This window comes from Amblyomma mixtum, chromosome 1 (assembly GCF_055824585.1).
Source record: "Amblyomma mixtum isolate Tamu chromosome 1, ASM5582458v1, whole genome shotgun sequence".
Lineage (NCBI taxonomy): Eukaryota > Metazoa > Arthropoda > Arachnida > Ixodida > Ixodidae > Amblyomma > Amblyomma mixtum.
In genome coordinates this window covers 208,487,490-208,631,668 of record NC_143012.1, presented here as the reverse complement: position 1 = coordinate 208,631,668, position 144,179 = coordinate 208,487,490, and the positions used below count along the sequence as shown (strand labels likewise).

The 144,179-nt window shown below is 46.6% G+C and overlaps 2 protein-coding genes and 1 pseudogene across 3 annotated transcripts; 1 reads left to right on the top strand and 2 right to left on the bottom strand.

Annotated features, from left to right (window-relative positions):
* Positions 1-6,712: 6,712 nt before the first annotated feature.
* LOC149370691 (very long chain fatty acid elongase 4 pseudogene) lies at positions 6,713-10,231 on the bottom strand (annotated as a pseudogene).
* A 38,071-nt stretch (positions 10,232-48,302) lies between these two features.
* LOC149370690 (uncharacterized) lies at positions 48,303-51,575 on the bottom strand. Its single transcript, XM_089578454.1, has 2 exons — positions 51,557-51,575; positions 48,303-49,630 (listed from the first exon to the last, which is right to left on the bottom strand). Exons 1-2 carry the CDS (start codon positions 51,573-51,575, stop codon positions 48,303-48,305), a joined length of 1,347 nt encoding a protein of 448 aa, XP_089434580.1.
* A 13,440-nt stretch (positions 51,576-65,015) lies between these two features.
* LOC149370689 (uncharacterized) lies at positions 65,016-114,676 on the top strand. 2 transcript variants are annotated; one of them, XR_016286152.1, is made up of 3 exons: positions 65,016-66,493; positions 109,562-109,670; positions 114,559-114,578. XR_016286152.1 is itself a non-coding variant. In XM_089562895.1 (3 exons), the coding sequence occupies exons 1-2, from the start codon at positions 65,208-65,210 to the stop codon at positions 109,620-109,622; spliced, it is 1,245 nt and encodes a 414-aa protein (XP_089419021.1). In that variant the 5' UTR covers positions 65,017-65,207; the 3' UTR covers positions 109,623-109,670; positions 114,559-114,676. The 2 variants fall into 2 exon arrangements, 1 of the variants encoding a protein (XP_089419021.1); XM_089562895.1 differs by having other exon boundaries at positions 65,017-66,391; positions 114,559-114,676.
* Positions 114,677-144,179: the final 29,503 nt, after the last annotated feature.

The following is a 144,179-nucleotide window of genomic DNA, read 5'->3' as shown; positions in this document are numbered from 1 at the left end:
ACATCTGCACAGGGCCGCGGAGGCGATCACAGGCCGAGATACTGCCCTCCGTAGCTGCGCCAGATTGGCCAGCGTAAAGCGGGGGGATCGATAAGGATCGTCTCTTTCCGAGAACCCGCTTGGCCCGCATTTGGCAGCAGTGCGTCTGCCCAGGAACCTTCAAGGCGAGGGCGATAAGTTGTGGTTTTTCTTCTGTGTTTGCATAATTATTTGGGATACCAGAAAATCAACACAAAGCTTTCCAGCGCAGTACTGCGTCACAGGTCACAGAGAACGAGCTCGAACGTAGCCTGGCTGCCAAAGAGTAAGGCAACTGAGGTCCTTGCGAGCACGCTGAAAATGTCCACTGGTGTTATTTCCTTTGAAAGATAGATGTTGATGATTGCATAGTTTTTTGTCATGTATGTGCCATGTCGTTTCCAGCTGAGGGAAGCTGAGGAAATGTATCCTACTCCAACGTGAGGAATATCCAGATATGCCGCTTCGGCACATAAGAAGCCTTGGCTACTGCGCTGGTTGAGTTTGGCAGACCGTCATAGCTCAATATGCAATGGCTGTGTTCGGCAGAGCCTCAAGGTTCACTTTGCAATGATTGCTTTTGGCAGGGTGTCACGGTTCGTTTTTCAACATACCATTCCTTCTTATAATGACGCTTTTGCTTTGTTGCGGGATATTTATTTTGAGAAAATCTCTTGTTCATACCATAAAAACGAGAGGAACAGTCTCGCTTTGTTACTCTATTGTGCAATGATGTGATATGCTTTACACCCACACTATGTTTTCTCCATCACACGACGTTTCGAATCTACCTTCAAGTTCCTCGCGGATAATAAATTTTGCCGCTTATGCCAGTTGGCATATTTTTGCTCGCTGGACAATAAGCTTCAACGAGCCCACATGTGCAATGCGTTTTTTGTTTATTGTATTGCATGTATTCTTCAGACATTTGAAATATAGAATTACAACGAAAGGTTAGGTATCAAGTAAATCTTGCCCCTTTCCGCGACAATAAAGGTTCATGTTCGAAATCTCTTCTAGTGCCTCTTTTAGTGAGAAAGCTCTTAATATAGAATCACCAATTCTTTAGATATGGACATTAACCCATGTAACCTTAAAGCGGAGTTTAAGTCCGATTTCGCCGATCTTTGTCCGAAGCCAACCTTGCCTACAGAACCGAAAGCGAAGAAAAAAGCGAATTTCTAGGCCACCGAACTCTTATTTGGCATAACACCTCTAAGTCCTCCGCCATTTTTTTTCAGCTTAAAAAAGCTCCGGTTTAGGTGAGAGTTAATTTTCTATCGTTAAAATGCCGTGGTATATCGATGCAGCTAATTTATGTTTTTCCTGTGTCTCCCTACCTAGCAGTGACGTCGCATTTAAAAGGAAGAAACAGCGCTAAAAGCACGGACACACGAAGAAACGACACACACACGAGCGCTGTCCGTAGGAATAGGGCGTTAATGTAAAGACGACGTTGTCGCTGCCATTCTGACCTTAGAAACTTCAGTACCCGTATCGCATGGCCGGACGAGGGAACAAACCGCCAAATAATGCCAGGACGCCCGGGGGCAGGATCTTGTGACGGATACAGAAGGAGAGGGTGCGGGACCGGCATATCGCATTAGCGGCCTGAGAGCAGAGGAAACTTGGGTCAGAGGGGAAACAATTAATAGAGCCCGAAGAACAAGAGATGGAGTTCAGAAGGGCAAGGTTCCGGGCTACTTGGTAATGCATTTAAACGGAAGAAACAGCGCGAAAAAACACGTACACACGAAGAAACGACACACACACAGCGCTCGTGTGTGGGTCGTTTCTTCGTGTGTCCGTGTTTTTTCGCGCTGTGTCTTCCTTTTAAATACATTACCAATTAGCTGGGAGCCTTGCTATATAGTAACATCGCATAGCACACGGGCGGTTTTGCATTTCGCACCCATTGAAATGCGGGCGCCGCGTTCGGGATTCGATCCCTCGACCTCAGGATCTGCAACCGAACGCTATCACCACCAACCCTCCGCGGTGAGATTACCATTATTAACATAGCTGTTGATTTCATCCAAGCTGTCAGGCCCTCGCAGTTAATCACCAGAGCAGTATATAGTTGTTCCGAAAGATCTGTTTCTTCAACGCGCTACGATCGTTTCTTGTAGCGTTATATATGAACTTTCACGGAGATAAGGCAAGTAAACTCTACGTATTCTTTGCACGCACATTTATGGGAAGGCTAGCAGCGAGATCACGTTTTTAACACGTGCGCTGCGTTACATTGGCACTCCATACATTAAGCTGCTTATACGAAGGCACGTTCTAGATAAAAGCGGCACTGCACTTAATAAGATCGCATGTCACACGTGCGCGCCCAACAGCAGGCCAATGCTTTGGCACAACACACGCTCACGCTTTTAGAGACAGCGTGTTCCAGCTAGAAGTGGCACTGCACTCCACGGGGTCGGTGCGCCATCACTTTTCCTATTACATGTTATACTTGCAGCTGATCCAGCCGTAGTATTCCAGCCAGCAAGCTGTCGCCTGGCCCAGTGCCCATCCGACGGATCGCGACGCAGGTAAACTCAACCGTCGGAGCCGGCTTGGTCTCCTTGCAGTTTTTTTTTTTCGTCTTCTCCGTCTCGCACTCAGCGTTTTGGCTCTTGGCAACACGCCTCGTCTGGCAAAGGCGTTTCCATCATCTCGCAGGCAGGCCGTTCTCGTCTGTTCTAATTTATATACATACAAGCCTTGCACGAGGTCGGCCTTGAATCCATGCACCCGCAGCATCTTTTCGCGGACTCGCATGAGGACGCGCAAAACTCTCCTCCACCAATCCACTTTCCACTTCCCCTCTTCATAATGGCAGCGTAGGTTAGTGTGTTACGCCTAACCATGAGAAAAGAGCGAACGATACCGAAGAATGAGGCGCAAAAGCAAATTAAAAGGGAAGGAAAAAAGTGCGTAGAGCGATTTCTGCCTGGCACAACGTCAAGTCCGTCGTCGCCACCGCTGCCGTCGAAATCAGCCTTGCATCGATAGTCATCTCTGTCCCACGATCTACGCCTCGGAGAGGCGCAGGCAAAGCGAGACTGGCGAGCAGTGATTCCGAATCGCGATTACGAAATGTGTGCGATCGCTCGGCGCCTGCGTTGTGCCAGCAGCAAAACGGTCGTGAATGAACGAGTCAAGGCTTTTCAGCGTCAGCTTCGCAGGTCGGGAGTTTGTTGGCACCGAGTCGATCTCGGCTTCTCATTACGTATAGTGCGCAGTCTACGTAGGGCCGCGTGTCCTGAGGAGAGACGAAAGCAGTATTAAAGAGCGTAGAAGGGTGCAGAACTCAAGGGAATAAACCGGTGCCTCACCTCTTTTTGTCTGGAAGGGATGGACGGAGAGAAAATTCTGGAGAGCGCAGCAAGGCTTTGCTTATCAAAATACACAAAAAACGGGATCCTAAGCTGAGTTCTAATACTGCCCACAGATTTATGAACGCCAGAAATTTAGCTATTTTTTGTTTCTTTTTAATTTTATACTGTGAATCCCGCGAGGAATTGTAACAGGAAGGGCTGTGAGTGGGACATTCATACATACAAGCTGTGCATACAATTTACAACAATTAAAGAAGTCAAGCAAGTTACATAAGCTGATAATAATATTATACAAGTTGAACAGCTAGAACAAAGAGCATTTGACTGAAATAGCGGCCGTAAGAAAATCAGTTACACGGTCAGTATTGAATTATTAATAAGAAGTCAAGCCGCAATGAAGGTGAAAAAAATACCAAGACAAACCAAATCGCATACCATCAGTGCAGAAATTTGATCCAAGCAGCTGACAAGACTATAAAAATATAACGGAAAAAGGGGCTTTGAGAAAAGAAGAATAATTACTGCGATGCATATAGTTAATCTACTATTAGGCCAATAAACGTATGTAAGTATATTCGTTCCTGATTGAAAAATAACAGCGCTGAGATGACAGCGCCCTACCGCTGCACCCTCGGTACTTTAGCTATTAATCGTGTCTGTTTTCATTTAATGCTGTTGCTTTCCCGTTACTGTCACAGATTCACGGCTCTGAGAACAAATGCACTGATCCTAAATGTAGGCTCGTTTTCAGTAAGGCATTTTTTACTTCTCTTTTGCCACTTTGTCTCCGAGAGAACTTAATCATGCGCATAGAAACCATCTTGTTATCAAGCCCGCGTATTGATTTGGCCTGCCATATAAATGAAGCGTGTGGTAGTTCTCCACTCATTGTCACTTAGCACTTCTCACCATAGAGGCTTTGCTTTCTTATGCGAAGCAAAACTGTTCTCACATTATGGCGAATATGAACGGTCTCTACTAGATGTATGGATCGATAATCTTGAGGATTGGTCACGGACATGCTGTTAGTAGCGGACAGAAATACTCGAAGGGGAAGCTTGTCATATCGGCAGCGTCACTGAAACCTGTGCATGATCTTGCTGCTACACGAACATGCGCTGGCCAAACACGAAGCAGCCTGAAAACACTGCGGCTATCTTCGAGTGCTTTGTTCTGTTCGCTTTTTGGTCCTCGCACTTCTACATTAATTTCTATTCAGGATTACATCTAATCTCTGTATGTTGCATCGGAAAAACGCAAAGAATGATCTAAACGCTACTACTGCTGCTGGTAACACCGTGTTTTCATAATGCTTTCCTGCTGGTTACAATGTCCTGCACGAATAAAAAAAAGCCTTTCCAAGGTAATAATCGTTCTCAAATAATCTCGCGTCTGCAAGCAGCGCAGCAAGAAAAAACAAGGATGAGGGTATGAGGTCGAGGAGAATTAATTCATGCCAATGGATCACGGACGCAGTCAGAAAGGAATTGCTTCATAAAAGCTCCTTCCTTACCACTAGAGCCTTTGAGTTTTACTGGCAATGCGTGCAAGATCACAGTTCTCTCATTCATAGATTTCCTGCCGTTACGATAAATGAGAGCATGTTCCTCCAGTCGGCACAGTAATTCTAATCGACACGTAGAGCTTTTTTCTCTAGACAGTTGAGTCGGAAACGTTTCTTGCTCGCGATAGATCATTAATCAGTAGATATATACTTCAATATCCAGGTGAAAACAGCTGTCTCTTAGTCAGCAAGTATTGAGAGTCTTCTTCGAATTAATTGTCTCATTTTGTTCTCTTTCTGACTAAACCTCTCTTTCGCTCTTGATCACCGACCCTCTCATTTCATTTTACACGTTTCCATTTCTGCAAAGTAACAACACCGTCGCTATTTTTAAATACGAGCGCAAAAACATGGAGGACCTTACTTCCGATAGGAATGTGCATTATCTGTTCCTTCTATGGCATAGCGCAATAGCTCGAGGCCAAGACAGTTCGGCAGTAAAGAATTAATTTGTTTGTCATGCTTACATACGCTGTGTTTTGTGGATATTCGGTGTGCAAGTATTTACGCTAGTGAATGCGTTCCGCTTGTTTAAGCGATTTGTCTGAAATGAATTGTGAGCCAAGGGATTCACCCGAAGGCTTTTACAGCACGTCGGGTAGACGACGGCAGCGAAAAGCAATCAACATGGGCAGTCCCATTTGGTGAGCTTCAGCACAGAGTGGCTAGCGCTCATGGCGCATAGAAAATGTAATAGAGTTTCTTTCGGATGACATTTGAATTACTTCTTGTCTATCTATGTTCCTGCGACGCGGAGAAGACAATGTCAATTGGAATGTGCAGTGGCAATAGAAATAATGGTATTACGTGAAAAATAAAATGCGCAGGTGATCGTACTAAATAGTTCATTATTACATCTAATTTGAAAAGACATTTTAACCTCATGAAAAGTTAAAATAAGTTTCAAAAGAGTAACAAAAGTCAAGCTAAGATGTAATAACAACGAACATTAGAAACTCGTATGGCTACCACGGATATTAAGGGCACAAGGCGTCACCTATTTTTGGCTGGTGTTGTGACAAAAAACGTTTAGGTGGAACAAATGAACATTGCACCATAAAATGTGAAGAATGTGCTAATCATTACCGCTGGTGACAAAAAAAAAATGGAACTTCTGTTTAATCTAACCATCTTTGGTGAGATGACCGACATTGATGTTATGTCCTACTTTATTCACGCAGAGAAGAAATGGGCGTTTGAACTGGTGCTCGGCCAACACACATAGTGGAGGGGAATATCGAAACGCCTCAGCGCGGCTAATACCGCAGAGTATTAATTGCACGTAATGATCGTAAGACGCTGGCTACTCAGCTTTCGTTTTTGATCTGATTCTATATTTTTGCGCAGCCAAGATTTTGCTGTTGGGACCAAGTTTTCGGTCCTGAGTGCGGATCAGTTCTCGAAGCTCTTCAATAAAAATAAATGTCCTTGTTTTTCTAATAATCCTCAGAGCAGCAGCAAACGAATGACATTTTAGCAAATTCTATCAGCTGGAAGCCATAATTAATTTGCCTTGTGAAAAAGGCCCGAGGTGTACAAGTCTCGTCAAAAGTGCACCGACCCAAGTTCGCAGGTTACGTTTGCCTTGACACGCGAACTTTTGAAACATAAAGCCAATACCGTTCTTGTATGAGTGACTATGTGGCACAAAATACAATGTCACGCAATTTTCGAAGCTCAGGGTGGCAAACCATCTCATCCCGGAACAGTTTTCAGTTTGACTATAAAGCGACTCAGACACAATTTCTTTTTTTGTTGTCAGTTTAACACAATAAACTACGAGGCGTACGACTCTGAGTACTGAGCATTCTTTTAATTCGGAAAGAGAATAAACATCCAACTAACATGAACAAATAACAACAACTGCATCCTTCCATAGTTCAACACACTCTATAACAAAGATGTCTTTTATGTACAGGTGAAAGAGTAACAAGACAGCGACGAATATAAATATGTGAAGATAAAAACAGTCATTGATGATGAGTGCGTGAGGGGAGACGAAAGTTCTCGCAAACCATTCAGTACAAGTTTCATCGCGTGCACATACGGTCTCTTGACAGACCAACGCTTCCTTCATAAAATAAAAGCGAAAGCCGGGAACTTATGAATTATTGAAAATTTATATAGGCCCAGATATCGTGGGGCGGGATTGCAGGATAATCAAAACATTGAGGCTTGGCCTTTCTCCTGTTATCATCTGAAAGTTTTACAAGCGCTAAAACATGATTTACGTAAAAGGTTAAATTTAAACAATTATCTAGTTCAAAAGGCAAAGACAAATCACCGAATCAAACAATCGTCTTGGGAACAGCATTTATGTAATGTCCTTCTATTCAAGCATGCGCATTGGAGGCGTATATCTTGCAGGCAGTGACATCTATTCTAAACTGGGCCTCCCGGGATATGGAAAAATACAAATTAAAAACAACACTACAAAACACATTTTGTATGTACAGAGAAGCTCAGGTGAGCATTCGAGGTTGGTCCACACATGCTGCAGTCAGCAACACTGGACAAAATATCACATATAATGATGGCGTTGCATTAGGCATGGATGAACGCGCGAGCGCGACATTGACGTCACAAGGGGTCATCTAGTTACGGCTGTAGTTACTAGGAAAAGTATAAGTGGCAAGTTCGTTCCCATGTGTTCTCTATATATCCGAAGCAAGGTTGTCTGCTCTAATTTCAAATGCAGCAACAAGAGATGCTGCGCTGGGAGAAGATATTTGGAATAAAGACGACGTCATTTTGTCGCTCTTGTTTGCGCTTGTCACTCCTTCGACCTCAACTGAAGATAGGGGACTTAATGAAAAAGGACACTGCTTTCCTTCTTCAATATTACGCTAGGAATCGAAGAGCTAACCTTGTGCTCTCAATTATTCCTCTAATGGCTGAATAGATCAAGATAAAGAGGCTTTCTTAAAATATTTATCTTGCATTTTTGAGCTGCGGCGTCCAATTTTAAGACCAACGCTTGCCGAAGAAAGCAAAGGACCAATCGTTTGCTCGGACTGGAAAACTGAGACTGCATTCCTTCTCGACCTCGTATAATATCAAGAGAGGAAGACAGAGGCGTGCAGTGCAGATGATGATCTCACACAAAGCTCGACCTCTTCAGACGCCGATACGGATCTTCTGCGAGGTGGGTCAACGGAAAGATGGTTACGCACGACCGAATTCAAAAGGTCCTACACGTCCTCCGCTACAGGATGACCGTGTCTCTTCCGCAGCTCTCCGCTATTAGTTTTTTTTTTCCTTTTCTGCGAACCGTGCGTCAATTGTAAGAAGTGGGCAGCACACACCAAAAGAACAGAGAGCTCTTCCTTTCTGCCAGTGACGCTGCTTTCGAGAGTGGGTATTCACATAAGTGCGGGGAAAGACAGAAGTTGGCAGGGGAGGGGGCGGTGGGCTCAGAAGCTCTTGTGTGCGCGGGGGGAGGGGGCTGACACGCGACCCCAGCCTTACGCGTCACTAGGCTACCAGCGAACCTATGGTGGCAATGAAAGCGAACAACGGGAGGCCACCTGTGAAGCGAGACCGAAATGGGAACACGCGACACGCTCAGCGCAAACGAAGCGAAAGAAGACAGAAACACAGCTAAAACGGAAAGAGGAAAGAACCTCGACACCCCTGCTTTCGTACACCTAGTCTATGTGCAATACGCGCTCCCGCCACCGCGTTTTTTTTCTTCCTTTTCTTTTCTTCATTGCCGTTTATCTTGCGAGTTGTAATGGTACACAGAAGTGCCGGGTATGTGCACGAACCTTGACAACCTTCGAGGCAAAGACGGACGACCCGTCCCGAAGTACGCGCAGCGTGTGTGTGTGATTGCACGAGCGAGGATTTGCCGTCGCGTTCGCGAGCTGTCTGTCCTCGAAAGACGCCTGGCTGTAGTTGCTATAGGTGTGGCACGAGCCCGCTGTAGTCTTGGGAATGCACGAAGCACCTTCGGCTACGAGGAAAGCTCACGCGGGCCAGCCAGGCGATTCCGAGCCAGGACTCGATGGCGGATTGCTGAGTCAGTTGCGCCTGCCACAACGAGGGAACAAACAGCGCATCTGTCCTGAGTGGTACAGTGGTCCCCGTGGGGTGACTCGAGTCGTTGTTGGCCGGGACTAGCAATCCTTGACTAGCTTCTTGTAGCTCTTGCGGTAGAACCGGAAGAACATGAGGAAGAAGAAGATGCACTCGCCGATGCAGAGCCAGCTGAAGAACAGAGGGAAGCCGCATCGCACGAACAGGGGCATGATCGCGTGCACCACGAGGCCTACAAACTGGATGAGCTGGATCTGGGTGATGTAGCGCTTCCACCACAGGTACTTCTGCACCGAGGGGCCCATGAGAGAAAGGAAATAGTAGCTGTACATGATGACGTGCACGCAGCTGTTGACGGCCGCCGTGAGAATGTTCTGGCCGCCGCAGGCGTACTTGAGCACCATCCACACAGTCATCACGACCATGGCGTGATGAGCGACGTGCAGGACAGTCACGTGGCTCTGCTTCTTGGTAAGCACGAAGAAGACGGTGTCGAGCAGGTCACCGATCTTGAGCATGAGGTACCACCAGGCAAGCCTCGTCAGGGCCAGGGCGTTTGGGCTGTCCGAGTAGTCCACGGTCTGACAGGCCCAACTGTAGCCGCCGCCAAAGTACGTGTACCGGAAGAACTGAAACGCGAAGTAAGCGCTGGCCAAGACGTTGCCAAGGTTGTACGCCATGATCAGAGGCTTCAAACTGTAGGGCTTCCTGTCACGCATCCAGTGAGGTCCCACCGTGGTCACGAAGGAGACGTACACGGCCACAACGCTGATCACGGTGATCGGGTTGTCGACCAGGGGCCAACCCTGAACCCTGGGGTCCGCGAGGGATGACAGGTACCGGAGTCCATCTTCCAAAAGAGCCATGGCGTGTGGACAGCAGGGGTAGACTCCGGGCGAGCGCTTCGGTCGATGCTGTTCGTTTCGTCGCGCACCGTGTGTGACTGCCTCAGTAGACAGCGGAGCGAGCTCTGTCGGGCCCTGAACGAGATCGACGCCATTTAGGTGTTCGGTCGCGGCGACACCGCTGACGTCAGGCGAATTCGCACCTTGGTGCGCGCACGTGGACACTTCCTAACGTCGTGGGCCCCGAAGCCAATGGGGCGCCGCTGTCGACTGTACGGAGCCCACTGATTGGTCAGTGACGTCACGCACGTCATGATTACGGCGAGCCGGTGGCGGGGTGTTCCGAGGTGCGCTTGGGCACCAGCGCGTGCCGCTCTTCACACTGCCGCGCGTCGCGGTCGGAAGCCGCACGTCGCGCCGTACGCTCGGCGCGGCGAGGAGATACAGTTGATAAAAGGAGGCGAGCAGCTGGCACGGGTCCCTTTCCGCTCTCGAACGTCGCGGCAATCGCCGAGCGTAGTACCCAATTGGTCAACGGGGTCTGTGACGTCGAAAAAACCGGACCGGAGGAAGCGGGAGAGGGGAGAGCTGGTTCTTTTGTGAGCAGCGCGCGTAGCGTGGCTCGCGCGTAGTCGGCGAACGAGTCAGCGTCGGGGAAACACGCTTGCGGATAGCTCAGCGTCTCGCGTACACAAGGCCGGTACCTACGGCGTGTTTGTTTATCTGCAGACAGCTCCGCGCGTCGGCGCTCTGGTCGCGTGCTTGCTCTCCAGGACAAGACCACGAAGTGAAATTGCGCAACAGGAAAAGAAGTAAATAAATGCAAACTAAAGGCGCTCGGCGCCACCTTTCGCCGGAACACTAAAATTACCCACATGCGCGCGCGCGCGCGCAAGAGCGGGGATTTAGTGGAAGACCGCTGGGGCATTTGGCACGCGAACGCCTCCGGCTGGTTGACGCACGGGTCGTGCCCTTTGTTTGCCGGCAATGTTTTAAACATGCTTCGGCCCCCCATTTTTTCCCATCCGTGACGTCGTTACTCGGCATGCTTTCTGGGGCAGAAATCAGGCTTTCCGTTCGGGGCAACGCTTCGTCACAGAAATGTCCTGCCGCTTGCTAGAGGTGGTGAGGTAACGATTTCGCGGCTTGTTGCTCGGCTGAAGCGTGTGGAAACCACATTTTTCTTTTAACTGATTGACGGGGAATTGAACAGCTTCGCACGAACAAGGGCGCTATAACGCTGGTAAGTGTAAAAACCAAACCGAATAGACTGAGGCCCATGGCAGTACACAAATGACGGGCTTTACCAAAGTTAGAAATGAAAGATAAAGACTTTCGGGAACAGAAGTCATCTTGACAGAAAAGCAATCAAATAAAAACGTTTTTCCCAGTCAGAGAGCCGCCGAAACAAGAGGGGTTTGTTTTCTTTTTACACATTCATACCGGCTAACAATTTTCCGCATTAGGCTTTCGTCAGTTCTCTTGCTTTGTTAGCTCCCACGCCTGTCTTTAAGTGTGAGGGAGATGTTGTGTCCGTATTGTGTCCAGGTGTGTCTTTCTGATGTGTCGATTAGCGCGGACTGTTTTCTTCTTCGCTTGGGGCCAGTATACGCGGGGAGTGCAAATAGCTGCCGTGTTCTTTGCCCGACACCTCCGCCTAACCTACTTTCGCCAAGAATTCCGGCCTATCCCACACGACACACCTGCTTCAAAGACTCCCTGTTAGAAGACCACCCGCGACTGACATGCAGTACTATCACAAAGTAACTACGCAAAAATTGTGCCTCTCGGTCCAATTCCCGACAGCCGATCTGCTTTGGCAAATTATGTGAAGGTCTAGCAAGATCTGCTTGCACTGGATAGCACCGCGTTCACCTCTGTGATCGCGTGTTGCCCTTGGTGCCCTTGCCAAGCCCTTTCTAAATGTCCTTAAAAGCAATCCAGGGAGACGCGCTGTACAGTCTCTAGTTATCCGTAAAGCAACCACCAAGGCAGAAAATGTGCCCATCCTCAAGGCATCTTTTGATCGAATGGTTACAGTATGTAGCTTAACAAAAGTTTCAAGCCAGAAATGACGTCACCGAATCAGTGAATTAACCAGTTTTCAAAGCTAGTAGGAAGGAGTAGCCTCGACTTTGATATCGTCGCCCATGTCGTGTTGAACACCGTACAGACGCTGGCTGACCCCCATTTTTTCTGACATGCGATAAATTTTGCGGATTCCGCCGCTGTTACAGCAGATGGGGCAACTCGCCGGAGTGACATATGAGTGCTTGTAGTCAAACTCGGCTTAGTACAGCGGAAGTGGAAACAAGTGGTTTGGTGGAATTACCTCATTCTGAGTTCAAGAAAACTGCATGCATCGCGAAGAAAGACACAGGGAGCTATCGAACATTGCACAAGAGAAGTCAGTATGCTGCTGGATTCGATAAAAGCTAGCGTGTCCTCTGGTCCAGCATACTCTTCGATAGCAGCTGCTACACCCAGGACTCATAGAGACGCAGAGGATGAGAAGACGTCGGCTTGTATCGATGGGTTATCTGATTTATAATCACGTATATAGACACCACTCTCACTCAAAACGTAACTTTTATAACCTAGAAACGACCAAAAAGCCTGATACCGGGGTCACCATCGCCAGCCGATTTCGCAAGTAAAATGCATGTGTCGACAACGATTTTTTCGTGTGAATCCCAGAGCCAAAGCTGCTCCTTCATTCACATCGAAACGGTGCTGACGCGCCCTTTTCGTTAATGACGTCACGAGTTTAACTCAACAGGCGGGACGACTTTTAAGATCAATTCTTCTAAGCGATAAATCGTCTTTTTCTTCCGTACAAACGTCAGCACAGCCAGAAAGAGTCAAATAATCAATTCGTACTGAAACAGTAATTAGATGTTGTGCTCAATGTCTCTTTGAAGCTGCTATACAGAGAGATTAGACAGCACTTATTAGTTGTGGAAGGCATTAAGCAGGCGTGGCCATGCACAGTAACGGGTAATTACGAAAAGCAATGGAGAACTCCCACCCCCTCTATCTTTTCAATCTAAGCTTGTTTTTTTTTTCGGATGCGTATTTAATCCCCTACGTTTGAAAGTATGTTCTAGTCTTCCAGCTTGCAGCGTTATTTAGAAATCACTTAAAAGATAATCGAGTAATTAGCAATAAAACGGATTTTTTCAGCTGGCGAGGAGAGGCAAGCAAGGTGCAGAAAGATATCTTGCTTTGCTTGCACTGGCAAGCGTGGCCTATGAAACTTGCTGTTCCTCTCTTTACCTCCAATGTGCGCATTTTTTTTTCGCTTTTGAGTGCAAGTATTCCGATGCATTGTCCTATGTGCGCATTTTTTTTCTTTGGAGCGCAAGCATTCCAGGTGCACTGTCCTATGTGCGCATTTTTTTTTTTTTGAGTGCAAGTATTCCGGTGCACTGTCCTATGTGCGCATTTTTTTTTCTTTTTTGAGTGTAAGTATTCCGGTGCACTGTCCGGAATCTGAGATAAGAACGCATGTGGTGAGTCTGCATGTGTAGACTCCGTGCTATGCTGCCTAGCAGGATGACGAAACGACACAATCAACGCACGTCGTGGTTCCCGGTAAAAGCTACAATAGCAGCCGCCAGCGGCCGGACGTCATTGCAATAAATGGTTTTGCCAGCTGTTAGCGGCGTAGCTGCCTAGAGTTTGCCTTGTTTGTTTGATCTGCAGCTACACAGCAAGGGCGAATTCTTCAGTATAACTAAATGTTTAGTGTTCTTTCGCAGTACTGAGAGCAACATTAGAGCAGGAGAAGAAAATTTTAATGCATACAGTCACGCTGGTTTCAGATATAAAAAGACCGATATCATGCCGCTTACCTGCAGAGAGAATCTCAAAGCCTGGCATTGTCACGCTCTTTCCTTAAGTGCATGCGAATAAGTCATCTTTTTTTGTCTACTTGGCCATGCAAGGACAGCTTGCTGCCTGACAGTGGCGCCTGACACTCCTTTCCGTATATGGAAAACAAATCACGCTAGGACATACGACAGATCCCACTCGAACATACGGTTGTGAACTTTCATACGATGAATCCAATATCTTTTCATTTCAAATAGAGAAGCAAGGACACATGACTACTTAGCTATGTAATTGTAATGTGTATAGTGCTCAGATTTCTTTGTGTGCAAGGTGTCGAAGGTCACAGTTATTTGTACTTGTATTTTGCACTTTGCTTCATGTGCATTTTGTAAGGTGATGGTTGTAATACGTAGTTGTAGGCGCACTGCCTGTACGTATTTTGTACCCACTGCTGTTGCGCCCAGTAGGGTCAGGGCCTCGTCAGGAGACTAATGACCCCCTTCTGCCCTATATACAGGGTGTTTCACCTAAGTCTTTCTGCAATTTTAAAAAATAAGCTATTTGAATTAGATGCGGGCTTTTTCTGGCATAGCATTGTCAGAGGTGTAGTACATCATAATGCAGCTAAGACGTGCTAACTAGCAGGCTTGTTAACCAATATTTAATAGTTAACTTTTAAACTATTACCGTTGGGCTCCTTAATTACTGAGAGGCCTGTAGCCCACCGTAAGTAATGTCCATATCCGTTTTTAGAATTTCGAGAACACGATTATCCTCGGCGCTGTGGCCCAACAAATTTTGGCTATTTCGACGAGTTAGGTTCACTGGAGAGGTTGCTTTGCCTGCAAGCTTCTCAAACCGCATGTATTTTGGCGCGATTTAGGCGAAATTTGTTGGGCCACAGCGCCGAGGATAATCGTGTTCTCGAAATTCTAAAAACGGATATGGACATTACTTACGGTGGGCTACAAGCCTCTCAATAATTAAGGAGCCCAACGGTAATAGTTTAAAAGTTAACTATTAAATATTGGTTAACAAGCCTGCTAGTTAGCACGTCTTAGCTGCATTATGATGTACTACACCTCTGACAATGCTATGCCAGAAAAAGCGCGCATCTAATTCAAATAGCTTATTTTTAAAAATTGCAGAAAGTCTTAGGTGAAACACCCTGTATAGCAATCTGCCCACTGTGTCAGGCGCAAGCTCAGTTTATCGCGAGAGGCTGCTGGGGAAGAACAACCTGGGTAGCAACCAAACCCGTCCCAAGCAACCTAAGTCTCATCGATGGCAGCACCTGCCACAGAAAGGCAGTGGCGCTGTTCTTGACCGCTGCACCAGTGCGCCATGAGTGGTGTGAGGATGCCCAATGAATAATGAACGTAAAGGAAAGTGACCAACCCCGCATATATGAACGTTAACCCGTTATCGCTATCTGAACAACTGCCATCCGTGAACAGTGGATCTGAACATCAGAACCGGAGTGAAAACCGAAGTGCTAGCCACCTAATCCTCCTTTCGCCTGACTACGCAAATCCCATGATTTTTTTTTTAAGCGTCTAGCGCTGTTATCACCATGTCAGTCATGCTGACTACGTTCTAAATGCATGCTAGACAGAATGACAGAGCCGTTTTGTGTTTAGGAGAAAGAGTTATTTTTCCAGAGCAAGAAATAAACTTGGACATCGCAAAGTTCCATGGCGGGCTTAGGGAGTGCAATCTTGCGCTTTTACTCTTTTTTTTCCTCGGAGCATTGCTTTACTACAGCACATTGTTAGCAAAGTTTTCGTTACAGAGAAACTTCAGACCATAACCAAATAAAACATTTGTGCAGTAATGTGTAAGACGAAGAAGTGTGCCTACGTGCGTGAATTCCTGGTGTCTTTCAGCGCGAAATGGTATTTTTCGAAGTGTGTGTGTGTGGGAGGGGGGGGGGATAGAAAATATACACACAAACATTTTCAGACATCTCTTGGTAGTAGAACATAATGCATGTCTGAAACGGTTTGTGTAGCTACGCCCGCCTAGCCATTGGTAAACGGTCTCTGCCTGCAACGACTTGCGCAGCAACTGGCTTAAGAATCAAAATGAATAACATAATATTCAACAGTTTAACAGAGCAGCAACACCTTACGGCAGAAATAACGTACCAGAAGTGCTCCAAGCGAAGTATTCACAGGAGTGCCCGGCACAAGTTTAACAGGGTATCTACCAAAAACAAGTAACTCTGCATATTCCTATTATGACAGAGAAATTAAAGTGGGCTTGAGGACATTAACTCGTGTTGCCCTCTAATGATGACCAGCAGCTTGCTGATATCCTCGAAAAGGGTAGAGTGTGATTGATGTGCCCGCCAGCATTCTTATGTGGAGCAGAAACGTGATGGATGCTATCAAAACTATACATTAGAGAGAGGATAGCGGAGCGAGAAACGCAAAGGAACATGCTGGACCCCAAAGAGGCACAAGGAGAGCACAATGAAAAAGAAAAAAATGGGCTGATGTTGCTCGGTTGAAATTAAGAATTCAAGAACTGACATTCCTCGGGTGCATAATGCGCAAAACTGACCATAGATCTGGTAGTGTGACAACTCAGGTGAAGGCAAAACAAATATGCTGAAGACTCTATCGATGGCAGCATATAGTCGAATCGAGTAGCGAACTTGTAAGAAACCTAATGGAATAGGAGGGCCGCGGCTGACGCTAGAGATAGCGTTCATTACTGGGTGATTTGATTTATTGGGGTTTAACGCCCCAAAGCGACTCAGGCTATGAGGGACGCCGCATTGAAGGGCTCCGGAAATTTCGACCACCTGGGGTTCTTTAACGTGCACTGACATCGCACAGCACACGGGCCTCTAGAATTTCGCCTCCAACAAAATTCAGCCGCCGCGGCCGGGATCGAACCCGCGTCTTTCGGGCCAGCAGCCGAGTGCCGTAACCACTAAGCCACCGCGGCGGGTATAACTGGGAGAGGCATCTGCATCTGTGGACTTGAGTAGGTTGATGACTGTGATTACTGCTCTAGACAATTTACGTAGTCAGTGAGCGGCTGTTGAGTTGCGGCCCCACATCTGGTCTTCGATCTTCAACGCATGGTGTTTTTATTGGTTAAGTACTCATTAGCCTAACACTTTAGTTTCACAGAAAGGAACATTTAAACCAAAGTGTTTCGTTTCTTGTTTTTTTTTTAACCTACGCTTTTGGAATGCGATAGGGAAAGGTGTTACATGCCTTTGGATGGTTTGGTTTGGTTTTGGATTTATGGGCTTTAGCGTCCCAAAGCGACTCAAGCTATGAGGGAAGCCGTAGTGGGAGGGCTCCGGATAATTTAGAACACATGGTGTTATTTAACGTGCACTGAGATAGTACAGTAGACGGGCCCTGTGCATTTCGCCCCCAACAAAACGCAACCGCTGCAAAGAGGATCGACCCTGCGTCTTATCGGACAGCAGCAGGTCATGCGCCAAGTGGTTTGATCTCTTGCACCAACCATCCTTGCGGCCAACTCTGCGTGTAAAATTATGTTTCGTAAAAAATAAAAACTAAAAGTGTTCACAACCACTGGAAATGTTTTTGCTTAAGATGGACCTATTAACAAAAATTGCCTCTCATCAATCTCGTTTTCTATTGAGCAGAAAAGACAGAAGAACGAATTGCTAATGAAAAATAGAATCGACACAAATCATTCATGCACATTATTTTTTATTAATTCATGTATGTAAACTTGTAACATGACCACCCCAGGGGGCATTCATGAGGAGGCGGAACTACAAGTAGATATAACGGAAAAAATTTGAATGAAAAAATAACAAAGAGTAATTCACCTACGCAGGACTAGCAGACGAAAATTTAAACAAAACTAGTTAGGTATGAGTGTTCAGGAAATACTCCTTTTATGAGCAGATGCGGCGAGAATGATGGGAGCTGATAGTTGATTGCAATGATAGATCAATAAAAACAATGCTAAGTGGCATAGAAGCGAGCGAATATGGTACGTGCTCTTACTGAGTGATATAGCCGAGTAAAAATGCGCTGTGCTGGTTTGATATGGGACGCGGTCAAGGACTGACCACGATAAAGCTTGCGAATAATTAGTAAGCTTCATTATTCTCTCTGTTTCGAGCCAGAGGAGCGTCGCTCGTCAGTAGTTTGTCGCAGCATATCAGGCTGCTTTGTTTTGTGGTCACTCGACCTTGTTGTTGAGGTGGGGCTTATATAAATTCCAAATGAATGAAGCATATTCTATCTTCGATCAAACAAATCATTGTCCTTTGCATCGCACCAATGTCACACTGGACGGTCCTTGGTAAGTCACAGGCTTTTGTAACATTGCTTGACCTACATCACCGACAACTTTGTAATTTTCGCACTCCCACTTGTGTTTGCCTGTTCGCGTTATAATTATGCGTAGTATCATACCTGTATACACGGTGTTTCGCCTAAGACTTTGACCAATCTTTAAGAATAGGCTTTACGAGTTATAGCAGCGTTTTTTTCGGCATAGCGTTGTCAGTGGTGTAGTACATCACAGAGATAAGATAAGGCGTGCTAACTAGCAGGCTGGTTAACTAATATTGAAGTTTTTTAACTATTATCGTTAGCCTCCTTATTTATTTAGAGACTTGCAGCCCACCCTAAGTAATACCCATATCAAGTTTTACAGGAAAGGGGGGGCGGGGGGAGGGTTGGTTTGCTTGCAAGTTTCTCGAAAGCACATGTATTTTGACGCGATGCAGCCAGAATTTGTTGAGCCATGGTGCCGAGGGTAAGCGCGTTTCCGAAATTCTAAAAGCTCATATGGAGGTTACTTATGGTGCGCTACACTCTCAGTAATTAAGGTTCCTAACCGTAATAGTTAAAAAATTAACCATTCAATATTACTTAACCACTACGCTAGTTAGCACGTCTTGGCTTTATTCTGTTGTACTACATCGCTGACTACGGCATACCTAAAAAAGCGTTCTTTTAACTAAAAAAGTCTTTTTTTAAAAATTGTGTAAATTCCTAGGGGAAACATCCTGTGTATCAGTGCCACTGCTATCTGTGGAGTTTTCTGTACTCCGAATGTCATGTAACTTAAACAACAGAGGGGGAAAAACAGGTGAAACGGCGTAGCAGTAACAAGTAACTATATTCGTGAATAAGTTTCATTCGTTGATGGAGTTTATCATCCCAAAGCGACTCAGGCTGGGAGGAACGCTGTAGTGAAGGGCGCCGGAAATTTCGACCCCCTGGGGTTCTTCAACGTGCGCTGACAACGCACAGTACACGGGCCTCTGCAATTTCGCCTCCATCGAAATTCAGCCGCCGCGGCCGGGATCGAACCCGCGTCTTTTGGCCAGCAGCCGAGCTCCATAAACACTGAGCCACCACGGCACCACATTCGGGAATAAGTAAGTAAGTAAGTAAGTAAGTAAGTTATTTTCGAAAAAGTTATTGTGCGATATCTTCGAGCATCAGGAAGCTATCGCCAGTGCCTTGCCCAATACCTAAGAGTGGGTTCGGACCATTTTCATTTGTGGACTACAACACCAACAGCGGTACATCCGGGAGGCTAATTGTTGTCTCGCCTGCATTTGACGCGTGTCACCAGCGTCGGGAAGAGTAAAGGACAGCGAGTTTTGTCCCCCCAAATTAAAAAGAACTGCATGAATATCGCACCATAAAGACAGGACTCAGTTGGCGACGAACAATATTTCTCACGAGCCGAAAGGCAGCCTCAAAAGACTAGCATTACGGGGTCGCAGCGACAACGCCATAAAACATGACGCCATTCATTCTGTTTAATGTTCATGTCTCGGAGCAGCGTCACTTGAAGTCAGCGGCGCTTACGTGCATCCGCATGTCGCGGACGCAACTGTCGTTAGATGCAACGTACCGTCTCCTGGCCTGCTCAAGCAGTGCCGGTAGCGTGAATAAAAACAAATAAAGAATAAAAAGAACAACAGCCGCGACAAGGGCAGCGCCTGCGGGTAAGTCGCCGGGGAAGAGAAGCCGTACGTGCTGCGTGACGCGTGTTCGTTTTGAAACGTTGCCAAGAGTCCGCAGTCGCTGCGAACTCGGATTAGAAGGCTTTCATTATTCTTTGACCTTTAATTCGCCCTTTGGCTTTGGCATTTTGAACCATTGCCGCACCGGCTACGCCTGATAGCGAGGCTTTAGAGGTGATCTGAAAACAAAGAAGGAAAGCCAGGGGAGTAAATATATGCAAAAACAAGCATATCGACCAATGACGGCAGGTATAGACGCTGACGCGAGTCTCTGGAAGGTCTTGGGACAATCGATGCACATAATTTTATGGTAGTAGTTATAAATGACGTCTGATTTGCGCAATGAAGGCCCGCAGAATGTTCTACTGAGTAACCAGAGACGTCAGCACATTAAAGAAGGCTAGCGGCGGCTGCATGCATATAATAGCGACAGTAATGTCAGCTGGCGCGTGCACACGCGCAGTTTATTTTTTCTTCTCAAGGTGCGGCCCCGACCGCTGTGGGCTTTCCCGAGATTTTGAGCTTTCCTGCAGCGCTCTGTGTCTCTAACACGATATCCTGCAGAGTATCGGCCGGAGATGCAAAATTTGAATAATACACTGAAGAAAGGCATCATACGTGCATTAGAACATTTGGTCCATGGAGTCATGGAAGGTGATTTTAGTACCTTAAAATGTGATTTCTCCGCTGCTTTCAGCATATAGCACACCCACTGACTCTGAGCGATGGCGGTCAGAAATGTAAGCGGATTCACTACCGCTATTTGAAAGTGTTGTAAATCATTTCAAAGCCGTTCTTAGCGCTCCTAACATTGTAAATGGCACACGAGATCATGCATGTGACCAAAGAAAGCCCTAAATTTCCCGTGTACAAGGCTCGGTAGTTTCATTACTTTCTATGGATTAAAGGTGCAGTGAAGAGGAATCTGAACTCGTCTTTTTGCCGCGGGAACTAGATCTACACATTCCGAGCATTCTTAGAAACCTCGAACTAATGTCCTGTGTGACCGATTACTCTAATTAAATGGAATGAACGTCCGGCTCCCGCCTTTATTTTTTTAATTGTCCTCATACGGTGGGCGGAGTCGACCAACGCGTAGAGTGCCTTTAAGCCAGGTCCGTGGAGGCTTTGTTTTCGCTTTATTTTGTTTTTTAGGTTTCCGTGAATAAATAGTTTCACTCGCAGATATAGCCGCAAAATAAGCCGGCGCAAATAAAAATACGCGCGGTCTATTTGCTATTACGGAATACTATGTATTACTCCGCCGATGGCAGGGCGGCAAGCCGCCACGGGACTGGGTGAAAGGCACTCCACGCGTTGGTCGACTCCGCCCACCGTACGGGGAGAATTCAAGAAATAAAGGCGGGAGCCGGACGTTAATTTGATTTAATTAGGGAAATCGGCCACACAGGGCAATAAATCGAAGTTTCTAATGATCGGAACGTGTATGTTGAGTTCCCGCGGCAAAAAGACGAGTTCAGATTCCTCTTCACTGCACCTTTAAGCATCACTCAGAGAGTAAAATAACGTTTGACATGCAGAAAGATACGTTTCCAGCCATGTTTTTGCACCTAATTATCATAGCCTGAAAATTAAAAAAAAAATATCGACGGCAGATTTACAGTCCGCGTAGGAGAAAAATTAGCTTATTGCGCTAATTCATTTCTGAGTATTGGCGTTTGTCTCAATAAAACGACGAGCTTATTAACGCCGCAGCGTTAAGGCTCCAGCTCTGCAGAAAACCCGGCGTTTTCAGCGTCGTCGTCAGTATTGTGAGCGAAAAACTGGCCAGCGTGGGGTGACCAGCGGCCACCGTACCCACCTTGAGTGGCTCCCCTCAATGTGGCGATTGAGTGCCTGAAAATAGTGCAGTGAAGAAAACAGAAATAGATAGTAAATATTGGCGGTCGCTACCTTCCGTGTCGAAACTTATTCGATAAGGAGCTCCAATACTTGGCCGCCTGTCGTAAACCGTTGGTTCGTACCAAAATTCTTGTACATTCCACTTTCAGAATAATTTCCAAGCCAGCCATTAAGATTTGCCTTTTTAAGCCCACAGTCATACTTTACTATTCGTGCTCTGAAATTCTTAGCAAAAGCAATGTCACCGAGAAATCCTAATTTGCTCTGGTGTTCTCCATCAACTTTACCCGCAGTTCCTCACAAGCGAACCATCAGAAGGCATAATTCAACTCGCAGCAAATTGTGTATACTTGCCTGTCGTTATTTTGTAAATACTGCTTGAGGATTTAAAAAGTTTACGACGATATCAGTAGGAATATCTGAGAAGAGTTAAAATGGAGACCGGCTTAACTGGTGTCCGCGGGGATGGCTGGAAATAAACTAATAATAAACATGGGCAAACACTGCTTGAACACGTTAGAATGGATGTACTGCAACAGTAAACGACTACAAAAGTGGCGATTAGCGCTAGGCCCCCCAACGTGCAGAAAACAACTCTACCTATATGAGTAGAAGTGACTGAGATCATAATAAATCAACCAAGGCAGTTTACACAGATACCGGAAAGCAGCTAAAATACATCGGAAGGAATGGTAAGGTGTAACGAATATTTATTACCGCAAAACAAGCACTAAATTGTTACATATACTAGGCGTGTTCAGTAAGTTGTCTACCTCACTGTGTTGCGCCAAGATTAAAGAATTATTCTTGTCGCACACATTGAGAAAAGCCCGGATATGATTAACAGACTGTAGCTTTTCAGACCGATTAAAGAACTGGACGTGTCAGGATAGCAAATGCACTAAAGTGTTATCTGGGAAGAAAAGAAATGATTTTGAGTTTTGATTCTTGAATAAATTCTTTACAGTGGAAGTAGAAAGACAGACGGAAATCTATGAAAGTTTGATTCCTCTACATGGATATAATGCATCTTCGTGTCATCAAGTGAACGTAGGGGTACAGCAGTTCAAACGCGATAGAGGCCCAACTGAAGGTTATTCCCATTCAGGGCGTTATGTCCGAGCATCTTCGTAGGAAAATGCAGCGGTATGGGTTTTAGTATCATCAGTGCTGTTTCTACGGTGTCAGAGGCCAGTTCCCGGAGGATGCTACGAATTTTAAGAAATGAGCATAAAGCATGTCGCCAGTAATATATCCAGAGACGTAAAACATGCTTAGAACAAAAATCGAGGAGACGTCTGGGATTAGTACAGGTGATAAACCATGGGCCCACCATACCCATTCGTAGTCTTAAAAATTGTAGGATTGCATTTAAGTCTGCTTAAGAACGAAAATGCGAAATTCTTTCTATTTCCGCCCTTTCGCCTTCTATTCTTTTTGTTCTTGCTTTCCATTTTTGTTTTTTATTTTATACTTTTCACTTTTTTATTTTCCGCTTTACTGTTATTTTCTTTCAATTCTTCGTTTCTTAATTTCATTACATATTTGTTGCATCAACCGTTGAGTATTCTACTTTTATACATTATTTCATTTACTATACAACTTATCATTGATAGTTTGTGGAGACAACTTCCGTCTACAGCTTTCGTCCACGCCACTCATGAGCCAAGAAAGGCTTCCGCCGTAAAAAAGAGTCCATGCAGTGAAACAAAGGGTCACCAACTCCAAAGAAATTTCATTCGAAAACGTCAGCGGGAAAAATTAATTTGAGTGGATTTTGAATACCAGAGGCGTTTTATTACTGAAGTTTATGAACACAAGGCCATGGCTGACGACAACCTGTACATCAGTAATGAAAAAAAAATGAGTGAGCAATGAACGCGGAAATCCGTGGGATGTTCTCTGCAAGCGCTTTTACGCCTCGTGACAACGCCCTAACTCACAAACATTGCAGACCACAAGCTTCTATCTGGAATGTTGCTTTACGGCGCTTAAGTTATGAGACTGCAGATCAAGTCTGGGTTCCGGATAGTTGTTCCTTTTTCGCAACCTGAAGAAATGTCTGGGCTTTTATTCACGATTATGACAGTCAAATAAGCGTTGGCAGGCTTCTTGCAGTTACAAAAAGTCTCCATCTGTTGTGAGCGCAATCATAAGAAGTGAAGTGGAATTTGTACTTTCATGCCAAGGGGGAATACGTTAATAAGCAGTAAGTTCTATTTTATCTTAAAGTTTTTTTTTTTTCATACTCAAGTAGACAGCTCATTGGACACCGCTCGTATCAGCCTGGTCAGGAACTAACGAAAATAGAGGCACCTGCTGGAGGAATGCTCTCACTCAAATTGGGTATGAAGCAAAAAAAAAAAAAACTTGAAATCGAAGTTTTCTTTTCCTGACTCTGAGGACTGCAAAGTTATGATATTTTTTTCATAGCCAATGGTCTTTACCAGTTTGCTTTCAACAGATGAGAAATCCGAAAACCTCGAAGTTCCTATAAATACTTTTTATACGTTGCAAAGTAGAACCCCTCATCTCACATATTGCGACAGACTATGATATCCTCAGCAATGTATTAAGCTGTAGTGTTAAGGTTGTGCGAGAGAATAAAATTTCGTTAAATGGTGAATGGGACCAAGTCCAATGATAACCAATGGTTGGCCTCTTCGAAGCGCATGCATTCCGCTCTGAGGTGTCTCCATAAAAAGTTATATCCATATAAAGTGAGTTCGCACTCAACTAGTCAGAGAAGGCTGTGAGTTTCAGAATTGAAACATTGAACTCATTCTGAGTAAAACAAGGCACTTCTGAAAACGCAGAGCCATCACCACGCTCACTTCGCCCGTTCCCCCTCCCTACGCTTTGCAGCTGCTGCCCCCTTTTCTAGTGCTGCCTTAAATGAATCCGGCTCGCATTGACGCTGTTCGTGCGACCGTCATGACAGAGCGATATACTTCCCTCCTTTCTTCATAACTTTAAGGCGCGCTAAAGAGGAATCTCAACTCTTTTTTTTTACCGCGGGAACTCGATCTACACGTTCCGAACATTTTAGAAACTGAGTTATTATCCTGTGCGGCCGATTTCAATAATTTAAATCGGATTAAATGTCTCGGCTCCCGCCTTTTTTTTAACTCACCGCAGACGGTAGGAGGAGTCAACCAACCTTTCAGGCACTCCCGTGGCGGCTTGCTGCTCTGCCATCGGCGTAGTGATACGTAGCGATCGGCGAAAGCAATAAGTTCACGCGTATTTTTATTCCCGTGGGCCTAATTTGCGGCTATGTAGCCTCTGACTGGATCTATTTTTTCACGAAAACATAAAAAAAAATAAAAGCGAGAGCGAAGACGCCACGCGACTCTTCCTATTGTCTGCGGCGAGTTAAAAACCGTGCAGGAGCCAGGCCGTTTAATTCGATTAAAATTATGGAAATCGGCCGCACAGGACAATAATTCCAAGTTTCTAAGAATGTTCGGATCGTGCAGATTGAGTTCCCGCGGTAAAAGCACGAGTTCAGATTCCTCTTTAGTGCACCTTTAAGATAACATAGCCTTGATTGCATTCGGTCCTCTCGAAGCATATGCAGGATTTTCAACCTCGGCCGAAATAAGCCTCGCTCGGCCACTCAGCCAGACTATCCGGTGTCACAAACTTGCGACACCCGGGTTCGAACTCGGCCGCAGCGGCATCGTTTCGGTGGTGACGAAACGGAAAAAGTGGCGGTGCACTGTGCAATGTCAGTGCACGTTAAAGATCTCGAAGTGGTCGAAATTATTCCGGAGCCCTCCACTAGGACCCCTCTTTTTTCCTTTCTTATTTCACTTCCACCTTCCTCCCTCCCTTCACGGCTCCCTTCCGGTGTCAAGGAGTCAGGCAGTTACTGGTTCTTTCATTCATCAAAAACCAGTTTTCGGACAAATGTGCGTCGACCGCGTGAGGCTTGGGCGGAGTACACGAGCACTGCGATGCGAGGCAAAACGGATGAAGCCCAGCTGCTCCTGCTCAACAGAAACCAGCTTTCCTGACCTTTCGCAGGTTGCGTAAGTTTTTGTAGACATACGCTTGCGTAAGAGCATTAACCTTCTGCACGGACTGATACTGTAGCTGCGATCGTATATCGCTTTGTGCTTTCAGCTGTGCACTGTTTTCGCTAGCTAGCCGCGCCGCGTAAGCTGTGAGCAATAAAGTGCGCTCACGCACCTGCACCCCATGTCCTCGCTCGGGCAAGCTCAGCGCCTGATAAACATCCGGTGCAGTGTGATAGTATGACCAGGATTTTATTGCACTTCTTTTTGACTTCGAATGTTTGTCGGTCCGTCCGTGCACACCACGAGAAAATGATCCTCTCCAACGGGGCCACTATCACTGCCACCTGCAGAAAGGACGGACTTGAAACAAATAGTTGGGAAAGAAAATAGTGAAAGAATAGGCGCTTCGCAGCAACCACACCACCCAAGCAATTGTAGCAGCAACAGATACCCTCTATGCCCCATCGATTTGAACTGGTATGCAGGTAGTAGAAGACGATGCTAAGGGCACTTGTTCATGTAATAGTTGCCGTGCCTTTAGGTGGACGCTAACAACAACACATTCGCTAAAAACTGCCTCTATTTTCGTACGCAGCAAAGTACTTAAAGGAGAATTAAGGATTTATGTAAAATACAGCATACGAGAGGTAAATTTTGTCACCCTATAAAAGGAGGCTAACGAAAAGGGTTCCGATTAAGTTGAGTACAACGCAGCGAGTTATGTGGAAAGAAAAATGATAGGTGTAACATTAAGAGGCAGAAAGACGGCGGAGTGGGTGAGGGAATGAACGCGGATCAATGTCTTCCTTGCCGAAATCAAGAGGAAGGAATGGGCTCGGGTGGGGCATGTAATGCAAAGGCAAGATAACCGACGGGGTGGCTTCCAAGAGAAGATAAGCGTAGCAGGGGCGGCTCAAAGTTAGTTGGGCGGATGAGATTAAGAAGTTTTCATGGCCGCAGCTGGCAAAGGACAGAGTTAATTGGGGAGACACGGGAGAGCCCTTTGCCTGCAGTGGGTGTGTTCAGGTTGATGATGATTATGAATCCGCATTATCCTCGTGAGATAACCAGAGAGATTCCTTGAAAATGTTGCTACTTTTTTTTTGCTTTTGGAAAGCGCTTACTGTCTTCCTTTGTGATGCGTTGTCTGTTGCCTTCGCACACAAGTTCGTAGAACCCTCCCGCACGTGCTTGCCCAGCCGTCGTTCCCATCTTCGAGGGTTAGTTTTTGTGTGTCTGGTTGCCTCGTCGTTTGCATAAAATGTATATAAATAATGCGCTTGCGCCTACGCTAGAATTCTCGTTCCTTGCATCCGCAGATCGATGTATCTCACCAGAAACAAGTGACACAATTTCAATGCAAATGAAAATAGAAATACGAGGGGGTACCCAAAAGAAACCGGACTTAATTTTGTTTGAACTTATTTGTTCACATTTTAAGCACGGGCCTTCAATCTCCTTCAAAGTATTCCCTACTTGCAATGATACGCTTGTCGAATCTTTCATTCCATTTTTCAAAACATTGTTTAAATTCATCTTTTTTGATGCTTGACGGTGCCTCCGTCGTTTTTTTCTTCACCTCAGTAATATCAGCGAAATGCTTTCCATTCACCTATTTTTTTCATTCTAGGAAATAAAGAAAGTAGCACGGGGCAAGGTCGGGAGAGTATGAGGGTTGAGGAATAGGGGTCATGCCATTTTTGGTCCAAAATTGTCGTAGAGACAGAAGTGTGTGAGCAGGGGCATTGCCATGACGGAAAAACCAGTCACCCGACCGCCACAAATCTGGCCGCTTCCACCGCACACTGTTGCCCAATCTTTTCAAAACATCCAAGTAGAAAGCCTGGCTAACTGTCTGACCCTGCGGAACAAATTCTCAATGAACCACTCCTCTCACGTCGTCGAAAAAACAAATCAGCATTGTTTTGAGGTTTCGTTTCACCTGACGAGCTTTCTTGAGGCGAGGTGAATTTGAAGTTTTCCATTGGCATGATTGTTGCTTTGATTCAGGATTCGATTCAGGAACACTTGAGTTGTCCCCATAGCATCGTCCTTGTACGTCTTAATATTTCAAGAGTTTCCATTCAACTTTTTCCGGGCAAAAATCAAAATTTCACCGGCGCACGCTGTTCACGAAAATCAGCCATTGCAAAAACGACGTTCACACAAAACAGTCGTCACTCTAAAACTCTGCCTAAACTAGTCTGACCTCCTTCAACGATGGCACTCGGCTTACTGACTCTGGAATGTTCGTTCTATGTGCTCCTAGTGACAAAACGCGGTACCACCGAAGCATTGCCGACCAAAAAATTTAGTCCGGTTTCTTTTGGGTACCCCCTCGTATATGCTTCTGCTCAAACCCGACAACAGTCGATGGCTCTCAGCAGGCATGTCGTGCACACTTCGTCATCGCTGGGTGTTTCCACTCACATAACGAAGCAAATGCATGAGGTTTACTTTAGTGACAACCTTCGTAGTGTTGTTCCTTCTGCATGCATGGGATCACAACGCTGAACAGCACGCATGCGTCCCTGCAGTGGGTAATGTAGGCGTATCACGGATTAAACTGCTAATTTTTAAAAGTTGCGACTTGCTCTGAGGAAGAAACTAAGTGACTTACGCTTTCTGGATATACCGAAGTCCTGAAAGTGCTGGCTCGCAAAAAAATTGGAAGCGTTCATTGGTTTCTCCTCATTCAGGTTTCGCGCGTATGAAATGGCGGGAAATACATTAAGATTCCTGGTAAATCCAGGCGCGAGCCCTCTGCTAAGCGTGGAAATCAAAGCAAATTGCTTGACGGAATTTAACCGCAGGCCTTATATACAGGTGTGAGATTGAGATGCATTTACTAGTTATGAGAAGTGGCGGATCTTTTTCATATCAGTGTCTTGCAACAGCTCGTCAAAGGCACGGAGAGTGTTTGGGTATTAGTGAGCCGTTCGCGCTACACGAGGACCATTTACGCAATCGAGCAAACCGCATAAACGTGACAGAACAATGAAGACGAGCAGGAAAGCGTAGGAGGCAGCGGTGAACGGCGAGGCAAATGTCACTTGCGCGGCCTCCTCGAAGCAGTAGCGCCACGGCTGCCAAAAAGCATCTGATAATAAGGAAAGAATATAAAATTGAAAAGAAAACGAAAAACAATAAAGCAATAATCTATGAATGTATTTACGAAGGACACGCTTCGATGATTTTCCTCAGCAGTTCGCTGTCGTGTTCGTGCCCGTACTTTTTGTCACTTGCAGAAGAATAGTCGCTCCACCGAGTAGTTGTCCTGTTTCGGCCTTGGGCAAGGGTAATGTTGGCAGCTAATGTTGTACAACGCATTGAGGAGATGGTGTAATGGAAATTCCACATTGTCTTCCCAATACCCCCTGTACTCTATAGGACCTAACCTTTGTAATATATGGTCACCAAAAAGAAAAAAGAAGCTATACACTAAGAGAAGCGTTGCTTTGTAAGCTCTCTATACTGCCTTGAAAATACTTCGTCCAGGTTTCAGTATGTATGTATATCTTATTCATTTTGTGCCAGTACAATAAAACGTCTCCCTTAATATAGGTGGAGCCGTAAAAGGTACTCCAATATTCCTTTCTGGCTCGAGAACATTAGGTTTGTTCTTTTAGTCCAGTATCGTAAAACCTCTCCAAAGACTCTTGCGGTGCAGTGGAAACTGTGCACTTCCTTACCAATACTTCTCTCGGCCTCGGTAGTGTATGATTTGTTCCTTTTTCGGTCAGTGTACAATAAAGCATTCCGAAGTCAGAAGTTGCGCAGCAAAAACTGCACACCGACTAGCGATGCCTCTCTTCCAATCAATTCATTACGCCGCACCGATCCGGCTAATCCTGGAAACAGCGGCAATTCGAGTCATCGACGATGGGGTGAAAAGAATCAGAATGGAATAGAGCTAAATGGCAAGTAGAACTGTTGTAGCCCTGCATTGACTGGCTCTCGTCGACGTTGTTTTGGCTGACGCTGGCAGAGACAGCCCCGCACTTTACTGTAAGAAGTAAGGGGGTGGTGACGACGAGACCTTGAAGCTCAGTGTAAAGCTTCGTTTCCCTTTCGAGGACAGTGGACACACATGGAGCGGTTGCGAATTTTCCGAGGGATCTTTGCTGCGAATTGCAGCAATACACGTGCGTAAGCGGTTTCGCGTGGACAATATGTGCTGCCCGCAGTGTATGCATTGGAGACAACTGCGCTTGCAACCTTTCCCAGAACCGGCAGTGTGGCTTTTACAGAATCGAAGAGGTACGAGTAAGACGGAGGTCGGGTAAGTTGTTTCTGTTCCTTCTTATTTTATAATTGTAAGCTGATAGACTGAATGCGTCATTAGAGCCGCGCCAACCACAGCATCGCAGGTGTTCTGGAAATGAGATAATGGAACCAAGGGCCTGATGGCGCACCGCTATTCATTAAAAATTTGTCCTCCATATGGCTTAAAGCACGTAACATCTCAACCTGATGTAGCGAGTAGTTACGCCTCTGCCTTCGTCCACCCCGCTCGTATGCTTCACGTCGAAAAAAGAAATCTGGGTCATAGTTGACTCACTTAATCAACAGACAAATATTACGCAGTCGAAACTAGATGCGACGCACGTAGAGTGAGTCCAACATGCGAGCACAAAGCGGGTTCTCATGCCAGGCTCTTCTCGTGAAAGGTAATCCAACTTAAGATATTTTTTTAGGGAAAATATAAGAAAAACAAACACGACGTTAACCCTTAGCTGCCAAGGTAAGCAAGTGCAAGCGCCCGAGAAACGCAGTAAGACAAGCCGGTTGAGTCGGCTTTGTGCAATCTCCAGTTAGACATCGGTCACATGAGCTACCGTGCAAGGTGTACGACAGGGTTATGCTGGACCGGTGTGATAAACATTTCTTTTTTACACATAATCTAATTTTATTTATTCGCTCTTAGAGTTTCATGGAAGCAAAGCCAGACCCTTGCCATTGATGAGATAGAGTCAGTGACGCAAGGAGAATGCGTAATGCATTGCCACTTGTGTCATTTACGAAGAAATAGAAAAAATTAAGTAGAAGCGCAAAGGAATTATGTTACATTAGTCCTGATCGGGCAGCTACTGATGAAACAACCGCTGCTTCCGTTAAGGGTCTTAAAGAAGCCTGCCTGCGCCGTGCGCGATTAAGATGCAGAGGACGTCAAGAGTGGCCAACATTGCGTACACATGGAACAGGAAATCAGAAGGTGGTTTTTATCCCTTATATTTAATGGGGGGTGCTCGCGAGCAAAGTAAGCCTTAATTTCCATGCCGAGTCGCCCCAACAGCTTGTCGTCTTAAAGAGGCTTTTACAGAGCGTAAAGCGATAACTCTGGGTGTGAAGAAGAGCTTTCCTCTCTTTGCTACTGTTCTTTAGTGCAAATTCACTTTTCCATTCCAGTTTGAAGCTCCATATGCAGCACATGTACAACACACTATATCTAAGCTCACCTGCATCAGCCGCCGCGGTGGCTCAGTGGTTATGGCGCTCGGCTGCTGACCCGAAAGACGCGGGTTCGATCCCGGCCGCGGCGGCTGGAATTTCTTTGGAGGAGAAATTCTAGAGGCCCATGTACTGTGTGATGTCAGTGCACGTTAAAGAACCCTAGGTGGTCTAAATTTCCGGAGCCCTCCACTACGGCGTCTCTCATAGCCTTAGTCGCTTTGGGACGTTAAACCCACGTAAACCAAACCAAACCATCACCTGCATCACAATAAAGGGCCATTACATATAAATACCAGCGCAAACCAACAAGACGCACGACAAAGAACGAGGACACACAAGCGCTGACTTCCAACTGACGTTTGATGGGTGAAAAAAGTGCTTAAATACTGATTTCTAAACAACAAAAAGAAAATATATTTGCTTGTTACTTCTTCAAGAAGAGCAACTCCGCATCTGACAAAGCGATTGAAGGCGCGCTAACACAACTGTTTTGCAGCCCGGCTATCTCAGCAGCCTCCTTGATCTCCCGCGCTATCTGGTCCGAGTGCGTGATGATTAGCGAACAGCTCCGGACTTAGCCAGCTTTTCGGTAATCAGCAGGCACTCGGACCAGATAGTGCCGAGACCAAGGAGGCTGCTGAGATAGCCGGCCTGCAAGACAATTGTATTAGTGCGCCTTCAATCGCTTTGTCAGATGCGGAGTTGCTCTTCTTGAAGAAGTAACAAGCAAATATATTTTCTTTTTGTTGCTTAGAAATCACTTTTTAGGCCTTTTTTCACCCATGCAACGTCAGTTGGAAGTAAGCGCTTGTGTGTCCTCGTTCTTTGTCGTGTGTCTTGCTGGTTTGCGCTGGTATTTATATGTAACGGATCACCAACTAGCCCGCACTCTTACCCTACTACAATAAACGGCGCCCTTGGATTTGTAAGTGTTCATTGTATACATGGCAGCGTGCAGGCCACATACAGGCCACGTTTAGCCCAGGCTACATTCGCGGCCGCGTAGGTACGATTGCAAATTATCCATGATATTCAGGTGAGCTAAAGAAAAGACGAAGAGGAAGGAAAAATTCTAGGAACGATTACAATTCCCCCCAATGCGAAATTTGAACGCAGCTCCGTTGGTGTGTCAATCTCTCCAGGCTCATTGTTTTGCTGCTGGGGCGTCGGCACGTCTGGCGACGATATTAGTTCGATAGCAGTATTAGTTGATGAAGACGACGATGCGCAGTGCACAGCGCGCGAGAACTCGTATACTAGTTCGATAGCAATATTAATTGAAAAAGACGATGAGCAATGCACAGTGCGAAAGTGGGTTGCAATTCAGCACGAGGCGTTATCTGTTGCGGCGATAGCCTAGTGCATTCGTGCAGAGGCCAACGAAGCTGACCGGTTTGATGCGCTGCGGGTTGGAATCCCAGTCGCGGCAATATTTACTGTTATATATTGATTTATGGTCCGGCTTTGTTACACTGATGCCGGCGACATGGCTCAATCCATAAATTTGCACTTTAGAGCTGCGCTATAAAAAAAAAGAAGACAGCGTAAATAGAATACAAGGACATCTATGGGACCTCTATGCATACGCAACGCTCAGTGTGTATGCATTGCAGTAAGGCACAACGTAGAATACATGCATTACATGTAGCAGGCATGGTAATTGTTATTTCCATCAAGACGCACAGCAACAACCTGTAATCCTGAGCCCCATGAAATGTCCCTCGTGCGGCTAGTTTTTTAGAAAGGCAGTGTTAGGATGCTTGCACCATATAGCTAATCTACGTAGCGGTTGTAGACTCGAAAGGCGAGACTTGGTTATCAGCACAAGCATGGTGAATGCAAGTTCCGGAGATCACCGACACGCACACTAGAGTCCTAGTCCACCCGGTGGCTAGAAGTAGTACCCAACCTGACGACGCTACCGCTCAGATAGGCAGCACTGGGTTCATCCATCGCCTGATCACCGCCATCATCGTCAACCTTTCTACGGCAAGATATTTTTAGCTTCACTCGACATGAAAACCGCCATCAGCCAAAGTGGTAACTCCTCTGAGTGAATGCCGGCACTAATGGCCTGCCCGATTTCGCGTACGTCGATGCCAGGTGGGCGTCATTAATGTCCTCGTATTTGTCACCCCGATTACGTTCACTTTAGACAACGAGCCCTTCCGCTTTTCTTCAATTAGAGCTATTACGCACCAGCAGCATCCACTTTATCCCCGCAAATTTCCTGATCTCATATACGTGCCTGGCTCTCTGCCAACCTACCATGAATGAGACTTAAATTGCTCAGTCGGTAGAATACCAATTATTCATGGAAGTTTTCAAGTCACTGCGATTCTGTACTTTAACATCTCTGTATTTTTTTTACCAAACACGGCCTCGTAATGTGTAGTGATGCATCTAGTATATACGCTTTCTACAGTGTGTGTTGTATGCATGTGGCATTAGCGGTTTCTTTCTATGTCTGATGAGCAGAAAAGAATCGTTTAAGGTAAATCTATGCGAGCTGTTGAGCGAAGCTTCACCGACGCTGCCTAGAGTCCTTCCAAGCTCAAACAACTTCTTGCGGGACTCTATCGTTAACTAGACAGGTTTAGGCTCATTCTGGTAGTGGCAATTTGCTTTCGATCACTGTTTATTTCGAGGAATTGAGTAGCTAGTGCTTATGTTCTGTGATATCACCAGCCAATTAAAACCCCCTTCAGGATAAAGGCGTCAACCGACAGCCCTGAATTATATGCCCAGTTAAGGAAGCAAATACCTTAATCTGTAACTTTGTATGTATCTCGGCTGGTCCTGATTACGCTTTGTTTCTTTTTCTAGCCACTGGGACACTCTAAGAATCCGCCTGTTCTCATTTCGTCGCATACAAGTACGCCCATGCCGTTTCTTATTTATTACTCTTTTTATTGCTTTACATCTGTTTAACTTCAACTGAAGTGTACTTTACTCTGTCTTGCTCTGTCGAGTTACAATGCTGCTTTCTTTCCCTCTATCATTGTTGCATCTGCAATATCCTCTGGTAACTGCACCGTTATTGCCCTGATATACGTGTAAGGTACTTTTTTAGCCTTAAGTTACAGCCACCCAGGCGAGAAGTAGAAAGTTACATTGGTTGTGTAGTTTTCTTTGCATGAATATAGATGAGCCGCTGTTCATAAATTTCGCGTGACAGCCTGATTCTTTCCTCGTGGTCAGGGTAATGCTTGATTATTTGACGTATGAGAGACGTATTACTTAAATGCACACAGTACCTTATTGCCTACAGGCATCGTAGAGCTGCGCGAAAAAAAAAGCGCACAGAAGACAGGGCACAGTACGAACGTGACTTCTTCAACTCAACCTTGTTGCCTGTCACAAATTGTCTCCCTTTTTACCGAAGTGTCTAGAATTGGTTTGGTGACATCCATATTATTGTTTTGGCATACCGTTGTACCCGTTGTGTCCAGGTCACCAATCGCTCGCTGTCCAGGTCACCTATCGCTCGCCCTTTGTGTTTCATACCAAAATAGCATTTTTGGCAAATCGGAGGTTGCTTATTTATTCTTTACGCCTAAACTTAGATCTTCACAACTGAATAATTTCAAAAATTCAACCAGACATGTAATTAATAACAGCGAAAAGATTGCGTCCTCCTGTCTGACATTCCTTTTTATTGCTATTTTCTTGCCCTGGCTGAGGAGTATTTGTGTGGCCGCGCTGTACTTGCGGATGTTTTCTAGTAAATTTGAGTATCATCACTCGGCGCTTCAGTCTCGCAAATCCCTGAGTGCCTGACGCGGTTCTCACTGAATAAAATGCTTGTTCCTAACCTGAAGACCATAAAGAGGAGAGCTTTGTCTTCTGCAAATTCCTGCACACTTTGACAGTTGGCATAAATGCGGTCTGTTTATCAGTACCTTAATTCAAAGTTTGCCTGTTCCATGCGCAGTGCAGCCCTAGCGCTGCCATGGTCCTATAGAAACTACCATGTTAAGTGTCTTGTGCACGACGGACTGGAAGTAATGGACTTTTAATTATCTAATTCACGCTGCCTTTCAGTTAAGTTAGTTTAATGGCAGATTTATTCCTGACGTCCGATTCTTTCATCGTCATAAGATATTGCGTAAGTCCAGATGCGGGCGTGTATAAGTAATGAGGTGCCTATACATTGTCCGAGCCAACATTTCCTCGTTCCAGCGGCCTTGAGGCCCCTTATTAACCACAAAGCGGCCGAGAACAGAGAATTCATAGAGGACAAGAGGGCAGTCTGAGGTGATCGCTGACGTTGGTCTGCGTCGATGTGCGCTGCCTGTGCATGCTGGTAACCACAGTGGCACCTCAGCACGCCACCGCCCAGCGATCGGTGACGCACGGGCGAATTTCAAAATCACCGCCATGGCTCACCGACCGTTGCGCAAGCGAGAACACGAAGGCGACGAAATGGAAAACTGGTGTGACCGGCGGGAGATAGAGAGAGAGAACAAGGTTAACCGAAGACGTGCCAGAGAGCTTCGAGGAAGGAAAAAAAAGAGTACGTCGCACGTAGAACAACGGTCGATCAACAAAGGCTCGCCTCACTGATTTGTCGCAGTTCTGTTGTTTTTTTTTGTTCTTTTTTTCACCGTTTTCCAATGGGCAGAGTTTCCTCGTGGACGACGGTAAAGATGATCGCTGAAGAAATCACCCTGCAGATCATCGCTGATTGATACGAGACGAGCTTACCCCGTGCTAATGGTCGCAGTGCGCGCGGGTGGTATGATCCGCGTTCACAAAAACAGCAAGGCGAAAGCACAGCGATGCGTTTGCAATGAATGCGCGCGCAGCTCTGAACTCGCTTTCCCCGGCTCATATGGAGGCATTAGCCGAGCATTAGCTATAGGGAAACGATGCTCGTTTAATCGAGGAAAACGAACAGACAAGTCAATGTGTATTTTACAGTAGGCCCCTAACGAGCTCCTACCACCGCAGAGGCTCCGTCGACGTAGGCAAGTTATCCCGGCGTCACTGTACTGTAGGTCAAAAGCACGCAACAAGGTCCATGGATTCTTTGAATTGTCCACACTCAGACAGGTAAAGTCGCGCTCATTGCTCTTTTACGAAGGCCATCGCGCAAACAATTGGAGCAGCGATGTCTCCGATGCGCCAGAGGCAGATGTATTACAGCGCCATGATCTATGCGCGGCAATGAAAGTACAAACCTGGTAGCAATGCATGCACATTGTAAAAGTGTATGGCTCGAAGTAAGTAAAAATATTACACGCTAGACCTTCTTCTTTTCTTTAAATATTGAAAGTAATCACACAGTTACAGTTTTGGTTCAGGCCAAACTGCTCTACAGAACTTGCACTTCTGCGTCAAAAAGAAATAACTTCAACAACATACAAGAAAGGAAAATAATTTTAGTGATATTCATTCATTTCTCGAAAGCTTTCGACAACATTAAGCACCTCAATCTTATCGAAAAACTTTCCATTTGTGGTATTAGAGGCACAGCACCGAATTCAATTAATAGTTATTTCAGTGATCGACAGCAATACGTTTGAGTTAGATATTGCAGCTCACTATACACAAAAATATATCATGGTGTACCAGCATGGGCTGGACAAATATTTAGGGGAATCCCCCAAGGTGCAGTAGATTTGTAACAAGGGAGTAATTACTCATTGGCATCCACCCGAGCGCAGCCACACGGCTACAAAGGAAAGCTATACAGCTTTCTCATAAACTTCACAGTTAAAGAAAAATTCTTCCTGGTCCGGGGTTCAAACCCGGGACCACCGCTGCACCGGAGCAGTCGCTCTGCCAATTGAGCTAACCGTGAAGGGAAGCTTAGGGTAGGGCGAGAGCGAATTGATCAATAACTCGAAGTGGGAACTGTGTTGGTCAAATATTTAGGGAAATTCCCCAAGCTGGAGTAGATTTGTAATAAGGGAGTAATTACTCATTGACATCCACCCGAGCTTTCCTTTGTAGCCGTGTGATTGCGCTCGGGTGGATGTCAATGAGTAATTACTCCCTTATTACAAATCTTCTCCACCTTGGGGGATTCCCCGAAATATTTGACCAACCCAGTTCCCACTTCGAGTTATTGATCAATTCGCTCTCGCGCTGCCGTAAGCTTGCCGTCCCGGTTAGCTCAATTGGTAGAGCGACTGCTCCGGTGAAGCAGTGGTCCCGGGTTCGAACCCCAGACCAGGACGAATTTTTCTTTAACTGCGAGGTTTCTGAGAAAGCTTTTTAGCTTTCCTTTGTAGCCGTATGGCTGCGCTTGGGTGGACGTCAGTGAGTAATTACTCCCTTATTACCCGCATGGGAGTATTCTAGGCCTTTTATTATTCAATATATGCATAAACGATATAGTACAAATACACCCTGAAGAAGATTTTGTTATTTACGCAGATGGCGCTACTCTTTTCTTTTCAGGCAATGGTGTTAACAGTTTAGTCCAGAAGGCCGATGAACTGCTGGAGAAGCTTTATTTCTCGACTCATAGTAATGCATTCTGGACTCGTAGTAAGGCTGTGTTCTTTTAGCACGAAAAACGTGCAGGTGATAACTGAATTGAAATTGTCAGCGCAGTTAAGACGTTGGGAGTTTTTTCAATGATCATATGCGTTAGGATAACGGTAGAGATTTTTTACGAATTAAACTATCTCGAGCAGTACGAGTAGTTAGTAGATGTCAATGGATGCTACCTGCCAAAGCAAAGCTTATTCTGCATCATAATCTATTTGAATCGAATGCCAGATCTTACCACTTGGTGTGAGGTAACACTACATACACTGATGTGCAGAAACTTTAGACTTTACAAAAACAGGCCTTCAGAGCTATAGCTAATGTAGGTTACTTATCTCCTACACAAACACCATTTTCCAGGAACAGGATTATGCCAATAAGTGTGCTACACGAGTTCGGGCTTTACATATTTATAAATAACAGCTTCATGATCAGGCTGATCATTTAATAATCATTTATAAGTACGATAGAAAGACACCATTAATATGGACACCTGCCGCGTCTGAGAACTAATTACGGCCTGCAGACCCTAAGATATGTCCTACCTTCTCTACTGAATACATTTGGTCTACAAATGACTCCATTTGTTCCGTAACGGTCAACTTCATCCGAAATCTATTCTTTTAGTGAGTTGTTTTGAGTGCCTAGGCAGTGAACTGTGTGAAATGTTTGTTTTTTATCCATTATCAGATGTTAATTTCTTACAATTCGTTTTAATTCGTTTTAATTTTAATAAATTTCGCACAATACTGCCTCGAAAATTCAAACTACAAATTTATTTCTCTCTAGTCTTTTCGCATGTACAATATTGTTCATTGATCTGGGGAACGACTACATCAACCAATCTTGTGAAAGTACTGACTTTACAAAAAAGAGCTGTAGGAGCGATTGATAATTTACATTGCAGTGAGAGCATGGGTCCTTCCTTTCTCAACCATAGACTGCTTACCATCACGGCCGCTTACTACAAGAAGCTTGCTGTTTATGTCAGCAACCTTATGAAAGGAAACTGGCAGACTTTTGAGAGCACATATTTCATTGCCCAAACAGCATACAGTCTTAGGCACCCTCAATATCATGCGTCCAAGCCCCGTACAAACTATGGGTTCCAAAAACTAACTCACATAATTTCTCATACATTAAACACCTATCCATACCTAACAGAATTGTCACCACAAAATATATCCGAGGTCAGATTTAGGAAAACTGTTCATGAATATTTTTGTTATAGCTAGTTGTGGTGTGTTTTTACCTAATCAGTTTTGTCTTTGTTATGTTTTGCTCTTAGTTTTGTTGTGCTTAGCACTATGCATGACTGATCTTTGTTTCGTTGTCAATATATCCGCTGCTTTTCTAGTTTCTGTTACTTTTGGAAATTTTTGTGTTCTTGTTTTTTTTTCTTTTTTTGTGGGGGGGGGAGGGCAGGCCTCTGTCAGGCGCTACTAGGCGCCTTTAGCTTGCTCTCCCTTGTTTTCAGTCTCTGTACTGGCCAAACAAAACCAATAAATGAAATGAAATGAAAATTTGTTGTTCGTTTGTGAAGGTCCCATCACTGTATATTGTAAGGAGCCAGGTGAGCTGGCCGTTGCATTTTTGCGCAGTGTCTCCTTTTTCTTTTGGGGGCTACCAATTTTTTCTTTCCAACCAACTGCTACCGAAGCAACATAGGGGTTGGAAACTTTGTCAAGCCGCAATTGCAGCTTTTTTTTCCTTTGTCCTCAGCGATGGATTTGGCTGAAAAACAAATCTTCAATCTTGAACCGATTCTGTGGCCGGCCAGGTTGTTGGAAATAACGCTTAGGGACGAAGGCAAGATAAAATTCAAGTGAGAAGCACTGAACAGACTAACAACTGGTTCTTTGTTCTGTTTTTATTTGTTTATTATACCCCTCAGGACAAGCGGTATACACAGGGGGTGTGGTAAATGTACAAAAATGAAGCATGTGAATGTTCTTAGTTCGAATATGTTTCGTGGAACTGTTTATAATAATCCATGGCAACAACGTCTGCGGAAAGGTGGTTCCCGTCGCGGGAGGTGCGCGTCAGGAATGACTGGCAGAGGCGTTTAGTATTGCGTGGCACAATGCCGACCTTATGATGATGATCAGTATGATGGGATACATAAATTGGCTGGAAGATGAGGGGATCTCGGATGATGTTACAGCTTGTGGTCTATGTACCAGGGGGGTAGGGTGGAAGTTTGTTTTAGACATATGCATGACTTAGCATTTGTTTACGTTTATCTGCAGTAACCATTTCTTGCACCAGTTCCTTTTAGTGGTAAGGTATAACTGGCCTAAGGTCTAAGGTAATCCTATATCGTTAGCGTTGGTTATTTCTCTAAAACTGGCGCAGTCGTCAGCGAATAGGTAAATAGGCGAGTTCACAGGAGAGGGGACGTCATTAAAGGTGCACTGAAGAGGTATCGGAACTCGTCTTTGTGCCGCGGGAACTCGATCTACACGTTCCGAGCATTCTTAGAAACCTCGATTTATTGCCCTGTGTGGCCGATTTCCCTAATTAAACCGAATTAACATCCGGCTCCCGCCTTTATTTCTTAAATTCTCCCCGTACGGTGGGCGGAGTCGACCAACACGTGGAGTGCCTTTCAGCCAGCTCCGTGGAGGCTTTGCTTTCGCTTTATTTTGTTTTTTAGGTTTTCGTGAATAAATAGTTTCATTTGCAGATAATATAGCCGCAAAATAAGCCCGCACAAATGAAAAACGCGCGGACTATTTGCTTCTACGGGTTACTACGTATTACTCCACCGATGGCAGAGCGGCAAGCCTCCACGGGACTGGGTGAAAACCACTCCACGCGTTGGTCGACTCCGCCCACCGTAGAGGGGAAATACAAAAAAAAATGTGGGAGCCGGACGTTAATTCGATTTAATTAGGGAAATCGGCAACACAGGGCAATAAATCGAAGTTTGTAAGAATGCTCGGAAGGTGTAGATTGAGTTCCGGCCGCAAAAAGAGGAGTTCAGATTCCTCTTCACTGCAACTTTAATGTGAAATGGAATCAATACGTGTCCACGAAGTCAGCAGTGTGGAGCGCCTGAGTACACCACTGTAAAACAGGAGTTATAACAGTTAGCACAAAGAAATGTTGGGCCGTTAAGAAGACACTCAGTCGACGTCAATAAGTTGCGGTCAATATTAAGTTGTTTAGATTGCGAAGTAATAGTTCACGACATACCTTGTGGAACACTTTTGAAAAATCTTAAAATGTGGAGTCAGCCAGTGATGACTGGTTTGAATATGGTGCAATGCATTGGCAATTCAGTGCATACTGGCGTAGGGACAGCGTTTTTTGCCTGCCGTACCGATCCACAATAAACAAACACAACAAAAAACTAATAAAAAATACAGATAACTAAAGAAGACAGGATGTACTGGATGTTCAGGGTAAACCTATACATATCCCCAACAAGCAGATGACATGCGCGTCGGCTATTGTGAACGAAGCCGATTGCACCGTACTCCAGTACTGCCGCATTTTTTAATTTTAGGATAACAACGCTTATTTTGCATATTCATTATACCGCTCTCGTTAACAGCCATAAAAATCAGCGATGTTCTACTTTTTTTTTGTTTTTGCACCTAAACGCAGTTCGCCATCCATACGAACTTCACTGCAGTTTATCAACCTCCTTGCATTTTCCATAGCAAGTGTCAGATACAGGACATAGCGTCCTGGAGCTCTGAACGCGCCCAGGGAGAGAAAACCTACTTGTGGCTAAATTTTATCCGCTTCCCTGCGACGAATCATCCGGTTATACTGTTTGTCGACATGACTAGTCAAGTTCACGGATAATGTCCTAAGAAAAAAGTGTAGGATTTTGTATAAAAGGAAAGCAGGTTGAAGGAGCGGCTGGGAAAAACGTGAGTTGGGTGGAGTTACGAGTAAACGCAAACTGAAACGTGAAAAAAAGATTTTGACGGCCGGTAGAGGTTTATCAGTGCAGCGCAGTTTGTTCCAAATTTTAAACTGTGGCGACATCTCTGTGTAAGAGAGCAGGATGCGCGTGTGCAATTATTTATTCTCCATCCATTCATCCTCGCCCATTTCCAGGGCACACTCGTTTGCACAGCCGCCGTGGCGGCGGCGTCGTACCCTCCGTGGAATCCCCACTGTTACCTCCGAGCCGTGCTTACGTAAAGCGATCATGGGAGCAATGTATTACTTGCGATAAAACCAAAGTAGGGGCGTGCTTTTGGACGAGTGACTCATTTTACTGCGAAGGCTCCATATAGAATTCCATCAGGAATAGCTTCCGCTTAACCGTCTGGATAATACGTCACTAAAAGCTGCCTCGTTCTCCTGTTTATTCACGAGAGAAGAGAGATGGGCGCAGTGCAAGATGTGCACTCGGGGCCGGGTGATGGGATTTAAATGGGTGTGACCCCTCTGTGCCTCCTCCCCTGGGGGTCGGAAGTGGTGAAGGGGGGGGGGGGGCAGTTCTCTGGAAGGGGTACTACTGAAGTTACGAATTTTTATTTGCTGATTCTCATAACTTGGTCTTTTATTTGTGTGCTTTGGCTCTGTGCTCCTCCTATCTTATACCCACACAACCCTAGTGAAAAATGCTTTATGATACAATAACCTCAGAGGCTTCATCATAAAAATGTCCATTTATATGTGATATTCTATGACATCTCTATCATGGATGTATGATTCTGTAGAAATGTGACATTTCTATGATAACTTTGTTTGATTTGTATGATAATTGTATGATGTTTGTATGACAAACTGTATGTGTTTATTGCATTATACAACTTTTCGCGGCAGAGAGGGCCTTTAAGGGAGAATAAAATATCACGAATGTTGAGTACCCTTCGCCTGGAAGGAGGGCAAGAACTCTGGTGGTTCTTCTTCTACATTATATTTTCCAGCTACATGCGCAACTCTCCCAGTGCGCACCTACAACGTTGATTAACGTGGCGGTTTGGGTTCGTTGGTTCGTAATGACAGAGGCGTACTGAGCACCAAACGACGACGACACGAGGAAAGAAAAGACACGGGACACACAAGCACTGACTTGTAACAGTTTATTTCTTATAACAGTTTAACTGATACTTCACGCCGAGGTTCGAAGACCACTGTTGTAAATCAGCGCTCGTGTGTCCCATGTCCTGACTTTTCTTGTGTCATCGTGCACTTTGTGCTTGCGTCGCATACAACGTGTTTATCCTTATGATCTTTACCTGTCCTCCGCCTGACGGTAGCATTAGCCGCATAATAACACCATTACACTATTCGGGAGCAACCGATGCGATAACGGGGTTCATGCTATTACTGGGCTGCTGTGTACTTCCTTGTATCTTACATTTGCATATTGGGAAATACTTGGCACTGTGTGTTTCGAAGCCTTAGAAGAAACCGGCTTGTCGTTGATGCATCAGACCGCCTCTCAAAACTAGTTAAGAAAAGTGAGTTCATAAACCTCCAACTCTTCACTACACGCAAAACTAGACGCTATTTTAACAAGGCTGAAAGCTTAGATAGTCGGAAGACATGCATTATTGGGAAAGAACGCGTCATAAGGACACCGACACAAAAGGCGCAGACTTTCCATGTTAGTGTCCGAGTCCTTATAGAGCTGCTCTTCCAACAATGGACGCAGTTTGTATGCAGTTCAGGCCATAACTTCTTACATAATTTCAATTCAAAGCCTTGTCCAAATAAGGTTTTTTGGTTTGCTTCACTAGTTGACTCTTCAACTTTCTCGCAGGCCATAGCATATCACATTCGAAGATGTAAAAACGCCTCCCCACTTACGGTAGCCACTTCTCCAAACTTTTGCGTTGTTAGCACCAGGGACGCCATTCCTTAAAATGGCGTGGGCCTTGTGGAGCCGCTGCCAAGGCCTCAGCCTCCGCCGCTCCCCTAGCGCAATAGAGAGGTACAGGCGCTATAGCAGGTGGATGTGACTCTGGCTAGCCCCACTCGCATTGGAAAAATTCCGATGATGCATGGGAAGACAATCATAAGAATATTTCATGATGGAAGCGGAATAACATGAGCGCTGAATATTCTCGCTCAAATGTCATGGCCAGCTGGCATGCCTTGTCAGGCGCCGTTTATAATGCCCATTGTGAAAATACAACGCCAGGTATCACGGTAAAAATGCTTCTCCTACCCAGCAGCGCACCATCACTGCACCTTCGGAAACCCACGTCTAAAAATAGAAAATGCACCTACAACACATAAGCCAAGCGCCTCCGGAATCCCCGGTGGATGCGCTAACCCCTATAGACCTTTGCAGTAAGGGCTCCCTGGGCGCTGCCATATTGTTCACTGGACTGTCGTGAGCACCCCTCGCTAGCACGGTGGAAGCGGCGGCGGAACCGGTTTCCGACAGTCCAGAGAGGAGGCTTTTCGACAACTCCCTCGCCCGATGCAAAGGTCTATACTACAGCGGCGATACTATTTCGAGCATTCAATATAATAACACAACTCTAATATTTATAGACATACAAACACACATACACAGAGGCGCGTGTGTGCGTGTGTGCGCGTGTGCGTGTGCGAGTGTGCGTGTGTGTGTGCGCGCGTGCGTGTGTGTGTATGTGTGTGTGTATGTATGTGTGCGTGTGTGTGTATGTGCGTATGTGCGTGTGTTTGTGTGTGTGTTTGCGCGTGCGTGCGTGCGTGTGCGTGCGTGTGTGTGTGTGTGTGTGTGTGATATTTGCTTCTTTAGTATATTGCCTCTCGCCGAAACAGCATCACATCTCAGTGTCATACCCCACAGCCTTTCACGCGACGCGTTGTTTAATCTATACTAGAATTCATCTGTGCCCTCATCAATCTGATTTTTTTTCTGTTGTTTCTCGCTTTTTCTGGGGCATCTAAGCACATGACCAATTTTCTCGCAATGGCGTGATTGCAGTGATCCTTCACGATCCTTTGATCATTTTTAACTGCTCTGACTAGCTCTTATCTTCAGTGTCGGTTTATAGTGAGGCGTCTGCCGCTGCGATCCGCCATTCAGAATGTTTCCTCAACGCACACGTGTATTTATAAAAGCTGTCTTTTGAGAGCGACATATCACTTTAAGGAAGGCGAGACCCTGACTGAAACAATAATATATATATTGTAATGGGTTTTGCGGGTACAACGCACAAAGCACAGCTCGACACAAAGCACAAAGCGCGGAACGGCGTTCACCGAGAGGCACTGGTTCCAACGGCACCAACAGGAAGCGCGCGCTCGCCGAGAGCAGTCCCGCTGCCGCGCGGGCACTTCTTCATCACAATGGCCCCCGGCGAAGGAGAAGCCATCCTGGCTACTCACGGCGTGGTACACATCACGGGTTCGTGGTAGAGCTTGAGGCGGCTGATGTGAACGGTTTCACGGCCACGGCGGCGGTGGTCTGAGGAGGGTGTCAAAGGTTCCACAACGAAGTTCACGGGGGAACTCTGACAGACAACACGGTAGGGGCCGTGATATTTGGTGAGGAACTTGGACGACAGGCCAGGAGGACCAGAAGGGACCCAGAGCCAAACAAGGGAGCCGGCGGGTAGGTGGGCAAAGGGTTGACCAGAATCACGCCGTCCTTTCGACGATGTTGGTCGTCAGACGTGAGGGATCGGGCTAGTTGGCGGCATTCTTCGGCGTACTTGGCGATTTCAGAAGCAGGCGAGCAGTCAGATGCGTCAGGATGGTAGGGGAGAATGGTGTCAATCAAGCAGGTAGGTTCGCGTCCATAAAGGAGGAAGAATGGCGAAAACCCTGTAGTAGACTGGACGGCGGTATTGTAGGCGTACGTCACAAATGGGAGTACGAGGTCCCAGTTAGAGTGGTCGGGAGTGACATATATAGTGAGCATGTCACCGAGCGTCCGATTAAACCTTTCGGTCAGCCCGTTCGTCTGAGGATGGTACGCCGTGCTTGTTCTGTGAACTACGCGACAGTCTTGTAGAAGCGCCTGAACAACGTCGGATAAAAACACGCGGCCGCGATCGCTGAGAAGCTCGCGGGGAGCCCCGTCGCGAAGAACGAGGTTGCGAATAATGAAGAAAGCGACTTCTCTGGCTGTAGCCGTCGAAAGAGCGGACGTCTCGGCATAGCGCGTAAGATGGTCGACAGCGACGACAATCCAGCGGTGACCAGAAGTAGAAGGCGGCAGAGGCCCATAAAGGTCGATGCCCACACGATCAAACGGACGGGCAGGACAAGGTAAAGGCTGCAATGGCCCGGAAAGGCGCTGCGGTGGTGACTTGCGGCGTTGGCAGCCAAGGCATGAGCGAATATACTTTCGTAGAAAGGTATACATGCCGCGCCAGTAGTACCGGTGCCGAAGGCGCGTGTATGTTTTTAAGAGACCAGCATGGGTGTTCTGGGGTTCGGCATGAAAAGATGCGCAGACTTCAGCACGTAAGTGGCGAGGTATGACAAGCAGCCATTTTCGACCATCTGGCATGTAATTCCGGCGATAAAGAAGACCGTCTTGAAAAGTGAAATGGCGGGCTTGACGTCGAAGCGAGCGGGAGGGCGCTGACGTAGTGCGGCCGGAGAGGAGGTGCACGAGAGAGGTTATCCAGGCGTCTTTGCGCTGCTCCAGATGCATGTTTGGAGGGCGTAACGAAGAGAGCACGGGGTCAATGCTAGAGATTGTCGCATCGTTGGCAAGTAGCGGTGAGCGGGAGAGGGCATCGGCGTCAGAGTGCTTGCGTCCGGAACGGTAGATGACTCGAATGTCGTACTCCTGAAGTCGCAGTGCCCAACGACCAAGTCGGCCGGATGGATCCTTCAAGGACGACAGCCAGCATAAAGCATGGTGGTCGGTGACTACGTCGAAGGGGCGGCCGTAGAGATATGGTCGAAATTTGGTTATTTCTCACAAAATGGCCAAACATTCTTTTTCGGACACGGAGTAATTGATCTCGGCTTTAGAAAGTGTGCGGCTGGCATAGGCGACGACATATTCATGAAACCCAGGCTTCCGTTGTGCCAGCACAGCACCAATGCCAATGCCACTAGCATCCGTGTGGATCTCGGTCGGAGCGTCCGGGTCGTAATGGCGAAGTATGGGTGGTGAAGTAAGAAGCCGGCGCATTGTAGCGAAAGCATCATCACATTTGGAGCACCACGACGACAAGGAATTTTGGGCTTGAAGTCGCGTCAAAGGTGAAATGATGGTGGCGAAATTCCGGATGAAGCGGCGAAAATATGAGCATAGACCGATGAAACTCCGCAGTTCTTTGGACGTGGACGGCTTCGGAAATTCGGCGACCGCACGAAGTTTTGCGGGATCCGGAAGGATGCCGTGTTTAGAGACGACGTGACCGAGGATGGTCAGTTGGCGAGCTCCGAAATGGCACTTTTTCAAATTTAATTGCAGCCCTGCGGAGGTGAGACAAGTGAGCACTTGGCGCAGGCGAGTCAGATGCGTCAAAAAGTCGGCCGAAAACACGACGACGTCGTCAAGGTAGCAGAGGCACGTCTTCCAGCGTAGGCCCCGCAGGACATTGTCCATCATTCTTTCGAATGTAGCAGGGGCATTGCAAAGCCCAAATGGCATGACGTTAAACTCATATAACCCATCAGGCGTGACGAATGCTGTTTTTGCGCGATCATCGTCGGCCATGGGTATTTGCCAATAACCAGATCTCAGATCGAGTGACGAAAAAAATTCTGCTCCTTGTAGGCAATCGAGGGCGTCATCTATGCGCGGCAGACGATAAACGTCTTTCCGGGTTACAGTGTTCAGCCGTCGATAATCCACGCAAAATCGGATAGAGCCGTCTTTCTTTCGAACGAGAACGACCGGGGAAGACCATGGGCTCTTCGAGGGCTGTATAATCCCGCGCTCCAGCATGTCGTCCACTTGCTCGGTGATGACGCGACGCTCCGAAGCTGACACGCAATATCGTCGCTGGCGCAGAGGAGGATGGGTGCCAGTATCGATGGTATGGGTGACAGCGGAAGCACGGCCGAGTGGAGTTTGGCACGCATCAAAAGACGAACGAAATTCGCACAAAAGGGCGAACAGCTGGTCACGGCACGCCGAATGAAGGTCTCCATCGATAGCACTGTACAGAACATCAGAGGGTGGTCGGTGTGACAGGGGAGCCGGAGTGAGAGCATCGAGCGACGGTGTAGGAGCGGCCTGGGCGTCGTCAACGACTTGTAGAAGTTCAGCCGATGCTACGTAACCAATGCATTCACCACGAAGCAGAGTCAAAGGAGTGGACAGATGATTGCTGATGAGCATGGTTGCGGTGCCAGAAGTCATTGTGAGGACAGCGAAGGGAAGCGGTAGGTTCCTGCGGCGAACGAACAATTCCGAGGGAGTAAAGAGTACAGCTGTGTCGGGTGGGTCGGCTGGAGAGATACAGGACAGGGAGACTACAACGGACGAGGAAGCAGGAAGTTCGACATCATGGGAAAGGAGAAGTTTGTCCGGATACTCAGCGGTTTCGGCAGTGGAGTCGACGGGTAGGACAGAGAGTGTGACTTCAGCACGGGCGCAGTCGACGACAGCAGAGTGTTCCGACAGAAAGTCCCACCCAAGAATGACGTCATGCGAGCAGGAGGAGAGTACCACAAACTCAATTGCGTAGATGACGTCTTGGATAGCAACTCGTGCAGTGCAAGCGGCGAGAGGCTGAATTTGCTGGGCGTCAGCAGTACGCAGTAAAATACCAGGGAATGGCGTCAGAACTTTCTTGATGCGGCGGCAAAATTTCGCGTCTATAACTGATACGGCTGCTCCGGTGTCTATCAAGGCACACGTCGCAACACCGTCTACTACTACATCAACGACATTGGCGGGGGACGTCAGAGGCCTTGTAAAGTTCGCGGAAGGCGCAGCTCTTGCCTCGTGAACTGCGCTCACTAGTTTTCCGCTTCACTGGGGCTGGCGCGGCGGCGCATCAGAGAGATGGAACGGCGCCGCGGAGAATGGGAGCGGTGCGGCGTTGCGGACTGGTTGTCAGTGGTGAACGCAGATGGTGGCGAACTAGGCTGCATGCGGTACCGCTGCGTGTGAGGTCCGTATGCTGAGTGCGTCATGACGTCAGTAGGCGGACAATAAGAGTGATTGCGGCAGTAGCGAGCGACATGTCCGGCAATGCCACAGGCAAAACAAATGGGCCTGTTGTCCCTAGTGCGCCATGGGCGACCGTAGGGGAGGGGGGCCGACGCCATGTGCGGCAACGATGGTGGGGCGGGAACCCGATACGGCCGGACAGGTCGTGGTGCCAAGGGCGGCGGAGCTGCTGTGGCGTCGGAGAAATTGCCCGTGGTATGAGGAGCCGGGCGGGACAGGACGGCGGCGTAGGTAAGCGGGGCAGCCACTGCCTGCTGGGGGACTGGTGGCACGGCATCCGCGATCTGCAGGGCGTCTGCGACCTGTGCCTGGATGGTCTGCTGAAAGGCCGGTAGAAGTGCTGGTGACGGAGCTGGGGGCGCATGCACGAGCGCGAGTTGACGTGCAACTTCTTCACGGATAAACCGCTTCACCTCTTGCATGAACTGGGGTTCTCCAGCGACCATGGCATCCGCAGATAGTACCTCGGCCTGCCGCATAGGGTGACGAGCGAGGACGCGGTGCTTGCGCAGCTCCTCGTAGCTCTGGCACAAGCTGATGACGGAGGCAACGGTGTCCGGCTGCCTGGCAAGGAACATCTGAAAGGCGTCCTCGTCGATGCCTTTCATAATGTGCTGGATCTTATCGGCTTCAGTCATCTCAGAATTGACGCGCTTGCACAGGTCTACGACGTCTTCCACGTAGCTGGTGAACTTCTCACCTGGCTGCTGCGACCGCTCACGCAAGCGCTGCTCAGCGCGGAGCTTGCGCACGCCAGGACGGCCAAATACCTCGGCAAAGCTCGTTTTGAAAGCCGACCAGGTGGTTATGTCTGCTTCATGGTTGCGGAACCACAGGTTGGCGACGTCAGCAAGGTAGAAAATAACGTTGTTAAGCTTCATGGTATCGTCCCAGCGGTTGTGCGTGCTTACCCGCTCGTAGGACGCCAGCCAATCTTCGACATCACTGTCACCTGTGCCGCTGAAGACAGCTGGGTCTCGCTGCCGAGGCATGCCAGCGCAGATAACAGGTGCTGGCGGAACCGATGACGGCGGCGGGGATGTGTTTCTCGGAATTTGGGTGGTAACGGTGCCGTTTCTCAGCTCCAGGACGGGATCAGAGTCCAACTCCACCACTTGTAATGGGTTTTTCGGGTACAACGCACAAAGCACAGCTCGACACAAAGCACAAAGCGCGGAACGGCGTTCACCGACAGGCACTGGTTCCAACGGCACCAACAGGAAGCGCGCGCTCGCCGAGAGCAGTCCCGCTGCCGCGCGGGCACTTCTTCTTCATCACAATATATATATATATATATATATATATATATATATATATATATATATATATATATATATATATATATATATATATATATATATATATATATATATATATATATATATATATATATATATATATATATACAACGAATGCCCATCTTCTGCCCCGGCGGCACTAGCGGTTCAAAAGAACGCAGTCCTCCTCATTTTTAGAATATGATTAATATCTCAGATAACGAATTAAGCATGGAAGAAAGCAAAGCAAAGTGATGTCTCGGGACCTCCGCTTTTGTCTTGCCACACATGCGTATCGCGAGTTTCAATTGATGAAAGATTTTGGTAATTTTTCCGGGAACTTCGACTTCGGGAATTTTTTCATAATAAGCCTAGTTAAAACGAATCGTGCAATACGTTGCCATCTTACAAACCCTTGGTTCCTCCTGCACAGCGTGACAAGTGCCAAGAGTCGTACATTAGTGCTGTACAAAAAGACGTTCCACAACTGTATCAGAAACAGGTCTCTTTTCATCGAAACCTTTCAGTTCGCGAAACAAAAGCGATGGAGCAGTTAGCGCCTCGAAGCGATACCATCATTAAGCCGGCTGGCAAGGGTGGTGCTGTGGTAACAATGAACAGATGTGATTATGTCTCAGAGGCACGCAGGCAGCTAACAGATGAGTCTTTCTATCAGCCTGTGGAGTATGATCCCACAGACCAGTTCAAAGATAATCTTAAGAATAGTTTGGTAGACCCTTATAATGACAACCAAATTACAGTAAGCGCTTTTCGCTCCATTGTCTCCCTTAGACCGGTAACCGGTAGATTCTACTTGCAACCTAAAATTCATAATGAAAGCATCCAGGTAGGCCCATTGTTTCCGGCGTCGGCACTATTAGGAAAATCTGTCTCGTTACGTCGCCACGATCATTAATAACATTCCGGCCACATTTCCATCTTACATGAGAGACACAACGCACTTCCTCTCTTTCGTCATTGATCTTACTATTCTTCCGGGATCATTGTTTGTCCCGCTCGAGGTCACATTGCTCTACATGAACATTCCGCATGAATATGGTATCTGGGCCGTTGTGACTGCCTAAAATAAAGCTTGAAAAGAAAAGACAGTAATAGTTATATTTTAGCCACCTTCCTGAAACTTATATTACAGTTAAATAAATTTGAATCTGGTGTCAAACATTATCTCCAGATGAGTGGCACTTCAATGCGTACGCGAATAAGCCCCAATTATGCAAACATATTTAATTGGATATTTGAAGACGAATTTTTGGAAAGCTGGTCTTCAATACTGTTTTGCTATAGGCGTTACATCGACGATATTTTATGCATCTGGCCTCATGGCGAAGGCGAGCTCCTATATCATTTATTGCCGATTCCAAAAGCGTGCATTCATTCATATCATTTTCCCATACGTATTTAAGATCAACGATTTTTTTTTTTTCACTTCGCAGTCTCACTTCACAAAGACCGCTTAACTAAACAGTACAACATAAACCGACTAACCGCGAACAGCATCTGCACTTTGATAGTAGCCATGTCAAGCATGTTAAAATTAGCATCCCGTACAGTCAAGTGTTTCGCTTCAAACGAATTTGCTCGGAACAATCTGATTTTGAACGCAACTGCGCTACACTTCGTAGCTGACTGACTAAACAGAAGCAGCCACCACAACTGACAGATCACGCCATAAAGCGCGCTGATACACAACTCTGAGGGAATCTATTTGCCAAAGATACACCAAAAAATTGGCACTTTCATACCAACCTTGTCTTGGCCCATTCTGGACCTGCTCCAAAAATTTCGGCAATCCTAAATGATCAGTACAACATTCTTATGCAAAGTGATCGCCTGAAGAACATATTTTCAGAGCCACCCAAACTAGTTTACAGAAGATCAAAAAGCCTGCGTGATATACTAACATCATTAAAGACCAATTTTCTCGAACCCGTAGGCTGCCACCCATGTAACAAGAGTCGCTGCAAAATATGTCTGCCCATGACCACATCTCAGAGTTCTTTTATATTATGTGCTGCGGAGTTAACGGTTATATAGAGAAGACAGCCGTCTGCAAATAGCTTTATTTCAGCTTCAGAACCAACCACACTGGCAATGTTATTGATGTAGGTGAACCGGATAGACCCCAAAGGTTATCCCTGGCGGACACCACATGATACAGCAGCCCGCCGCGATGGCTCAGTGTTTACGGCGCTCGGCTGCTGACCCGAAAGACGAGGGTTCGATCCAGGCCTCGGCGGTCGAATTTCGATGGAGTCGAAATTCTAGAGGCCCGTGTGCTGTGCGATGTCAGTGGTCGAAATTTCCGCAGCCCTTCATTACGGCGTCCCTCATAGCCTGAGTCGCTTTGGGACGTTAAACCCCAATAAACCAAACCAAACCATGATAAAGCAAGTGCGTGTGAATACTGCTTGTCAACGTTGACATTTTGGTATATGCCATTTAGGTAAGCTCTAACGAGATCGATGAGTTTAGAAGTCATTCCGGCAGGTTGAAGCTTTACTATGAGTTTAGAGTGGAGAACCTTATCATAGGAGTTGGCGAAATCCAAAAATACCGCATACATCTGTTGCTTATTCTTATGATTCTTAAGTGTGAGAAAAGCATCATGACAAGGGGTAATCAGCTGTGAGACAGTACGTAAACCACTCCTAAAAATATGTTGCGCACCGGATAAGAAATGATTCGCTTGTTAGGGCTCAGTCAAGGATCGGCAGATTGCATCCTTCAAAATTTTACTCTTTCTTAGTTACTATTTCCTAATCGGAATGGCTGATAATCCTGCATGGGCTATCTGCGGGTATGACGAGACTATATCCCACATTCTTTGTGACTGCCCTGCCTACAGCGCCGAAAGGCAGTCTTTCAGCCGTGCGCTGGAGCGTCTGGATCCACGCCCACTGACGGAAATGAAGATTCTCGGCCACTGGCCGCGGCGATCGTCGGCGGTGAAGGCCTCCAAGACATTGCTCCGCTTCTTGCGAACTTCTGGCCTGCATGATAGGCTGTGACTTTAACGAACGCTGACTTTCCATGTGACTCTCCTTTCTCTTTTTTTCCCCTCGCCCCCTTCCCCTCCCCCCCCCCTCGTGTAGGGTAGCAAACCGATTATTCTTCGGTTAACCTCCCTGCCTTTTCTCTTATTCCTCCTCCTCCTCCTCCTTGAATGTGGCGGCGGCCAAGAATATTGGGCGTTGATTAGACAGGCAAGAACGATCAATGGTCATGAAAGAGCGAAAACACACAAAAATAGACGCGCGTGGCTAGAGACATCTCGAATGCATGTAGGAGGCGCACGTGATACGCAGTTTCACGAAAGATGCCAGTCACATCCCCACTCATATTTCGAGCCACGTGGCCTGTAATGCTTCAGACAACCAAGTTAATTTTCTATCGCTTTTATTTATGCCTCAGGAAATAACTTTGAATTTATGAATTAAACAAAAAAACTTCCAGGACGGTTCTCACTGTGTAATACGAGATTACGATACGATACGAGCCACGCGGCCCCGCCGCGGTGGCTCAGTGGTTGCGGCGCTCAGCTGCTGACCCGAAAGACGCGGGTTCGATCCAGGCTGCGGCGGCCGAATTTCGGTGACGGCAAAATTCTAGAGGCCCGTGTACTGTGGGATGTCAGTGCACGTTAAAGAAACAGAGGTGGTCGAAATTTCCGGAGCCCTTCACTATGGCGTCCCTCATAGCCCGAGTTCCTTCGGGACGTTAAACCCCAATAAACCAAACCGAGATTCAGCGATAGCTACTGATGTAATCTGCGATTTATTCAGGCAATGCATATGAGAGCTACAGGCACAAGTTTGCGATTTTAGTACATTATTTTTATTTTCACACGTACTCGCCATTAAGGAAGCCTTTGTGTCTCATTCCTTGATAGTCATGAAGAGAAACTTGTCATCCGAGAAGAGCCAGGAGATACGCTGCTGGTTTTTGAACCAAACCCCAGTACCACAAGTTGGCGGGCCCGTGCGAGTTCGACATTTGCGACATTTGCAAAGAGGACTGGTGGCTGCCTGCAATAAACCTACACGGGTCCTTCTTCGGTGCAGTGCTTTAAAAAAATTCAGGGGGGCACTTTGTTTAGCTAAAGTGCGGTGAGGTGAAAGCTTTTAGCGCGGTGCTGCTGCTTGCGTCACTGATGTGTGGTTAAGATGTTAAGTACACAATTGTTTGTGAATGTTAAATGCTGGAGACACTGGAGGGTGTGGGAGGCATCCGTCTGACTCGACGCCGTTCTGCAAACACTCTGCAGCGTCCTATACAAGGAGAACTGCATATGCGTTGGCAGGAAGTAGAGTAGATTCTGCTTCCGGCCACGCCAGTGAACGGACGCAGGATGCAGGGCTCCGATGGAGCGGCTTCAGCGGCCGTGTCAGGCCGCGGTGACAGGGCTAGTCAACAGGAAAATACTTACCAGGTTGTTTTGCCAGCACTGCCTACAGGTCGGTTCGTTTTGAATACGGTTTTTTTGCACGCCGATATCAGGGCCCGCCCGTACCGGGTGGAAGATTTCCGCGACGCTTGAGCAGAGCAGTCGCTGCTCCCCGATGTTATCGCAATGGGGGCGTATCGGATGAGCCACGTCTGGGCCGTCACTCTCAAGGATGCTGAAGCGGTGACCAAGATTATTAGTGTCGGTGAGCTGGTAGTGAAAAAAGGCCGCTGCTTGGTGATTGACCCGGCCAACCAAGACGTGCGACTGAAACTTCACTGGCTGCTACACAACGTGCCAGACGAGGATGTTCGGGCTGCCTTTGCGCCGTACGGAAAAGTGACGGAAGTTGCCCGCGAGCGCTGGCGCGTGAGTGGTATGTCAGAAAAAGGCTCGACTACTAGACTCGTCACGTTGAAGTTGAGAGCTGGCGTGAAGCTGGACGACCTGCCGCACCAGCTGAATGTTAGCGGTGAGCTGGCGCTCGTTGCTGTGCCGGGCAGACCACCGTTGTGCCTACGCTGTCAGAGTACGCGGCACATCCGTAAGGAATGCCGAGTCCCGCGTTGCGGAACCTACCGACGGTTCGGCCATGAAGACGGACAGTGTGCCCGCACTTACGCGAGCATTACCGGCCCCGGTACAGGAGTAGACAAGTCTGAGTTGCTGATGGACGAGGCTGATGCGGAAGATGCAGCCCGTGCAGACGGGCAACCAGCAGCGAGGGAAGGGCCGTCGCTTACGGTTTTGACGAAGCAGAAGGCGTCGTCAAGTGAGGTACCGGCGAGTGTAGTACAAGTTCAGAGTGCCTTTCAACAGGGTGGCGATGGCGCGCCGAAGAGCGCGCCAGAAGCCACGGCCGAAGCTCTGGACAGCGCTGAACCTGCCAACACCGAAGGCATGGACTTCACTGAGGAGGCTGGCACCCAAACGGCTGGAAAACGCTCCCGCGAGGAAAGCGCCGGCGAAAAGACGCATCTTGATGGTGGCAGCGACGAACCGCCGTCGAAGGCCCCGGGAATCCGGCGTCCGATGTTCAAGCCGCGGCCGAACGTCATGGCCGAGACAAGGCAGGCGGGGAAACCGCCTCCGTAGTTCTGCAATGTGCATTTGTGCTGTTTTTTTTTCTTGCTTTTCTTTTTTTTTCCTTGTTGTCTTTTTTTTTTGGTGGGGAGTGGTACCCATCAGACTGTGTGCACGGATCTGGATCTGCTGGCGAAGGAATTACCCATGGGTTCCCGACGCCTGCACGCGGATATCTGGAAAGGCGACACCGTACATGCACAGTGAGTTTAAGAAGACTGCTCGGCTGACTATGAGGGGTAATGTGGGACTCAAGTCTCCTTTTCATAGGGCATGGCGATGAAACTAGACACAGCTTTACATGTAGCAACTTTGAATGTGAAAGGCCTTGGTGCACGACGGCGTCAGTGCCAGCTTAACCGCCTGCTTGCTGAAAACGCGCTTGACATAGTTGCAGTCCAAGAGACTAAGATCGAAAGTGAGGAATCCACTGATCGCATGGTGTCCACCTTTCGTGCAGCCTTTAACGTTTGTGTTTGCCATTCCGTTGGCACCTCGGGTGGGTGCTATTATTTGTCCGAAATAATTTAGGCATCACTGTCGAGTCGGTTTTTTCTTGCCCTAGTGGACGGCTTATTGTTGTTGATTTTTCTTTTTCCAATTTATGTTGGCGCATTATATGTGTGTATGCTCCAAATGTTGAATCTGAGCGTTTTGATCTCTTTACCCGTTTGGAGCCCTACCTTGTTTGCGACCGAGTGTTGTTGCTGTTGGGAGATTTTAACTGTGTGTGTGCCGCTAATGATCGAGTGAAGGGTACGCCTGTGCGTGACAAGAGTGCTCAATTGCTTCAATCTCTGGCTTATGATAATAGCTTAGAGGATATTGGCAGTATATTTACCGAAGGGAATCAACCTCAGTTCACTCATTTTCAGCGTAATAGTCATGCCAGGTTGGATAGAATTTATGCATCCATTGATCTCGTGTCTCTTTGCACGAGTTGCAAAGTTATACCTGTAGCTTTCAGTGATCATTGCCTAGTGATCGCAAGTTTCGGCATAAAGCAAAGAAAAACAAAATTTAACTGGAACCTCTGGAAATTTAATGTAAAGCTTTTAGAGGACGAGGAATTCGTAACTGATATTGCGGATGAAATGCAGAAGCTGCTTGAGGAGCGACCCAGCGTTGTTGCGGTTCAGTGGGAAGATTTCAAGGAGTGGATAAAAAGAAGGGCCATTGAAAAAAGTTGCTTGAAGCGATACGAAGAAAAACAGGAAGAAAAAGAAGCTCGCGAGCAACTGCAATTTTTAATAGGCATGGAAAGCTCCGAGCCTGGGAAGTTTTCTAAGGACCTAAGGGAGGTGAAAAGCCTGCTCGAACGCTTAGACACTGAAAGGTATAAAGCTGCCGTTATACGCGCAAGGACACAGAAACTGTGGGCTGGTGAAACGCCGACGAAGCGAGCTTTGTGTGACGAAAAGCGTTATGCTTGCCAAAACGAAATCAGGCAGATAAGGAACGGAGATGAAGTCACGAATGACGCTTTTACAATCAAGCAGCTATTTGAAGAGCAGTACATTGAGCTTCTTGGACATACGCGTGACATGAATGAGGCCTTCCTGGTTGACTTTTTGCCTCTCCTGCCGAGACTTCAGGACGAAGTGAAGGAGCGTCTTGAGCAGCCCATAACTGCAAAAGAAATAGAGACTGCAATCGAAGACCTGCAAGCCGGAAAAGCTCCAGGACCTTATGGAATAGGGGCCGAATTTTACAAAGCATTTAAGCCCACAGTCGCTCAGTTACTGCTACGAGTTCTAGATGAAGCTTACGAAAGAAAACAAGTGCCACTCTCATTCACCACGTCGTACATAGTGCTGATTCCGAAATCAGATGTCCCAGAAAAGAGGTTGTTGGTGGGAAATTATCGCCCGATAAGCCTCACCAACGTGGACTATAAATTGTACATGAAGGTTTTAGCAAAGAGATTGCAGATCATAATTACGAAATTGGTTGGGCCGCACCAGACTTGCGGAATCAAAGGTAGGAGTATCGCCACAAATGTGCACGTCGCACGGACCGTGCTGGAATGTTGCGATGTGCTCGGGGACCGCATCGCTATGATGCAGCTAGATCTGGCAAAAGCCTTCGATCGCGTTTCCCATGATGTCATTTTCAGCATTTTGGAGCACGCTAATGTAGGCCGTATTATTGCAGAAGGTGTTAAGATGGCATATGCAAACTGCACCACGCGCATTATTATTAATGGTGACCTCACAGACAGGATAGCAGTTCATTCGTCAGTAAGGCAGGGATGCCCGCTATCGCCTCTGCTGTTTGCGGCCTACTTGGAGCCACTGTGCTTAGCTATCATCAAAAGTGAGAGCATCACGGGCTTTCGATTGCAGTCGACTCACGTCAACATCCTTGCTTATGCGGACGATATTGCGGTATTCTGTTCAGACAGAGGCAGCATTACTGAGGTGATCAGCACGGTGGATAAATTCTGCAAACAAACGGGGTGTCTCATAAACTGGGACAAAAGCTCTGGCTTTTGGCATGGCGACTGGGAAGCGATGCCTGAACACTTTTCCAGGATGCGATGGTCGTCTTTGCCGACGCAATATCTCGGCGTCCCCTTAGTGCATTATCGCGATGCAAGTGAACACTGGAATGAAGATACGTCAAGGGCGAGGGAGAAAGCAGATGCCTGGAAAGGGAGGCAGTTATCAATGTTTGCGCGAGCCTCCGTCTGCAATCTTTTCCTTGTATCCAAAATATGGTATTTGATGAATGTGCTGTGCGCATCTCGGCCCAGTATTCAAAAGATGCATCGAGTGTTTGCTGTTTTTATTTGATCGTCAAACTGGGAGAGAACCAGCCGTACCAATGTGTTTCTTTCAGTGAAAAAAGGAGGCCTCGGCCTTGTGCATTTATTTCTGCGTCAAGTTGTTTCGCGTTTTTTCTTTCTCCGAAATCAAAGGGATAATTTTCTTATGACTGTTATCCAAGTGCGGTTGCAGAGACTTCTTCCTGAATTTGTCGTCTCATCTTGTGCGAATATGTGTGGCACTGTCAATGGGTACATGCGAGAAGTTGTACTCTCTTTTAGGCAGCTCCATGTGCGATTTTCCCTTGAGTACTTATCTAAAGTGTCAAAGCAAAAGCTGTATAAGGATCTGGTGGACACCATGTTACCGACCCCAATCTACCGGTTACCTTATCGTGGAGGCCCAGGGCACGATGTATTAAAGAGAGTTAAAAATATGCCTGTGAACCCATCAACGAAATCTTTTTTCTTTAAATTGCACTCGAATACACTTCCTGTTAAAACGTGGCTGCACGAAAAGGGGATTTTTGTCCCATGGACCACAAACTGTCTCTTATGCAAAAAACCTGAGACAGTAGAACATGTATTTCTGGACTGTTGGGACCCCGTTTTCTATTGGGATGTGCTACAACGAACAGTCAAAAAAGATTTTCCCCTGGACCCCTACGGCATCAGATTCCTGCCAATTCAGAATGAAGCAGGAGTACCGTATGATTTAATCATGCTTCTGGGCCTCCACAGCCTCTGGAGGACACGGATGCAAGTGCGACACGCGGATGTTAACGTTCGCTCGGTGCGCGAAAACTTTATTGAAAGTGTTGCGAGCTTGAGAGAAATGTACCGAGCACAAGCTGACCCACCTGAATGGATTACTGTATTTGATGAACTGGTCGCATTGAGAAGATTTTAAGCCCTGATACGTCAGCCGAATTAGGCTGATGTTTTTATCATTTGTACATTTTTGTTATCATGTCACAGACGGCAATAAAGAAAAAAAAAGGAAGTAGAGTAGCCATTAGCACGCTCGGCTGCGGAACGGAAGGATGGTGGTTCGAATCCCATCGTGCACAACGATTTTTTTTCTGGTCTGACTAGAAAAAGCGTGTCACCTCTGCTGACAACCTTCTGTCGACAATTATTAGGCATTAAAGGCTTTCGCCTTAAAAAAAGCTTGGGATGCTGATTTTATGCCTGAGTGGGCACCTCGTCGGCTTTGAATGAAATTAAACCGACCGAACAGCCCACCAAGGTCCCAGCACAGAAGCATGAGAACAAAGATAGTCTTTATTATGGTGAAGTAGGGGTAACATCAAATGGGGCTGCCCGTACAGCACCGTGAGGAAACCGCGGTGGTCCTGTGTGGGCAAAGAGCCAGCATTCCCGCTCTCAGCCTACATAGGTCCTGCATACAAATTACAGAGGTTGAACTTTGGGCTTCACCGTGGCGACGCTCAAGTATGAAGGCATGAAGTTTGGGCTGTCGAGCAGTACCGGCGACGGTCCCGCATGGGCTGAGCATTTGAACATTTTACATTCTCACGTCTTCCCCGATGTATCCTAAATCGGGTGTGAATGGGCTAAACATGGGCGTCATGCGGTTTGTGTGTATACGGCGAAGTGTGGGCACCCCCAATAGAGGCTGCCCGTGCATCACCCTGCCGGAGCTGGGGAGGCTGCTTGTAGGCCAACGCTTAGTAATCCCGCCTGCAGCCTACATAAGTCCTGCTTAGACCATAAACGGGCTAAAGATGAGCACATTCGCAATTCGCATATATTCCCCGCCTGTATCCTACATATTGGATATAAATTGGTAAGTGTGGGCTGAGCAGTGGCAAAACATGCAGTGTGTGCATGAAAGACACGGACTACACGGCGGTGATTTGCGGGCAACCCCAGTAGGGGCTTCCCGTGCAGCAACCTGACAAAGCCAAGGTGGCTGCGTTTGGGAAAACAGCTAGTATATTTATGCCTGCAACCTTCCTAAGAACTGCGTATTTTACTGTGGGCTTCGCAGTGAAGAAACATCATGCGCTATTAGCGAGTTGCCGGGCGACGCATATCAACAGTCCCACGTACCTACATTAGCTAAGACGGGAACAGTTGGCAGTTTCATTTTAGCCTGCTTCATATCCTACATGGAATGCAAAAGGGCTAACCTTGCCCAAATAGGGACACCTTGCATGTTTCAATGCTGTGGAAAGCAGCTGTCTGAGCGTCATAAAAACAATAAACTCGCTTCCTTACTTGCGATTTGTTAAAGCTTCTTTTGCCCAATCACATTGTACTTTTTTTGATGGGCTACATACAGTCGCCGAGGAGACAGCTGCCAGCACAAGGTTTCCTGTTCTTTTAAATGCACTTCAATTAAGTCAGCACTACCAACGCTTTCGTCGTCTCCATGCGACAAGTGGCACACGTGCTTCGAGACTGCTTGATGAACACTGCGAGCCCCTCCGGCGCCTGTGACAGAGGCTGCAGAAGCTTGAGTCGTCGTTCACTCCAGCAGCTTTCTTAACGTCCACTAGTTACTGCTACAGTGGCGTGTCTATGATGACACTGGAAATTCTTGGCTTTCGTGCAGGCATTCTTTCGGCTTCTTCGCAAAGCAAGCGCCCATAGATAACGCAACTTGTCCAAGCGCAGATAACACGCAGCCATCGGAAACGGCCCCACCCTTCACCCTACATGGAAGATATGCTAATCAGAAATCACCCAGAACCTTTCTATCGACGAACGAGAACAGGCTAACTCAAGGGAGTGGACAGCTCGGGTGTTGTCTAAAGGGCGACATTTTCGGCTAGCGAAAAGGTACAGCGCGTAAAAGAACAAAACGAAAACAAAAACAGCTGGAGAATCGTCACACAAATGGCATGCCGTTACGCAGTTATGTTTTTCAAGATTAGGAAGCTTTAGCAGGCCGAAGACTAACTAGCGGAGACGTACACCGGTTTTACGTAGACCTATTACGCACCCGGCTTCGTACTTGCCACTGCACGTGCGCAGCTCCCGTTAGTAAAACCGATATACGCGTACGCCAGTGCGTCTTCAATATACTAAATCTCTCTATTGTTTCTTTCGCCCCTCAATCGCCTTCCCTTGCTTTTCCTGGGCTCGTTCGCTGCAAAAAACCGGCTTATCCCCAGTTTTTCTGCGGGCATTTGTTCCTTCCCTGAGGGCACCTATGTGTCCTTGTCCTGTCCCTCCCTACCCCTTTCCTCGAGTTGGCGAGGAGTTGCTCACTCTACAATCCTCTAATAAATATTTTATGCCACCCCCCCCCCCCCCGCCAGCCCTCCCACGTGACGCTTCCATGAAGTGGCGAGGAGGCTTTGACCCCACTACTTGTTTATTGTGTCCGGTCACAGCGCGTTTACGTCATGCGAAGTACTCCCCGCCTTTCCCACTTTGCTTTGGGACAGGTTCTCCTTCTCTTCCGCGGTGGGGTTGAGTGTGAGGCGGCGAGTAGTAGTAGGAAAACTTTTATTGACAAGGAAAATGGAAGACTCGAGGAGAAATATACAATAGGCGGTGTCTTAATTTCAAGACTCCATTGGCCTTGGCCGCCGCTCTAGCCTGCGCAACGAGTGCGCGCTGCTGAGCATGCTCCGAGCTGAGGAGAGAGGTCTCCCATTGCTCCTTCATTCCATGTGCTGTGATGTCCGGGGGTGTGAGGCCCTTACATCGCCTAGTAATGTGGTATGTATCGGGTCTGTCTTCGCACCACGGGCATTCGCCGTTATAGCGCTAGGAGAAAATGTGATGTTCCTAAATGTTGGGGAACGTATCGATCAGGAGTTGCTTCAAGTCCCGAGCTTTCTGAGTGCTAAGCATCTTGTGTAGGGGGAAAGTGCTGTCGTTGTGATCTTAGAAAGTGCAGTCGTGTGCTGTAGGTGAGGGAACTTCGGGAAAAGAACTTGAGTAGGGGTTGAAGCCCGCTCGGTTGGTGTGTCCTAGAGCTAGCGCGCCCGCGACCTCGTCGCCCTCTAATCCAGAGTGACCAGGAACCCACGTTATCTGATGTTTTAGGGAGGAATTGGGACTCAGAGTTGGTTACTATGCCCAACAGTCTTTTAGGTATTCTGCCTGCCAGGGGGAGCTGCCAGCGTCCACTTCAATTTTTTAGCCCTGTCACATCCGAGGCACCATCTAAAGCGGTTACGTTCACGAAATGCGCTTTTGAGACCGCTTCGATTGCGCTCCGAAAGGGCATTGTCACCTGAGATTTCTTCATACTTCGCGCGCTTTCTTTTCAACCCGGAAGAAACTAATCTATAGATGTAGCAAACATCAAAGAAATAACTGACGAATTAGAAGTTTTTTGCCCAGATATACAACTTGGCTGTGGAATTTTCGTCGAAACGCAATAGCTAAAAGTTAATTTTCGGAAGTTTATTAAACATACAACTGAACAAAATGCATATGTATTGCCGTTAATTTTTGTACTGTTTCTTTGTTCGTTCTTCAAAACTGCCGGCACTTGGCTTTATCGCATTGTCTGTGATTCAAGACGCGACCAGATAGCATTCTGGCAAATCAGTCTAGTGAAGAGTTTCGTTTGGAAGCCTTTGCGCTGTCCTTCTGCAAGCTGGAGTGCCGTCACCGCTACCTTACAATATTATGAGTAACTACATACAGTGGTCCGCAACATGGTTTACGTTGCCTCCGTCTATCGCGCACTGGCATATTTTCAACCCTTGGCTAACGCTAACAAGCGACGTCAACTCAACGCGGCCGCCTCATGTACAGCACTTGACACGACACCAGCGAACGGCACCCGGATGGATGAGTCCTCTCCTGCTCAATTTTCGCGGATTTAGTGCAGTCGAGCAGCGCTTTAAGCTTATGACTGGTTTGGGTGGCTTTTATTCAAAACCCATATCAAAAGGCTCATACATCTATGTTCGTGTGTCAAGCACGCAATAGGGGCATGAAACATAACATCAATGGCATATTCTATATATAGCAGCTTTCTAACTGCGCGGTTGAAGGCAAGATAAATGTGGACTCGTTCCTACTATATTTTAAGTTCAGTATGGAACGGATAATCAATTAAAATCTCGGTGGGGGCATGTCGGTTGCTGACCATGAAAATATAAAGCAGCGCAATAAAACGAAGACGACGAAGAAACACGCAGACGACAGCACTAGCGCTGCAGCTCTTCTGTTGTACATTTTAAAGGCGCCCAACAAAAGGACAGGACATGGAGATAGACGACAAGACGAAGCGCCTCCTTGCGTGTTCCATCCTATTTATTTTGCGTCATTACAATCAACAATGATGGTTCGTTGATGGGGTTTAACGTCCCAAAGCGACTATGGCTATGAGAGACGCCGTAGTGCAGGGCTCCGGAAATTTCGACCACCTGGGGTTCTTTAACATGCACTGACATCGCACAGCCCAGGGGCCTCTAGAATTTCTCCTCCAAAGAAATTCAACCGCCGCGGCCGGGATCGAACCCGCGTCTTTCGGGTCAGCAGCCGAGCACCATAACCACTGGGCCACCGCGGCGGCACAATCAACAATGAAAAAAGGAACTGTCCTAATGGCAAGTTCTTTAAAACTATTGTGTTGTTTCTGAGTTTATTGACGGTCTTCATCTTTCCGCGCTATTTTAAATATGCTGCGTAAATGAGGTTCGCATTGCGAGAGAAAAAACTTTTGCTATGAGAAGTTGAACGGAGGCCCCCGAAGAGTGGAGCCCTTGAATGCCTGTACCAAAACAATGCCTGTTTGCAGAGCTCATTTTTTCGACAGAAGTGATCTTGTCTGGTGTAAACTGTGAACCACCCTAGAGAGGAACATTTTCAATAATCGACGACTTCTCGCTACAGGTGCATTTGGTGAAATTAAAAGGGCACTTTCCTGTGCGATTCAGTTTATGCATCAGTTGAAGACAGTAGCGCCCCGATGCAGGTTGTTTGTTGCTCAATTCAGTGTACGCAATGCTCGCGGTGAGCGGTGGCCGGATGCAGGTTGTGCGCTGCGCGATTCAATGTACGCAATCCTTTCAGTGAGTGGTGGCAAGAGGCAGGTTGATTTAATATAGGCAATGCTTGCAGTCAGTAGTCGACGGATGCAGATTGTGTGCGGCACTATTCAGGGTATGCAAATCTGGCAATCAGTAGTGGCCGTATGCAGGCTGCTTCCTGCGCGGTTCAGCGATTAAATGTATGTAAGGCATGGAGCGAGCGGCTAGATGCAGGCTGTTTTCTGCGCCATTCAACGAGTCATTGCAAGCAACGCTAGCAAGCAAAACTTCAGGGGGCACTTTGACTGTCTAAAGTGGGTAGAGGCGGAAGCGTTTTCCGCACCACCTTCGCTATTTCTGTTGAACTGGTGGCGTCACATATATTTGCGTACTAATTACTAAGTGATGGCAAATCACGAATTAATTGTTAATTACTGATTAATGCCTGAATGCTAATTAACTGCTAATTAATGACGCTTAAGCTTCGCCTTTAGGAGTGGAACGCGACAGCGCGTTGTAGCGCTGCCAGGGAGTCCACGGAACGCCACCACCCGTTCGGCGCGATGCCTTCCCTTTGAACGCAACGCTTTTTGAGGAAAGGAAATGGCGCAGTAAATCTCTGTCATCTCGGTGGACACCTGAACCGCACCGTAGAGGAAGGGAGGTGGGAGTGAAAGAAGATAGATAAAGAGGAGCCGTAGTGAAGAGAATGAAAATTGTATTTGAGGAAAGAAAATTACGCAGTAACTGTCTCACATATCTCGGTGGACACCCGTCAAAATTCAGGGGGGCACTTTTTTGACCTAAAGTGTGGACACTGATGTGTGGTTAAGATGTTAAGCTTCGCCCCTAAGAGTGGAACGCGACAGCGTCTTGCAATGCTGCCAAGGAGTCCATAGAACGCCATCGCCCATTCGGTTCTACGCCTCGCTCGTCGGTAAATTGGTTTTTGAGGAAAGGAAATGTATCTGTCTCTCATTTGTCGGTGAACACCTAAACGTCGCCGGAAGAGAATGGAGGAGGATGAGAGTGAGTGAAGACACCGTATTCACTAGACGCGCCTTTGTTCATTCCAAACCATCGAGCTGACATTCGAGCTTCCGGCCACCGAGCGTGACGGACGCAGGATCATGAGCTCCGGCGGAGCGGCGATAGCGGCACTTGCTGGCCGCGGAAACAGGTTAGCTGCCGACGCAGATCAGGAATATGAAATTGTTTTGCCTACCTTGCCTACAGGACGTGTTGTTCTTAACACGGTGTTTCTTCACGGAGACGTGAGAGCGAGGCCCTACAGGGTGGAAGATTTTCGGGACGCCCTGGCCAACGCTGGTGCGCCCCCCAACGTCGTGGCGTTGGGGGCGTATCAGATTAACCACGTGTGGGCGGTGACGATGAGCACCTCAGAAGCTGCGAAGAAACTTGCTGCCTGCAAAGAGCTACAAGTGAAAGGGCGCCGGTGCATTATTTTCGACCCTGAAGATCAGCAGGTAAAGCTGCGCCTGCATTGGATGCTGCATGGTGTGGCGGACGAAGACATCCGGACTGCTTTCACGGCGTTCGGCAACGTGACGGAGGTGACGCGGGAGCGTTGGCGTGTCCAAGGCTTGAAGGAGAAAGGCTCGACCACCAGGACCGTGCTACTGAAGTTGAAGCCGGGAATTAAGGTGGATGATTTGCCACACCAGGTCCGAGTAGCCGGTGAGCTGGCCCTCGTTGTTGTCCCTGGGCGACCGATGCAGTGCCTGCGTTGCCACGGCACGGGTCACGTTCGCCGCGACTGCAAGGTGCCCAGGTGTTCCCTGTGCAGGCGCTACGGACACGTGGACGCGGACTGCGTCCGTACCTACGCGTCAGCTACCGCGGTCGGAAAGGCGAACGACACTGCGGAACTCATGGACATCGCCGAGGCGGAGGAAGCAGCCACTGGTACGGACGAGGCGGGCAAGTCGGCTTCCACACTTGCGACGTCAGGGACTCCCAGTGACGACACCAAAGCGGCCGACGAACCAGAGAGCCAACAGCCGACGGGAGGCTCCCTCGGCGTCTCTAACGAGACGCCAGAGAACGGAGCGTGCCCATCAGAGCCCGTAGTCGTCGAGGGAAAGGACCTGAACGAGGACCACCACGAGAATACCGGCGCCCGCACAACAAGCGTCACGCCCCCCCTTAACACCCCGGCGAAGCGTTCCCATGACCAGGCCAGCCCTGAAGGGGACAAAGTGGTAGCACCCGGCGTCGAGGAGCCCCCTGCAAAGACGACTCAAGCGCGGCGTTCGTCTTTACGGCCACGCCCAAACCATGCGGCTGACAAACGGTACTCCTCCGCAGGCAAGGTCCTACTCGAGCAGACTGATGTTCTTGCGCCGGATGATACCGGCGGCCACAGTGGCGTCTAGCGGCGCGCTAGACGTGGAAGGTAAGCACCATGCTGTTGGTTCCTTCCTCTTGCGTAAAAATGGCTCCCGCCTCCGCCTTTAGAGTCGCTACATTGAATGTGAGGGGCCTGGCGGCAAGGATAAACCAAGGTCAGGTGTACCGACTTATTACGGAGCGCGAGATAGATGTATTGGCCGTGCAGGAGACGAAAGTGGACGGCAACGAAGGAACCGACAGCATGGTGCGACGTTTCACGACTAGATTTTATGCTGTCGTCAGTCAAGCAGTGGGAACATCGGCTGGATGCGTGCTTTTTGTAAAGAAGATGCCGGGGCTAGAGGTGCAGGCTTATTTTTCTTGTGTGTATGGCCGGTGTATTGTGCTTGATTTTTGTCTGAACGGCAATGAGTGGCGCATTGTTACTGTGTACGCGCCGAATGTGGTTGAGGAAAGGGTTTCCTTTTTCCAAAGCCTCCAAGAGCGCCTTTGTACGGAGAGGCGGCTCATTGTATTAGGCAACTTCAATTGTGTTCTTAATGCGCGCGATAGGTCAAGCATCCGGGGGTTTCGAGACAAGAGCACTGAAGTGTTGATGCGAATGATCGAGAACGGAAACCTTGAGGATGTGGCTGAACTTATTGAGGGTGCGCGGACAGTGCAGTTCACTCATTTCCAGGGCTCAAGCCATGCACGGCTGGACCGCATTTACGCATCAGTCGACCTTGCCCCTGTTTGCAACCATTATGAAGTTGTGGGAGTCTCCTTCTCAGACCACTGTTTAGTTGAGTGCTGCCTGGGAAGTGTGAACCGAAGCAAGGCATTTTCGTGGGAAATGTGGAAGCTAAACAACACGCTTCTTCAAGACGAAATCTACTACAGAGCAGTAAAGGATGAAATAGTTAAAATAAACCCGCGCAAGAACCTGAAGATTTGGCAACAGTGGGAGCTAAGTAAAGAATCTTTAAAAATCAAAGCAATAGAAAGGGCGACATGTATCCGTTATAAGGAAAAACAAGACGAAGCTGAGCTAAGGGCACTGCTTCAAACGCTGATGAAGCAGGAATGCAAAGAGCCTGGGAAATGGATAGAAGATGTCAGGAAAACAAAACAAAAGATAGAGCTTATGGAAGAACGGCGTTATCGCGGAGCACTAGTGAGGGCAAGGGCGGAAGACACAGCTGCTGGCGAAGCGCCATCGAAACGTGCTCTTGGTCTAGAAAAAGCGCGCGCTGAAAGAAATCACATCGATAAAATAGAATGGGGGGGGGGGGGGTATCTTATCGGCAGACACTGACCACATCAAAGAAGCCTTTAATGAATACTACCAGAGGCTTTTTTCATCGACTCCTGTATACGCAGTAGCCTTTACGCATCAGTTTCTTGGTGCAATGCCACGGCTTGACGAAGAAAGCAAAAAGAAAATGGACCTAACAATAACTCACAGCGAGGTAGAGCACGCGATAGATCAGTTAAACCTAGGAAAATCACCAGGACCAGATGGATTCAGTGCGGCATTTTATACAGAATTTAAGCACGAAATTGCCCCAGTGCTGTGTACAATTTTCAATGAAGCCTATAAAATAAACGTATTGCCTCCGTCTTTTGGGATCTCCCATACAGTACTCATACCTAAAACGGATGATATAGAGAAATTACAATTGGTTACAGCGTATCGACCCATAGCACTCACTAATGTGGACTACAAAATTTTTATGAAGGTATTGGCGCGTAGACTGCAGACAGTGATATCGGATATTGTTGGACCCCACCAGACATGTGGAATCGAAGGGCGCTCAATTTTTTCCAACATTCACAAAGCGCGCAGTGTGCTTGAAAGCTGTGACGACATCAATGGGCGAGTAGCGATGCTTCAGATTGACCTTGAAAAGGCATTTGATTGTGTTTCTCATGAAATTTTGTTTACCGTTTTAGACCATGTGAACGTCGGTTCAGTTATCCGTAAGGGTGTAGCCCTGGCGTATCGAAACTGCACGACGAGACTGATTGTTAACAAGAGTTTGGGGGCTCCCATTAGCGTGCAGCGTTCGGTGCGTCAGGGCTGCCCCCTCAGCCCTCTCTTGTTTTGTATTTACATCGAAACGCTGTGCATGAAAATTATAGAAAACAATAGTATTAATGGCTTTAGGTTACAATCAGCTGAAGTTAAGCTGCTGGCCTATGCAGATGACGTTGCAGTATTTACGGTTGATCAGGGGAGCATAAGTGAAGCTGTAGGGTGTGTACGCGCGTTCAGCGAAGTCACAGGCAGCGGGGTTAACTGGTCCAAGTGCCTTGGCCTCTGGCATGGATGGTGGCCATCCCACCCGGACCATTTCGCCAACGTACCGTGGGCGACGACCCCGGGCAAGTATTTGGGCGTTCCGCTCGATGCTTATCGCGATAGCGAGGACTATTGGAAAGAGCAAACTAAAGACGCACGTGACCGAGCTGGGAAATGGAAAGGCACCAGCCTTTCAATTTTCGCCAGAGCTACAGTCTGCAATCTTTTTTTTATTAGCAAACTCTGGTATGTGATGCAGGTTTTGCATTGCTCGCGTGTGAGCGTTCAGAAGCTACACAGGATTTTTGCAGTTTTCATATGGGCGTCCGAATGGGAACGTTGTAGCAGAACGAACCTGTTCCGAAGGGTAAAAGATGGGGGGCTAGGGCTAGGGCACCTCTTTTTAAGGCAGCTGGTGAACCGTTTTTTGTTTTTTCGCGACGTCACAGACCCGTTCTTGCGCACCGTGTGCCAAGTGAAGCTGCGGCGTTTGCTGCCGGAGTTTGTGGTATCCACAGAAGAGCTCTCTGGTGGAACTTTTGGTTACTACAAAGAGATTGTAGCAAGCGTTCGGTTTCTTTCGGCACGTTTTTCCACCGATTATTTGTGGAAAAGCAAAAGGAAAAAGTTGTACAATGATCTTTGTGATATTGTTTTCCCACAGCCCATGTACAGGGCCTTGTACAGTGGAGGCCCGGGAGGGGATGTTTTAAAAAGGGCGAAGAAAATGCAGGTGCCACCAGGAGTAAAGACTTTCTTTTTTAAGTTACATACCGGGACGTTACCAGTTAAAAAGTTTCTAGAGGGAAATTATTTCTTTTTACCGTGGGGATCGAACTGCTTAATTTGTAAACAGCCTGAAACAATAGACCATGTTTTTTTGCACTGCTGGGAAGGGGTTTATTTTTGGGACGTGTTACAAAGGACCATAAAGAAAGAGCTACCACTTGACGCGCACGGAATTCACTATTTAAGCACTGATAATGAGGATGGGGCACCTTTTGATCTCATAATGCTCTTGGGCCTCCACTGTATATGGCGCTCCAGAATGGCAGGCTACCATTGTGACAAAGACGCACGACCGGCCCGAATTTATTTTCGGGAAAGCATGGACTGGTTTCTTGCAATCCAAAAAGCAGCTGCGGAGCCTCCCGAGTGGCTCTCAAGACTAGAGCCGTTGTGTATGTTGCGGGAATTTTAAGCTGACGAAGCCAGTCTCGTGCTGGCTGACCACGACAGTGTTGTATGTATATAGCGTTATGTGTATTTTTGTTGTGCAACGTCATGAGCCAAAGACAGGCAATAAAGGAAAAAGAAAGCTGGCATGGCGGAGTGGATAGCGTGCTCGTCTCTCACGCCGAAGACCGGGGTTCGATTCCTGAGCTCGACCAATTTCTTAATCGCTTTTATTTATTTATATGGCCTGATTAGTAAAGCTAATAGGCTAATTGGGTAATTAAGCAATTAACTAAGCTCAGTCCCACTTGGAGCATCACTATACGATCCCTTCAATTGGTTGTATGGTTACTAGCCAAAGTGCAATTGGCCCCGTTTGAAATTCGCGCACTGTGACGTCACGACCGTTTCCACCAATTGAAAAGCGTGACATTTTCTGTCGACAACTGCTGCTTACAACGATGAGACATTAAAGGCTTCCGCCTTAATAGTGGCTGGATGCAGGCTGTTTTCTGCTTGATTCATCGTGTGCAACACTCACAGTATGTAGTGGTAGGATGCAGGCTGTTTACTGCGTGATTCATTATATAAGCTTGCACTGAGAAGTGGCCGAATGCAGGGTGTGTGCTGCGCGATGCAATGTTTGCCACTATTACATTCAGTATTGGCCGGTTGCGGGTTGTGTGCTGCGCGATTCAGTGCATGCAACGCTTTCTGTCAGTAGTGGCTGGATACAGGTCGTGTGCTGCGCGATTCAGTGCATGTAACGTTTGTTGTCAGTAGTGGCCGGATACAGGTCGTGTGCTGCGCGATTCAGTGCATGCAACGCTTTCTGTCAGTAGTGGCTGTATACAGGTCGTGTGCTGCGCGATTCAGTGCATGCAACGCTTGTTGTCAGTAGTGGCCGGATACAGGTTGTGTGCTGCGCGATTCAGTGCATGCAACGCTTGTTGTCAGTAGTGGCCGGATACAGGTTGTGTGCTGCGCGATTCAGTGCATGCAACGCTTGTTGTCAGTAGTGGCCGGATACAGGTTGTGTGCTGCGCGATTCAGTGCATGCAACGCTTGTTGTCAGTAGTGGCCGGATACAGGTTGTGTGCTGCGCGATTCAGTGCATGCAACGCTCGTTGTCAGTAGTGGCCGGATACAGGTTGTGTGCTGCGCGATTCAGTGCATGCAACGCTTGTTGTCAGTAGTGGCCGGATACAGGTTGTGTGCTGCGCGATTCAGTGCATGCAACGCTTGTTGTCAGTAGTGGCCGGATACAGGTTGTGTGCTGCGCGATTCAGTGCATGCAACGCTTGTTGTCAGTAGTGGCCGGATACAGGTTGTGTGCTGCGCGATTCAGTGCATGCAACGCTTGTTGTCAGTAGTGGCCGGATACAGGTTGTGTGCTGCGCGATTCAGTGCATGCAACGCTTTTTGTCAGTAGTGGCCGGATACAGGTTGTGTGCTGCGCGATTCAAAGGTTCAATACATGCAACGCTTGAGGTCAGTAGCCGGATGCAGGCTGTTTTCTGCGCTATTCAATGTCTGAAAACGCTTGCAGTCAGTAGTGACCATAGTGACGAAACGCTGGTTGTGTGTTCCACGTTTCAGAGTATGCGACGCTTGCAGTGCTTAGTGGTCGGATGCAGGCTTTCTTCTGCCCGATTCAACGATCCAACGTACGCAAAGCTTCCAGTCAGTAGTAGCCGTATGAAGGCTCTTTCTGGGCGATGAATGTAATCTGAAGTGGCTAGATGCAAGCTTGATTCGGAGCGTGTACTAACTTCATGGAGGCGTGGAGCCACATCCGCAGCCGGTGCAAGCACTTAGCACCACTTGTCGCACTCTCAAATTAGTAGCTATACGACTTCTTTTTAAAGTCAGAGCAACCTTGCTTGTCAAGCGATTGCTGCTGAAAAATGTTTCCTTCAGGGCTTCTTCACGATTTATGTTAGTCGAAAGTCGTTGCGTATTGGTGGTGCTCCAAAAGAAATACCGGGCTGAAATGGGCACTGCAGAGCGTCGTTGCTGCGTTATATCCTTGCTTGGTTGTTTCGCCAAGAGGATGTAATATGATCACACAGTATGCGAGCTTGGTATGTGTACGAAGTTTCTGAATGCACATCTTATAATGTTGGAATCTGGGAGTACCAATTAATCGCATATGAGTTGAACATTTTCTCTGTACCCTTGTTTGCTCTCCGCACTTGTCGAGCGTTATCCCACTCGTTGTGGCGCGGTTGGAGCCACTTCGGTACGCGTCGCGCCCGGCGCTCCGCGCCGTCAGCTGCCGAATGTTTCGCATACCAGATCAACCGCGCCTGCGGCGTGTCGGCTGTATCGCATCAGCGGTGCTTGCTCACAGGAGTCTTGTATACGCTGGCGGACAATACCATACAGATCTCGGCGCCAGACCACACACCGAGCCCTACGTTGTGACCTTCTCGGCCTGACGAAGCACACTTACACGAATATTTTAGCGCAGTTTCAGGGAGCGCAGCCCAACACAACACAATGCTACCGCGCCTGCCGCATCATCCATGGGCAGCCATATTGGATTTCCAGTTGCGCCCCATATAGCCCGTGAAAGCTGCGAATGAATTTGGTTTGTTTACAGTGTTTAAAGTAAGCAGTGACAAAATTGATGCCACCCTGGTCTGTTTTGTCTCTAGCTCCTTCTTGCTTTTCATTGTGCCTCTTTTGTGTCATTTATTTGTCTGGTCTCTTCTTGACTGCGGTAACACTTGTTGTTTTGTAACCGCCCTGTAACGGCCTCCGGCCAACAGTAATGACAATTAAATGAAATTGATAAATGAATACAAAGGTATTAGGAATGCCGTATTGGAGGACTGTGGATCATTTCAGCCACCTGGGATATTTTTACATGCACTGACATCGCGTAGCACACAAGCTTCTAGCATTTCGCCTCCATTGAAATGCGCTCTTTCTTCGTAAAAAACTTCTGTGCGCATTCGATTGCGAATATTTTCGGCGGAATTGCAAAAACGATAAAGTTTTAATGCCAGCGTTGTATGCTCGACCGGTAACTTTGCACTGAGAGACGAAGAATAATGGATTCAGAGAACGCAGGGACAAAAGTAAACGAGTCGTGCGCGCCTACTGATTTACTCTCGTCGGGCAAAAATTTGCCTCTTGAGAGCCTGCCATATGATTTATTAATGACCCTAAGAAAAGACATAGCTATGTGTTGAGGAACTGAATAAACCTATTGCTATGTGAATATTATGTCGTTCAAAATTACGGAGTGCACTTAAGACTACTCAAGTGCTGTGAATGGGGAAAGCATGCACGTGGTGTGTTCGGCTGCAACAATGGCACACTGCTCTAATTCAGTATCCAGTGAAGCTGCTCTGTTCGCAACACCCGAACAGAAGTTGACGCAGACGACCATACCCAAACTCAGCGCGAGAGTCTGGCAGTTTATTGCGCGGAGTGTTTTGTGGCGGTGAGGGGGTAGAAAATTTTATAATCAACATTTCGGAGACAAATAGCTCGGCAGCATTGAACTTGTCATAGCTATCTTGAAACTTGGGAAAAAAAACCACCTAGGCGCAAATGATTTCACGACACAAAAAGAGACGAGGAGACAACGGACAGGCGCCAACTTCCAACTATTTCTAGGTGGGTTTTTTCCCCAAGTTTCAAGATGAAAAACCAACTAGCCCGTCAACATGTCATAGCTAAGCGTAGTCATCTGTTCTGGTTATGAGTACTATACGGGACGATAGAAATCACGGCGGAAGCAGTTTTAAATCAAACACTGCGCTGAAAACATTCGTTAACAGGTGCCAGTTCATATTTTAGGGCCGTATTTTAGGGCAGAGGGAAGAGATTCGTGTCCTGGCATATGCTTAGTTGCTGTTTTTTATAGTAACTGTTGAAGCATCTTGGAAATGAACAAGAAAGCAAGTTTCTGCGGGGCAACTGGTAGCCCCCTAAATTGACGAAAGTGCTTGTGACTTCGGCATGATTAATGGCCTCGGGCACTGAGTGTTTTCGCCAACACATCGTGGGTCACAACCCCACCCATGTACTTAGGTGTGCCTTTTGAATTTCATACGGACAGCTAGCTCTATTGGCGAAGAAAGGTTCCTTAATTAAAAGAAAACAGACAAAAGGATTTATTGGATTGAACTTGTCAGTGTTTGGAAGTGCTACACTTTGCTATTTTTTATCGGCCAGCAAATTGTGGTACGTAATGCAGATCTTACACTGTTCCCATGTGAATGAAAAAAAGCTTCACAGGGTGCTTGCAGTGTTTGTGTCGGGTTTCTCTTGGGAGCGGACAAGCCGAACCAACTTGCACCGGTGGGTCCGACATGGATGTCTTGGTTTATGACATTTGTTTCTTTCACTGGTCGCATATGAAGGAAGGCATGCTTCAGTTAATTGCAACTTTTGTGGAACCCAAACTAGCAACTTGCTAAGGGCCCAGATGCTTTTTTCAATCGCTTCTGTATATATGCATGTCCCAAAGTAAATAACAAGTTGAATTGAACTGACACTTAGTCAACCACTTTCCTTTCCTTAGGGACACTAGAAACCTCTTTTTACCAGCTGTTAAATTGAGAATGGGCAAAGTTTTCCCTGAATTTGTCGTCACATCACACTGTATTCAAGGAGCTGTTCGTGGATATTTGAAGGAAGTTGCACAGTCTTGTCATGTTCTGCATGCACGCTTTTCATCTGATTTTCTCAGTATAGTGACTCGAAAAGACGCTTTCAATGGTCTTTGTGAGTGACTATTCCCTCAACCATTGTGTAGTACCATCTACACCCTTAGCAAAAACTAATACGTTTGGAATATACGGAGGTCTATTTAAAATGTATTTTAAACATATTTTGTATTCATGAATGCACTAAAAATATGTAGGAAATACGTTTCTGAAATTTCATGCTTGGTATTCGAAATATATTTTTAAAATGTGCCAAAAATACCTCACTTAAAGCATACTTCGAGCACTTTTCAAATACATGAAAAAATATGCATGCAGTTTTAGCATCTTGTCAGTGTATTAAAAGTGTATTTTCGGAAATATGAAATTAATTCATCGAAAGTATACTTCAATTCTAGAAAACGGGCAGCCCTTGTAAACGTATATGTATGCAGTTTTAGCATCTTGTCAATGTATTAAAAGTGAACTTTCGTAAATATGAAATTAATTCATCCGAAATATATTTCAATCCTAACAAACGGGCAGTCCTTTTAAACGTCTTTGCACACTTCTAGCTGCCATGAACAGTCGAGTGCTCAAAATCGTGTTTCGGGAAATGGCATTTGCGTGTCGTCAATGTATTTGAAGTGTACTTCCGTAAATACGTAATTAATTCGTCCAAAGAACACTGAAATTCTAGCAAATTGGCAGTTCGCATTAGCATATTTGCAGCGCACTACAAGCTGTCGTTGAACAATCTAATGCTCAAAATCGAGTTTCGGGACATCGCATTTTGGTGCTGGCCATCTATTTAAAGTGTACTTTCGTAAATACGCAATTAATCCGTCTGAAGTATATTTAAATTCTAACAAATGGGTTGTCCGCGTAAACATATTTGCATTACACTTCAAGCTACCGTGGAACAATCTAGGGCTCGAAATGACGTTTCAGCGAAGAGTGAAAACTTTCCCTTTCTTGTCATCCTTTCATTTATGGTAACTTCTAGCAGGAAGGTGATCACCACTTATACCCCTGCTACACGGGCGCTTCGAATGCCTTCCAGCCGAATGTCATCTAGCGATGCTACATGTGTTCTGTCTAAGGGAGTGCTTGAAGATAATATTACGCCAATGAATATTAACCGCATCAGCATGAAATTTCCCCGGGAGTGCGCCGATGAGGACGACTGCACTCATACTGTTGTTTACATCGCTTGTTTACATAACATAAAACGCAATCTGCGCTTTGGTTCTAATAAACAATCTGATTTCTTTTTTACTGGTTGTACTCGTGATTGTTTACGCAGTGCTACAATGTGTGGGAAGCGATGATGCGATCGCACGCCTGAGAAAGCCGGGTTGTTGGCATCGCGCAGGACTGGCGCTTCTCGCTTCTTGTCCCGGCTTTCTCCGACGGGACCAGTACTTTTTTTTAAACTACTTTATCCAGAAGTATGTATGGCGACTGTTCGCTTTAACTGAAACGGCCTCACTTGTTATCCACAAGCTAGCGACGGCGACGACTGCTGCTGGCCGTAAAGCACGGCTCGGCAGTCTGGGTCACACCGGCGATTCCCGTTCATCGTACGCGTGCCCTGCGATGTAAGCAATAGTTGATTTCAGGTCACTGTTGCCAAAACTACACCTGGTGACCATTTGCATTCGCTAAAGCTTGTGATTCGCTCTTCACAACCGCCGAAATCACAGATCCAACCCTGCGAACTCGCTGGGCCTAGTCGTCGCGGAAGGGAACAGAGCCGTCGTCGATTGAAACTGATTTGGCAAGCGCTTATCGCTGGCGAGTGTTCAGGTATGCACACGTGAAATATAGCCGTTAGTTTCGCTCATTTAGAAGCGCGAGCATGCACACACCGCCGCCTCATCACCGTGCTCTCGCTCAGCCGCCGACAAGGCTGACCGTCCGCCGACCGGATTCGTCGGTGTCGTTGGCCTGAAAAACGTGTCCCTCTAGAGTCATATTATAGTAAACTAGATATTTCACTATAATTACATGCTGTTGTTCAGCTTGATATATACTGTCGTTGTCGGACTAGTGTGACCGCCGTCGTCGTCGTCGCTGTACACTGAAAACGAGCTGAGGCTTTCGAATGCGTTTCGAAAGTGTCGTGCAGCACCGCGGCAGTCCATCGAGTCCGAATGTCATTCCTATTCTCGAATGCCATTCCACTCAATGTCATTCGAACATTTCCGTGTGAGAACGTGATAGCATTATACCAGCAAAAGCGCCTTGGGTACTTCTGGGTCCGAATAAGCCAGCGGAAAGGACGCCGTGTGGCAGGGCAGACCGGCTCCCTTACACGCCCATGTATCTGTTGGTTGACAGTTCGACTCCTGACCTGTGCCTGACGCAAGTTTCAACTAGCAATTCCGTTCTCAATTAATCCCAGATTCGAACGCGACCAGTAGGGTACTTCAGCGATAATTTGGAAGCCCACAGTATTTGCGCAAAAAAAGGTATCACCGTGCAAAATAGTGCGTCGCTTTCGCTGGGTATATATACGGCAAGCCAAGTATAGCGCTTGTCGTAGGATTTGTTGTTTGCTGTGTCGCTGTCGTCTTGGTATGCTGTATGTAGGTATCTGCCGTTCCCATTCAATCACGTGACGTTATAATATCAGACTCCTGTTGATTAATGCTAAATACCCGTGTACGATTTGTTCTCCAGTTGATGAATTAACCCGTGTCATTCCATGGAGCCGCCCAGTAGACTTTTTTTAAGCCCGAGTAAACACATTTTTAATGTATTAAATGTATATTTTTAGTATATTTCTAATGTATATTTTTATTATATTTTTAATGCATTATAAATATGCTAAGCGGGCAAAAATGTACTTTTCACGTATTTTTAAGAACGTTTAAAATATTATTCCTAGTATACTTAGAAAGCATTCCTATTGCAGTTTAAGCATAGGGACAAAAAAATGCGAAATAAATATGAAATTAATACAATACGTTTGAAATGCATTTTTAGCACATCCTCTTTTCGCTAAGGGCAGTGCAGGTTCAGGGCAATATATTTTAAAAATGTTAAGAAAATGATGATTGCTCCTGCAGCCACAACCTTTCTTTTTATTTTACAGAAGGGCACTTTCCCCCTAAAAACACGGCTGCAGGAGAAGAGATTATTTGTGCCGTGGGCAATTTACTGCTTTCTATTGAGCTTGTTGATGATTGAGCTTGTTTTCTTGGACTGTTTTTTTTCTCTGGGTTATTCTCCAAAGGTCTGTCGAGAAATATTTTCCGCTTGAGCGCAATTGAAAACTAGAATGTCGTTCCCTACGATCTTTTCATGATTTTGGAATCGCATAGTATATGGAAGAGCAGGATGATGGCACGTCGCAGATAACGTCATGAGGTCACGTGGGTTTTTTGACCGTCTGTGGCCAACGAAAACGCCAAATTTTCTGTCTCATGTGCCATATAATGTTTCCACATTAATCAGTTTTGAAGGACCCAAGGGTCAGGTTTAGAAAACTCTCGTGCGGGTGTGCCACGATACGTGTAGGCTTGCGGCCGTAGACTGGTCGCAACGTCTATAAGCGATGGTTATTACGTTCAACTTTTTCCCTCGATTCAATTTGGTCCAATGCGTGAGAATGGTAACCCAAAGCATGTTAGACAAAATTGTACACTGAGACAGAAAAAAAAATACAAAAGTCGTACTCCGGAAATAATTATCTTTAGAAGGTCAGCATATACCCTGTCTCATAAACCGTAAATGCCCTATTAAAAACCCACACTATACAAAACTCAACAAACAAGCACGTTCCTGCCTAACACAGCCAATTCAAATGTTTACACAGCAGCATTTGAGACCGATCAGTAACCTACCGACATACTGTCACTGGCTTTCCTTATTTGGAAACATATGTTTGAAAAACTAAAACTGCATACCGAATTTTGAAAGCGAAGGTAAACGCAAAGGAAAATAGAACAGTGCGGTACAAACGCTATACAATTTAAGAAAGCAGAACACTTTGTTACGCTTAAATAGTATGTTTCCTAATGATAGTGGTCGATTGAAACGTGTGGATCCTAACTGATTTTATGAAAAAGATTCTGTTGATGAAGAAAGTGTTTCTGTTATAAATTTCGGCTTTTGTTTTCTTATTCTTTCCTTCTTTCTGTCATGGGAAGGGCTGGTGGTGTAATTTCTCCCAAGGTAGGAGCGTCAGGGCCCAGATGCTTTCGTGCGCCGAACGTGACGCACAGTTTAACGACCGGACCGGTTTCTGAACACGCACTACCATGTATCCGTACTGCAAAATTCCCACTTACGGAGAGCGAGGAAAAAACCGTGAGACGCACTCGACCACTTTTCTCTCTCTCTCAAATAGTAAGAACAATCATTGCACTTCTTTTCGGAAGCGGACATAGCCGTTCTCTTCCCACACTCAATGAATTGAAAATTTTCAACGGCTTTTGTTTTTGCGAAAACTATAATGTACTGGTTTTCCCGAATAGCGATAGATGAGGGAGGAATCGACGTCTGAAGTGCGGATATATGTTGGGAGAGCCACTGGTTTTGTGTATTTGTTTGGACGCACTGTACTAAAAATTATGCACTCCTAATGACTAGCACATCACAGTTTTACTTACAATTAACGTCTCTCAGGTTTTTACTTAATACGTAGCAATTACAGCCGAGAGGGCAAAACTTCGTAAGCACCAGATGGTAAAACAAAATTATAAATGAATCCGACGCTTAAGTTTTCGAAAATTTGACGGGTCATGTGGAACTTCTTATTAAAATTTGAGTGAAATTTACATTTTCATTTACACGCGGCGAACTTCGTTATCATTGATATCACGCATGCTAACTAGCGCTCATAGACAGACACGGAAAGAGAGAGGTGGGTCAGGACGTGTCTGCGTATAAGCGCTAGTTAACATGTGTGATAACGACAACACACTAGCCCCGTTGAAGGCCTTAGCAGTTATCACTGATGCAGGAAGCAAGTGAGATACAATCGTTTCTTGAAGAGCGTAGATAAAGCCCTCAGAAATCTGGGCCTGGTTGGCCAAGATCACCCGTTCTGCCAACTGACTGATGCTGAACCCGCCTCAATGACCTATCGCTGCCTTTCACGTTTGCCTTGATAGAGAAACGGGAGTTAGACTCATACGTTGCTCTTCCTGTCGGAAGATTACGATATCTCACCATTCCTCTCTAGAAGGCAAAACGCCAAGCGCCCGTGCTGGAGGGTGTAATTTACCATGCGGCGACAACGCATAAGAGCGCATCATGCAGAATTCGAGTTCCATGTATGCTTTGAGATGAATGGTAATAGGCGTCGCCACGCGTCTAACCCTTGTCACGGAACGGCTTTCGTGGCTTGCTGGGATGCGCGCCAGCAAAAACACCTGGATCGCGAGACGTGAAGGACGTAGAACTGTTTGCTTTCGTGGTCACGCATCGCGAGTAAGACGAAACGACGTTGGTACTAAAAATTCTCGCCGAGTTTTCGTGCATGTCGCAGGTTACAGCTATAGAAGCGTTGTTCACTTATATCCGTGACTCTACCATAGCTATATCCTCCAGAACGGCGTCATCAAACAAGTTAAAAAGGAGCACGAACTTGAGACGGCACGAAAAGTGTATACAGTAACCAAACTGCCAAAAGTGGGGATATGTATTGGTTTTATGGTTTTATTGGGGCTTAACGTCCCGAAGCAACTCAGGCTAAGAGGGGCGCCGTAGTGAAGGGCTCCGAAAATTTCGACCACCTGGGGTTCTTTAACGTGCACTGACATCGCACAGCACACGGGATTCTAGAATTTCGCCTTCAACAAAATTAGTCCGCCGCGGTCGGCATCGAACCCGCGTCTTTCGGGTCAGCAGCCGAGTGCCGTAATTACTGAGCCACCTTGGCGGGTGGGGATATGTATTGCCAGTCAAGGTACAGCCATATCATCATGTCTCTGAAGAATCCATATTGTTTCTCGATTACCTATACAGTTGGCGACTTTACATACCTGCTTTCTATTTTTTTTTATGTGGCCCACCTTACATACCTCTCCTTTAGAACTGATCTTTGCTGTTCAAGCATGGAATGCGCCCATTCTCGGCAAATTCGGGCGAACATTATCAGGAGACCGCTGCGAACCTGGGGCCTTAACGTAAAGCCTAACTTTCCCCAAAAACTTCCCATCTTATTGTAACCATGGCATCGAGAAAGAAAAATTATAGACGATCAATGCGATCAATACGGCAGTGCATAGTTAGAACTAGTGTTCGCCCCGTATAGAGCAGCCGCTGCCGCTGACGAGTTTAGATCGTGCGAGCGGGTAGAGTGGTCCAATTCGTCAATCACCATTTGACAGCCGCTCCTTCGCCCTCGCACAACACCTAGCACCCTATTTTCTTCTCTCTCTCATTTTTCTCTCCCACCTCTATCCTTTGAGAGGACAGAAGGATTACCCCCTGTACATTTTGCCACCCGCCGCCCATCGCCTGCCACTATCTTTTCGTCTTGCCTTTCCCACTTACCCTCCTCCTCCTCTCTCATATGAAAGTGGAGAGAGTGGTTGACTTTCTCCACTTTGCCGCCTGCCAACCGAGGCTTCATACTGACGGCCGAACCAATTGTTTTTTTACATGGATTGTATTGCTATCTAATTCAAAACAATTAACACCCTATAGCCCCGAGCAAGGGTGTAGAAAACGCCGGCGCATACAGATCGGCTTCGTCGTCCTCGGATTCCTCAAACTTCTCTGCCACTTCTGGAGTTTTTTTCAACAATGTACTAATTACACTGAAGTAGATGAGGCCGATAAAGAACAGCTAAAGCAACATGGACACTTGGCGCCCTGCCCATCCCGAAAAGAAGAAGCGGATGAATGCGGCGGCACGTAGTGCAGCTCCAAAAGCGGTCCAGAAAGCCGAGCACTCAGTTCGTCTAAGACAGGCTGTTGACGGAGGCTCCTCAGCCTACGTAAGCAACCTGTGAGAACATGCGCGCTACCTTGTTCGAAGAACTTAAGTGCACTATGACAGGCGCACACTGAGCAGCGAAAGTCCCTGGCCGATACTATTGTGCTGCCGCACTACCATCTGCGAGCTGCCCTAGGATGCGTTGCGCGTGTTCTGCAATGCATTCGATGCTTACACCTATTCTCGACGACCATATGTTACATGCTTTTTCCTTCTGACAAGTCTTCAATTCTGCTGGCAGGTGGCCACTAGAATATATCTGCATTGGGCACTTGTGCCACTCAGCTTTTTCATTAAAATTTTCTCATCATTCAAACAATGAATTACACGCATTAAGACTAATTCAGTGTCGCAGTCACAAAAACAATAAAATACATGAAATGAATCAAGCTTATTTTGGCACACAAAGCTTGACCAGTAAAAAGGATCTTTGCAGCTCAACTGTGTACATTTAACGGACGTTAAAGCGAAACTAATTCCAGCAGCTGTAATGCGAGATTTCTTAATGCAATAACTTTACTGTCCTTAATTTCCACCTTCCCCATATATGTCTGCATGTTCACCTTTTTTCGAAAGTTTGCTACCGAGAAGAGCTTGCTTCTGGGTCACGCCGTGTGGATTGTTGCCCGTACTGAGAAATTCCGAGTCTCTAAAAGATAAAAGGAGCTGTGGTCCTCCTCTCCACAAAGGGTAGGACATCTAGGTATTCTACAAGGGCTCCACTACACAGCTTTGAAGCAAATTCCCTGGGCTCGGAACTTTGGCGAAGACTGTACAGTCTATTTTCACATTTCGCTTTCGACACACCGACGGCAATCGATGTATTGCCGCGAAACTTTCTACTGTTTGTTTGGTCAAGCTCTAAACCCCGGCACGCTGATTTATAGTTTTGTTTGTGACGCGAGATGCTACCAGATTTATCTCGAATGATCACAACCACGCGCAACTGCTTCCACATTGATCGCGATTGCTGCTTGCTTTTGACGCCTTATCTCGAAGGTTCCTTGCCTCCTTCGCATTGAGGGTGGCCTAGAGCGGTGCGTATTCTGTTCTTGGACGACCGCCGGTATGTTTCTTACTATCGGCGGCGTCGTATTGTTGAATTCTTTCTTGGAGCAAGCCAAGCCAATATAGAGTTCAACTCGGCGACCGTGATAGCAAAAAGCGGGAACGGCGGTCGTCCGAGAGCAGAATCGCCGGATAGGGGAACAGCGTTTGCGGCCCAGCTTACTCAGGTCACCCTCTATAGTCAGACAAGCCACCGGAGGACAACTATTTAAAACCATCTGCGCACAAATGGCCTCAAGGAACGCTTTAACAAGACCATTGCCGACGCACTTCCTATGCACTATCGGGGACGTGTGAGCGCTCGCAAAAACCTTCCGCTGGCGGCGATATATTTTTTATATCCGCGTCCATTCCTGCTAGAAGGGGCAGTCGACCGAGAACATCGGTGGAACGGTGTTGCAGTCCGTCGGCTTGATAGGTGAAACAACGCTTCGGCAGACCGCATCAGCGAGCTGCAGGTAAAATCCAGAAAGAAGTGCAGTTTGCGACGTTTTACCGGAGGGGTAGTATGCACCTTAAAAGCGCGCTAGCTTGTTTACTCATCGTGTGGGCTGCCTCTCGCACCAAGCACAAGGCAGGCTGAGAAGACACTTCGGTACGAGCACCCCTTGGCGCACGAAATGGACGCGTCATTCTTGAGCCGCAAGGTGGCACTGGTGACACAGCGATGCATTAGAGCCAGTAACGGTGTTTCCTGGGCATTCCTGTCTCCGATAGTAAGCCGATGTTGAGCAAAACACCTGAGACGTCATCCTGCCCTACGTGGTCTTCGCCTATAACATCGCAGTAAAGGAGACCACTAAGAGGACGCCATTCAGACTAGTCCATTGAAGGGAGCCCACAACCACGCTCGACGCCATGCTGCCAAACGTCACCGAAAAAGGCAACATCGACGTCACCGCTTACCATGTACGCGCAGAAGCTCGACGGCGTGCCCGATTACAGAAAAGACGAGCAATGGACCGACGGCCGACGCAGCAACCTATGAAGACGCAAAGCTGAGTACAAGCCAGGAGACCGAGTCTGGGTTTGGACGCCCATTCGCCGCCGCAGACTGAGTGAAAAAATTTTGCACCGCTATTTTGTACCACACAAGGCACTTCGTCGACTAAGTGAACTTGACTATGAAGTCATCCGCGATGGAATAACAGCATCCCAGCGACGCCGCGCACGAGCAGAAGTTGTCCCTGAAGTTCGCATAAAACAGTGTTATGCGCTCAAAAGGACGCTTTTTCTATTATGAGTGTTACTTTTGTACTGTCCATGTTTAGCTTTTCGTCATTCTTTTTGTATTCAACCTTCGGGTCCATGCTTGATAGAGAAGGAAGTAATGCCGCGAAGCTTTGAAACTTTGTGCGGTTTTCTTGCTCGCACTTAAAATCGCTCGCACGCGGATTTATGATTGTTCGTGGCGCAGGATGCGGCCAGGGACTGCATCGCAATGTGTGCATTGTTCATTTGCTCCTCGGTCATTGGTCGCTGAGATATACCCGCGGCTTTCACGCACCTGCGGGAAGCGACTCTACCATTGGGTAGTTGGCGACCAGACCTTATCATTGGCTGCATATAGCAGCCAGTAGCAGCCGGTGGTGAGGACCTTTGACCTGCTGCTCACTGAGCGCTGCGATGTAATGCATTTCACCAGTGGCTAGTACTGGCTACATATCTCAGCCAATGATGTGGCCCGGTCACCAGCCACCCAACGGTAGAGTTGCTTCCGAGAGACGCTTGAAAGCCGCGGATATATCTCAGGGACCAATGACGGAGGGCCAAATCGGCAATGGACAGTTATACACTACGGCCCCAGATTTATCTCGATTGATCGCAGCCACGCGCAACTGCTTCCGCATTCTTCGCCATTGTTGTAGTTGCTTTTGGCGACTTATCTCGAAGGTTCCTTGCCTGTTTTAAATTGAGCGCGGCCTAAAGTCGTGGGGATTCTGATGTTGGACGACCGCCGAGAACGCATGTAACGCATGTTAGTTTTGCCAGCGCCAAACTGTTTAATTCTGTCTGGCACACGCCAGTCTAATAAGGAGTTCATTTAAGTGCCACATCAGTCTCCTCGTCTGTTCTTCGTCTTTGACGCCACCACGTGATAATATGGCGTGGAGCTGGCTGCTGTCTTGCAGTCACAGCATCGCATTCAGCCTTGCTTTGTGGCACTGTCTGTGCAGACAAATTCCAGCTAAACGTAAGGCGACATTGTTTGTCCTGTATGGCGTAATGTACAATACATTACCTCAGTCAGTTGACGAAGCCGTCATCACCGTTTCCAAGCGCCACCAAACTAAAAATTATTTGTGTATAGTCCCTGGTTCGATTAAAGTTTGAATAAGTATCTCTATCTAGAACTCTAACCAAAATACATCTAACTAAAAAATTACTGGATACAGTACCGAGTCAAGCCACTTGATTCAGTTATTGCCGTTCATCATAAAACGTCACCATTTTATCGTTAAAAGCCGAGTCCGGTCAAACAAACCACCAGAAACCACCACCAGAAAAACAAACCAGAACTTGCAGTCCCCGAATTGCCAGTGCGGGCTTGATTCAGAAGTTTTCTTGCAGCTAATTCCATCATTCGCCCTACATCGCTTCTCCGGCACGCATTTCACTTCGCTCTGTCATCCCCTTCAAGTTGTCCGTGCATATCCTGACATTACGACACTCATTGTACTCTTCCTGCCTCACTTAGCCTTAGTCTAAAATGACCTCTGAGAAAGTTGCGGCCTCTGAGAAAACACATGTCACAGGTAGAGAGAAAAATTAGTTCTACCCACTTTTTTACGTGCCTGTCTGGAAGGCATTTTGTAATCCAACATTTTTATTTCGGAAACATTCGTTTTTATTTGTGTAGAAATAACTTGACACGACCAATTATCGTTTAATGGTTTTCGCTTTTTGCATGATGACCTACCTGTATCTGTTCTTATCTGGACACTGGAGGCAAGAACGAATGTGAGTTGCATGTATTTTTCGTAAACCAAATTTTAAAGCAAGTTTTCAGTTTTTCTACGGTCCTTTTTTACTTTATTTACAAGATATCCTGCAGCACCAAAGCATTACAGCAGGAGAGCGGGTACACTTATAAAGCTTACTTTGTATACACTTTGTACACTTACTTTGTATACACTTTGTACACTTACTTTGTATACACTTATACAAATAAGCAAACAAAGAATCACTTGTAGAGGTGATTATAAAACGAGGTTTTTGCAATTTAAGAGCATGTTATGCAAGCCACAAGAACAGCACAGTGCAAAGATAAATCGATGAAATACCAATTATTATTAATCAGTAGAGCGAAGTGGACACCTTCAGCTGTGGCCACCTCCGCTGGTATGGTTGCATTCAGATGTTGTTTTTGCGAAGAATGAGAATTTCATGCAATTTGTGCGGAATTTTGTTTTCTGTAATTTCACAAATGTGATCCCTCCTGCTTGAGAGGTAGTGTGGAGGCTTGATATATTTAAATCTTTCTATACGATTCGAGTTATTATTAATAGCATGCATTAGTTTCAGCCAGTTTTCTCTCCACCTTCGGTCAAGAGGTTGGGTTTCATTGCTAGTCTTCATTTGTGTAACACTGGTCGCCGGGAATATTGCTATAACATAAACGTCGCCGTACGATGTTGAAAACCTTCAATTTTCTTGACGAGGTATTTTCGATGTGGGTCTCATAAGCTGGACGCGTATTCTAAGTGCGGTCGTACTCGTGATCGGTACACCGCCATTTTCAGTATTTGAGAAGCGCCACAAAGATTCCGAATATTGAGGTTGAGCATGCTTCCTGCTTTTTACAGCATTATTAATATGCTGATTAAATGAAAGATCCTCCAAAAGATTCACGCCTAGATATTTATCCTCGGGAAATTTTCCAGTACTTTATTACTGACTGTGTACCTTGTGTTCAGTATATGCTTCCCTTCGCAGAATGTTACGTGGTAGATTTTGTCTGAATTTAGACATATTTCCCACGTTTTACACCATAATGTAATATAATTAAGATCTTGTTGAAGTGATTGCATGCCACTATATGTAGTGACTGCTTTGTATGCTGTTTTTATATATGTGGCTATAACTTCTTCCCATCAACTCTTGTTTGAGCCTGCAGCATTAACTTTGTATTCAAAATAATTCAGATGGTGGAGCATAAGTGAGAACCTTGGCCAAAGCCTGCATTCGAGGCTGCAGCCTCTCTGGCTCTGACGACCACACTCTTCTGGTCGTCGAGGTTTGACATCGACAGTGCCTGCTCCCAGTACAGACGTTTTGGGATTTGTATTTCCGGTATCTGTTGCATAGACTTATTGTTTGTGTTTTTAGTTTTATCCGCTTTAGACTCGATTTATGCATATTGTTGCGTCGTGCTTTATTCTTTCTTGTTTCGGTTTCAGTTTTCCTTTTCAGTACATTGACCTAAAAATGGCACACTCAATTCTATAGTGCCCCGTTGTAGTATTGTGGCATCATGCAGTTAGCATTATTTCTGCTGTGAGCGATTTTTTTATATATATATTTTACTTTATGTTGCACGCTTCATCGTGCTATGTCTTGATTCCTAGTGCTGCATGATATTCTTGAGTCCTGAGCAAAGGCCTCAATTACATCGTGTTTAGCGAACCTTCCCGCTAAAGCCTAGGCCAGGGCAGTAAGGGCGCGCATGTCTCCTCCTTTCGCTGTGGGCTTCAACTTACTCCTTATGCTTTTTCGAGATCAATGAGCATAACCTTTTTTTATAGCTCCCATCATACACCTTTCTGGACAAGACAAATGGGCGTCTCAGGTTGACTACCTATTTGTCTCTGAATTAAGGGACTTCTATTGCCAGCAACAAATCTCAGGGAAAAGGAAGAGACAGACGACGCCCAGTTGTGAAAAGGTAAAACGCAATTGGAATAAATTGGAATAACTTCAACTCATATTCTTACCTTTGTCCCAATGGGATCTCATCGTTGTTTTTATCTGTCGTCTAAAATACTCCACCTACACCAAAATTTCAAAAACTGCAGACGCGTTTGACGGGTACATCGTCAGTATTTATGGTAGAGAGAGGGCAAAGAAATAGGATTCTTTACAACACAAAACAAAGTGCACTTGGTTTTGTGTTGACCTATTTTTAGGGAAGTGAGTAGAAACACTGTAATTGCAGATACGCTTGGTCTGTACCTGACCTATTTTGAAGCACGTGAGCACAAGCGCTGCACGAAGAGCATGGAGAAATGAAAGTGCCTGTACTTAATAGAAATAGGTCAATGCTCAGGGACAGCATGATCTGATGGGCGACTTGATTTTGCATCATGGTGAAGAAACAGCGCGATGGCATAAGCCCAGCGCTGTGTTGTGTCCCTTTCTTCTTTTCTTTTCCGCTCTCTTCTTTGGGCTTGTCTCATCGCGCTGTTTCGTAACCATGGTACAGGACAGACCCCGAACAATCATGGCGGGAAATAGTTTTCGCCAGTCACATCTATAAAATATTGGAAAAACAACGCGGACAAATGCAAACCTATGCAAGTATATGTATGTTGCATAGGTGTAAACTTTTAGTTAAAAAAAAAGCACCAAGAAGCAGTCTTTAAAGTTGTGGGAGCGCACGCTATGTTAAAGCATTTTGAAGACTTTGCTAAGCGGTCACAGATCTTTCCTGAGCAAAACAGAATATCAGAATGGCCCTGTCATCAGCTTTCGCACTGGCGATAGCCGTCCCTTCCAGGTCAGTTCTCCATCACTTGGTCAGCATCATCACTGGACCCTGTATACATGTGAAAAACACATACGCATATAATTATGAGCAGTCTTCGCTTAATGCAATGTTAATCAACACAGAGAAGCCTTTTAAGGCGTTTTTGGAGCAGTCAGGTGGCAGCAGGACAAGAAAGCCAGCCAGAAGCAGCAGGTCCAGCCCGAGATTCGCCCGAGGTTCGCGCTCTGGCCACCAGCGGTGACGACAAAGCGCGTCAGTGCTGAGTCGTCTTCATCTTCTCGTTTCATTGGCCCTGGAAGGAAGGATTACCCATCCTGGAGAATTACTGCGAAAAGACGACCAGAGGGTTTAAAGCAAGCTTGAGGCGGTAACGTGGGCAACCTCGCGACTACTGCGGCGGTGGTCAGAGGAAGGCGTAACGGGCTCAATGAGATTGTTGGTGGGAGACGTGCGTTGAACGACTCGTTAAGCGCCATGGTACTTGACCGAAAATTTGCTGTCGGCATGAAGCCAAAGCCAAACGAGGGAGTCGGAGGAGCACATCGGAGCAGGGTAGCCTTCGGTGTCGGAAGCTGACCGGACTCCTCAGATTTTGTGCGATGTCTGAGATAGCTGTGCACTCAGAAGGGTCAGGATGGTAAGGTAATAAGAGGATGAAGGGGGAGAAACGTGTAATCTCTTGATGGGCCGTATTATAGGCGAAAGTGACAAACGGGAGCAGCTTATCCCATTTGGAATGGTATGAGGTAACGTACATTGCGAGCATGCCACCCGGAGTGCGGTTGAACCGCTCTGTGAGAATGTTTGTTTGCGGGTAATAAGCTGTAGTCACACGGTGAACGCATGTGCACGGTGAGGGGAACTCTTGAACTACCTCAGATAAAAAGACACGGCCTATGCCACTTAGGAGCTCCCGAGGTGTGCCGTGACGGAGTACGAAGAGGTGGAGAATGAAGTAAGTGAGATCACGGGCCGTCGCCTCCTGAAGTGCGGCTGTTTCCGCATAATAGGTTAGGTGATCGACGGCGACGATTACCCATCGGTTGCCGGCGGAAGTGCAAGGAAGCGGACGATACAGATCGATGCCGATGCGGCCGAAGGGGCGAGCACGGCATGGTAAAGGCTGCGGCGGGCCGGCCGAGCGACAAGGTGACGCCTTTCGTTGCTCACAGGTTGTGCACGAGCTAAGGTACCGACGGGCAAAATTAAACAACCCCGCCAGTAATAGCGCTCACGGAGCCGATTATAGGTTTTCAGACGGCAGCATCAGGCCTTTGCGGATCAGCATGATTATGGGTACTAGCTTCTGAGCGGGGATGGTGTCGGATAACAACTAGCCATTTTCTACCGTCAGAGGTATCGTTGCGGCGGTAAAGAATACCGTGCCAGATGAATAAATGGGAAGCTTGGCAGCAGAGGGCCCGAGGATGTGGAGCCATGGTAGGGGCGCAGATGATATTGTCACGTAGTGGTGACTGCAGTCCGGCGAGCAGGAAAACACCGAGAACGTCTTCGAAACGAAACTCTTTATTTGGGCTGACTTGCGCCCGCAAAGAACTGAATCACTCGGCGGCGGCGTAGCAACAAGCGTGCTCGGCGGTCGTCGAACAGAATGCCCGCCGCTGTCGGCCGTGCTCTTTTTAAAGCTGATAGCGAACCTTCGAGATATAGCGTGGAAAGTTACTAGAACATTCTGGCACAAAGTAGAATCGGCTCCGCCTGGATGCGATCAATCGAGATAATTTTAGGCGCGTCTTGCGTCACAAACGAAGCGATAAAGCGGCTTGCCGGCAGCCTTGAAGAATTGAACAAATAAACACAACAAACAAACGTACAAAGATTCGCGGCATTACTACCCTCTCATAGAAGCATCGACTCGATGCTTTGAGAAGGGAAGAGATGGTGAGGGCGGTCAGTGGAGCGTCGGGGGCGGGAACACAACGAATAACGTCCGGCGAAATGTTCAAGAACTCCAACAGACTACTCACGCAGTTATCGAATGGATGACTCGCATCATCGAATTTGTCCCCGATCTGGTTCATGGCAATCTTTGCGATCAAGCATATCATCCCGTTCAGAGACGTCTTCTCGGCTGACAGTTGCAGTCTTCCGTGCTAACCTCTGAGGTAGTACAGCGATGCCTCGAAACGGTCGGTGAGGTCGCTGGCATCCTCACAGGAGCGCTTCACAGGACACACAGCGTGCACCGAAGGCTCGAACTTAAAAAGGCACGCGGTTCCTATTTACTCGTAACAGAAGCAGGGCAGCTTCTTACTCATAGGCCATCTCTTCGCCCGCCGATGGAGATTCGGAAAAACACAACCGGCAGTGATCACGTTAACGTGCTCCAAATTTGTGCACAGCAGACGATACATGCTTATTTCTGCCTTCATATGCGTTGAAAAAAAAAACGGCTTGAGTTCTCATTCCATTTTCTTGCCTTAATACTTCCACATAACGACATTTTAGAGCGATAGGTCTGCTCGATGCACAATCCCGCTGAACGCCCCATGATCTCTCCGCTGTCTGAATTCGACCTTCAGCCTAGCCAAGGTCAAAATGCGCCTATATAAACGACGCAGAAAAAGAAATCTCATCGACGACTGGGAGTTGGACCTGCCGAAGCGCGAACAGATCAGCTTCACAGGACGCTGCGCGAGACCAGTATGTTATCGCGAGTTATTTTTTTTTTTCATCATGGTATTTATCACAGTCATATGCGATGTTTTTCGCCACAGACGAATATGGCTCGTGTTGTTGTTGTTATTGTTGTTGTATTTGTTGTTACCTTAGTGACATGACACATACCCACGACGGGGGATAGGTCAGGGTTCAGTGAGGAAGTCCAAAAGGGTAAACTGGTCACAAGCTAGTGGTCGTTCTTTGGGCATTAATAAGTCAAAGAGTAATGAACGAGGAAAAAAAAGGAGCGGAAGGGAGACAAGATCAAACAATTGAATTCATAAAAATTATTCAGGCATGATTTAAACGCGGAAATTTTGGGTACAATTAGCAACGGAATCTGTCGGTAGCTATTATGTAATTGTGGCGGTATTCGAAACTTTATGCAGTGCAAAACCTCTGGAGCGCCCACCGAAGGAAAGAAAAAGCGAGAAGCGGGACGGGCAATTTGAGTCCCAACTTTGTAATGGGCATTTCCAGGTGCGTCCTTCTCCGATGCCCAAACCTCGGGCAAGAGAGTAGGGAATGCTCCAGTGTCTCTACTTCTCCAGAAGCCGCACATAGGTTTGTGGGTCTGTGGGACTGAACCCCCATCAACATAAGTAAAGATTTAAGCGGGGTATCCTAGCTGCACCACATGAGAGTCATCGCTACCTCACACTGCCGGCATTTACACGCACGAGCCTTCCGTGGGTACACGAAATGTTGGCAGCCAGCGGTAGAGAGCAAGGGATCGTTGCATGTGTCGATTATATCCTAATAACGATGAAAACGAGCACACATTTCTGGCACGCATTGCAGAGTGTCGTTTTCCGTCCAGCGGCACTGCCCGCTCATCGCAATCTCCGTAGCACAAATCAGTGTTTTCGCACTGATTCGAATGTAGCAGGCACCCTCTGTAGATTTCAAAATTTCAAATTTTGGTCTTGTCCGCCCCGAATTTTGACCTTTGTCGATTTGCACCATAATAGATGTCCAACCATAATGGAGCGTGCTCGACACGACGGCTACCTCCAAATTTGGCCCGGGCCATTGCCAAAATGTTCCCGCTTTACCATGTGGAAAAAAACGTGGTTAAACACTGCCTAACTTTTTCTCATCAATTACTTATTTCGCCTCATAATATAATTTCAGAAAATTTTGTCCGATGTCGTATGCTAACAACGACGAAGATCGGCGCTCGCTTTCAACCCGTTGACTGTGACTCAAGCGTAACTTGCGTTTGGCACCTGCTTCCGTAAAACTGTCCACTTATTTAACTCTTGTCCATCCTAAACTTGAATATTCATGCTCAATCTGCGATCCCCAACAAAATAACCTGGCCAAAACCCTTGAGTACGTCCAGAGCCGCGTGATAAGATTCTTATATTCTGATTATTCACATCATACGAGCGTAACAGCATTGAAAACAAAAGCTAACCTCCCCACCCTTGAATTCCGTCAAAAAATAGCCAGACTGCCTATTCCACAGGTTTTATCATTCGCCTTTGAGTCATTCCGTTATCACCCCTGCACACCGCCTTCCACTTCGCATCAGTCATCCAAAAGCTGTTCATGCACCTTGAGCATCCACTTCTGCGCACCTAAAATCATTCTTCGGCCAGACCGCAAGAGATTGGAACGACCTGCTCGCTGAAGCTTTCATCCATCCTGGCCTGGAATCCTTCAAATCTTTCATCACTGATTCAATTAAATGACATGTTTGCCCAGACCTCATGTAATGCCCCTAGTGGGCCTTTGAGGTACTAATAAATAAACACACGAGTGTCACCGCTGTCGAACAACTTTTGCTTCACTCTCCACTTTCCTGCGGGAAGCTGCCAGTACAGGTTAAAAAAAAGGCTTGTTGAAGAAGCACGCCAGGCATTTCGCCGTCAAGGATCCTAAAATTTTGAAGCGATGCTTCACTGCGCCAGGTAAAGCCGGGGTATCTCCGTGTGTGCAGCAAAGAGCAACTTAGGTGATAGGTGGGCCACTCGGTCAAGTGACCTTACGGCGTCATCATAACATGCCCACCGAATAGTAAAAAAATTGCCTGCCATGGAATGTGGCAGTTATATTAATGATGTGTCGCTCGGGAAGATCAACCTGGGCCACACAAGGCCCAACGCTGGGAGCACCTTCCAATCCAGGGTAGTGGCACACCGCTTAACCGTTGCACCACTGCACCGGAAGTGATATAAGGTCTCCGAGGTATCTTTGATTGTAAAGTATAGAACGACATTCTGCATATATAGGAATTAACCCACGACGCTATCGCGTCATACCCGAAAGGCGGAGCTTAAGTGTCTCATTTTTTTTCAATTGCCGCCAGCCATTTCCTTCTTAGATCATTCAAATATGATGAGGGGCCTGTTCGCCACCCCTTGTGGGCAAAATAAATAACGAAAACTACTTGACTGACATTTCTTGCGTTTTTAAAGATTGTTCACTTCACCAATTTGCTACGGACCGCGTGGCGTAGACTCCTTGCGAGATTTAAAAAAAAAAACGAGGTTATTTTGCAGTATTTAGCGAACAATCAGCAATTTTCGTTACTGAATAATAGACCTGAGGCGAAAATGCGCTGGGATCCTGTGGCGAATCGAGTCAAAACGAAAGAAAGCAAAACGAGTCATTGGGCTCTTTATCTGCGCCCATCCCAACGTTGACGAAGGTAACGAAATGTAACCGCAAATGCCGAGCTTACTGTGCTCCTAGTCGTATCACGCCGATGTCCTTCAAAAGGCTGGACAAAACGCCGCAGTCGCGTCTCTCAAGGAGCGAGAATATGTCCCTGCGAGGTTGCTCAAGAGCACGGACTGTTGAGCGAGTTGGGGTTACGTTTTCTTCAGAGCACGTGGGTGCCCTCTAACTAGTACAAGGAGAGACGGAGTCCGCACAAGCGCGGTCTTGTCTACGTCGCGCGTGTAGTCTAAATCTCTCCTTGTCCTCGTTTGTCTCCACTCGCACGTTGTCTGAAAAAAAAATGGTTATGCAAACGTGCGGGGTCGTTTAAAAACTCGCTATCTTCGGCAGCGAGCTCGAAAGTGCTTTATTAACGGTGCCTTTTCGAGATAAGCAGAAGTGGAAGTCTTAACAACTGCAGACAACAATAAGTGCAATCATCATCGTCACCTACTTCATGACAAAGGCCTCTCCCATTCATATCCAATTACCTCTGTCTCCCGCCAGCTGCGGCCACCTATATACCTCCGTAAACTTTATAAATTCATCTGTCCATTTGACTCTCTGCAGCCTTGTGCATTAATTGCCTTACGTTAATGCTAGGGGCACTATAATATCAAAAAAGATGGTGCGATGAAAGGAACTTGTATTGTAATAAAGAAAACGAGACTGTTGCTATGCCGAAGCTTGAAAAAAAGAAATCGGTCGAAGTTTCCAGGCGGTTTTATTTATTCAGAGCAGCAAACAAATCATCGTCATAAAACTTTATTCACGCCACTGGGGAGTTTGGAGCACACAGCCTCCAGGGCCTTCGCATGGCCCCACTGCACTCAAGCTTTTATGCCTCCCGATCCATAACGCTGGCAGCCCGATCGGCAGGAAGCGGTTTCGATTGCCTTTGCCTGCGGCGCTTTGTTGCGCAGGCTTCAGCAGGCACGTGTGTCTGCTGGCTGGCTCTATATGTGTACTACAAGATGTTCTTGCGAACGTGCTTCTTGAAGGCAACACATGCTTCTTGAGAATCAAAAAACAAACAGAGCCACTTTCTGGGATTTCTCGAAATAAAGGAAAAAGAGTACGCGAGTGCCGTTCTCCAAATGGGTGTGTCTTATGCAATTGATCTCAGTGTCACGTCTCACAGGATGAAGGCCTTGACGCTTCCGTGGATATTTTCCTTTTGGACTAGAATGTACTGAGGGCGAAAGATACTTGTGACAGGAGGGTTAACATCAAGGGCGAAAGATACTTCTGGAAGGAAGGTTAACATCAAGGGCGAATGTTACCCGTGACGCGAGGGTTAACATCAAGCACAGCAGCACCCTTTTCCGCCAGAAATAGCACACAGCTGACGCACGTATAGTTCCATTACAGAATAAGGCTTCAGGCTTCAAGGTGAACCATTTTTCCTTCGATGTATCAATTGAGGGACCGGTATCGTGTTTCATGGGCACGCAAAGGACATCGAAGCCTTGCTAGTTATCATTCTCCGTGCCTACGAAAGGCGCGTATTTTGCTGCAGCCAAGGGCTGCGTGCATTCATTTCCTGTAATTTAAATGGTGTTGCGTTTTAAATAAAATAAAAGAAATCAGTCTATCTTCTCTTGATGACGACGGCTACTGTTTGTCACTGGCAAAAGGCGGAGCCAAACAAAATAGAAAATCATTAGTTTAAAAAATTACGTGAAATGAAAAAAAAACTCACCCATAAACTATTCACGTACCATATGCACCGACGAGCCCAGGATATGGTGTGTGAAGCAGCTGCTTCTCCTTGGCAGCTTTTGTGTTCAAATCTGATGGTCAAGATGGCGCCAAAGTAGCAGGCTAAAACACAGCGTGTAATTCCTTTTGTAATGACTGAAAGCTTCCTTTTTCTTTTCTTTTACTGTCCTCACTTCCCACTATCGCAGGAATACGTAAATCAGACTTCGTAAAGGAATGCGGGAACAGAACAGCTGCTTGCTCAGGCATGAGATGATTGGGAAGTGGCATCGAGTGTGCTCGCACAGAACTGTTTGTAATTTGCAAAGAAAGCTTGCGCAAGGACAATTATGTTCCAAGTGCCAACCGAAAGGCCGCCTTCGAAGATAATCCTCAGAAAGCAATACCAACGTCCTATGGTTTCTCACCGCATCGCAGGGTACGGCGCTGTAGTACTCCAGTTGGCTGAAGGATGGGTTTATGGACAAGACCCGGAGGGAGTGTTAGACAGGGGTGGGGAAACGAGTTGGGTCCCGTTTGCATCATACATTTGTTGAGACCTTTTCCGTAGGCCAGGAAGTTTCGGTCTGGTTTTCGTATGAAATATGTCTTACTTCAATGGCACCCTCCCCTGCACGTTCTCCTCAATTCCGCCTCTGGGCAGGCTGTTCTCAGACTACCACTTCAGAATGCGTGATTGGTACTGTTCCCATGGTGCCTTAGAGGAAGCCCTACTTTTTTTCCTTATTCACATACTCGCGCTCCGCGAGTGAAACTTTCCACTACCAGTACAGCTAACGGCAGGCCATGCGATAGAGTTGAATGAGTCGACGAGGTAGACATGCCTGTCTATGTGGTCAACGGCAAGTGCGTGTAGCCGCACACAAAGGTGAGAAGGCAGCCTAGATCACCAAATGTGTCGATGAGAAGAAACAATGGGTGAATGTTATGACACGTTATGTCGCGAGAACAGCAAGAACCACTCAGTGCTCGACTAACGAGAGAAAAAAAAGGGGGAGCTGCCGCCCGTAATTCATCAAAAGAGGCGACAGACGCCGAGTGTGAAGTCCAGCTAGAAAATGGCGACGCGCCCTCAAACCAGGAAAGCTGCTATGGAGGCCATGCACGCAGTCCAGGTCGTCGAACGGGGACGGGTGCACCCAGCAGCCAGGGGAGCACGTGCCCGATACTAGAATGCTCATAGCAGCATGCATAAGATGTCTTAAAATGTGCCACTCCATTTCCGCAATGCATATCATGCTTGCAGCTTTTTGCGGCCAAAGTTTTGAGCTTGAAACGAAGAATTTTTCCTGTTAATAAGAGGCTGTCCAGCGATCTTTCCGTCGAATAAGGAAGAAAGCATCCTGTCCGACTTTGTAGCAACCCGTAAGCATGCACAGTGGGTGATTATTTTGCACTGCGAGAGAAGAGTGTCGCTTTTGTTGGGTTTCGGCTATGCTACGCCGTGGTTTCGGACTGTGCCTGTACAAATTACTGAGAGCTTTTCCGAGCAATCAGTTTAATTACTCACCGAGTATTCTTAACCCCTCTTGACACTGTCCATGACACTGTTTGCGCAGAACAAAAGAGAGGCAGAGGGGTTAACGAGGCTAACGGCCGGTTAATTATCCTGCACATGGGGAGGTGCCTAAATGGTGCGAAAGAAAAGAGAGAGGAGAAAATATTGGCTATGGTTTAGTTCTGGTTAAACCTGGTAGAGCAGCGAGAGTCTAGCTTCTTTCAGAGACGCAGAACTCGATTCATCGTCATCTGTCGTCGTGGATGCACTGTGGTCGGCTAAGCGGGCCCGTCTAGCCGCATCGTCCTTACGTCGCTTTTAGAGGCGCTTAACGCACTCTTCCTCGGTTTCCTCGGCTCGCCGCCTCCTCTTGCCTTCGTTCCTACGACGAGCCCTAGCTTCCTCCGAGCTGTCCATTTCTACCACAGGTTCTGTAGCTTTGTGATATACATGTATATACCCACCGCATCTCTGACGACAGTCTGCGCACGCGCACAACTGACAAGGCGGGCGGCTAGAATTTCTATGGAAGCTAAATTCTAGAGGCATGTGTGCTAGAACCCCACGTGGTCGAATTTTCCGCAGCCCTTCTCAATGGCATCTATCATAGCCTGAGTCGCTTTGGGACGTTAAACCCTCATAAACCATAAACCATTTCTTTGGATGGATGGAAAACTTTATAAGCAAACGAGTTTGGACCCTCCAAGGTCTCAGGGCCACCGCACAGCCATGCGTCCGCGCATGCGTCCATGCCACGTCGGGCCATGGCACTGGCACCCAGGTTCACAAAGCGAAGTTGCGTGTCCAGGTCCTGCGACGCAAGGAGGGCCTCCCATTCCTCCCATGTTCCGATGGCGGGCTGTCCCTGCGGGGAGGATCGGCAGGACAGCCGAAGAGGATGTGGTCCAGGGTAGCGTGCGATTCTCCGCAGATAGTGCACTCTGGGGAAACGGGGCGGAAGTGTGATAGAAGCTGAGGGGTAGGAAGAGTTCGGGTCTGGAGTCGCCTCCAGAGGATTTGTGGGGAGTGGGATGGGCGGGGGTGGGGAGGGGGTAGAGTCGATGGGCAAGGCGTGCTTGTTGTGTGAGTTCTGAAAGCGTGTGTGCCCACTCCCCCGAGAAATCCTGGCTAGGGTCGCCATTTGCCCGGTAAATAAGTCCTCGGGCTATGTTATCGGCGGCCTCATTTCCGGGATTGCCAGACTGAGCCGGCACCCACACGACCTCATGCGCCTGTCGTAATTTGGGGTGCACATTCTCAATATCTGCCATGCAGGGGGATGAACGCGGCCGCGAGCGAAGTTTATATTTATTTATTTATTTATAGAAATAGCTTACAGGTTCCACACTTGGAACATTGTGTGAGGGGAGGGGTTACAATATTTAGCAGACAAAAGATGGTACAAAGTGGAAAGAATAAAAGTAAACAATATTAAATACATTGGACTGCAAACAGATATTACACCGTACTTGAAGTAAACCGTATTATATTCACACAGAAGAAAAAACAGCAAACAAATAGCGGTACTGCATGGGTTTGACTACACATACGAACACAATTTATGTACACTATCATGGATGCATAAAGGTGGCAGTGTGGACGCGTGATGACTGTATATTAGTTTCTGTAGTAAGCAAAGAAGTGCGATATTCCTACTTGTCTGTAAACTTGTTAGCGATAACGATAACTTGATGCTTGTTACGCTGGAATGACGGTTGTAGTCGTGAGAAATTAAATGCGCTGCACGGTATTGAACTGCTTCGAGGGAATGAATTAAATAAGCCTGACGTGGTGACCAGATAGCTGGTGCATATTCTAGTTGGGGACGGACAAATGTTAAGTATGCTAGCTTGCGGGTAGAAACAGGTGCGCTATGAAGATTTCTCTTCATCTAGCCAAGCGTGCGCGATGCTTTGGCAGTTATGTATTAAATATGTTCCGCCCAAGAAAGATTAGAAGTGAGATAAACGCCAATGTATTTATAGGAAGTCGTGTGGGATAGCGTGACACTGTTAAGGGAATAAGTGAATAGCGAGCTTGAATGCTTCCGGCTAACTGTCATGATTTTACATTTGTCAGTATTAAGTGTCATTTGCCATGGTGTGCACCAGTTAGTTACGCATTCAAGGTCCTGCTGAAGAAATGCATGGTCAGTGGTTGAGCGGATTTTACGATAAATTATGCAGTCATCGGCGAACAGTCGGACTGATGTTGTAAGATGCGATGGCAGGTCGTTTATGAAAATGGAAAATAATAAGTTAATTAATAATTAATAATATTAATTAATCATAAATAATAAGTTAAGAATGGCTGTTTTGGAATCTCTAACTATATAAGTCGCATTGTTTTGGGCGATGGTTTTTCTATCGCTGCTTCCTCTGCTTCTTCCACGGTATGGGGGGGGGGGGCATTTTTTTTATCCCACTGTTTATGCCTTCCTCTATGGCGCGGTTCGGGTGTCCATAGAGATATGTGAGAGAGTTACTGCGTATTCCCTTTCCTCAAAAACCAATTTTCAATTTTAGCCCCGCCGCGGTGGCTCTGTGGTTACGGCGCTCGGCAGCTTATCCGAAAGACGCGGGTTCGATCCCGGCCACGGCGGTCGAATTTCGGTGAAGGCGAAATTCTAGAGGCCCGTGTACTTTGCGATGTCAGTGCACGTTAAAAAACCCCAGGTGGTCGAAATTTCCGGAGGCCTTCACTGCGGCGTCCCTCATAGACCGAATTGCTTTTGGACGTTAAGCCCCAATAAACCAAACCAAACCAAACCAATTTTCAGTTTTAGGAAGGAACGTCTAGCCCGTGGTTCCACGTCTCAGCGCGCAGCCACGCTGACGTCGCGAAGCGTCTGGTGTAGTGTAGCTCTCGCTACAAGATTTAGCATATTCAGTTCATTCATTTTTTCATTTTCATTTTTCATTTTTCATTTATTCATTGGTCTTTGTTGCATTAAAAATGTACGCAAACACTGCCCGGACCCATAGCCAACGGCTAGTAACGGGTCCAATGGAAAAAAAGGTATGCAAACATGCAGGCAACAATATACCAAAATAAAGACAGTAAGTTAGTATAAAGAAGGCTAGACATCACTCTCAACACTTGTAAGAGCATCAACAAAAGAAATACATATATTACAAATTATATAAACTAAAAACCTACAGGTCAAACAAAACGCGTAGAACTTATACAAAAATTAAGGCATCACAAAAAGCGAGGGGAAAATAGCTGTTAAGTATTTACAAAGCATCACAAGGGTACAACACACGAGAACAGGATAAAATGATTTCAGTGCACACTTTTTAATCACAAACATCCCTAGAATGGAGGCAAATGCACAAATCTATAAATAAATCAAGGTATCAGGATTCGGCTACATGCAAATAATATCTGGCAAATATTAAGACGACTATTAAAAAATGAAAGTATGAACTCAAAGTGTGTCATTCTTTTTAAGGTAATAATTTTTTATTCCAATGGAGAAGTTGTAGGCAGTCTTTAGGTCATGTGGTAGATTATTCCAAACTTTTACGCCCGTAAACTCTAGAAGACGCTCTCCATATACATTTCTTTTCACTGGCAAGTTAAAATTGCCGTACGTGCGGCTCCGTGTTGGAAGTGGCGGGATGTTAAATATTGATATATCAAACGGGAGGTTGTTTGTTATTATTTTATGGACACATTCGGCAGTTCTTTTCTCACGAAGTAAATTGAGGGGTAATACGCGTAGTTTAGCAAATAGTGTCTTACTGCGTACAGTGTAACTAGAAAATGAAATTATTCTAAGTGCTCGCTTCTGTAACTTTTTAATAGGCTCTAGGTATGTACTATACGTCCAGCCCCACGACACGATGCAATATGAAAGGTGCTCCTGGCTCAGTGCACCTGGCTCAGTGACCTGTCTCAGTGCAAGGAAATATTTTTCACTGCCTTTTGTTACGGTATGGCATGTGTAGTTAAAGAATGACGATTGCTTTCGAGCATCTGGGAATCTTTCACGACCACTGGCATCGCAGAGCACACGGGCGTTTTCGTAATTCTCCTCCATCGAAATGCAGCCGTCGCGACTGGGATTCGATCCTTAGTCCATATGTCAAGCAGCCGAACCATGGCAGCTCTTTACTTTTTTACCGTCACTGTCCTCTAGTGTTCAAGTCCTTATTAGTGAAGCGGAACATCTTGTGCAGTGGGCTGTGTCGTTTCTGTCCTGTCTAAAGTTTCAATCATCGCTCCTAATATAGTGACTTGCTCAGGACAGCTCTGGGTCATCTCCACAGTACACGCATGTCGCCTGCATTGCTAAATGCCTTCTTCGAGAAAAACTTGGGAACCTTCTTAACCATGCATTTTTAATGAAGAAAATTTGATAGAACTTAGGTTGCCTGCTATGGTGTCGGCATTGAGTGTCTAATGTTCTTGCAATTAAGTTTTGCGTCACTTCCTCAATTTCTGGGGTGGGCCTACTTCAAAACTATAGGGGATCCGTAGGAATTTTCGGCCATAGACCAACTTTCAAATTTTGGGGGTCCTCATATTTTGAATTTTGGCGGTGTCCTACTGGTGATCCCGCGGTGTTGAGGACGTCACAAACATCTATATCGCATTCATATATCGCGTGGAGTCATCATACTATTGCTGGCGCAATGGTGCAGCGAGTAAGCGATGCGCCACTCTACAAGCAGGTGGCTGTTTCAAACACAGCCACCGGTATTGGCTTGTTCTCCCCAGGTTGCTCTTGCCGAGCTCCCGTAAGGCTCATGCGCCGCGCCATGGTAGGCAGGTGGCAATTGCATTGAATTTATTTGAATTAATGTCGTTGCCACGGGCTAGGGGAAGCAGTTAGCTAACAACACGGTGGGCAGCTTGCCGCGTACCATGGTGACCAGATTGTGATGATGTGTCAAGGTCACGCGACCTCTCAGATCAATCAAGCAATATCATAACTGAAAATCCGGAGTTTATTTTTTATTTTCTGAGTGGATAACCTAAATGCTATAACGCTTAAAAAAATAGCAATTTCGTGCTTCGCCTGCGCATTGGTTGTGACTATGCACGCCGGAGTGGTTTAGCAAGATTCAGTCTGCACTGTCTTGTGTGAAAAAAATAAATAAATGTGGCAGGCACAGAAAGTTTAATCCTAGCATCATCGGCTGTTGTTTCGAGATAGCGCAGATAATTTCGCAGGAGGCGTTGTGCTTTGTGCCATAGCAGCTTACCCTGGCACTGCAAAATGTACCGTCACAAAACTGTGTTACGGGTGCGCTAACGACACAACGCGCCGGCATTAAGAACGTAAAGGGCACATCGGGCTCGAGGAGGCTCATGTTTCTGTGCTTGTTAAGAAAGCGCGGATGGTCAGAATTAATCCCGAGCCCTCCATTCTTTAGCATGTAAGAAATAAAAGGCGTCTCATGTTTGAATGTTTCCGTTTAGAGCTGTCGCAGTACGACCATGTCCTTCCGCTCTGTAGAGCTGTTATTGACTGCGGTCACTTGGAGGTCTTGGAAAATTTATTTACACTAAAAATAAAAACAAAAATGCCTCACTGCGAAAAAGAGAAGCTTACAATCAACAGGACTTTGCTGGAGTTTTGATGTATACTTATGTACCAACAGTGTACCAACTTAACCAGTCTTCTGGCAAAGGAACATATGTTTAGACCAGAAAAAAAAAACCGGCGCCTGTCGACCACAAAGAGGCAGGCTTTGTTAAGCTGCCTTAGAGAATGGAAGCTGACTAGGTAGCCAGCGTTCGTACGGTTCTGTGCGGCAGCGTGCTTACAGTATTTTAGAAGTTTATGACAAAGGAACTTCGATGTGGTCACTGGCACGATTCGGAAAGAACTCGCGCTTTATGCGGCTAGAAGGTTCTGTTTGTGTATTGTGCCTAGGCAGAAAACAACACCTTTCTTCTACGCACCCAAAGGCTACAAATGTCTTTTTCTGAATAACAGCGCGAACTTGGACGAGGACAGAAGAAAGACACATGGACGGGCGCTGTCACATGGACACATGGACAGCGCCCGTCCATGTGTCTTTCTTCTGTCCTCGTCCAAGTTCGCGCTGTTATTCAGAAAAATATCGTACCAACTCGCCCAAGCTTCCGCTCTACAACTGTCGTCGTCTGCTTCCTTTTGTATGTTGTAATAGTTATCCACAAATCTTATCCACGCGGTTGAAAAAATCAGTTGCAGATTACAACAAACAAGCGTGCCAACTAAAAGAAGAAATGCCATGATGTATAATTTCGTGCCTACCCGGCGTAACCCCGTCGCTCCGCGGTCGCGTAAACACCTCTCCGTAAGCATAACCCGGGGAGCCTTGAGCGCTCCTCCCCTGCCTTCAAGTCGGCGCGAGTCGTCAGATGTGGCACGAGGCCGGGCAGGGAAAGAGGGCGAGGAGAGCAGCAGCCGTGAACGTCGGGGAGGGTACGGCCAAGGAAGGGGCGCGGAACTCCCCTTCTGGAAGTCAGCTCGCCTCGGCACAGAAAATACGGAAGAGGGTAAGGCCAGGCTCGGTGCTCTGCTGCCCCTGGGGTATGCATAGGGGCGCACTTGAACTTATGCTGAGCCGGAAGTGCGGTGTGGAGCTGACGTGGTGCTCTTATGTCGCCGCGTGGAAAGGCAGGATTGTCTTTTTTATCACAGCTGCTCTTCGTGATTTATATAATGAATGTAAAAAAGTACAAGAGTGTAATCTAAGCTGCAAATTAGACGGAAATATAGAGCAACAGCTACGAGGGTTAATGTATGCTGACGATATCGTTGTACTTGCTGATAGCCAGAAAGATTTCCTGACTCTGGTTATCCCTTCTCCAGACAAAGTAATCTAAGCTGCAAATTAGACGGAAATATAGAGCAACAGCTACGAGGGTTAATGTATGCTGACGATATCGTTGTACTTGCTGATAGCCAGAAAGATTTCCTGACTCTGGTTATCCCTTCTCCAGACAAAGGCGACGGTCTAGACTTGACTTTTAGCGCTATCAAATCGGGTTTGATGATATTAGAAGACTGACTGATCAGGTGCTTAAAATTCAAGGCCAGAGATATTCAGGCTAGCTGAATGCAAACAATTCGAAGTATTGGTAAACGAACGCCAGATATACATGGAAAAGCACGAAATGATAATAGGGCCCAAAGTGAAAAGATGCCGCGATAATGAAGAATTGAGCACTGTGGGGGTTTAACAGGTATTAAGTAGTGGGAAATATTCGCTTATGAATAATGTTGTTTGTGCTTAATTTTGGGTATACGGTTATTTTTGCTTAATTCTTTGCTTACATCGGAAAAACAGGCAATTTGAGGATGGTATGCATCAAATGTTTTCATTAATTAATATAGACATCTTTCCTTGATGCAGCACAAAATATCGTAGCTAATATAATTCTGTAGAAACATGGAGCACATTATATCAAAGCACTTTTTACACACCCTAAATTTATTACCACCCCATCAACAGACAGCATACTAGTAGACTTCTCTAAAAAATTTGACCGTGTTAGCTACAACAAACTAATGTCAAAACTAAGCAGCACAATCGGAGTTGGTAAAGTGCTACGCCGGATCACGGATTTTTTGACCAACAGCTCGCAATTGGTAATTTTCGAACAAGTTCATTCAAGACCCATTCCCGTTACATCAGGAGTCCCGCAGGGATCTGTCCTAGGACCAGTGTTGTTTTTAGTCTTCTACAGTGATATTACCAATAATATTGACGCCAGTATAAAACTTTTCGCCAATGATCGCATTCTGTACAAAACGATAAAAAGCTCGAAGATCATCTTATGCTAAGCAGCTCTCTTGACACAATTGTTGAATGCTGTATCACATGGCAGATGACAATAAGTAATAAAAAATTGGTTTGCATGAGAGTCACCCGAAACAAACAGCCATGTAACTATGACTACAGTATCAATGGATCAACACTTTGAAGGGTCCCCGAACGTAAATAATACCTAGCGTTAGTCTTAACATCTGATCTAGGATAGGACGCGCATATCAATGCTACCTCTGCCGCCTAACGAAGGCAATTCTTCCTTAGAAGATGCTTACGTTTAGCCCCTTGATATACCAAGCTTTTTGCTTACAATACCCTACAAGACCGATTGCAGAAGCACTGCTTGGTTTCCGCAGTCAATCACTAACGTCACTCGGCTTGAGAGAGTGCAACGAAAAGCTCTAAGGTTCATTCATAACCAATACAAACCCTCTGACACCCCTACCGATCTTGCCACATCTTCTGGCCTTCCATCACTATCATCAAGGGCAAAATAATATCGCATGAAGTTTTAATACCAATTATTACATAACAGCTATAGTATGAATGCGTCAAAATATGCATCCTTCCCACAGTCGCGGCAATCCCGGCACAAGCAAGCGCATACGCTGGCTGAATACCCATGTCGAACAAACACTCTCAAGCATTCCTTCTTTCCTTTAGCTATCTACGAATGAAATCAACTCGATACATCGATTAACAGTGCGGACTCACGACGCCAGTACGTGTTGCCATTTCTCGATATGTTATTTACGGATGATTGGGTTGTTTATTGTGACCTGTTACCTTCTTTTTCGCTTTCTTCTAGTCTTTTTTTGTTATTGTTAAATACTTCGAACACTAGCATGCTTGCTAGCAAGAACGACCGCTTTTGTACTTTTTTTTTACTGTTCTGAATTTTAAGCTATTCTTTGGTAACCTGCTTACTAGTAGTAATCTAACATTTATTATTCATGTTTCCTTCCTCTTAATCTGCTTGTAATTTGTCTTTATTGTTCCGAACTTTATATCGTAGTGATTGCCCACCTTCTTCGGTCTCGTGTTGAGACTAGCAGTATTGTAAATAAATAAATTTATAGTGATGCAAAGAAAAATACAGGATATATATTGCTTCTGAAATTGGAAATCTTTGTTGAAATTTAAGAGACTGGCCCTAAAGTTCACAAAAATATAAGCGTATCTATTTAGAAAATACGCGACCAAAAAATTTACACTACATGTTTTGTATGCGACTATGCCAAAAATTAGTATTGAAAGTTAGAAAACTGTTGATGCTAAACATTACGGCAAGCAAAGAAATAGGAAGACAGTTTCTTGTGCCCAGCCATTTGGGTTGTACCGCAGTGCTGTGACAAGGTATACCCTGGGCCGTCTTGCATAAAACTGTATCCGCTACGTTACTTGTGGCACGGAATCGTTCAAAACATGCCCTGTTCCTTCAGAGAGGTCCTGAAAACAGTTAATCTCCTCGGCAACGGCGGAAACGAAAGTTACAATCGACCAAATGTCCATATTCCGGGCAAGGCGGCGCAATCATCTCTGCGCGAACTAAAATAAAATGAATGTACGTCACATTCTCGAACAAAGTTGACGCATGCACCTACACAATCAAGTACCAATGCCGGGAAATTGCGAGAGGTTTGTTTTGGCTTGTGCGGTTTACCGTCCCCAAGCGACTCAAGCTATGAGGAATACCGTAGTGAAGGGCTCCGGAAATTTGTACCACCTGGGGTTCTTTAACGTGCACTGACATCGCACAGTACCCCGGCCTCTATAATTTCTCCTCCATCGAAATTGCTAGAACATCGTCAATGCTCTAGGGAGAAGAGGAGGCCATTTCGGGTGTCATGCTTGCGCAATCGCTAGGTGCTTGCAGGTTTAGTCTGGAGTTCAAAAAGTGCTCCCTCATGTAGATGATGAAAAAAAAACGATTCCGAAACTGAAGTACAGTCCTGCTGCAACGTACTGTATGGAGTTACTTGTTGAGAAACGGCCCGGATTGCTCAAAATGGGGCCTTTTGCACCATCGTTCAAATCCAACGATTCCAAAAGCGCAGTAAAAAAAAAAAGAGTTTAGAGCAGAAGTTCAGTCGCGACTGGAAATAATCACAGAGCTGTTGGCATATTAGCACATGGGGTCACGGCAAAAGCACAAAATGCGGAAGTATAGGGGCACATGGTCCGTGCATCTTTTCATGCACGGGACGCTCAGAGTAAAATGTACAGTGAAGAATGCCTGGCAAAATTGGACGATAACAGTAGTAGGGCAGCTAAGATATTGAAATATTTGTACAGAAATAGCGTTGACTCTCAGCTGTGGTAAAGGACTTCGACAGTTAGCAGTAGATTAGAAGGAAACGAAAGAAGGAGAAATAAAGAGGTTTAAACGACCGGCTCAAAACGCCATATGGGGAACGGACGTGCAGCCCGAAGGAAAGGAGGACGGGAAGGCTTGTAGCTGCTGCTCAAACGCTTCCTTCCCTGGCAGCTTGAATGAGTGAATCTTGCGCCGAACTGTCAAAGCATATGGAACCTAAAACGCCTTGTGACGGGTTCACATCCATCGCCTCGCAAGTGCCTGTGAAACCACACACCGTCGCCAGGCTTGACCAACTTTGAGAACTGTGCATCTCATTTGGTCGATTTCACCTCCACATTCCTCCGCTTGGGTGTCAAATAATTGTGAGACAGACTGTAGCCTGGCTTCACCCTTGAAGAGGAGGCCAGGAATAGTATCCTTGGTGGCCGTGTATGACGTGGTACGGTCCGTCTTCCTGTTCTGTTTTCATGACATTTTCGGGTCATCGCTCTCGACGCCATCAATATCCTTCGTAACTGCTGGATACTAGTAGGATAGTAATAAGATTCGTAGCTGCTGGATACTACTAGGATAATAATAGGATTCGTAGCTGCTAGATACTAGTAGGATAGTAATGAAGTTGGTCAAGCCTGGCGACGGTGTGTGGTTTCACAGGCACTTGCGAGGCGATGAATGCGAACCGGTCACAAGGCGTTTTAGGTTCCATATGCTTTTACAGTTCGGCCCAAGATTCACTCGTTCAAGCTGCCAGGGAAGGAGGCGTTTGAGCTGCAGCTGCAAGCCTTCCCGTCCTCCTTTCCTTTGCGCTGCACGTCCGTTCCCCATATGGCGTTTTGAACCGGTCGTTTAAACCTCTTTATTTCTCCTTCTTTTGTCTCCGTCTAATCTACTGCTAACTGTTGAAGTCCTTTTCCACAGCTGAGAAGCAACGCTATTTCTGTACAAATATTTCAATATCTTAGCTGCCCTACTACTGTTATCGTCCAATTTGCATCATTCGTAACTGCTGGATGCTAGTAGGATAGTAATAGGATTCGTAGCTGCTGGATACTATTAGGATAATAATAGGATTCGTAGCTGCTGGATACTGGTATTCACTATGAGATTCAGTCCATATGTGCGCCTTAGGTTAGTGCCGAAACGAAAAGAGTGTTTCCTTTACACCTTTTAACGATCGTGAATTTTCATGGCGCAAGGACATCTAGGGCCAAAGAGCGCCATGGCATAAGGTGTTCTTCGTCTTCTCAAGGTGTGGTCAAAGACCCATTTCCCAAGAGTTGCTCCCTGCTTGTGCCCATGGTATCACTGGTGGGTACGCAGCGGCACTGGTGATCGAACCCTGCACCTACCGCACGCAATGCGAATGCTCTTTGCAGCTCTTTCTTTACATGCTTATAACTCTTCATACTCTTAGAGTTCGATTCGGTCCGCGTCCCATTCTTTCTTCGTATGTTGCCTGTATTCTACTATAGCTATGCTTGTGATTTCTTGATAACAAGCGGTATTTTTTTTTTCATTATTTTGCGCCATTCACTTTCATAAATTCTGACGCTTGTGTTCTGTATTATGCTCTCAGTTATACGAGTATCTAGCGCCACTGTGAGACACCAGTGTCTTTTACATATTGATCTAAATAAAGAAAAACCTCCTCGCGACCGGCAACGCGTCAAGCTGCTCATGCCGAAAGGCCTTCATCCTCGCTTACGTGACCTACTCGAGAAACGGCGCGGGGCTTAAAGGCCGGATCATGTACTACGCTTTTCCAGTGACATCGTAAGGCATTTGGGGGACGTGACAGACCGCCGAGACAAGTCAACCCGCGAAGGACGCAAGTAATCTGCTATCCTGGTGTGAATCTGCTATCGTAGCGGCGAACAAATTCATAATTCTTATCTGTCGAATGTAAAGCAGGTGCCCGTGGCCCACTCAGCCCGACCTGCTTCGAGGTCTCACAAGTCCCTGTGGCACCCGCAGCCAGCGAGTCCCTCCAGACTGCGCAATATTAATCAGTGACGGCTCATTGCTGTCGCACTTACCACCTTGAGGAGATAAGCGTCGCATAGGCCGTCAATCAATCTAGATTCCCGTGATACGCCGACAACGAAGCTGTGGCGGCGGTGGCCGCAGGCTTTGGCGTTTCGTTCCGATTGACACGCGGATATCACGAAACTAGACGCAAGGTCATGGGACATTTCTTTCACCGGGTTAATGAAATACTTCCTGCCCCAAGCTTAGAAAAAAAAAATCGTTATGCAACTTCAAGTGTCCTTGCAGGTGAAAATGAGAGTTTTCGGAGCACGATTCCATATTACGTAAATATTTCATGAGCGTCTATCCTGACAAACGCCCTTGAGGGATCACTGATAACAGCGTGCTCGTGAGCAAGCAGGCCACTCTGCCGTACATTCCATAAGGGGCCTGTCCTGTCTTTTTGTCTTTTTACCTTTATCAGGACAAGCACTCTTAAAAAACGATCGGTTACGTGACGACCATCCACTCCTGTTTAAGTCGAGGGGTTGAACCACCGACTTCACTTGTCAGCTTCTTGAGTGCTTCGCTTTATTTAATTTTTTGTTCTCGGCGCTCCTTTTAGGACCGAGGTTGTCGGGAGCCCCTCTGCAGGCACAGAACCGAGTGGCTGCGTGCAGGCGTGAGTAGCCTTGTCTAGAATGCTCCAGGTGTGCTCTGCGGACCAAAAAATGGTAAGTTTTAAAGCTGGTTGTGTTTTTTACATTGAATGCTAGAGCTCAAGCGACGTTGTGTAGCTATGCGAACGGTAATGGTGCAAGCACCAGGCCCTCAGCAATGTAAATGCGATAATATTTCTTTTAATTTGTCCGGCAGCACAGGGCTTAAGGGCTCTACACAAGCCTGATCCCATTTGTACGCTTCCTTCGCACTGTGACTTCTGACGTGTCGACGCGTACGGATTGTCCTGTTCATATAAGCAACACAGCGATTTATTCAGCTCGCTCGGAAGACGCACGTTGCTTTCTAGAGCGATAACTTTTTGGATGGCTTATTCCGTTGCCAGTGAGATCGGTGTCGTTATAGGATACACGCTGTAACTTCCGCGTTTCACCGCTGCACAAGTGGGACGAATAATGGCTCCGCTCATTCTTTTGACCACCCGCCGCGGTGGCTCAGTGGTTACGGCGTTCGGCTGCTGACCCGAAAGACGCGGGTTCGATCCCGGCCGCGGCGGCCGAATTTCGATGAAGGCGAAATTCTAGAGGCCCGTGTACTGTGCGATGTCAGTGCACGTTAAAGAACCCCAGGTGGTCGAAATTTCCGGAGCCCTTCACTACGGCGTCCCTCCAGGCCTTAGTTGCTTTGGGATGTTAAACCACAATAAACCAATAAACCAACCATTCTTGCGACCTCTTCAGTGTCCATGTCATCCAGGTCGGTATTATTAGCATAGGTACAACAGTGAGGTGGGCCGTGGGGATGGACCAGCGCTGAAAAGCAGCTTTGTTTTTCATTCCCCCTGGCGGGGGCAAACAGGATCTGGGAGCTTTATTTAGGAACTGATCTAGAGCCCTCCTGTACGATTCTCTAATAGTCCATGCGTTGCTCCGGGATGCTAAGAGCCACATTCCACTCCATTCCAAATAAATTTACACTCTGACTGAGCCACAGCCTCATCCTGCACGTCGGTGGCCAAGAGAAGCCAAGCCACGCCAAGCATATCTAATTCCCGCGTGGCACAAGGCCGCACCCGGACAAGCGCGCAACCTCGCATCACCCGGTGCCGGCGCGTCTGTCAAGGCGACCGTGATTTGTCGCCTCGCTTCTCGCGCGGATCGTCGTTCTGTGACCGCCGGCCGAGCTGGGCCTGCGAGGAATCGCGTGTCGTACACGCCTTTTTCCCTCCGCGCGCCCACACCAAGTCAGTTTTCCTTCACGGCGTGCTTACTACATCTACCCCGAAAGCCCGAGATTGCGCCTAGCGAAGAGCCGTTTTGAAAACTTGGTGCTTTTATTACGAAAGCAATACTGCGCTAGGTTTTGAGCCTTCATCGTTGTCCCGGCAGATCCACGTTTGACCTTTAGCTTGACCTCTGTTGTGGCGTTCATTGATGCGCACTGACATAGACAGCGTTGTAGACTGCGTTGATTTGGAGGAAAGGACAGGCGCCTTACCAACTCTGTGGTTTACTGGACACCTCAATAGCACTTTAAGCTAATTTCGGCGCTCCGTGCAGTACTCAGGCTTTCGCCTTTCACTACTCTAGTCGCTAAACTTGCTCGTAATTTGCTTTCGCAGCCTTCCATGCTTAACCAAGCTAAGCCTCTGCCAATTTTTGTACATCGAATTAGGAAATCAGGCGTCAGTCCGCCAAGACCGTTCGGCTCTTAGGAGAGGAGCAAGCATATCATTGTTGAAGGGGTAGCCTGATTGTAGCACATGTTTTCACATATAACGAACTGCTGAGTACGACCGCTGGTGTGATAATCGGGCTCTCCCTCCTCCCTCAGCCTTGCTCCGTGGTGACCTGAGCCTCTACCAAATCAGGTGTACGTGTATCTCAAAGCAAGCACTTTTTGCAACAGGTCTGGTAATAGAGCAAGTTGGTTTGGTTGGTTTGGTTTATTGGGGTTTAACGTCCCAAAGCAACTGAAGCTATGAGAGACGCCGTAGTGAAGGGCTCCGGAAATTTCGACCACCTGGGGTTCTTTTGGTAAACGCCCATTGTGGAAAAATTCAAACGCTCGCTAACGACGACACAGGAGCGGAAAAACCGCATACTTGCGGGTTGTTGTTTTTTTTTTTTCAGATATTGAAACCTCTAAGTAAAAAATTGTCAGTTGAGAAAAAGCGCTGTCATTATTTACTAGCGTTTGAATTTTTCCAAAATGAATCCACTTCTTGGAGCTGTCGCGAGCACCTGCTGAAAGTTCACACTTGGCCAAGGTGCAGACAACAGTCCAGCGACCAATACGCCAGCTTCCAGGGAGCGCTTAAAAGAAAATTCCACATAACAGCAGAAGTGAGCGCTTACGTCGGGAGCCCGCCTTCATCTCGGATTGAAACTACGCTACATCGAAGAATAATAAAGTGCAAGCAGTAAGCGCCTTTTCATTACAGTCGCGGAAAAAATCGCCGGAGAAACTTTTCAATGTACTACACACGTTCCTCAGTCTGCAATCGGATTTGGCTTGTTTGACGCAGGTGAGGAAGTTCATGCCTCCGAAACCTGCCAAAGCGAGTTGTGCACGTCGCCACACTCCTCGCGCTGCTAGCAAGGAGCGCGAATGCCCTGCACGTCTTCGCCAAAAGTGAAAGCGAGCATTTCCTTTGAATTCTGTGCGAAAGTAATGATGCCTTTCGGACCACTATGGCTGGTAGTACATTAAAGCGAAGGCCCAGTACAATTCTGGAAGCAGTTACCTTGCGCTAGAAGCTCCGTGTGCCGCAGTAGTGCAGAGCAGTTACGCGCACGCCATTTCAAGCGTGAAGCGGCACCCTTCACGTGTTTGCGACGCTCAAAAGAGCACGTGTTCTGGTTCTAAACCGCGTAAGCGGACCCCGATGCGCATAGCTCAGCAGTTGTGCGGTACTAAGCGGGCCGATGCGCTAATGAGTGTTAGTGTCATCGAAATGTAAGGTGCAGCATGCTCGACGACAAGGACTCGGACGGAATAACTGAGTGGAAAAATTTCTGCACTGCGCTGACGGAATCGTTTGTGACTTTAATTCCGTTTCTAGTGCGAGTTTTAGTAGGACATCTTTGGTGAACGTGCAGAATATTGTCGATGTTGGAAAACAGAAGCAGGGAAAGGATGCCTACTGGCGAAGCGTGGATGCCCGTTCGTGCATATTAAGCAGTGGCTGTCGTGAACACAGTAAATGTAGAACTTGAAATACGTGAGCACTGAACTCAAAGACCTGCCTCTAAATAAATTTGATTTTAGTACTTTTTTCTATTTTTAGTGAATACGCAAATGCTGGTAAAACGTGGGCCTTATACCAGTATTGCTCGTACTGGGCAGATCCAATTTATAGAAAGAAAAATTGATAGGGGTTTAGTGTAGGTAGTTAAACCGAGTAGACCTGCAGAAGAAGGTGTTCATTCTTCAATTGGAGGAGGCAGTAAAATCCGCCTTAGGGGTGTGGTATTATATCTTTAGTGGGTTAATGCCCATGTATGCTGAATTGGTATTCCAACTTAACATTCATAGATGGCGGCGAGTCCTCATATACCACTACCCGCGCAGCGGTTAAGCGATGCGCCACTGCACTGGCAGGTGGCTGTTTCTATCCCAGCCACCCGTCGGGATTTTGCGACCCATGTTGCTCTTCCGGAGCAACCTCTCGCGCAGATGGCGCGACGCTGCGCGACGCTCGTCCAAACTTACCCGAGCTTACCCGAGTAGCTACCCGGGTTGCTAGGCAACCCGGGGAGCAGCAGGGGAGTCCACGGACCACGCGACGAGCGGTTAGACCTGGCGTAGTATTTCTTTCGCAATAAAAACTTGTAAAGCACTCCAGTCTGCTGCTTTGGATAAATGCGAACGCATTAAAAACTTTTTTTGGCAGTTCATCGTTGTATAACATCACTGCACATACCCAACGCACTTTACTATCGTACACACCACAACGCGCTCACTTCGTGCCCCTCTAACACAATTCACCCAGCGATCCTCTGGAAAACGCGCCTAATGGACCGACATTGTGAATCTGTTGTTTCTTATACATAATTCATGTACATAGAATATTGTTTCACTGTAATAAATACCATGTTTAGATAAAGAAATGATCCGTTCTTGGCAGATGCGTTGCGTGACCACCTAGCATTGCGTTGCGTGTCCGCCGAGCCCCGACCCCAGCGGATTTTTTTTCAAATGAGGTCGCGTGAGAGGCACCGCTTCCTGTGGACACACTTTGTGGATACATTTTGCGGACAACTTTTGTTGAGGTTTCCTTCGCACGAGGCCTATAATGCTTTGTCATTAAAAATGAACGCCATTCAGATTATAAATACAGAAATAACTATGCCAATCTATCTGCATGCACTGAGAATTCAGGTCATAGGCACGTAAATATTAGCAGTACAATTAAATACTAAAATCTGGTCTATGTAACAACGCAGTATAGGTACACAAATTGAACAAATATGAATACATCTGTAGCCCAAGAAATAATAGTCACAATGTAGCATAGAAAAAACAATAGTCGGTCATGCACCTGAATGTCTTGATGCTTCTATGAGCGAAGGAGCAATACAAATCTGGCCTAATGCACTAGACATCCGATCCTCCTTGCGGAAATTGCCATTAGTCTCGTGAAAAACTGTGCTAGCGCCATTTCTGCAATCCTTGCGCACCATAAAGCAATCTGGAGCAGCCATCATTATTAAGCAAGAAAAAAAAATGAAAAGTCGAATAGCTTATGCGACCAAGGCCAGAAAAATCGATGCTGAAGCTACTGAACCTGAAAACACCACTAGCCATAAGCTTGCGCAGGGCCTGTCTGCGTCGCTATCGTCAGTACACATCATACACTACAAACGGACAAAATGTTGCCATATGAAATCAGGTTCCCTGATTTGTCTGAGCCGTGCGATTGTTTTTCTCATTCGGCAGATACTATCACCGAGACCCGCTTTTCGAGGCACGGCGAAAGTTCGCAGTTGCTCGTCATGGAAGGAATTGATTGCCAAGATGCTGCTTTGTTCTCCACTGCGAGCCGCTTCTTCACTCGGTAAGTACACTAAGTTTTAAAAGAGAGAGAGAGAGAGTCGCTCGGAGAAAGGTAGATTGAAACTGCATGCGCTTGGTATCTTGAATGCGAGAATTTGCGATACCTGTTATCACTGCTCTTAAGTAAAGCATGTTATTTTATGAAGTAAGTTAATTCTTAATGTTACTTCTCGAACAACGAGTTCGTGATATGGCTTCTGGCGGAGTTCTTTTCTGCCGTCCGGCTTCTACTTCCTGACCATTCCCTGTTTCACTATTTATTGACGCAAGGGGAACTTAGGCCTAAGAGGGCCAAAACAATGTTTAATTTTAATTAGTTTCCATTTGGTAGGTTAGGTGAAATGTTATGCAGTGATGTGAAATGCTGCATATTAAAAGGGATAAAAAGAGACTGCAACCCAGAGTAACGAGCTGCAATAAAACCGTGGCATGTAAACATGGCATAATTATAAATGCGGTGTCATGAGTCAGAGTAAAAATACAGCTTTTCAGCACAAGCTTACTGGTAGGTATTCACATGATCAAGCGGGCGGAGAGCTCCGACCCACCGTGCTGGGTTAATGTGTCCTCTTGTCCGTGCCAGAGAATCATTTAAGAAAGACCCCTGAAAAAAAAAGCAGCTTAATACACTATTCTAGGTTTAAGTGCTCCTTAAACAATTCATAAAATCTTGATATCAAGTAAAAGGGTCATTGCATAATACAGACAACGATGGAACAGTAAATACCGTTCCTTAATTTTAGGGAAAATGACTGTTACGATGCGCTTCCTTAAATGAACGGTTTAAAAGAGCATGGATTATTGTCTTGGTGCGGGTTAGTCGGTGATTCATCATGAAAAGCTGCAGCGCAAAAGAAACCCGAACGAATATGTAGAAACATGGATGACAGGACAAGCGCTTGCCCCCGGCAAGCGCTTGGATCAGCGCTTGTCCTGTCCGTCCATGTTTCTACATCTTCGTCCTGGTTTCTTTCGCGCTGCCATTTTTCATCATAAAAGGGCACGAATCGCTGAAAGCGAACCAAATAACTGCTTGCATTTTGGGGGTTCTGTTCCAAAATGGAAGTAACTGCTTGTTAGTTGTCCGAGTACGATTCGTAATAGAATTGTTTTGATGATAACAATCCTTGCATTCTTTTAGAGTTGGTTTCATGAGATGCAACTAATTGTTTCGCTCGCTCTTCTATTAGAGCTGCCGTTTACAGAATAGCGCTCGCTTGATTGCTCCTTAAAAGTCCTGGAAGGGTACAATCAGTTTTCAGGCATTGCTCACGGTTTCATTTTTGGCTATGGACTCAGCAGCTCATCCCCTGCAATCTCAATATAGCTACAAACTCAGCAGAGGTGTACCCTGTATCCGCGTCTCCCCAATTGATAAAGATGTTAGAAGACAGACAGCAAAAGTGTTTTTGTTCTTCATTTTGAGGAAACTGCTAGTCATGGTACTTCTCGAGTCGGTGTAAATTTCTATAGTTGTCATTAGTCATTGTTTCCATGGCCATTAACAGTCATGCATTTGTGCAGAGGACAGACTTTCTTGTTGGTTAATGCCAACGGCCTGCCCTCTTGATACCGGCGCCAAAACTGTACGAATACGCTCAGGCGCTTTGGAGTCATCTGTGTAGTAAGCTACAAATCCCTTATCGTCTTGCTGAATTTCTACTCACTCATGATAAATGACGATTCACCAGTTTTCTGCTGTCCGCCAGCACTGGTAACACTACGCCGCAAAAGCCATATTTTTACTCTAAAAACCCTAATTTTGAAACTTTTTGCAAGTGTTCGCTGAAACATCCGGTATTTCTTCTACGGCAGGCCGATCTTTAAGTTCTCCTTCATCATACCTTCAGTGGACACCTTGGTAACTCACGTCGTCGTTTAAACTCTGCTAGCAAGAACCCTCACATTTTGCCTTCGGAAAGACCTGACGAAGTGCCCCTTTTGGAAGTGCTAAGCCGTGTACGGGCGTGCCAAGCCTGTGGGCAAAATCCTGAGATGCGAGATGTGGCGACAAGTTCGGCTCCTTTGGGACTGGTTACGTGTGGTTTGTTAGGTTCAACATCCGGGCTGGTTCACCTAGCAGATGGTACGCGCGCATAGATGCCCTGCCGCGCAAAGTGCAGAGAGGGGGTGGAACTGCTCTCTTAGCCAGCTGTTGAGGCCAATTATAAAGAGCATGGATGCCATTAAACCACTTGCGTCCTGACGGTGTGAAAAAGAAGAATTACAGAACTAGCCCGACAACATGTCTTTCGTAGAGAGAGAGAGAGACTCTTTAATGAAAAACAGAGAATTAAGCCGGCGTTTCAATATCGGTGGCATGCTACTCTGCGTAGAGAGGGGAATTTGGGAGTTAAAGACTGAAGGAGAGCAGCGTGGAAGAGGTGGAAGAAAAAAAAACGAAGATAAAATGCGGCCATGAAATGGGTACTAAGGATGCAATGGCGAGTATTGATGTGACCTATGGAATGATGGAGTGCATAGTCCGACAAATGGGCTGACGAAGTACACTGCATGAAGAATGCATGAAGGTAACGTGCAAGTGAATTTAGAGCTTATCGAGATGTCCAATGTCTTTTAAATATGTAAAAAGAAAGTTCATTGCAAGTCTCTGTTGCCTGAAGCAGGCTAAGGGACCTAAAACTTTGTCCATTGTTAGGGGCACTGGGCAGAGCTTCTGCATGCAATGTCCATAGTACGCACGCTCGTTAGCATACGCAGGGCACTCAAGCAGGATATGTTCCACAGTTTCTATCGAGGCACAGTTGTCACAATGCGGACTGTTCATTTGTCCAAAACGATGTCGCAAGCCGTTTGTAGTCTACCTTTGAGCGAATCAGTGACTGGTATAAGCGGAGTAAGCAAACTCCACACTTGATGCTTGCGATACCGAACATTCGGGATATTTGTCGCTTTCTGTGCACGCAGATTTATTTATTGTGTGGTCCAAATGTTCGCTTTGGGTCGAAAAGTAAGCCTACAAACAAGTTCTGTTTTCAGAGTGATGCTTCCTCTATTAAGGTTAAGGGCTGGTTTCGGGTATCAGGCTCTCTGTTTAGTAAAAAATAAACTGAAACGACACTTTTCACTGGAGAAAAACTGAACCGCTATTGGTCAGCCCAAAGTGTAAAGCGATCGACAGTGCCTTGTACCTGCTTACTGACAGAGAAGTTACAAAATTGGCAACTTATATGGAGATCATCTGCGCGCCGCTAGTGCAGCAGGCTAGACGGAACGACGTTAGTTATCGCATTTATTTTCAGAGGAAAGACCTTCACATTCAACACGCTATGATAAAATAGTTAGCTGCTGGGCTAATTGGTTCTATGACATAATAAAATGATTATCCGGCAAAGACACACACAAGAAAGAAGACAACATGGGCGTGTTGTCTTCTTTCTTGTTTGTTGTCTTGACGTTAAATCATTTTATTATGCTTAACACACTACCATGGCAAACTCCATTTTCTTGAGCGAACACATCGGAGTGTTTTCCGATCTGACTATAATTGTGCGGAAGACAATCGTTCTACTTCCACTTCTGACAAGGTCATCCAGGATTCCGTACCGCGAGATTGTTTAATGCGCTCTTTGCAGATGGAAAAATGTAGAGAGACAGTATTGACCCTTTGCACGGGCCTCCCGTAATTGTGTTTCACATAAGCAGCAACCGGGCAACTGTTCACGAGATGTTGTCAGGGCTAGTAGGCACAAACCTGGACTAGTATTAAATTGCTGTAAAAATAACGAGTGGACTTCTTCTTCGGAGAAAGCTGAAATGGGAGCTACGAGGAATGGCAGATTCACATTAAAAATGAACGAGCCACCATCAAACCGAGGCACACGGACAATCGACCGATATATGACCGAGCGCATAGAATTAGGTCTTCCCTGGCCTAAGCCGCAGCTTTCATTCTTCCCAACGTCCCCGTGGCTCCCCTCAAACTCAGAGCAGTACTATCCTAAGGTGGTTAAAATGTGTTGCATCCTCACCTGGGGGTACAAATGCGTTGTATCCTGACGATGTACGAGCTGGTTTGTAGGAGCCCTTTAATTAGGCCCTCAGAGCGTTTTGGCGCGTCAAGCAAACAGCGCAGCAACCTGGCGGCTCACATGGAAAGAATTAATCCTAAGTGAAGTTCTCGTTTTTTTGTCCTGTACGAAACGCGACATCCGATTCACAAGAGCCACCATGAAAAACAACGCGTAGCAGCTCGGCTTACTATTGCAACAAAGGAGGCGCATCAGCCTGCCGGCCGCATCTGTAGCAAGAACTGCATAGAATTCTCAATTTACAGGAAATCACTCTGGGCGGCCCTTCACTTAGGCGACGAGGCTCCTACACATCGTGCTCTCTCCAGTCTCCGCTCTTCATGTCGCTTTCGTGTGCTTAATTACTAATCAGAGGCCGTACACTCTTCGTAGCACGCTATTGCTCAAACGAAGAAACCCGGAGAGAGCGCCTATACAAGGACAGCGCGGGCCGCTCAAGAACGCTCAGATTTTGTCGACCCACACCGTGATGCGAATAAATGACTAATGTTTGCACAGCACCACACTAAACTCTTCTCTGTGAGAGCTGTCGATCCCAGAATCCACCGCGCCATGCGACCGCTCCCTGGCTTACAACTTACTGGCACGTAAGGCCGACTTATGCAACATTCTCTTCAGATATCTCTTGGGCGAAGAGTTTTGTTTGCCGAAAGCGAGGGAGGGGGGCACGAACAGAAACCATCTGAGACAAGCTCGTGCATCCGTATATTGACGCGATGATAGTGAAACGAAAGTGCAAGTGCATATATCGTAAGAGAAACAACGGCGCCAAAGAATGGGAGAAGTCTTCCAGAAGTCGTTAGGCACTGCAATATCTGGTTGGCACTACAGAGATGTAGTGCTTCTATGTCAATGCGAACCACTGATGAGAAGCGCACTTTATGGGTTCTGTGTACATTTCCGCACGCTTTTCAGAAAAGCATGTTTTTCCTCCTTTGGAAAGTCTACGTGAGTGCATCTTCATCCAGGACTTCTATTGGCACTTCGTGGATGTCTTACGCGATCTAGATGCCAGCGCATTGGTCTATGAGTGCGCTGCCCCCTAGTGCCCATGCTTCGATCGCCTGTTATCTATTTCTTAGCGCGTGTGCCAGAAGACCTACTCGTGGAACTTCCAGTGTATACCGCGCTGACTTCAGCTGTATTATGCCTCTGATCTGGCCACTTGCAGCGTTTGTATTACTGAAGCATTGTTAGTGCGTCGCTGTGTCTTCGCCGGAAACGTTATTTGCTGTGGCTTTATTTTGCTCTGAAGCTCACATATCAACATTTTGTGCCTAATTTATTCTTGTGCATGGGTTCCTCTTGGCATAATTACTAATTTATTCAGCTAGTAACCAAAGTACGCGGAGAACTACGCGGAGAACTACGTGCGCAAAAATAATTTATTTATGCGCAATCCCGTGCACGGGACCCTGTACATAGCAGCTGCAGTGAAAGGTTACAAGCTCACGTTGAACGTTCCAATTTCGGTTTGGTTTAGTTTATGGGGTTTAACGTCCCAAAGCGACTAAGGCTATGAGAGACGCCGTAGTGGAGGGCTCCGGAAATTTCGACCACCTGGGGTTCTTTAACGTGCACTGACATCGCACAGTACACGGGCCTCTAGAATTTCTCCTCCAAAGAAATTCCAGCCGCCGCGGCCGGGATCGAACCCGCGTCCTTTGGGTCAGCAGCCGAGCACCATAGCCACTGAGCCACCGTGGCGGCCGTTCCAATTTCAAGATACACAGTGCAGCTGGTTAAAAATCTGTGCCTCTCCCGTAAATGAGAGTAGAGTAAGTATGAAATGTTTACGGGCATAACACATTGGTTGTAGAGGGTAGTAGTGAAAATCTTGAAATGGGTCTAGTGTCCAACACACTACACCACACATACTGTGCACTGGTCCATGTGGACGCAATCGTTTCCTGTGAGTGTCTGCCGAATCTCTTCCGCCCTGTATCCGGTTTCTGTTTGCCTTTCATCTTTGTAATCGTTGTTTTCATTCCTTGGTTATTTGTACCACTTTGCCTATGTGACACTGGTGACGTCACCACTGGATTACGTCACACATAATTGATGACGAAGTAATGACAAATTACTAATTAGTGACCAATTACTGATTAATGAATAAATACTAATTAAATGCGAATTAATGACGCTTAAGCTTCGCCTTTAGGAATGTAACGCGACAGCGTGTTGTAGCGCTGCAAGGCAGTCCATGGAACGCCACCACCCGTTCGGCGCGATGCCTTGCCCTTTGAACGCAGCCAATTTTTTGAGGAAAGGAAATGGAGCAGTAATTCTATATCATCTCGGTGGACACCTGAACCGCACCGGAAGGGAGGAACGCCACCACCCGTTCGGCGCGAAGCTACGGGCGCGCTTGTATGCCGGTCCTGTAGGAGGGCTTAGAGAGTCTCGTTAAATCTCGTACGGTGCCCGGATGCGTTCGTTTCAGTGCCCGGATGGTCTCGTTTCAGTGCCCGGATGAGTGGATTTCAGTGCCCGGATGTTGGCTCTAGGTCTCGGCGTGACGTCACCACACTGCCGACAACGGGAGCTAAAAGCATTTCATGCTTAAAATGCAGACTTTACAAGGCTTGCCGGGCAAAAGAAGCTCGAAATTACAAAAACCGAATCGGACCAATCACGCAAATCAACTATAGTGAAGAGCACGAATGTACAGTGGTGAGCAGTCTTGTCTAGAGCGCTCGGGCGGTGCACTTCCTTGCAAACAAATCCAGATTTTGTGGCAGCCTCTAGGGTCCAGCTGCAACGCTTGCACGGAAGTAGCGCCAGATAGCCTCGTAAACAAAGCAGGCACGAAAACTTTGCCCTGTAATGAGGGGCTGCTCTCTAATTTCGGTTTTTGTTACCAAGTGCGCACTGCTCAAGCGCTCTAGACAAGGCTGCTCACCACTGTACTGCAACGTCCGCTATCTTGCACTGGCAGCTTTTTCTTCAGGAGCAGTCAACCCGGCGCTGTTTGCGGTATCGTCGCCGCACGGCCTGTGAAGATCTTCAGCCTCGAAACATGACGTCTGTGGCAAGCTAGCAGCTCGTTTCTGGTCTCTGGTACAATGTATGAGGCAGCTAATTTTCTGCAGGAACCTGGCAGCGGGACAAACTTGGGTTTTGCGATGTCGCTTTCAGTGCACGTAGCAGTTCTTCCAGCGTTAAAAATTTCAAAGTTAATTATGAAAATACTTACCGTACATTCTCCTTCCTCTCACTTGGCAATTATGCGCCCTCTTTAGCCACTCTTTTCGAGAAAGTACTGAAATGACGTGCTACTTTAAGAAAAACCTTCTTTGCTTGACTTCATTCATAACAGTATTCATTCGAGATGTTGCTGAGCTAGCAATGGGCACAGCTCTCTGCAGACACATGCTCGAGAAGAAAATACTACATCTAAAGAATAGTTTTCTGTCCGTTTCTAAGAACAACAAGAAGCAGCACTCCGGAACAGTAGGAAAGCGAACAAAAAAAGCATCTTTATATGTTTTAATAATTCCATTGTTCTCCATTTTAAAGCAGATATAATCGACCAGAGAACCAGGGAAGCGGGGCCCGGGGATGTTTGTCGCGCCAGGTTTAAAACAACGGGTTTCACTAGCAAAACACACACGTGCTTCGAATGAGCTTATGGCAGAATACTAATTGTTACTTGTTTTAACATCTTTTGTCTAATTTTTTTTTTCATCTCAAGAGGACACTGACGACAACTCCCACGAAACTTTTTTTACTTAAAAACAACCGACTTTGTGGCTTTTTCTGGCTAGTTGAAAAATGAAAACCACGCAAACAATAATTTATAAACTCCCCAACAAGGCGGTCGCTCGGCGCTCCAACTTTCGCAAAAGCATTGGTTGTTAAAATAGGATAGAACTTACCGCGGCTACGCAGTTGAAGCTAACTTTCTTACTGACGTTGGTAGAGGCATTAAAATTTAATGCTCTGCCCGGCCGACAGTCCATACTTCCGACAGAGCAGTCCATGCATCCGCCCCTGGTCACGTCCGCACCACCTCAGTATTGCAACGATATCTTACCCGAAAAAATATGCATGCGGGACCAATGTCAAGGACTGTTTGCGACTTTTCATGGCAATTTTATTACCATATCCTTTGATTTCTGGCTTCATTTGGTGCCTTTGGGTCCCCAACTCCTATTACTTTATGCGAGTATGTGATTATGTTACCTTTCAAAATAATTTCAGTAAAAAAATTTGGAGCGAACACTTAAGCTCCGCCTTGTGGGTATTGATGCGATTGTTTAGTGGGTTAATTCCCATGTATGCAGAATGGGTCCTTCTCCCCTTCACATTTGTACATTCTTGGGAGCCCTCGTACCACTTCTGGTGCAGTGGTGCACCGGTTGCGATAAGCCACTGCCCTTGTATGGCAGGTACTGCCACCGGTGAGCCTTGTGCTACCCAGGTTGCTCTCAGGTGGCAGTTAAATTTATGATATGTTGCTCTTCCCGAGTGACCAATCAAACTTATCTGCCGCCTGCCACTTTGGGTAGTTTTCTCCCCGTCCGCTGGGCAGGTTATGATGACGCCGCATGGTCACGTGACCAAGGTGCCCCACCTGCCTCTTAGGGTTCATCTCAAGGGATTTTTTGTTGACTTTTCGCTCACGGTCGGCGGCGCCAACGACGCTTGCTGTAAAACGGCTGCTGTTGTAGCCTGGTGACCCAGAGGGATGCCGTTGACTGCCGTTCATATTTCTACAGCATTCTTCATCCCTTATTGTCTATATAGGGGATAACGCTTAGGTTCAAGGCCAAATATGCTGCAAGTTAACAAAGTGGCGTGAATACCAAACCTGGTTCAAGCTACCATGCTTAATCCAGTGTATCGTTGCCATTGTCGTTGATGGTTCAGCGGTGCGGCGCCCTTTTTCAACTCGATTTTTCTTGGACCACTGAAGCGAGGGACGTAGCAAGACCTCAAGGAGCACAACGCACGAGATTGACGTAGTGGCCGCGTCGCGGTAAAAGCTTGTCCTCCCTGCTTGGAGGGAGCCTAACCGACTCTGCAGGCTTTCTAAATAAAAGTTGTTCTCTCTCTCTCTCTGAAGCGAACGACGAAGAAACAAAGTCACCTGGCTAGAACCTTGTTTCTTACGTTAAAATTATGATGCTGTTTCTTTTTCCAGTTTTGTGAGTGGGAAAGACAGGGCTTCCTTATTCCTTCCATACCGAGGGGCTACACCAACCTTTGCGACGTCCAGGCAATACCACCTCATGCTTGACTGAATTTGTTGAGACTCCTTCACGAGTGTGCTTACCCACTCCGTTAGGTCCATGGCATAGGTGCTCGTCTGCTGAGCACGAGGTTGCAGAATCGAATCCTGGCCACCACGGCAGCGTTTCTATTGAGGCGAAATGCCGAGACACCATGTGATGTTCAATGTCACTGCAGGCTGAAGAACCGTAAGGGGTTAAGATTGATCCAGAAACCTCCACTACGGCAGACGTCATAGCCCACGGACAGCTTGAGGAAGTAGTGGCCAAATCACTAACACTACTACATCATGCGTGTTAAGTGGCGCGCACAAGCAGAATAATCTTCGCCAGTAACCGTCGGAAAACACTACCGGCTAAACAGTAACAACTCACAGTGTCTTCCCTCCCAGTTGTATACATTTATATCATGTAACGCAAATTTCAAAATGCCAGCACCTCGATTTTGCGGACCCACCCAGGACGGTCTCGCTGCAGCATCAACCGGGCAAAGGTCAGGTGCAAACAGGAGTCAAGCCAGCAATATTATGACACCCTTGGAGCGGATGTCGTTAAGGTTCCACCTTGCGCGCAAACAAAACACTCCAGCGTGAACCTTTATTTGATGTCTATTTCCGGCCATATGGCCCGAAACAGTTCTATCGCTGTGCGAATTGTCTTGTGCTCTCTGTGAGCTTCTTTTATGTTTCATATAGTAGTATAGCGTCGGAGACAACTCAGCGTAACCGGCACTGCGCTGGTATTGCATATATATAAGAGGGTAGAATCATTTAATACAAATCCCACGCTGTAAAGCGGCGAAAAAACGGCCCAGGATTAATCACCAGCAGGCTCAAATTGTTCCCCCTCCCGAGCTTTAATGTACAGAAGACGTCGTGTCTCCTAACTGCGCGGTTTTCCCAGTACGTGCGTAGATTTTTTTCCAAGAACCTAGAACACACCTCAAGCAGACCCTACCACACACACTCAGAAACATCTGAGACAGGTTTACGGTTACGCCACAATGTGACGGATAGCACTTGTAAAGCGAGTGCTACCTTCATTAGACAAGGAAGAGAACTGGTAATGCGACGCCCTTTCGTTTAGAGAAGCGAGAGTAATTGTATGCTGCCAGCCTTACGCGTTACACGCGCCATGACGTAGTGGACGATTATTTCGCAACGAGCGAACATTACGAGTGTTCATAACAATACGTCAACATCGTTAGTACTCACAACAATACGTCATCTTTACGTCCCAGCGGAAGTCAACCCACAAGTGACCGAAAATTGCCGTGGCTGCCATAGCAACTAGTGCGGAGGGTAGTGCGACGTCGTCATTATTTCTGCTCGCGGCAGTGGCAAGTGCGAAATCCAGCCAATCACACTCTTTTACAGCAGCGGGACATGAACGTTTGAGTGCAGTGGGGCCGTGCAGGGGCCCAAGGACCTACGTGTCCCAAACTCCCCAATTTCGAATAAAGTTTTCACCACCACCTCTAAGTTACAAAGCACTCTGAAAAAATTTCTCGCGGTGCTTTTTGGGCAGGCATATAAAGGGAGAACCGTCGAAATCAATTAAGAGAGGGTGCAGCTGAAATATGTGGCGCCAGTGGACAGTTCCGGAGGCGGTTCGTTGAGAACGATTTCAGATGCCCGTAAAGTCTTTGATACTGACTCTGTTCTGGACTGGACGTATCCGAGTGGAGACATGGACGCATGCGGCCCGTGCATGTCTTAATATTTCAATGTCCTCACGATTTCCCGGGCATAAATAAGAGGAGGAATTCAGGAAACACATTTTGTGTGTACTTTTACTAGTTCACACTGAAGCTCTATGGGGCCATTACTGGGCTAGTTATGCGAAGTATCAAATGTAATGTCAGTGAAACGTCCCTGTGAAAAAAAAAACATAAAAGCGAGCTAGAGAAAATTGTTGCTTGGTCAGCCCTTCATTTTTAACCTCCGAGCGTTGCCGAATACCGTGGCTTTACGGCCCATGTGCTCTTGCTATTCCTTTCCCTGTCCCTGTGCCTCGCATGTAATGCAAAACGCGAAAAAAACAAAGAAAGTGGAGATAAGATAAGCAGAGACTTCAAAGGCTGCATCATCACCGTCGTCGCACTGGCAAGATAGGGACACCATATGATAACGAAAATGGATGTAAGCTTTGCCTGCCGTCTTCTTGATTCAGACTTCTGCTCTCTCAGCAAAATGGCCGCCAGCTATTGCGCTGTTAACATTTGTACCCAGTGTTTGAACAAATATGCAGCGGCTAGCACCATAGATAACGGCAGCAACATGCGTTTTCTTGTGACAAATAAAGCCATCGTTGCACACAGAGTTGGGGACTTTTAATTGCTTCAGAGATACCAACTAAGGTGGATATCAAGGCAGAGACCAAGGTACCAAGAGATACCAAGGTAGTGTAGAAGTGCCAGCTATCTGAATACAGGGCGCTTGTGGTACCGGTAATAAAGTGAAATTCAACAGGATAGATAAGCGGGCGAGTTGGTGATACATTATGCAAAAAAACAGCGCGAACAAACGGGACGAGACGAAGAATACACAGGAACAAGCGCTGTGTCGTCTCGTCCCCGTTTGTTCGCGCTGTTTTTTTGCGTAATAAAGTGGCCAGAAAAATTCGGCGGTGCCAAAGAGAACGGCGTCTCTTTGGCTGCTGAGAACAACTGGCGTTTTTAAGAGACCATGAATGATGTCTTGTGCTTCTTTTTTCCTCTAGGCATACCATAATTTTTTCTTGCACATGTATTTATGATGTCATATCCTAAGATATCTTGCGCGACATGTTAAGGCCTTTGCAACTTGGAAAATAAGGTTATTTTATTTCAGCTGACTCGGCTACGATGTTGCAACCTGTTATCTGTTTGTAAGACCATGTCTTTAGCGTTATGTCTTTAGCGTTAGCGTGCTAGCGTTATGGCTTACCGGCTCATTGTTGAAGAAAGTTCAGTGCTCCAACAAGCGAAATGAAATATTCTATTAAATGTTAATGCGTCTGCGTTTTGCAGAATTGTAAAATTTATTTGTGGACACTTTCGCGTCACAAATTTTAAAAACAGTCCTCGCAGAAGCAGTGTTCCTTATTATCTTAAGTGCGCCCATGTCAGACACTCGTAACGCACGATGCCTATTCGCTCGGTTAACCAGGCAAACAGATTCTATTTGCCGCGGTAATTATTTTGTGTTTCTTCATGTGATCGGATTTGTTACAGACTATCCTTTTCAACTCTCCTAGCCTGATCCCAAAATGTGCCGCTGCGAACACTTATGTTGCAGCGCAATTGCAGTGCATTCGTCCTGTCGATTTTTTCGTTAACACGCTTGGTAGCGCTAGCACCAGTAAGGCACTGTACGATGTTCGGCCGCATCGCCTCATCCGTCACTCAATTATGAGCGACACGAATGGCCATCACAACTCCTCAGAAGAAAGAATGCAGAGCAATGCTGCCAATCCTCCTTTATAGTTGTGAACATGTGAGGGCTTTTTACGCCCGCGTTACCGTTAAATTTTCTGCAAATAGGCAGAGATCTTGACTTACACGCAACGCTCACCAGGCCGCTGTTATGCAAAACATTTCTTCCCGCTCCCCCTCCCCAAAGAACAGTCTTCAAAGCCTTGAAGTGTGTCCTCCCTATCTCTCCATTGCCGCTAGGGAAGTTTTCTGAGGCGGAAATGAGACGGCTGCTGTGTGTAAAAGCCTCAACTAAAGTGAAAAATCCCCCTTAGGCTGGTGGCAGAAACGCAGCGAGAAAGGTTACTGCTGTTACTACGAGGAGACAAAAACTAGAAATAAACAGAAGAAAGCCCCGAACGCATATGTGGTGGAAGGCATTACGCGATGTCCTACGCTGCATAGTGAAAGTTGTTAGTTGCCTATATTAACCTAGCGAAGGAGACCGCCGCAGCAGCATACGCAATGAGGCTTACAACACAGCCTTAAACGCAAACAGCTTCAAAGAATTAATTAGGAAAGGCTACAGCAAAAAAAATATAATTGAAATCTGTGCTTCAGGAAGTGCCGGCAATTTTACATGCACAGCCTTTGCGTCATGCCCGCATGCATTATCACTAAGTCTAAATATATCTGCAAATTTGCAACAAGCCTCTCGCTGGCGTAGATGAGCGTCGAGCCTCTTGCCTATCTGCACGCTACACCGAGTATGATTTAAATTTTAACACTGCATGGAATTTCCTATTCATTCCTGGATCTGCAGTTTGAATTTTCAACACTGAGAAGTCCGCTTCAATTCAGTTCCACACCTCTATTACGCTTCGCTGCATACGCTTGAGTCAACGAAAACACTTCTCGACTGCTTTGCGTTACTGTACCGTATAACAACCTTGGCTTCAACCTCTGCATTACGGAAAACAAATTCTAGAATTAATAACTCACCGCTATTTAGAAATTGTCGTTCGCAGCTACACAGTAATGACTTGTTAACACTTTTTTTCCGTCGTCTGCTTTGTAAAGCAGGGACAATTTAAGGAATGAGTTTCTATAAAGTAGTAATCAAACTTTAGTCGAAGTGACTAACACTGCTTTGGGACGTTAAACCCCATAAAACCATAAAACCAAATACCTTCTTTAACTAACTTCATATCCATCCTTCTAAAAAACCTAACACTCGCCAAGAAATTGAAGAACAACAATTTCTTGGCGAGTGTTAGGTTTTTTAGAAGGATGTCATTTCCTCGCCAGACGAGTTTTCGTCGAACTCTGGACTAACTTCATATCCAGGTGCTTCCAGCTGAACTTTCATAATGCTCACCCCAGTGTAAGCTCAAGGACTTTTTGCATTTCGTGTGGCTCATGGAAGTAAAAACAAGTAGTGAAACCGCCCGTCAGCTCAGATATTTGTTTACGGCAGGAAAGCGATGTGGCTAATATTATATCGAAACCCTTCACTCTGCTGTGCCCCACAGCCCACATTGTTGCTCCGGTACTCATCAATGAAACAACAGTTTTTGGCTGCTCGAGTTCCGGCGTGGTCCTTGGAGACTTCAGATAGCTCACATCATTACGGCCTGATATATCGACTTCAGCCTCCAACCTCAAAGATACGATAGAGCGGGCAGGACTGTCAAAGGTTATTAATGAGGGTATAGTAAAGGATATAATGAAGAGGGCATGATGAGAATCGCAGTCTATGGAAGGCAGGAAGCCTAAAAGCGGTCAAGAGAAAATTAACCATTGGTAAAAATACGGTGCGCACCCTTAAGTAAAAGGGAGCACTGTTATCTTAATTCCTAACAATGAGGACGTCAAAGATATGAAAAATTGCAGGCCAGTAAGCTTACTGAATTAGATCAACCTTAAACTTCAGTTAACCAAAGGACCAGGCTGGCTTTCGGAAAGGCTACTCGACAATAGAGCATATTCACACCGTCAAACAGATGTTATAGAAATTCGCAGAATATAACTAATTTTTATGTAGAATAGCCTTTATAGACTACGAAAAAGGATTTGACTCCGTCGAAACATCAGCAGCCATGAAAGCACTGCACAGGCATGGTGTAGAAGAGACGTATGTAAGGGTACTCAAAAGTACCTGCAATGGCTGCACAACGACCGCAGTTCTTCACGAAGAAAGCGAAAAAACTTTCTCTAAGGAAGGGTATCAGGTAAGTAGTGACAATCTCTCCAGTGCTACTCACCACGTATACAGAGAGTATTCTGATAGCTGTATTGAGAAGACTTGGGCATAATAGTAGGTGGAGAATCCCTTGCGAATCTACTATTTCCCAATGAAATTGTCCTGCTATGTAGCTCGTGAGCCGAACTGCAAAGCATGATCCAGGACCTACAGAGGCAAAGCAGAAAGGTGGCACCACAAAATATGAAGGTAAATAATGTAATGCTGAATATTCTCTAAAGGCAACAGCAGTTTACGATAAGCAGCGAAGATTTGGAAGTTCGGAGAGTTCGAAGATGTTGGAAGAGCTGGACGGATCACCTAGGGACCTGCAATGCCTCAGGGTACCACTTCGCATGCGAAATAACCTGACGATGGGAAGAACGCGCACACAACCACAGCTCATGCGCAACACGCATACGGATAGTCCGGCAGACGTCGGTGCTGCTGACGTCTGTTCACGAGTCGCGAAGACAGTACGGTGATAGGGAGATCAGGGACACGTGAGAAAGAAGGCTGTCAATGGCGGCGTAGGGGAGGGGGAGTGGTGGTCAAGGGCGGGGCACCGTAGACACCACACGTGGCGCTTCGGGCTATGCTCCCGGGAAGCGCGCCAGCCAAGAATATGGAGGTAAAAATGTCCATTTCTCACCTTTCATCGCTAAGCTCTGAATTGGTTTTCATTTTTGTGTTCTCGTATCCAGCGTCGTCCTGTGTCCCTCTCTGTGTCTGCATCCTTCCGCTGGTTTTTTTTCGTTAGAGCTATGTACCAACTGGCCCAGTTCTCTGCCCTACTGAATCGTATCCACAAATTGCGTAATGTGCAAGGTGCTATTCACTTCCTTGAAACTCGCAGGCACAGTAACAACTGCAGCCGTAGCAGTTCACGGCCTGGGCCAGTACAATATAATCATTCTTGAGAGCTGCCGTTGTAAATTTCTTGTGAGCAACGCATAAATATCCAGCCTATCTGCTAGCACGTCTTTATTCTTATGCGCTACACAGCTGAAAATTCAACCAGCATTAGCTCTATTCTAATGCGTTGCACGGCTGAAAATCTGAAAATTCTAGGCCGAAAAAAGCACTGTTCTAAATGAAAAAGCCTGTTTTTTTTAAATTTAAGAACGTTTCAGGTCAACCACCCTGTATATAACGAGATAATTTCTCCGCTCTTTAACTTATCATATTGCTTATGCCACTGCCGCCCATATCTCTTACTGCGTGAATAGGGCGCTATGCTACTGAGCCCTAGGACGCGGTTTCAGTCACGACCGCGTCACCGCGTTTCGATGGATGGCAAATTGGTAAATTGGTCAATGGGTTTCTGAGGGAACGAAATGGCACAGTATCTGTCTCACATATCTCGGTGGACACCTGAACCACGCCGTAAGAGAGGGTAGGAAGATGGGAGTGAAAGAGAGAAAGAGATGCCGTAGTGGAGGTCTTCAGATTTATTTCGACCATGCAGGGGAAACGCAAAAGGCTAGCCCGAACCATGACATTGGTGCGCGATGTCAGTGCACGTTAAAGCACTCCAGTTTGTCGGAAGTATTTCAAAGCCTTTCATTCTCCTTTTTTTCGCTCCCTTCCTCTCCGTTCTCTCAAGGCGCGGTTAAAGTGTTCACCGAGAAGTGAGACAGGGGAACTGTTTCGTTTCCTTTCCTCAAAACTGATTTTAATTTTCTGCCCATGGCTGCTAACTTCCCCATGTATGTTTTCAGGCGTTAAAGCGATTGCGTACCATCTGTGTACATATTTCTTCACGCGAAACATCCCCCTGTAAGCTGCCACAATGATTACAGGTGCTTGCTTCTATCTTTATTATGCGATAGAATAGAAGCCTCACCGGAGCAAAAGCCGGCGGTGACCGCCCGGCGTTGTCGAGAACAATCCTGGTTGGCTGGCGAAGCGAGACATAACGGTGACGTCATCAGAGCGGAGGAAGCCCTTTTGCTTAAGTACGTGACCTCAACAAGTCGGAGAATGTCCAATGGCTGGAGGGATGTGATGTCACTAGACAAGGCTCATGTGCTCCACCTGCCAGCCGTGGCAGGCGGCAGAGGCGGCGAGAAGAGCTCGAGAAGAGTGACCTGATTGTCACAAGCCCCACCAATAACTTCCTCTCGCATTGTTAACGCACTTTGAAATTAGGTCTCCCTGTGCTTTTAAAGCGGCAGCGTTAAGGTTTCCGCTGGGCAGAAAATCCGGCCTCGTCGTCGGTAGTGGCGGCTTAAGCGAAAAAATAAAGTGGCCGTCCTGCCACCTAGGTCATGTCACCTTGCGACGTCACCACAACCTGCCCACCGGACTATGGGCAAACTGCCCACCTTGGCAGGTGGCAGTTAATATAATGATTGGTTATGAGACGTTGCCCGGGAACTGAAACCCTGGTCTCGCAAGCCCCACGGATGGCTGTGTTTGAAACAGCCGCCTGCCGGGGCAGTGACGTATCGCTTAACCGCTGCACCACGGCGCCAGGAGCGGTATAAGGACTCTTCGATCTATGAATGTAAAGTAGAGGATGACCCATTCCGCTTATATAGGCATTAAGCGATAAAAGGCATCGCGTCATAACCTTAATGGAGAGCTTAAGTACCCCTCCTGGTTTTTTATCATATTCCAGTGTTCTACACAGTTCAGCTGCCTGCTATTGATTGGGGGATTCAGACGCCTGCAGTCTAAGTGACATCTGTTGCGTTCTAAGCAGCAGACAGACGCTTCTGTGGCAGCAATGCAAAAAAGCCCGTTATTCGGGGCAGGAGCGTACTTTTATAGATAACGCTGCATGCCGGTCAGGCACACCTCATTGATGGTACAATCTTTTCAGACCGACTGGCCGATACAGGACCACATCAAAACTAAGTGACACCGAATGGATGGCTAAGAAGAGCAGCACTCCAATTTTTTTGCTAGTTGATTTTGAATTAGTGGCGTGCAGTATCCTTGAACATAGCAGTTAAAAATTTTAAGATGCAGGAATTCGGAATGCAGCGGATGGAAGCGAAAATGACTTCATTGCCGAGGGTTGCGAGCAGCTTGGCTCGAGAAGCGGCAGAAGCGATAGCGATGAACGACCTCGTCAGGATTTATGATACAATAAAGCAGTTTCGCCGGAAAAGACTTTCAAAATTGAGCCATAAAATGCAGCTTTCGTTTAAGGGCCGCACATCGCCAGAATCTCGAAAATAAAGGGCGCCTATTGGTGAGTGTATACAGTATATTGATAAGAGTGTTCAACGCTGCCTTAATGTTACGCTTCTCTTACTTTTTTAAAACAGAACATTTGTTCTCCACCGACATCCTGAACAGTCGAAGCTTTCACTTCGCCGATAAATGTTTTATCTGTCTTTACTCCCTAACTTTTCACTATTTGCTTCTTTAAATATTGAGTAATCATAGAACTGACGGCAGTGGGGTTATTACACTTCATCTTGGCTGCCATCTCCACATAGTGCTTGGATGGGCGCCCATCATGAAATTGATTTAATCTTCGGTTGCCTCGCTCAGGCTTTTCGTGATCACTTCGTCTTCTTGCTTTTGCGGAAGAACGCATTTAGCATTCCAGGATTACTTCTTTCTCCCAGGGCTTCTCTCCACATCTATTCCCGGTGTCTGTGAAAATATTTCACACACCTGTTCGCCTGCGTGCTTCACCTTCCTCGCGATCCACTCTGCAATCAGTGCAGTGTTATAATTATCTTTCAATCACTGCCGATTCGATGCCTTGATTCATCCTTTCGACTACGTCGTGATCGTGACCGGAGTTAGTGCATAGCCCTACAGTTTCACCAACTTCTGTTTACTATTAAGCTTTACTGAGATAACAGTCAGCCTCTGAAGAAAACAAATAATGATACGAGAGGGAAATAATGTTATTGCGACTCAACATTGAGAATCGAGGACTTCCTGCGCCAAGGTTACAAAAGCCGACCCCGAGGTTAGCCAGGCTAGGCGCGTTAAGGGTAAAGGTGCGGATTAATAGAATGGCGTCAGTGTTCAGATACATACAGGCTTATAGATAAAGATTCTTACGCCAAAATCTCGCACCATTCCTCCTCAGCTCAGCGTCCTTCGGGACAATAACAGCCTCAGCCAAAAGGTTGAGTTTAATTAAACTTCCTATACCTTTTCTCAGGGCACAATAACCTTCGCACCGCGCATTCTGCGACGAAGTTTACGTGATTTTTTTCTTCGCTCTTATACTTCGTTTCATAACAAGCATGCTATGCTGTACGTAAACAAGGACCGTTTGCGAGTCTAGCATAAATTGCTGGCATTCTTTCCGCTCTGGCAGATCTTGTCGAAACCGAATTCTAAGATACCTGTGATTGTTAACGTCACACATTGTGGTCTGTGCAAGCCTTGCCATGTGGCATTCAATTTGGGTGCGAAGATATTAGAGGCGCCCTCGGCAGCATGCCCGACCAGCGAAGCGCTAAGAAGGCCATGCTGCCGTATACAAATCCTACAATGTGGAAACTAATCAGCACTATTCACGAGAAATGTACCATATCATTTAATTGTTTGATTCGGTAGTAGCGCTTTTGTTAGAAAACAAGCATGAAACGAAGACAACCGACGGGTACCGGCCACTGAATCCTGTGCGCCTTATTTTTGCCCCAACTTTCGGTGCTTTATACTGAGCTTCTGAAAAGAGCTCACCAAGAACCAGCAAGCCATTGGGCGGTATATGATATCACAGTCAGTGTAGACAGACGGAGTCACCGCTTAAGCGCTTTAACATGTGTGTGCAACACTTGCTCAAGTACGAACCTTTTCATCATTTCTACCTCACTCGGCAAACGATCGAGAGCTGTAACTTTTAGATAATCTTGCCCTATTTCATGCAGTGTGTTTGTCATTGTCTGCACCGTGATCAAAACAGAGTTGTCTTATTCACCCCATTTGCCTTCACGCAATCACACGCAAAGCAAAGCCTTCGGCCACACAATGTTGCGTGCGGTTTGCTGATCAGTCGCTGAATCAGTCGCGAAAGGCCATCAGCCGCCCTAGACGGGTCCGATCGCGACAAGCTACGCACGGGTTCCACCTTGAAACCACTCTGGCATCGCGCCGTATTCCGTGTCCTCCTTACGAGCGCGACTTTTCATTCAGTAACATGCGAATAGATGCAAATCGGCTCTCATACGAGGTCCCACGTTATATAACCGGCCGACTTTCCGGTTCATGGACGCGCAGTGACCGTGGCAAGCCGAAAAGTCGATGCCTGCCGCCCGATATCGATGCCTGGTAACCCTGAAAGCAAAGCCCTCGACCATGTACAGCAACGTCTGGTCGCTCAAGCACATCTGCACATCTGTTGGCGTCTAGCCGATGCGCGCCCAGATATAGCTGAGGTCGGTTAAAGGCGCTGCCGAGGCGCTGGGGACCTCTGTCTGGGTGATCGCGGTCGAAGTGTTCGTCTGTGCAAGTACAGGGGATAACTTTTAAAAGGCAACACTATGAGAAGATTTACTGAAATTGGGTCACGATAGGAGAATAGAGGTGTCTAAAGGTATATGTGTATGGGGGTGGGAAGGCAATCTAATGCTTCATATCGGCGCGAACCATGAGCAGACAAGCTCTTCCTACTAAGCGAAGGCTGTCCGATAAACTCGTTAAGGCGCTGTCCAGGATTCCTGCCAAAAGGCCTCGGGTCTAAATATGCAAGGTGAATGCTCTGTGGCCTTCTTTGGGGATATAAAAGGAGAAGCTGAAGAGGTGTTGTAAGAGAGGTTGCTTCATATTTTTACCCTGCCCTAAGTCGGAAAAACGCTAGTAAAGAAAGAATACACAAGCGGGAAAGCAAAAACAAGGAGCTGGATCTAGAAGCTAGTGCACTTTCTGATAATTTCTAAAAAGAAAAAAGATAAAGGGTCGCGAATGACGGAAAGAAAAAAAAAATGGCTTTGGTTTAGCTCTGCTTAAAACTGGTAGAGTGAGCGAGAGGCACATACCCCTGGCTACGCTTAGGTATCGCTTGAAAGTAAGACACACGGCACAGCGTTCGGAGGAAGTGTTAGCGGACGCGCCTCACATGCGCTCCGCAAACTTTATCCTTTACGACCGGATTGCCTCATTCAAGCCGTCTGAAGGTAGTATTATCAACCTCCGCTTCTCGTCAAAAACCTGCCGATACCAACCTTTCCCGGTTTGGACGACCACATCAAGAGGCAAGTCCATATCTTTTCCTCACTGCGCTGCGCTAAGAGGCTAAGCCTCGCGACGCAGCAGCCACCGATACCGAACGCCGCTAGGGACGCAGCTTCGCGCTCGGACCACCGGCGCGTCGGCGCCTCGACGGCAGCATGGAACCCATTGTAGTAGAGGGAGATGACATATCATCCTCGGAACTCACCTCTAGCAACGTGGCGAGGCGCGCGGCGCACACACCAGCTGAGTGCTCTGACGTCACTCTGCGCATACGCACAGCTGCCGGAGCGTGGTGCCACGGCTATGCTCGCAGCCACGCTGACCTCGCGAAGCGGCTGGCGTAGTGTAGCTCTCGCTACAAAAAAAGACTGCCGAGCACCGATTACAAGTGCTGGCATGAAGGCCTCCAACCGATCGTAAGATGTCGCTGAGGGGTGTCATAATCGGACGGTGAGGCCACAATTTTGGCTTCCATAAATGTTTTTGCCAAGGTGGTTAACCAAAGTAGCCATACGTGAAAGACATGTGATGTCAACTCCCTTCCGGTAGCAGACAATACACTGCAGTAAAGCTTTTCCCAACCGTAGTTAGGCACTGTAGTTACGTTGTACCAAACAACGTTTGTCAGTCTTAGTTTGTCAGTCAGTCCAAAGTTCTGAAAACAAGGCAACTCAAAAAAGTTAAGCGTTTCTCTGGAGGGCATGGCAAGAGAATGAATACTCTTCTCAGTGTTAGTGGCACAGCGCAATCGCTCTCATTTTTAATCGACGATCGCTTTTTTACGTTTGTATAGACAAGGCGCATCAGCAAAGTATATTTCATTGTTTCAAGTCATACGCATTTGCCGCAGCACGAAATGGTTTTTCCCAAACGATATAGATAACTGTACCCATAAACATACGTACATGAGTAGCCTTACCTGCAGCTGAAGAAGCGAGGTATTTCCCCTGTTGTGAAGCCTTGCTGGCAGTAAGCAGGGCCCACTTCGAAAGAATGAGCACCTCCAAGGCTCTGTTGACCGCAGAAACGGGGTCACCTGTCTCGATATAAGCTCAAAGACAAGGATAATCGGTCCCCGTGTTTATGAATACATGAAGCAGCGAGACTATACGTTTCTTCGGAGAACTGAAGGTTGCTGGTCGGGGCACCAAATCAGTCTTGTAAAGTGACGCGTCGTCATAGGACCTTGACTCCAAGGGCGTGTGATATTTTAACTGCAGCCCTTCAGTCAGGCACGTAGCCAGGAATTTTTTACGTGTGAGGGGTCCAAGGTACTTTTTTCTAGCTAACGGAGGGAAGGGGGGTAGTGCTGGCAAAACAGGGGAGGGGTCTCAACAGGATTTTCACCTGTACCACACCAAGCTAAAACCCTACATAGTTGTAGAACTTACGCATATGTATAGTCCGCATTCACCTAGCTGTTTACGACTGGCTAGCACCTGCGCTCCATAACGAAGAAGACGTCAAGGACTTCTAACTTAGAGACCGATCGGCTTAAGGTAATCGCTAATGCAGGCAGGAGAACCTTGAAGTTCAATGAACAAAATGATCACGCAGGCTTTCGTAAAGAATACTAGACAATAAACCATAATCACGCTATATACAAGACTATGAAGAAATGCGCACAATATAACCAACCACTTTAATATAGCCTTCACAGATTATGAGAAAGCATTTTACTCAGTCGAAACCTCTTGAGTCATGCAGGCATTATGGAATCAGAGTGTAGGGGAGCCTTAAATAAAAATACTGGAAAGTATATATAATGGCTTCACAGCAGCCATAGTTCCCCGTGAAGTAATAAAAAAAATCTCATAAAGGGCTCTTGTCAGACAGGCATACACGGTCTCGTCAATGGTATTCACTGCCTGTTTGCAGGAGGTATTCAGAGACTTGGATTGGGAACAGTTGAAAAGAGTTAATCGAGAATAGCTATGTAATTTACGATTCGCTCTTAACAATGTCTTAATAAATAAATCAGGAGCTGAACTGCAAAGCATGATCAATAAGTTAAGCAGGGCAAAACGGTGAGGCAAAAAACAAAGCAATGTTCAACAATATTGGAAGGGAACAGCAGTTCTCTCAAGTTATGTATGGCAGTTTACCAATATCTCTCAATAGAACAGTATATAAGAGCTGCGTCGTACCAGTACTCACCTATGGGGCAGAAAAGTGGAGGATAACGAAAGGAGTCCAGCTTAAATTGGAAAAAAGGCAGCGAGCTATGGAAAGGAAGCTGAAATGTGCAACGTTATGAGACAGTAAGAGGGCCGAGTGGTCCAGGAAATAAATGTGGGTTAATAACATCCTAATAGAAGCGAAGGAGTAGGCTTCGGCAGGACATGTAATGCGAGGAAAGGTAACCGATGGCCGTTCAGGCTGACAGCTCAATTCCATCAGAAGGCAAGCGCAGTAGATGGCGAGAGAAATTTAGGCGGGCGCATGGTATTAACTTTGCGGGGCTAAGGTGGCCGCACCAGGTTTAGTACAGGGTTAGTTGGAGAGATATATAGAGGTGTTTATCCTGAAATGGGTGTGTTCAGGCTGATCGAAATGAGCGCCTGCGCAGTGCTCAACAGCAAGTCGTTCAGTAGTTACGTACTGATGCAAAACGAAGCCTTTGGAAGGCAATTACTACCGATGATCGATGTGCGCAAAACGTTACACAATCCACGTACACGAGAGAAAGACAACGACAGGCGACTGGACAGTTGCGCCTGTCCTTGTGTTTCTCCCGTGTACGTGGATTGTGTAATGTTTTCCGCGAATCGATAATCTGTAGTATTATCATGCACCAACTAGGCCCAACAGAAGTGTATTTGCAAGGCTAATTTAGCATATTTGTTGGCACTCCATAAGACACAAACTTTATTAATGTTAGACGCGGCTCAGTAAGGCAGCTGTAGAATCTACGAACCGTACACGTGGAAAGGTGTAACAGGGGTATAAAATTCGCTGGTAGCAAGGATTTTTCTATCAAGCCAAAATGGAAGCGACCATCGACACGTATACGTGGAAAATCCCCTTCTAAACGAAGCTGTGTTGAAGGCCGAGCCAATGAGTTTACCGTGACATGTATTTGAGCTGTGGCAGTACACTTGCGAAATAGGTAGCGTAGAGAACTGAACTGTCCTGTAATGTAAGCGCATTGTGTGACGCCACAGACGACATCTATTTCCTAACGCCGCGTACTATCTACGATAGCTGCTGGTGACCAGTGGGTTTGCGCAGGAATTTTGTTCGATGGTATGATGTGGTTTGGTACAGTATGGTGTGGTATGGTATGGTATTGTATGACATGATAAACTATGATACGGTATGACATGGTATACTATGGTATGGTGTGGTATGGTATGGTATGGTATGGTATGGTATGGTATGGTATGGTATGGTATGGTATGGTATGGTATGTTATGGTGTGGTATGGTATGGTACTGTGTGTTATGCAACTTATAAGGTCTCGAAGTCGCACGTGGGGTCTCAGCCCGTGGGGTGCTGAGAACTGACACCTGATTTAAACCTCGTAGGTTTCTCTCACGCGTAACGATTGTAGTTGTTGCATACTGTCCTCATTAAACAGCGCAGTTACTCACCCAGCCACTTCTGTAGCGAAGACCTCGTTTGCTGAAGGTAAGCTCAACTTTCTTTTTTCTTTTTGTGACGACATGTCGTGCAGCCGACATCTAATGACGAGACTGTGACGATGGCAATTTCTGAAAGCCAACCTCTAATGAAGATAAAGCTCCCTAAAAGGTGTTCACACAGTGCAATGAACGAGTTCACGCTGCAACCTCGGATGGTGGTAGTGAAAAAGACATTTGGTTTATTGGTTTATTTGGGTTTAACGTCCCGAAGCCACTGAGGCTATGAGGGACGCCGTAGTGAAGGGCTCCGGAAATTTCGACCACCTGGGGTTCTTTAACGTGCACTGACATCGTGCACACGGGCCTCTGTAATTTCGCTTTCATCGAAATTCAGCAGCCGCGGCCGGGATCGAACCCGCGTCTTTTGGGCCAGCAGCCGAGCGCCGTAACCACTGAGCCACCGCGGCGGGGCGAAAAAAAAATAAAAAGACATTTATCAGCTCAAAAGGAGGTCCAGTTGGCAGGGAGATGTTCCAAGGCTCCTTTGGCCTTTGATGTCCGCTGGGCCCGGTACAGCAACAGCCGCTGGACTAAACTGTTCTCGAAACCAGTGGTCTGCTTACGTGGTTTCCACTTGGAGGAAAGAAATATTTCTTCTATTTCTCTCAATGCGGCTAAGATCCGGAAGCTACATTTCAAACAAGAAGGAGCAGACAAAGGACGAAAAATGTGACAGGGTTTTGATGTAGTTGAAAGAAGTACACTTGCGAAAGCGTAAGTTTATCCTGATTGGCTCATGGTTTTGCTTTCTTGGCCGTCGGCACGCCTGGCGACGATATTCCTTCGATAGTAGTGGAGGGTAATTTACTCGGACGTGGGCGGCGCCGGTGAGCGGGGCGATAGGCATGGTAACAAGGAGCAGATGATGATGATGATGATGTCTTCAGGCTTAATGGCACATACCCACGGCGGGGGATTGGCAGTTCTCCAGCAGGAGTGCCATCCGACGTGCCCAAGAGCTTCGTCGTCGTTGGCGTCGGAGCATAATCATTTTCTTCATTCCAGCAGATTTAGGACGTCCAATGCACAGTGAAAGAGTTTGTTGTAGTTTAACACGATGCGCGATCTGCTCCGGCGATAGCATAGTGCTCTCGGGCAGTGGCCAGCAATGCTAACCTGTTCGCGCCTCTTCGGGTTCGAATTCCAGTCGCGGCGGTAGTTATTTAATTTATTTATTCACGATGGGGCCAAAGTAACCTTCGAGGTCAAGCTTCACACAATCTCGGGGAGCCAGTTTAACCTCGTGAATAGTGCTTTCTCACTAAAGAAGAAAGAAACGCGAAAAGAAAGTTTTTTTTTTTAACAATAGTGCAAGCTTTTTACCCGTTGCCGGACGGGAAGGAGGAAGGGAGTGTGGTTTTCATATCTCACGAGGATTAAAATATCAAAATATGCAGAACACTTACCTATAAACAAGAAAATCAAGCAGGAAATCACAAACTCACACTATAAGCAAAACTCCGATGCGACTTATTGATAACTGATCCATTCGCAAGCGCTCTGTGACCTGGGGCCGCTCTCGGTTTCTCGTGCAGAAATTATTTTTAGTCAAAACTGCTTTTTGCTGCAGCATTTATGTAATTTTGTGATCGGCTTAAGTGTACTGTGCAAAGTTACACGGTGCGGGGCCCTTTATGATGCTTCATCACAAGCGTAATTGAAAGTAAGCTCGAAGTACTTCACTACTACGGCGTCGTGGCGCAGTGCTGTGTTGCGTGCTGAAACCACTCATTAAAGTAGGGCGCCCTCAATTTCTTACGTCAGTGACTTATCATTGTCTTCTCTGGCTGACCGTCGTCAAAACCTATGCTTTTATCATTTTTATTGACATTATATTCGCTGATTATAAATTCACGATACCACAGCGTCATCCAAGCTGCCTTTTTGGAGTTGCAGATAATGGCTCACAGAGCTAATCAGTTTCAGCCCATGAGATTTGTACTAAAATCTAGTTCCATTGCCATGCAGAATGTAGATGTGCAGGTGCAGATAAGGTTCAGTCGTGGAAATGTTCTGCGGCCTAGCTATCATTAGCATTAATTTGCTTCACTTCGAGAAAAGGCAGTCAGGAAGAAGAATGCATGTCATTTAGTCACCAGAAAAAAAAACTCCTATATAGCTTACTCTTTTGTACGGCCAATTCAGTTTTGCGTTTGTCCACGCAGACAAGGATAGCCTAGTTACAATGAATGACAAGGTGTAAAAAATAGCAAATAAGTTTCGTAAACGTTTGCAAGAAAAGACAAAAAGTAGAGAAAGCAAGGGCATATCCTTCCTTTCTCTCTTTTTTTACAGCTCTTAAGGGTGTACATTCGGGATCGCTTCTCTACCTTGCACTCAAGGCACAAAAGTTAAAGCGATAAAAGAAAAGAAGAAACGATCAAAGGTTGCATGGCGCGTTCAAGAAAGCTTTGATGCGCATGAAGGCCATAGGCCGTATGTGAAACACTTCGGTTTCAAATACTTTCCCTGTCGAGTATCTTCGAGCGGCATTGATCGGCGGGTCAAGATCTTTAAAAAACTTCGTCGCGAAGAATGGCCACGGTCCGGCCAACTGGCAGCCTCCCGCACAGTCAAGCACTGGATGTCAAAGTGTGTACATAAGCCGGAGAGAAGTGCAGTGCTTTCTTCAAATCCACAGTTGCCACTGACTGATGTCTCCTCCATTTCTATGAACTACAAAGTGGCATTCGTGAAGAAACTTAGTAACTGCCGCCGGGTTTAAATCTTACCCGTATTTTCAAAAAGCCTTCACAAGGTAATTCTGGAGAGCTTTGAGTCCTACTTTACTTTGTAAAACACAACTTCATACACTAGAGCAGACATTTGGGCTAGTTGGTGTGGGTTAATCTTAAGAAACAGCGCAAAGGACGGGACAAGAAAAAAAGCAACATACAACATATCCTGTTGTTTCTTTTTTGTCGTGTACTTTGCGCTGTATCCTAAGATCAAGAACTTCATAACTTACGCAAAATGTGGATTCCCAGAATCACGTTCAACACAACTCGTTCTTCTGGATTGAAAAAACTACATACTAAGGAGTATGGAACTAAATAATTTTGCTTCAGGCATATTTATTGACCTCACCAAAGCTTTTGATTATTTAAACCAAAATATAGTTTTCAATAAATTAACATCTTACGCTGTTCGTATCAAATCATTCGATCTAATCAAGTCAAATCTTTTTTCAGAACGTTTTCAGTATGCTGATGTGAATTGTTTTTCTTCGTATTAAGCACAGATACATCCTGTGATTCCGCAGGGCGGCATTATTGGACCTTTTCTATTCTATATATATTTGAACGATATTGTTACTATTGATAGTGCGGCTAAGTTTTTTATCTACGCCAAATACACGAGTATTTTTTTTGTTTTCCTGATACCGTTGAAGAACTTTTTACTATACACTATTTTCCGAGGCGTGGGCAGGGGAGGGAAAAATACTCTCAAACACATGCGCTGCGCGACACTCCGCAGTTGCCGTCCTCCTCTGGGCTGATAACCTGGCGCGCGTAGCAACGTCCGCGGCTGCTTAGCTACCGGCGAAGCGCGTGTTTACGTCTGTACAACAAAAGCAGCGATGTTGCACGGAACGTCAACGTCCTCTAGGCATCAATGTTTTATTGCCGGTTGCGACATTTCTCGACGAAAGTAGAAAAAAAAAACGCCGCCAATATGAACGCGGACCATGTAATGCGAAGGTCTCAGCGCGTCCGCGATGTCTATTTCTAAATCAAGGCTTCAATTTCGATCACTTTCTTCACCGCTTTCCCGCCGGCCCCAAGTTGCATTGGCAGTGGACGTAGTTGGTGAACAAAAGATATTTGCGCCAACAACACGCATCACCGCACTTTGTGAATGAAATGCATGCAGAAACAAACCCACTGCCTGTGCTTAATATCGGGCGTGGAACGATGCGCAGCGCCTGGATTGCCAGACTATACTCTGTGCATAATTGTAAGAGATGAAGCTTTTGGAAGGCCTTGGCAAAGCTGTTTTATTCAGCCGCACACGATGTAAGGACTTCACAAATTTAGCCGAAACTTTGTTTCGCCATCCCACATGTTCACCAATATCGGGAGCGTATGGGCATCGCCACCTGAAAAACAAAAAACATGCCATTAGTTCAAAAATACTAATTTAATTTCCACAGCATGGCATGAAGGGACGCAGTGACAAGGTCTTTTACCCAACTGCAAAGTGAGCAAAAATGCAGCCACGGCAACGTAAGAACACACGGTATGCACAGGACGGTAAGCTCTGCCATGTATTGTAATAAAATATTCGACTGAAATCGCATCGAATGCACTGTAAAAAAGTCTACTATGCATAACCGTGCCAGAGATACAACAAATGCAACGACTTGAGCAGTGCCCCTGCCCGAGTGAGATTGGAATTCTCAGCACAGGTGCGGCGATTCCGCCTGTCAGTAAGTCTGTAATAGCGTTCCATTAGCGCGCCAACCTATCAGACCGTGTAATTACACATATTCTGCTATTTGTGAACCTGCGAGTTCTGGCGGGAGTGGAGTAAGCGAGAATGCGACTTGCTTTCAGTGAACTGGCTTGTTCGCTCGTAGTACCAACAGCCCTATGCAAGAGGCAGGAGTTGCCGAATTTCAATTTCATCGCGCGTATCTCCGCAAACAAACACTGCTATGATCAGAGATCAGGCGTGGATTCGTTTTGGTCATATACTAGCTGTTGTTTCCAAAGGGTTCAATTTGTGAACGGGGTACTCTGTCGCAAGCTCTACATTTAAATTGCCACACTCGCCATGGCCAAG

Excerpts from the sequence above, each read along its gene's own strand:
- LOC149370689 (XM_089562895.1), top strand. The coding sequence starts at position 65,208 with ATGAGCTCCGGCGGAGCGGCGATAGCGGCACTTGCTGGCCGCGGAAAC. Across the intron at positions 66,392-109,561 it reads AACCATGCGGCTGACAAACG|GACCGAGGTTGTCGGGAGCC; the intron begins GTACTCCTCCGC and ends CGCTCCTTTTAG.